This window comes from Zootoca vivipara, chromosome 16 (assembly GCF_963506605.1).
Source record: "Zootoca vivipara chromosome 16, rZooViv1.1, whole genome shotgun sequence".
NCBI classification, from domain to species: domain Eukaryota; kingdom Metazoa; phylum Chordata; class Lepidosauria; order Squamata; family Lacertidae; genus Zootoca; species Zootoca vivipara.
In genome coordinates, this window is record NC_083291.1 from 5892090 (window position 1) to 6010235 (window position 118146).

A 118146-nucleotide genomic window follows, 5' to 3' on the forward strand; every position below is an offset into this window, starting at 1 on the left:
TATATCTCCCCCTCCTCCTTTCCTGCCCATTTCACTGGGTTGCCCCAACCACTCTTGGGTGCCTTCCAACATGTATATTAAAGCAGAATAAAACATCACACATTTTAAAAAATCTCCCGTTATACAAAGCTGCCTTCAGGTGTCTTCTAAACGTAGTATCTCCTTGGCTGGGGGGGTGGGGAGGTCGCGTAACTCCATACCTGCCAACATTTCTCTGATGCAAACAGGGACGTCCTAAGGAAAAGCAGGACATTCCGAGATCAGAAATCGGGGCGGCTTCTGTAAATCCGGGGCTGCCCCGGAAAAGAGAGACACTTGGAGGGGCTACATCTGTTCTCACTAAGGAATGGAAGAGCAGATTGATACACCCACCTTGGTTCAAATTTAAGCTTCCAAGGTTGTGATAAGTTTTATTGAATAAGGATGCGTACTAACTTGTTGCTGGGACATGAAAATAGGTTGAATGCTTCCCTGCCTGCAATACTACTTCAGATGTTTGCCTGCTCTTCACTGTTTCACCCTAAGATTGCACTCCTAAGGATGTTCTCCGCCCAGAAAAATAGGAGATATGTGGTTCTAGAGAGCTGTAACATATATACCTTATGAGCCATTGTGGCAGTGGGTCTGTTCTTAGAAACACTGGACTTTAAATGTTTCTTGAATCCCAAAGAGCAGTTTAGGATCTTGTCACCTGCCCTTTCCTTATTTTGTCCTCCACCAGCCTCCTATCTTGAGGCAATCCCTAGCTCTCCAAGCAGCCAAGAACAAGAATTACTGGAGAAAAATTAGGCAGAATTCTCAGCAGCATCTAATTGGCTCACTCCATTCTTCTTTGCATTTGAACTCCGGCAAATATCCCCCGATTGCTGTGCTAAATGGAAAAATCTGGGGTCAGGGATGCCCCTTGCTGATCACCAAAAACATCCCAGATTGATTTATTTATTCACGAGTATCATGAAGCCCATTAAATTAATGGGTGCTAGAACATGTGGTGAAACGTTTGTTATAGCAGCTCCTTTAAATTTGGAAAGTACGGCACACGATTCCCCCCTCCCATTCCCGCTCTCTCTTGCTCTCTCTCTCTCTCCCCCTCCCTTCTTTTCTCCACCCACACGCCTCCCCGCCTCCCTTTATGGCTGCTCTGCGCATGCGCGTTGCTGCCATGCTCTTCCAGTGTTTCCCTGCGCTGTGGGAGGTAAGTGCTGGCTCCTGACGCGGGTGCATGCGGTGCCCCCTCCCCCGCTTAGTCCCTCCGCTCGGCCGCTTCAACACTTCCGCCCGGCCGTCACCAAAGCAAGAGGGAAACCGAAGCCTACTGAAACCCTCTTTTTAATTTTATTTTTTGGGGTGCTATTCGATTGCTAAGCCCCGCCGCTCCCTCTATATACAGTATATATATATTAAGCACCCATAGAGTCACGGAAGGGACCCTCCCTGTGGCAACATAAGGACACACACACACACACACACACACACACACGACTCACCGGTTCCTCATAGGGTCACTCCTCACCGGCTTGCTGGTGCCTCCATCCATCCGCCCGGCGACGGCTGGGAGTAGTTATCCTCTGCCCCTTTCCCTCTTAAGGCGCTGCTCCGCTTCCCTCCTTGTCCCCGTCCCCCCGAAAAGCCCGCGAGGGGCAGCGGGTCGAGAAGCGGCCGCTCAACCTCCTCTTCCCCCCTCAGACGTACAGGAAAATGCCCCCCGCTCGAGACCTGAGCCGGGTGGCGATGAGAGAGGGGAGCGCATGAGCAAGCGAGGGCGAGCACTGGCGTGCACTCTAAGTCCCAACGGCTGTCCGTGGGGCACATGCGCAGTAGCGCAATCCCACAGACACAGGGACTGGACGCAGAGACACTTGGACTTTATTATAGAGGATTCACGGTTAATGTAACAGCTGTGTCATTAGATTTATACCTCGATTATAACTTGACAGCTGAAGGGGAGGGGTTTTTTTTTAGTGAAATCAACTGCACTTTCATTTTTAAGACATCATAAGGAAATCCACTTGCTAAAAAACAGTGCCCAGTGGCGAATTGATGAAAGGAATGCCTGGGAGATATTTTAGATACTTTATTTTTCTAGACTATTGCTTCAAGAATTCACAATGGTCAGTGAAGCTTCTACATTCAGAAATAAACCCAACACTTTACCACTCTAGTACCGACAGCTGAGATTTCTGTTAAATCACAGCTGAAGAGATAGTTTTGACAATGACTCTAATTTCATGTGAAAAATTTGAAATGTATGAGCTTAGTAAGGCAGAGATGGTATCTATCACAAGAAAAAGCTTAGATGCCTTCTTTGTGCATTTCCCCCCCAAGTGGTGTCAACAACCATCTACAAAATAAAACATAGGAATGTTAACACTTCCTTGATTATACCTAAACTCAAAGGCATTTAAATCCATTAACTTTTCTTCTAGGTTTCCCTGCATCATTTCCAGATCAGTTCATTTACCCCCAATTTCCTCCCTCACTTAACTGTCCCTTCTGCTCCCCAACCAAGGAGATGAAAAATCCCCATTTTTCTCATTCAAGCCAACTGTGTTTCCTTCCAGTCTTTAATGCACAAAATTGATGGTCCCCATTTTTCACTCATTTCAATGCTAGGCTCAGCAAGCTCTTCCTTTCTCCAGCCTTTTCCCAACCCAAACATTCAAGCTTAAGGAGACAGAACAAAAGCATGCAATTTAAAATGAGTATTTATTGTTCAATCAGCAATCACTAGCCAGCCTGCCCCTGCCCTGCTATACCACACCCTGCGACCTGCTGGAACTTCCACCCATTTTTTTTTAAAAAAAAATCAATCAACTTGAGCATGCACAGAAAAGTATAGTCAAATGTATTTATTAACACATGTTGATCTCCCACACTTTTTGGCCGTTTTCAAAAGAGCGGGTATCGGTGTGCCTTGCACCCTGAATAAGGAGTCTTACATTTTTATTTATGTCTTTATTTTCCTGCAATCAGTGCAGACTTACTTCAAAACAAAACCTCAGGATACCGACATTTTAAGTCTTAGTCACTCTGCTTCATAACGTACAGGATAGACACATGTGTAACAACTACCCCAACTGCATATAAATATCTACTTTTGCATTGTCAAAACGTCCTATCTAGTCCTAGGAAAGGGTCTTCCTAGGCTGAGGTTACAAATTACATTTAACCATATTAAGTCTGTAACTTAACATTAAAAATGCACTTAAGGGATCAAATATGAATTTGTAACATGTCCTGGAAAACTGGGCTTTACTCACATAAACTACTGTCAAGCACCAGAAATTCGTTTTAAAGAGTGTGTTTTAGGATGCACTCACATCATTACTTAAACTCACTAAAAAATTAAGGGAGACAGTAATTGTATTATGTTTCAAACTATACAGATTATGAATGCTTATGGGCTGGCACCAGGAGCTGCCAAGACCTATTAAGGGCCCCACAGACCGTACTACCATCTTGCCTCCCTTGGCATAGGGCAATATTTTGCTCATGAACTGAACCCAATGAAAACAAGAAATCTGGGTCTCAACTGCTGGTGCAAGGGATTTCTCAATATACATGCCCGATAGGCTCTGCTGGTCTTTGTTTTTTTCTCCCCAACTGAAACTCCCCAGAATGCTGGAGTGAGCCCTGAGAAGGCCTTACATCACCCCCCCAATTATTCTGCAAAGCACCGGGATTTAGCAAGAGGTGCATATAATCTACAACCATTTCCCAATTCGTGTGGAGGGCGGGGACGGGGGAAATCCAACACCAAGAGAGAAAATGGCCAGTTGAGTCAAACAGTGTTAAGCCTCTCCATTTGTGCGAGAGAGTCACACAGTTCTGATGGCAGTGACAAACTGCTGCCAACTCCTTCAGCCATGGGTCAGGATACACAAAGGGCTTGAATGAGGAATGTCAAAACCGGTTCAAATATATTTTAGCACTGAAGGGAGCTGACATCACACCCATCAGAACAAATGCAGACATCTTGCAAATGAAACAGCCCTGGGGCTATTTTTTTACATCTCCGGCTTTCATGAGAGCCTTAATAGCCCTCGCTCGCATCTCAAGCTCCAGGAGTTCCAGCTGCTGTGCTGAAGGCTGGACATCATCTGTTGTAGGAACCGCCAAAGTTGCTGCCTTTGGCTCCTTGGAGGAAGATTCGGCAAGCCCCAGGATCTCGTTCACGCTTTTCTCAATGTCCTTCTGGAGGTCGTCTATTGGACCATCTCCACTTCTGACAGTCCTTTCTAGCCCATCTGGATTATCTTCCTCATTGCATGGGCCTTCAATGTCACTGTCGTACGCGTCTGCGTTGATGCTGAGAACATCGCTGTCTTCTCCTTTGCCTGTAACACAAAATTAACAGAAAGGAAGAATTCGGAAGCCCTTTAATTAAAAAAAATTGGCTTTTCATCTTGTGAAACATTTCCTCTGCATACAAATACTCCTTTGCATAGATTTAAGGTATAGGAAAGGTCATCTATAAATTAAAATCAACAGTTTCTCTCTTTCCTCCCCTCCCCCAGCTTTAAGACTGATCTAATTTAGACAAGTTTTAATGCATTTTTATTCCAATTTAGGAGAACATGCAGTAGACCAGAGCAGCAGCGCTTGGAAAATTTATTCCATCGTATGGAATTGCATGATCTATTTTCCTAATTAAAATGTCATAAGGTTTTATATCACAAGGACGCCTCTGCATTACAAAATGAAAGTTGATGTGGGGAGCCTTTGGGGCTGACTGCTGTTTATTATTTTAGAAGTGAATTTAATTCCTGAAGTGCAGTTTAAAAATACTCCTAAAATTCTCGTGTACATTGCAACAAAATAAAATGAGGGTACAGATATCAGCGTGCCAACGCACTTATTAAGAGATATCTGTGCAAAGACTTTTAATGAAGTGTTTCGATTTAAGTCATCTCAAAAACAATTACAGCGTTCCTATTTGTTCAATTATGATTAAAAACATGGGCTGGGATCCAAAGAACTACTTTGGACATGACCTCAAGGTTTGAGAATTTTATTTTTTTTTTTTTAAATATTTTTATTAATTTTCCAATTAAAACCAATTATATCACATTCAATATTTCAAATTATACACATATATATATCAATCAGACCGAATGTTATGCCAAATCATCTAAAGAATTTTTTATTTGGGTTCCCATGCTTCAAGAAATTGGGAATTCCTCGCAACTGTCCACTGCCGTCTTTTTTCTAAAGTTCAAATCGTCCTTCAAGTTCATAATAATCCAGATCTTCCCCTTACAGTCACATAGATGTTTTCCACTTTCACGATTGTTTCCCAGCTGCTGATATAAATATCAAACAAAGTCTCACAGATGTTCTTTCTCCTGTGTGAGTTAATCAGTCCAGCTTCCCCATAAATCTTCTTAATGGAGCTCCTGTTGCGTTGAAGCAATTCGAAGTAGCGCCATCTTAAAAAGCTCAAATCACTTTCGCTTTTCTCTCATAGCCATGAAGATTTACGATCATTATAGAATTTACAGCTTTTCCAGGCAGGAGACCCAAACATCAAACCATAGACTCTTGGTAAATTAATGGATCTCCTTGCCCTATAGCTGAACTTAGCTTCAGGTCGCTGCTCCAATTTAAAGTGCGTCACAGCTCATAAATCCTCCGAACGCATTCAGAACTCCTTCCGTCCGACTAGGGGGGGGCTTTTCTCATCGGCAACTCCACATCTTTAAAAAAATATGCTCAGTAACAACAGTTATAAGGTTCAACTCACACAGTCTTTTGCTTCTCTTTCACTCCAAACAAGCCAGGACATCGCGTCCGGGAAGGTACGAGGCAACAATATGAAGAAAAAAAATAAAATAAAAACTCACTCCCCTTATCGCTCCGTCCCCATCAATCCTTCTTCCAGATGCAGTACAATCTTTGACTCCTCTCACTCGGCAGCATAAATTTCTCAGCAGTAAACAGCGCTTCTTTCCCTCCTTCTGAAGTATGTCCATAGATTTAAGCCTAATTATCTTCTTTAACCATGGAAATCCCCGCCATGCAGATTAGCGTCCGGGAGTCCTGGCCCTTGTAAGTGCTCAGCCCAAGCTCCCCCCACTCCAAAAACAGTCGGAGTGGGTCTGGGGGCATCGCGGGCCAGCGGCCCCTCTCCGTAACCCCCGGAGAGGGTAGGGGGTTGCCATTTACTCCCCTAGCAACCGCCAAATTCCTTACAAAGGTCAGAGAGATGGAAAACAGGTCCGCCATTCCTGCAGGCGGAAACCGGAACCAAGGTTTGAGAATTTTAAAAGGCCCTTTGAATGCCAAAGCTCCATTCCGCAGTAGTTCATTGGGCTTTTGGAATCCCAGCAGTTCCAAGGGAAAATAAATCATGGAAGATGGTGAACTAGGGTTCTAGAAACACAAGCCTCAAACTCCCTGAGAACTAGGGTTACCTTTCTCAATGGTCTTTAGGAAAATGTAACAGAACATGATGCAAGGAAACAAGTTTGAACGTGACATGACAAATACTCATAATAAAGCATATATTTATTTCGGCATCTCGTCCTCAGGTACTATATAGGTGTGATCATTTATCTCTGGAAGTTCTCCATTAACACTCCTTATATTTGTTAAATGCACAATAAGCCATTACAAAATGTAATCATATCAATGGAACTACCAATGGAATCTACCAAGAATTGGCTCTCTCACACACACATTCTCTACAGAGGGTGGTGAACACAGCACATGATATCATGGGATGTCCCTTGAGTCCGCTAGATGACATCGCATGGGATCGTTGCCTTAGGAGAGCGAGAAAAATTCTCAGGGATGACTCACACCTTGGCCATCGCCTCTTTAATCTTCTACCCTTGGGCAGGAGATATAGAAGTATAATCAGCTGCACCAACAGGCTAAAAAATAGCTTCTATTTGTGGGCTATTAGGCTGTTGAACGGAAAATAACATTGTGAAATTGACTTGTGAGGTGGTGTTGTTCAATAAGAGATTTGAGTGTTTGGGGGGGAGGGAGGCTCGTTTAATTTCATTGTACACAGGTTGTACAATGGCAAAAAGGTATTATTATTATTATTATTCATTACTCAATGGCTCTAGCATCAAATTATCTACTCAATATGTGAAGATGGCATCGCAGAGCCAACAATATGGACACAGGTGCCACCACCTCACCCCATCCACACAGTGTTTTCTAATGGAGTCAGTTCACACATAATCAAATGAGGACACATCAAGTTATACGCAAGCACCTAGAAGCAACCAATGTCATCAGGCTACAGTAGAGGAGAGATGGGACTTCCGAACTTCTCCGTCAACCGAGCTAAGCCATCAGCAACATTCAGCTCCTCCTCTCTCCTTGAATGCTCTCCATCCCAGGTGGCCATTTCAAGAGTTCTACGACCAAGTACTGATCGAGTTTCCTTTTTTCCTCCTCATTCCCAATCCCTTTCCTTTTTTAGTTGTGTCATTTAGACTGCAAGATTGAAGACAGGGATTTATGGGTACCTGTAAGCTGTTCAACGAGCTTTCCCCCTTCTTTTTGCTGAATATCAGAGAAAATACTTTAAATGTATGAACCAGCCCTTGTTCAATGTATCGAGGCATAATAACACAATCGCTGTGACACATCCCAACCTACAATTATGGCCTAGGCAAAATTCAGAATTCATTACCTATATTAAAAAGCTGGATTCAAACACTACTTACCCACTGGTACCTCTTAAGGGACATATGTCCTATTATGGCAAAGATCAATATGTTGCTCTTTGGGAGATTCTTTATGTGCAATGGTTTTAAAGAGACGATGAGAAAACCCTGTCAAGAATTTACACGCAGCCTGGCAACAGCAAAGTGATAAAACACACAACTGCTCATTTGCCCAATTTACTGCAGGAGGCCATGGCATTATGTTCCTCTGGAATGTGCGCATTCTCTGTAAGCCTTACAGTTTAAGGCCTTGGCTCACAGATTTGGAGTTTGTTAGGCTGAAGGTTTACACTTGCCCATTTTTATCCATTCTGCCTACAATATGTCACTAATAGCAGCCACTATTATCAATGAAACCTCAAGAGTTTTAAATTGATGTGTGGATTGAAACACAGATAGCTCTTCAGCTCACTCTGAAAAGCCTAAAGTAACGCGGCATTCATTTGAGAGCTCCTATATGCCATTTATGATAATAAAAGGATAGCAACAGATTAGAACACTCTGAAATAATTAACGTGTTTATCAATACTCTGCTGTCATTTTCTTCTTGGAGATTCTGGTTTTTAATTAGCCCTTCCCCACTGGGTCCCAAATATTTTCTTTTACTGGACGGCTTTTGCAGAACTTAGCAGTTTCCCCTCTTCTAGCCTCTCCTCTCAAATCTCCAAGGCTTGAAGTGTTATTGATCTGGTACTATTGCTCATCAGCACCACAGTCACTGATATACTGGAAACCAATACAAAGCGGCCTCTGAATTGCGGTTCCCGAAGATCAAATAATCCCAGCCCTAGTAAAGCTTTGTTTATAAAGGGAATGCTGGTTAATCAGATAACAAAAAATTAAACCTTGGTATCCTTAAAATTAGGGGTGGTTGATTTGACTCTCAAATTTTAATCAAGATGTGATATAATCAGCTGCACAGAAAGAATGGATTATCTGGGCATTTCACATGACTTTTACTATATTGCTAACTTATATCTGTTAGGGGAAAACAAAATGCCATCACCCATCTGCTTGTTCCCCCAGGGATCTTTCAGGAACCACATTAATTTCTTTAGCTCCACCATCTACAAAAAGGCAATGGCAAAGGCTCCATCCAATATCTTCTGTTTTGTCACTGTGAAGATAGAGGCGGCCAACTTTTATTACGGGGTGCATAGTTCTGACCCTTGAGCCACTTTGTGCAGGATGAAGTAGCCCCTAAGAATCTGGAAGCTGGTTACTCTAGCCTTTTATAACTATCAGTTGTGGCAAGTATGTCATAAGTAGCAGGTGCAGCAGTGATCCATGGCAGTTGGGGAAAGCATCGGGTCCTGTGGACCTGGTTCTGGGAGCATCAGGTTTCATTCTCCTTCCATCCAATGAATGAACTCCATGCATTTCCAGGCAGGGGTTCCATGTATCACAAACTGAGCCCCCCGCCACTCACTGCCTACTCCTTGGTCGCCAATGGAGCAGGTGAATTGGGCTGCAGCTCAGAACAGAGTGTGCATCTGTGTGCTGCAAAGAGATGGGTGATGTCCCTCATTTGTAGTGCACAGAGACAATCCCATACATTGATCTTGACCTCGGACACTTTCATGAATGGTTGGCAACCACTAAGTCATAAACAAGAACCATGATCCAGAGAAATTATGCAACCATGTCTGTCTGACAAGACTCCCACAGCACCCAGAATGTCATAGATTTGTGATGTGTCCATACCATATTTGGCAACAGAATTGTATTGTTGATATTGCCAGGCTTTTCACAAATTGCTAATAGGCAAAGTTTCATTTTCGCAAAAGTCCCACATGGATTATTCACCATGCTTTGGCCTTATAATGAGAATGACAACGAAGAACTAGAAATCTTTTTCAACATGTGCTGGCCTCTGCTTATCAAGAAAGTTTCTAGATTCTAGAGACGTGTTGCTGTGCTGTTAAATATTTCAGCGCCTTTGGCTATAGTAGTATACTGTATCACAAAGCTAGAGCTACATGGATGTGAGGGTTTATTTTGGAAAATGGGATGGAGTAGTAAAAACCTCTCCATACACATAAAAGGCAATATTCTCTGCTTGATCTTTATACTGGATACTTTCCATTCTCAGCAAGTCCTCTACAAAGACTGAGCAGCAGAATACATACTACTGGAATTAATCTGTGCTGGTTCAAAAATGAGTTGAAAGAAGACTAGTTTCCCTCTCAAGACAAAAGTAGGAGGAAAGGCTTTAGAAATTCTAGCCTGGCTTTTAAATCTTTTTAGAAAGAAATATCACAACTTTCTTTGTGTGTGTATGGGTCTTGTGTTTATGAGCAAGGAAGAAAATCTTTAGAAAAGCATATTTTCTTTGACTTTTTATGATATAACTGGAGGGGGAAGAAAAATCAATACCGAACACTAAGAGAAATGTATAATAAATGTTCTTCCTCTGCAAAGTAGGAGGCAGCTTTCCATAAAGTAACTAGAAAGTAAACCATTCCACATGTAGCAGCTTTACAAATATTAGAAATATACATAGACAATTGTAGCCTGTAAATATATTATGAGGAAATCAGCAAAACCAATGTTTTTTAAAAACACATACAGAATCACACACCTGATTCAAGAAAATGTGAGAATAAAGCCAAGCTAACCTTTAATCGTCTACTATATTATTGCATAAGAGCCTGACCGACTTACAGTTATTAAGTATGCTATATGTTTGCAAAATCAGATCAACTGAACACAGCATTGATCTGATGAGCTTTACACACAACAACAAAAGGTGAAAGAAGTTAGATTACATTAGGAGGCAGGTGGTCAAGGCTATAAAACTCTAAGTCAAACAGCCATGGTTGGGGTTTCTTGTTCCTCTGACAAGTCTACCAGACCTATGAAACAGTGGTTTTAAAAGCAGCTGTTAGAAACTTATGCAAAATATGTCATCACCACAGTCTTCTGAGGAGCAGTTCTCAAAAACATAATCAAATAGCCAACTTTGATCCGCAAGGTGTCGTTTTTACTCTTCACCACACATTGCCTTCAGTCAAGCAGGCATGAACTCCAAACATCTTCCGACTGCTTTTAACTTGCCAGAGAAGTGTGTGAAAGATCAAAGAAATGGGAATCAATAGGATTAAGGAATGGAAATTCTTTTGCTTTGCTGCAGGGCACTAGTCCATATTTACTTAACGCATTGTTCAAGTGAACAGAATATCTCCAAAGCGAGAATACATTCTCAGCGGAATACGCTGGGTTCAAAGTTCAGAAGCAATGTTCCAGCACACTCCTCTCCTGTTGCCAAAGGCCAGCGGATCCAAGTGAAAGGGCACTGACCCGAGGGAATGAGACAAAACTATTTTTTATAGAAATCATTTATCCTTCTGCTGGAGAATAAGAAGTTACCTAAACCAGGCTTAAAGGTACAATCAGCCCAGACTCTCTACAGAGTTGAAATCTCCATGGAAGTACAATGCACAATAATCACATAGCCCAACTGCCCTAACAAATGTTTAATTAGCTGAACCGCTTCATTCCCCCCCCCTTTTTTTTTGCAGCTGTAATTTTACATAGTAATAAAAGTCTCTGATGGCGTTTTTCTCATTATCTTTTTCATTTTGATAACTTGTATTTATTCTTTCAACTAGGATAGCAAAATTCATTTCCAGGCACTTAATTTCTCTTTCTTAACCACTTTTCACTCATTTCTGCTTACCCCTCGGCTCTCGTACTTTCATCTTCAGCATCACAGACTGCAGTGTGGAAGAAGAACAGTTACTAAGTTTTACCATTTATGCCTGCACAGTCTCAAAAAGCTCTTTAAAAGCTAACATCCTGACTAGCACTGTTGTCATTGCCCAAAGCCATCACGAAACCAGTGGCTGATAAAGTCATAAAAAGGACAAAGAAGCAATCACCTGCAACAGTCATCAATTCCCTCTGATAGCAGAGAAGGAAGAGAGGAAGTCTGCAGGAGACATGTCAATTCAGAGGTCATTCCAGAGAGTGCAACAAGCAACATTTAAAGCAGTCTTCACAAAGTCACAGCATCCTGCTAATCGCTTGGCTGCCTTATGAGACCATTTTAATCAAGTTCAATTCCCCCTATTAGCTATTTTTACCATCTTTAAGGAAGAATGGGGCGCTTCTTTCTAAAGAGCTGTAAGTAATTACTGGGGATATTTCCTGTGGCAATAAGATACAGAATGATCCTTCCCCATGGCTTGCAGGCATGCCTGTCATCACTGGGCAAAGAGGTGAAAACGTTGGCAGACACAAACCCATACAATACATTAGGACTCACTATTTGAGTTCACACTGGTGTTTCGCTGATGGGTTAAACCCTGAAAACCAACAAAACAACTCTTTTTGTTCCCTGTGTGATCCTAAGTCTACTCTCTTCTCCTTCCAACCTTCTTGCTCCTGGGCGAACAGCAGAGATGGAGTGCGAGTTTTGCCCTCATCCCAATAGTTTCTTTAGGTTAGGTCAGTGTTTCTCAACCTTTTTTGGGCCACGGCACACTTGTTCTATGAAAAAAAATCCCACGGCACACCAACTCTGTGCCGCCCTATATTTAGTTTAGTTTGGAGGGGAGACGTAAAAAAGCATGCCACTGAAGAACTGCTGCGCTGTAGCCAGGCGGACCCACCAGGCGCTCTCACCTGGGTTGGGGGGTGGCGAGGGGCCCTCTCCTCCCTATCTTTCCCTTTTTCCCTCACCTGGGGGGGGGGCCTCCCTCCTTTTCCTCTTCTCCTGGGGCGGCTGGGGTGGCGACGGCCGCGGCGACGAGGCAGGGCCGCCGCGTGGTGGGAGGTCCCGGGCTTCGGAGCTCTTCCCGGCCGCAGGCGGGCTCGCTGGGGGGCTTTAGCGGCTCCCCGCTTGATCCGCTGGGCGATTCCGCCGCCCACGCGGCTGCCGCGGAGCCCAGGGGTCCGTCCATCCTCCAGCCGGGCGCTTTCGGTGTCGCTCCGGTGGGGTCGCGGGGGGGGGGGCCTCCAGCGGCTCCCCGGTCGATCCGCCGGGCTCACTTGGCGCCCGCGTACCGGTGGCGGCGGTTCCAGCGGTCCGGAGGCTAGGCTGGCGGCACGGGCATGCTGGTCGCTCTCAGGAGCTTCGCGCTGCCGTGCCGCGTGCCATCTTGCCTCGCCGGAAGTCCGTCAGCAATGCAAAGCGCCCTTTCCCTCGCCGCACACCGCGGCACACAAGCCGGTGTCTCGCGGCACAGTACTGTGCCGCGGAACACCGGTTGAGAAACGCTGGGTTAGGTACTGCACTTTTTCTTGTAGGAACAAAGGACACTCTTTCACTTACACAAGAGGAAGTAAAGGGGTATACTCAGGGGCACCAGTATGGATAGTGATTAAATCTGCCTTTGGCAGAAGCTTGGTTTACTTTGTGCAATGGGAGCTCCCGCTATATACTGCACCAAATAAACAATGCTCTAAATCTGGGACCCTATTGCACTATATCTCCCAGGGTCAAAGGCTTGAGCCTTCCCACAGGAAACAGCCCATAAAAGACGCCCCCCCCCAAACATTCCTCCACACACTCTTGTGTACCTACCAAAGAGGGCACAGCTATGAAAATAGGCGGCTCAGATGGTAAAGCAAGATGTCAGAGATGGATGGTGTGCTAGGGAAGACGTATCAAGAAGAGGAGAAATGGGTTTGGGGGGAAAGTCAGGAACTCTAGATTGGATCACTACTCCTATCAAATATGACAACAAGTACAAATAACACCCAGAGATGGATTCGATCTTTGTTACAGTCTAGAATGACTAAGAAGCATAATCCACAGCTAAAGATGTAACGAAGAACTGGCATCACAAAGCCATGTTTAGTGAAAATGTTTTTTTTTAAAAAAAGGAAGCGCAGCCTATCTACTTGCCCAAAATGCTGACGAACTCCTGGGTTTCATTTGACAACTAGCTAGAGAAGGGGGATCCTAATGTCTGAAATTCAATTATATCTTCCAAAGAAAGTTGTTCTATCATGCAGCATTGTTGCATTTGCAATCTATTATGTAGTATTTGCAGAGATTACCCAGAGCATTTGTTTCGAGGCAAGTAACATTACATTATTGCTACTGCTCTATTCAGAATGCCAAATGCAGAGGTGGCAACGTTTAAAGCCTTCTGCAGTTCCTACCTTGCTTTGAGTCCAAAGCTTCCAGTTTGTTGTCTTCCTTCAAAGAAGAAGTAGAATCTATGCTATTGTCTTGCCTGAGAACAAACAATAATACATTTCAGTTAGTATACCTTTTATGTTTATAAAAAGAAGCATTTCATATCAATACTCTCATGCCCCCACATTTCATTGTTTGCTTATTTTGTGAAGCAGGCCTTGCATATTCAGGCAGTAGTGCTGATAATTACCTTTCTTCTCAAGTTTAAAAGGGCTGCCCAGAATGTAATGCTCTTCCCCAATGATATAGGGCTAGTCCAGTTAATGTAATTATATCACTTACGGGGTAAGCAGTGCCTGCCCAGTTGGGGACACAACTATAGGAATATGCCAATTTTTCTCAATCAGAAATCAGTTTTAACTGCACCCAAGAAGAGTAAACAGAACAGAAACTGAGTGTTACAGACAACATTGTTTTGAGGACAAGCAAACATCTCTGGCTAGCCCAATACACAACTCACCAAAGCTATACCAATATTTCTCCTACCATGTGGCAAGTTCTTGTTTTTATCAAAGGCAGAACAAAATAACTCCACTAAGTCTGAGAAGAAAATTCAACTAATCCCTCCATCATGGACTCAGGCAGTATGCATGCATAAATAAACCATATATCCTAAAAACAAAAACAAAAACCTACAAATGTTGATTTTACTTTCCCCCTCAGTGTGGGGGAGCAATCCAAAGGAAAGGAAAGGAAAACATCCTCTTCTGAAATGTCAGCCTAACTCCTGCCTTCCAATGAGAAGAACCACCTAGTTGGAGGTGTCTGACCAAGCCGGCAACCTACAGAGATATGCTGAATTAAGGTGACAAGAGCTGGAGCTACGAGTCTCAAGTTCAAACCTTGGTTCAGTCAAGAACTCTGTGGTTTATTTCACACAGCTCACCCCCTAAAGATTAATAAGGGATCTGCTTTGCAGGGCAGTTTTAAGGATTGCTGAGATAAAAGTTATGTTAAATGCTTTGAAAACTTGGAAAGTACACTGTATTAACCTTATACCAAGCCAGACCACTGGCTCATCCAAGGTTTCCTACAGGACTATCACCAGTCAGGGCAGTCTCGAGCAGGTCGCGCGCCCTGGTGCTGAGGGGCGGAGATTGCTCCGTCGCCCCCGCCCTCACAGGGCGTAGCATGGTTTCCGCGCGGCTTTGCTGCGCGGCACCCTGCCTACCGGCCCAGCACCCACCGCACCACCGGGGGTCTACCTAGAGCCGGCCCTGTCACCAGTAGATGTTGGGGATCAAACCCCAGACCATCTTAATGCAAAGCAAGTGGTTTACTGCTGAGCTACAGTGCCAAAAAGTGATGCATTCCTTGTCCATTTCCCCAGAATCTCCACCACTGTTTTTCCAAAGTGGAACCTTGCTGAAGAACGAGAAAGAAAAAGACAGCCCCCAAACACCCCTGAGAACATCTGTGCTTGTGAAAGATACAAAACATCACCAACAGAGACCCTAACTGTGAAGTTTCTTTGGTTGATGTCACTGCTATCAGGGGAAGAATCTGGAGAGCAAGTTCGTTGAAAGACATCAATAGGATGAAAGAGCTCCCCAGTAAGGCAACTGCAGAAACATACAGAGAAAACATGTGGACGATAGGGGAACTGCGCACAGAAGGAATTACATGTATGAATTTGCCCCACAAAGCAGCAGATCCTAACTCTACTTACAGTGTTCATCAATGCTGCTGCACAGCAATGTATTTATAATTGCTGAGATTAATACTACAACCACACTACTGATCATCAATTTTAAAAGTAATCTAGTCTCTGACAGAAAAGGGGGGAAGGTATTTTCAGACATGAACCCACTGGATCATTAAGAAATAAGAGCAAGGCAAGGATGCAACCTGCAAAAAAAAAATGATCATTTTTCTCTCTTTTTTAGGGTGGGAGGGAGGGATGGGGGGGGGGTTCTTTTCTTAGCAGAGACGTATGGATAGATAGTGGGGTGGATACTCTTCTCTGTCTTGTCTCGTAACCCGGAGCCCACTGGTGGCAGAAGAGGACTCTGGGGGAGGGAGGGGGGAGGGGTATAAACCTCAACTATAAAAATGGACCACCTTCGACTATCCGCCCGGCACGGGACCATCTCGTGGGAGGAGGGGACTCGTGGGGGGTGGTGGAAGAGGGTGGAACGGATATGATTTGTGTCTCTTATGTTTATATTGTAAAACCAATAAAAATTATTTTTTTTTAAAAAAAAGGATGCAACCTGCAAAACCGCAATGTGCAGCCAAACTCCCAGACTTAAGAGGGCAAATCTTCAAAACAGCCTTGCGTATTACACAATCTGCACAAAAATGATAAAAAGATTACTGAACCCACATTTTGGGGTGGGATGGAGTGGTGCTGGTTTAGCTATTTCTACACGTTCTCACCAAAATTTGACACATTGCTTTCTATTTCAAAGGATGGGGAAACAACCAGGGTGGATTTGATTTAAATCAAACTGATTTAAATCATGATTTAAATCACGATTTAAATCACTAGTCAGTAAGGCTTGATTTAAATCATTGTTTCTACATAAAGACTAATTCTTGCTGGTATAACTTTAATATGCAAGTAGATGAAGATTTTTAGAATAACAACTTTTCATATTAGTTTTTTATCCCCAGTTTAATAGGTTAATCATTCATATTTGGACAACTTTACTGTTGTACTTAGGAAGGAGAAAAATAATCATTACCTTAATAATAACAATTTAAATAGATTTATTCAACTGAAACAATAACATTACAACATATGTTATATGCTTAAACAAACATCCATGTTTGTTAACTAATTTGGCTAAACAAAAACAAAATATATGTATTTTAAGAAACTTAGACTGTCAGCCCAGCCTACACATGAAAAACTTAAATACTGTCCACTCCAAACAATCAGAAAAATATTGTTTCTATTCTATTCACTGAACTTCTTGAAACTTAGCCCTGAAGGGGTTGTTTCTGTATTCATAGGTTTGTAGAACAATAGGATTAAGGTATTTTTCTCAACTCTATTCGTGTTATAACATTTTTGCTGTGAAGAAGAGGCATGTGATCTCTGTTGAGTCAAATTCAGTTTTGAGAACTACAAAAGTAAACCAAGCACCTGTGATAATATCTTGTAGGCAGAGAAACTGCCCAATAATCTTACAAAAACCTCTGGAAGAGCATGACATTGTGAATGGATTAATGGAATTTATTTACCCCCAAAATTAAACATATACAAACTTATTCTACATAAATAAAAAACTAATCTTTATTTCATGATGGAATAACCTTTGGATGGTAATATATTTCCCTCAAAAAGCATTTTATTTAAAAAAATCCTATTTAAATCAAAAAAATCGATTTAAATCAAAAAAATCCGATTTAAATCAAAAAAATCCGATTTTTTTGATTTTTTAAAAAAAATCATTGATTTTTATCCACCCTGGAAACAACTCATAAAGCGCTAAAAAGGACGACATTTTATCTGCTATCTCGCCATGGTGTTCAACTGTCTTTATACAAAGCATGAAAGCAAATGAAAGATTGTAAGACACACTTGAGGAAACAGGATACAGCTCTCCACAGGATTTCAAAATCATAGAAGGCAAGTCCAATTGTTGAGTTTAATGAGCATTCTAGCCATAAAATTATTTTATATTCATCTAACCAATTTCATACCTCAGCTACTTTGTCTAAAATTTGTAATGTACGTATTATGTTAATATGCACACAATCAAAGCATCCAGCTTGCAGGGAGGAGTTAAATTTAACATTACAAGGTTAGTGTCATCCTAACTTACGTTTCAGAGGTTTAGCTCTAATGGCGTATGTCCACCTCTGTTAAGTATTGTAACTAAACTATGATTAAAGATAATTTTTAAAATGGGGATGCATATATAAGCAATTCATTTTTATCCAGATCCCTGAAAAAAAATCTATCTGCCCACAAAGAGGAAACCTTTTTCCTGCTGCCTCTGGATTTGTCTCCACAAGCCTCCTTAATACAGAAGCTGCCAAATATTCCAATGGGCTTCTCTCATCTCAATTCACTTCTGTTCAGTACCAGGTAGTGCTAGAGAGTCAGCCCTCAAGGCAAAGATTTCCTATTGAACCCCCAAACCTATGAAATTATTACAGATATTAAGATATTAAGATGTTTACGCAGAACATATAGATGCGTGTGTGCAGGGCATTATGAAGGAGAAAATTGGTACAGGGTTCAGAATGCAACACTGGCTTCCATTAGAAAAAAATAACAGCAACTAAACTTCAATCCTTTAAGGTTGCAGAGGTAAATTTCAAACCTATGAGGAGAAGCAGCGTCATGAAAGAGCACCAAATACGGGCAAATAAGCTTGATTTAGGCTACAGCAAGCATGGGTAACTTTATTTTGGACAGAAGGCTGTATTCACCCTTGGCCAACCCACTGGGAAAATATATGATGAGCAGAGTGGAAGAGGCAACTCTCTTCCCATAGCTGATGGGGGTGCAGACTGGCCTCTCCTTGTTCATCAGATCAATCATTTGATGAATGAGGAGGGAGTGGCTGGCGTCCCCATCAGGGTGCTGGGTTGGGCAGACAGGCTGAAACTTTCTTGGCACAAAATTTTATTTATCCTGATCCAGAATTTCTGAAGCTGTTTGGTGCAAAAGGAACCTGACAATCTTGTCCCTGGCATTCATATCCCTCATTCCTAACCAACCACAGGATGAAGACATCGGCTCCTAAATGAGTGATAATGCCGTTATGTGATAATGTCGTTATTAAGTATTGCTCATTGGCAAACAGGGATGATCTGGCACAATCATCTGGTTTGCAGAAGGAAAATGTACCAAAGGATGTCTGCTCTAGGATAATAAAGCTCCTGCTGTCTGGAGTCGGCCTGCCAAATTTTGTTCAGGAATCAGGTTTGTTCATTTGGCAAGAGCCTCAACAGCAAGTTCTTGATTTCCAATTGTGCGGCTTATTTTAAATACTGGTCATGGAAATAGAGATTTTCAACATATTAGCTGTACCAAATTTTCTGACCTCTGAACAGTGCACTGCAAAACTAGCTGCAGAAATTATGTGGTACCTGCTTGAGATCAACCACTTCGGTAGAAAGGTACACATACTAATACAGACAATCTGCTGTATTGTCGCTGAGCAATTCTTATGCTGTCATAAAACGGCTTCTTGGTGTAATGGCACAACTCTTAAGTTTAATACACATGGATTTTCTGCCATCTTGTGGCCAAATGTTGCAAAGATTAGATATATATATATATTAAGATGCTTAGTATTAACCAAAATAACTAGCTGATATGTGAGTCACTTACTACATCTCGTTCACATTGAAAGCACAATTCACATGCATTTCTACTCAGAAATAATCCCCACTGAGCTCAAATGGATTCAGTTCCAGGCAACTGTAAAAACTGCCGTTTAAATGTTGATTCACGCCAAGAAGGACCCATACTACGCTACTCACAAGCAACCAACGTAAAGAGGCTTGGTAATCCAAGAACCTCTGGCCTTCTCCCAACCCTATTACATAACAAAATGAATCAAAATTCTCCAAGCTGATTTAACCCTAGCAATTAACAGCCAACCAAAAACAAAAAGATCCTATTTGCAATCATGGGATGGGCAACAAGCTGATTACAGGCAACTCCCATTTTGCGCATGTTCAAAGCACGCATGACCCTGCACATATGACACTTTTGGACCAGAAAGAGGACATAATAGGCTCAATCAGCATGCACAATGACCCGGAATGCAACCCCCTCACAAATCGGGGGTTGCCTGTACGGAAACAGTTTTGAATTGGGTTGGTTTTCCTACTTTATGCCATGATTTCAGAGAAGCTGCATACATACCCTTGTACCATAGGATTTGATGGAGGATACGATTAGGATTCTCTGTTCAATGCATTTTGGGCTTCAGATGATTTTGCCAATTTAACTAGCATTTCAATGGGATCTCACCAAGGCTAGCTGGGTTTTTACAAATGTTCAGCAAGGTTCACTGAAGTTTCACTTGAAGTTTCATTTCGCTAATGTTTTGCAAATTTTCACCAGAGTTTAGCAGCGGTTCAGCCAAGATTTCACCATGGTTTAATCTGGGATTTCACCAACACAGCACAAACTTTTTAATAAACTGTCAGAGGACAGTTAAATTAAATTTGCTCATTACAATTACTTACTGGCTAATAGATTCAACTACTGCCTTCTCTTCTCCACCATTAGCCTCTTCATCACTGTCGGAGTCACCTTCATTCTCACCTTGAAATACAACGTCAATGTGAGATGCTATACAGTGTGGCAGTATTTTTCTGCCTCATTAATACATGCATCAGTAAATACTGTTATGACTGTCAAATGAAGAGACACAGCCCACCTGCTTGACTAAGGTACTCAACACAAACCATTTGGAGCTGTAGTCTGTGAGGCAGACAGTGGCGTGAGTTTTGAAGATGGCTGGCAATAAGGAATCATAGCACGTCCCAAGGCTATATTGTTTGGAGAGCCAGGGGCGAGGGGAGATAGGATGCTTCAATGACCAGCAATAAGTGGCTGGCTGCTTCTCTGCACCTCCATGCTTAACTTGGTAGCTTTGCAAGCAAACAACTATTACAAACACAGAGCAAGTCTTCAGAACTTCCACCACAAGGAAAAAGAATCCATGTAAAAGGTTTCCCCGGAACATTTCTGTCACTCAGGTAAGAGAAAAAAATGCCACCCAGCCCAATAGTCTTTGCCAAAGGAATAACATAAAATTAACCCTATCTTCTTTTACAGCACATCCATTTATATTAAACTATTGTAGTAGTATTTGTACAGAAAACAGGTATTCCTTTTTCTTATGCAAACACACACACACACACACACACACACACACACACACACACACGTAATACAGGCCACAAAGTCTGTTCAAGGACCTGTTCTCATAATACAGCTCTGAGTAGTCTATAGATAGAACATATATTCAGCAAGACATTTAAAAGTGTTGGGCAACTTCTGTAACAGAAGTTCAGCACTAAAGCTAAAAAGGGTAACTAACAAGGAGGAGTTAAAACTATTTTAAAAAATTAAGCACAATCATACATTGCTCATTAATGTAGATAACTAATGGAAATCTTATAAGGGCTGGTTTTCCAGTCCTCAGAGCAAAAAGGAAATCCTAATATAACCACAAGTAGATCTCTTGTGAGCAGCTCCTCTGAACGTTGCAGCCATTAATTTTAAGACTCTATAACAGGGTTCCAAGTCATGACTGCCCTCATTTGCTCAAAGCTTCTCTTCCAATCTATCTTCTAGACAATTGCCATGCTTCTCTGCTACATACAGCATACAATCAAGCATCCATGTACTTGGTGTTTTTTAGGAGATCCAATATGATACAGTAGTGCCTACCTTCAAGAATTCTCAATAACTTCTTCTCAGACAGGAGCTCCAACTGTTCAAGACAAAGCCTTTTGATTTCTTCTATTGAACAGCCCTACCGAAAGAGGGGGGGGGGGAAGACTGTTATAAACGGTGCTTGCAACTAGCCAGATGCCACACGCATTTTGCACCTGACTATTGGCCACTTGCGACCAAGTGAAGATTGGCAACTGCAATCCTGGTTTAAGGTACCATTTGGCACCTAGCTTTTATATCTGAGTTTCTAGCACTAGTTATACACCACGGCTAGACTCAACTAGTTGAGGTAGCAAGGAGCCAACAGGAGGAGTCCTACTAGCACAGTAGGGCTTCCTCCCATGTGCCCCATCCCCTACCCCAATTGTCTCTGGAAGAGTTGGGGAAACTTCCAAAATGAGAGGAGGTTGGGGAAGAGGGGAGACCACTCCGTTCAGTGGCAGGTGATCTATTTAGCGCTTGTTTGAATTTCACATATATATATACAGTGGTGCCTCGCTAGACGAATTTAATTCGTTCCACGGGTCTTTTCTTATAACGAAAAGTTCGTCTAGCGAATCCCATAGGAATGCATTGAATTTTTTTTTGCCCATAGGAACGCATTAATTGAATTTCAATGCATTCCTATGGGAAACCGCGATTCGCTAGACGAATTTTTCGTAAAACGAATTCGTCTAGCGAAGCTACCTCCACTAGAAAAAACCTTTCGTTAAGCGGAAATTTCATTAAGCAGGGCATTCGTTAAGCGAGGCACCACTGTATCTCACAACAGTATATATATCACGACAACATACAATCTGGACACTAAACCCAAACTTAAAATATATGATCTGAATTAGAAATTTTATTAAGACGGTTTTGCAAAAAGACAATGTTAAGGAAGTAGCAAAGTATGCCAGATCTGAACCCTGGCTTTCTTCCTAGGTTTCCCAAGGCAGGCATTGCAGCCAGTTGTACCTCTCTTCTGAAGGAAGGCATTCTAATCCAGCAGAGGCGTATGCTGGCAGAAAGGGTAGCCCCCTGTGCACATACCCCAATCTGCTCAAGAGCGCGGGGGGACCCTTTGAACAGTGTGGCAAGCGCAGCAGGGGATTGCAGGAGAAAGGAGGAAACTGCAAAAATTACCTCTCCCCTCTTTTTCACCTCATGGACGTTTCTGCTGGATCAAACAGCCTTCTGTCAGTGGAGGTCATACAATTAAATACAACCCAAGGGCACTTTTCAAATTCCCTAATGCTGGCAGTTGGATATGGATTATTCCAGCCACTGTTTCTCATTAGTATTGCTTGAGAAAAAAAGAAGAAGAAATACAACTTTCTGAAAAATATCACTCTCACCCTAAAAAGGCTTTCGGTATTGTCACAGTGGCCGGAGTGGACTACTTCAGAGTAACGACGCTACGCAGCTCTGCATTTTATTCTTTTATTGGTGCTGCGTATTTACAGTGCTCAAGTCATTGCTATTTACACGGAGCGATGTTGTCAGTCGGTTTCAGAACCTCCTAATGGCTTTTGGCGCGTCTTTCTCCAACACAAAAGCTTTGGCAGACCCATCCTCTTGCCCCTCCTCTTCCTGCGTAATTCTGGAGTTGGAGGGATGGGTCTTCCCCCCTTGCTTGCCCCTTCCTGTCCCACCTGGGACCCTGGCTCCTCTACCTTGCCTGAGCCTCGGACACGACTTCCTGCTTCCCCACTGGAATCGGAACTCTCCCTGCTTTCCCCTTTGCTCGGGGACGGGCTTGAACTCAGGAGGGGAGGGACTTCGCGATATCCCCTGTCCCTCACATCCACCCCCCTCCCAAGCTCTCCTTCACCCCTCCCCAGGCCCCCCCCATGTGTCGGTGACGACTGGAAGCCTAAGAACTCAGTGCTCTCCGAGCCCGTTGGTGTGAATACCTCCCCCCAGTCCTGCGAGCCCCCCCCTTCCGCCTGGGCGGACGGGAATCCCAAAAAGTCCGTGGCGTCAGAGCTGGTGGGGGTAAAAACGTTCTGCCAATCTGCTCCTTCCTCTGACTGGGTGGATCTCGGTGACACCCATACCTCATCCTCTGGTTCCTCAAACTCCGCTTCGCTGAAGACCTCCTGCAGGTCCCAGTACTGCTTGGGTATTGCCTCACCCCCTTTGACATGCATGGTGGCCACCGTGGCTATCGGAGGCCCCTCCCCTGGTTGGTGCTGCATGCAATGTTCCAGACAAAAGTCTGACCCAAACGTGATGCACCTCTGGTGCCAACTGATGGAGGGGTCGTGGCGCGCCAGCCAGCTCATGCCCAAGACGATGGGGGGGTCTGAGATGGTGGTGACGTTGAACGCCAGTGTCTCTGAGTGCCTTCCCACCGTCATTCTCATGGGGGGGGTTTGATGTGTGATGGCCCCTCCCAGCAGCTCCCTGCCGTCAATGGTTGCTACGTGCAGAGGAAAATCCAACTGCAAAAGCTGGATTTGGTGCTCTTCTGCAAAGCTTCTCGAGAAGAAGTTGGCGGACGCCCCACTGTCAATTAAGGCGAGGACCGTCAGGGGATAGCCATTTGGGAGCGTTAGCGTCACTTCTAGAACCACTCCTGCTCTGGGAGGGGTGGGCTGGCTCTGCACCTCTCTGTGCGGGTGGGCGGGCTGGGGCTGTTGTCTGCTGACTGTGCCTGGCTGCTGCCCCTTGTCTCCTGCAGCCAGGCTTTCCCGTTTCCCTGCTGTGGTGCTGCGTCAGTGGGGGAGGGCACCACCGTTCCCGCCTTTCCTTGCCACTCCCTGCGATGTGGGCAGTCTCTGACGAGATGCTGGGGTGAGTTGCAGAGAAAGCAATTCCCGCCCCTTCCCTCCTTGCGTCTTGGCGCCGCTGGGGTTTGAAAAGCCCGCGCGCGCGCGCTATCAATCTGCATGGGCTCCTGGTCCTGGCTGGCTCCAGGCGTGGCCTGAAAGGGTTGTTGAGGGAGTGGCTTCTCCTGCGACCGTGGGAACCAAGCCCGCTTTGCGCGCGTCGCTTGCTTGTCGTTCCACCGGGATTCCTGCCTCACCCCCACCGCCAGAGCTGCTTTGCTCAGCTGATCCATAGTACTGGGCTTTGGACCTCTCGAGAGTTCATCCTTCACCTCCTCGCTCAAACCCAAGTAAAACGCAGCTTGCATGGGAGGCGAATCCAAAACCCACCCCAGTCTGTGCACCAGCATGGTGAATTTCGCCCAATATGCGCGAACTGTCATATTTCCTTGGCGTAAATTATGCAGTTCCTCCTTAGTCTGGTCCAAATGACTATCGGACGAATACATCGTCCTCAAACCTTCTAGAAATTGTTGGACATTTTTCATGCAAGGATTCTTGGTTGCGATTAATGGTCTTAGCCACTCCCTGGCTGCTCCGGTGAGATGTTCCACAATAAACGCTACTCTGTGCTCATCATCGGGGAACTCATTCTGGTGCAGCTCAAGAGCATACACGATCTCAGTCTCAAAGCCCTGAAACTCCTTCGGGTCTCCATTGAACTTGCTTACAAGGGTCCCTGCTCTCCTTCCTGGCAGCACTTGGACTTGGGGAGCCCCTCCCGCCTTGTTTTTCTCTGCATCCAGCTTGTTTTGGAGGTCTACCGCCACCGCCCTTAAATGCTGCTCTTTTTCCTGGAGCTCTCTCACCTGTTCCGCAAGTTGTAGCCGGTCGTCCTGGACCTTCTTAGTCTCCTCTTTAGCTGCCTTCAATTCTCCCTGCGCCTGCAGCGACAGCTGTTGCAGTTCTAGCTGGGCTTGCTCAGCGATCTGCCGCCACTTCTCCGCCTCGGACACGCTCATCCCGGCAACTCCGAAGTAGCCCAAAAATGATTAGGAGGTTGCTGTCACAGTGGCCGGAGTGGACTACTTCAGAGTAACGACGCTACGCAGCTCTGCATTTTATTCTTTTATTGGTGCTGCGTATTTACAGTGCTCAAGTCATTGCTATTTACACGGAGCGATGTTGTCAGTCGGTTTCAGAACCTCCTAATGGCTTTTGGCGCGTCTTTCTCCAACACAAAAGCTTTGGCAGACCCATCCTCTTGCCCCTCCTCTTCCTGCGTAATTCTGGAGTTGGAGGGATGGGTCTTCCCCCCTTGCTTGCCCCTTCCTGTCCCACCTGGGACCCTGGCTCCTCTACCTTGCCTGAGCCTCGGACACGACTTCCTGCTTCCCCACTGGAATCGGAACTCTCCCTGCTTTCCCCTTTGCTCGGGGACGGGCTTGAACTCAGGAGGGGAGGGACTTCGCGATATCCCCTGTCCCTCACAGGTATCTATGTTTTCACTCCTGGTAGGTAACTGTGTTAAGTCTGGTGCAGCAAAAGAACAGTCTTGTGCCACAAGACTCTTAAACCTTTAATACATTCTTTTTCATAATAATCATTCAGAAGACTTCTTGTTTGTACTTTACACTTAACTGAGAATTTTAGTGGACCAGCCCATGAAGCATTATACAGGTAGTTTAAGCCTTAATTATGAGAAACAGGGCTAATGCAGATATAATGTAACAAGTGTTATGAGGCACCAGCCTTGGAAACACACTTTCCTGTCTACCCCTTCCTGGAATTAAATTTTATCATTTGCCAGCATCAAATTAACTGTGATTAAGGCTAATCAAGGTTTCCCTTAACCTAAGATTTAAACCCACTTCAAACTCTTGTATGATTTATTAAAATGTGCTTCCATTTTCTTTTTCTTTGAAGAGTTAAGTGAAGAGAAAATAAAATTCAACCAATAAGTTTTGTTGATATTCCTGAGAAGATCTGAGAAGTTACAACAATGGAGTACTCGGTTCCTTCCCCGATGCAGGCTGGCTTTTGCAAGAAGCATAGCATTGCAGATCAATGTTCTGTTTTGAATTACCTTATCCAGCTGTTAGTGGCCCCTCAAAAAAGCAGTATGTTACATTTATTAATCCCTCATTTGCCTTTGACTCCATGGATCGGCATCATCAATAAGAGGAGTAGCTAATTTTTTGCAGGCCAAGGAACATATTGACTTATGACCAACCTTCTCAGGTCTGCAGCACAAAAGTGGGCACAGCCAACAGGTTGATATTTTCTACCATGAGACACATGATGTTTTTCTGCTAGAGATGCCTAAATGGACTTTGGACATGTAAAGAATTCCAAGTCTTCATTCTGGTACATTAAAATTGCATCTGATCACAAAAAGTCTTATTTTCCTGCAGGAATTAATCCTCCCACCCATAGACATGCATTTACCCAGTTCAGATTTTGAACTATGCCCACAGAACAGCTGACCAGTAAATTATTTAATAAGCCAACATATGACCATCTTTGTGTATGTTGATCAGACCAGATCAAAGACATTGTGTGTTGTATTTTTATTGCCCCCTTATACAATCCACCTAGGAAGATTCCTCTATTCATTCGAAGTTTTTTTTTTAAAGAAGGTCAATCAGATTATTTCAAAAACATAGGGCTGCAAGCTGATGTACACAACTTTGTAATCTAAAGGATAACACTCTCACCACCTGCACATGTAGAGCTATGGGCTACGTTATATATCCAAAGCAGTGTTGACTCTGCCAAGGAGATTTTTAAAAATCTAAATCTAATCTGGGGAGTGTTATAATTTTAAGTTTCAATAATTTGCAGTTCTAAAATTTGAAATGTTTAAACTTATCTTGAATTGTCTTTGTGTGTGTGTGTGTGTGTGTGATTTATATTGTAATAGACACTGGCTACATACAACAAAAAACTGACTGAGGCAAGTGCTTTAGCATTTCCAGCGATTCCCATCTTCTCGAACTCCTTGCCTGATGGAGTAAAGATTCTACATAATCCCATATCTATGGTAAACTTGTAAACAGCCACTTGTCTGATGACTTCCAAGCAGGCTGAGAAGTTCATACAAATTTCTCTTCACAGGCTTTTTAGGCCATGAACATGGGAGCACGGGAGAACAAGGACTAACTGAAACATTTGGGAGGTAGCAACATTTCCAAGGCTGCTCTACCAGGACCAGCCCACCCATGAGGCAAGGTGAGGCAACTGCCTCAGGTGGTAGCAGACCCCCCCCCCCCAAGTGTCCCTATTTTCCAGGGCCAGTCCCAGATTTAGAGAAGCCTCCCTGGTTTCTGATTTGATTTGTCCTGTTTTCCCTTGGGACATTCCTATTTTCATCGGAGAAATGTCGGAAGGTATTGGAGTTATGCAAACCGGAGCCAAGGAGATATACATACACCCTTGGAAGGCATCTAAAGGCAACCCTGTATAGGGAAGTTTTTTTTTAATGTTTAATGTTTTATATGTGTTGGAAGCCACCCAGAGCGGCTGGGGCATCCCAGTCAGATGGATGGGGTATAAATAAATTGATATTAATATCAATAGGACACCCCTGTTTTCACTTGAGAAATGTTGAGAGGGTATGTGGTAGGGGGCAGAAGATCTAGCTTCCAAGCAATGCACGGCCTGCTGCCGCAGTAACAGCAATGGCTGTGGCACATTCCTTGGAGGCCGGATCTGCTCTCTCCCCTGTAGCCCTGCTATGCCACTTATACAGCAGCCTCTCTGCCCTGGAGAGGTGGGGGCGCCGTTTTGTAGTTTTCCTCAGGTGCCAAAATGTATTAGGCCAGACCTGGTGTCTGCAGTAGAAGAGGAGCTCAGTGTTGCTGGCAGGCAAAGTGTTGCTATGGAATCTGCTCTGCAGCCCTAGGGATGAACTACAAGAAAAGCAGCATGGTTAAGGGAGCATTTCTGTTCCCAGTCCAAATTTTACAAAATCTTTTTCTCCAGGAATGTTGAGACAAGATTAGTATATCATAAAAATGAACATACGTGCTTTTCTTGCCAACTGGAGCATTCTATGATATTCTTATAAATAGCCAGAATACCTATTGTGTGGTTTTTACTTTATTTTTAAATCCTGCCTGCCCCCAATTTCAAGTTGCTTTATTTTCAAGCAAGCATAAGTCTGCTGGGAGTAGTGTTCTTTTTTAATTATAAATTACTTATTTATAAACTGCCAGGCTGCCACACTCATCTCTGATGGTGTTATGTCCAATTAAAGAAAAATTTCAACATCCCTGTGGAAATGCTATAATTATATACTACATTATTCCATATGCCACAGTAATTAAGGTTATTTACATCTGCAGCCTGCTTCATTCCGAGGGCTCTACAACAGCATTTATTAAAACACACACATACACAAATATATAAACTCTGAAAGCCTTTGTAGCAGTCTGATCTCAGTACTGAACTAGCTTATAAGTGCATAGGATACACACTGAATAGAGCTGCAAGTTTTAATTGGAAAGTTAATCAATTACAGCTTAGGTTGATTAATCAGTGCAATACCATTTTAATAGGTAAGAGTACATTCTAATTGGTGGGGTTTTGATGGCACTTGCCCATTTTTAAGGCTATTCAAATTCTCGTGTGCTTGTTTATTACAATGTTTCATAAACTAATGATAGCTGAGACACACTTTCTTAGGGAATGAAAACTTAACCCAAATTAAACACTAATAAGAAGGAGCACTTACCAGTGGAGGAACCCTTGGGCCTCCAGATGTTTTGAGACTACAGTTCCCACCATCCCTGACCACTGGTCCTGCTAGCTAGGGATCATGGGAGTTGTAGGCCAAAAAATCTGGAGGCCCAAGGTTGAGGACCACTGCTCTATGGGAGTCACTTTCTCAGTGTGCCTTCTGGTTGGGAAAATGCAGCCCCTGACTAGTGACTCATGCAGATAATTGATGCGCTACCTCTTCTGTGGCAAGAAGGGCACACAGAAACCTTTCTCTAATGCATTACATAGGGCAAATTAGAAGAGCTCTTGAACAACAGAATTTAGGAATTCCTGAGTTACTAAATTATAAATTATCATACTCCACTTTCAGTTTCTTAGAAAGATACCTACATTAAGTGTTGTTAAACTGCAAATTTATTTAGCAAGAATCAATTAACCAAACCGTTTTTTAAAAAAAGATGAATCAACTAAAAATTATCTAATTAGTTGATAGTCCCAACGTGGAAAGTTGTGCCATTCTGAAACATAAGCTATGGCATTATGCTGGCGAAAGCCGATATTTAAACATGAAATTTGGATATAGGTTCCCTCTTTATGGCAATGTAGTGTGACACATGTATGTATGTATGTATGTATGTATGTGTTTTTTGTTTTTTTGTTTGTTTGTTATTGTATATTCTACCCTTTTCCACCAAAGCTGTTTCCACACCAGCAGATAATAATTATAACTACTATGTGACTTTAAGAATGGGTGCTGATTTTTCTCTTCCCTTCTTATTCCCTTTCCCTTTTGTGTCATGTCTTGTAGATTGTAAGCCTGCAGGCAGGCTTGTTTTCATTGATCTTACATAAACTGTAAGAGCCTGTACATAAACTCCGGGAGCCTGTACAGTTAAAGAGCAGGATAAGAACACCTTCTATAAATATTTAAAATATAAATGCAGGCATGGCTCCTTAAAATGTGAATCTGACTCCTTTATATTTTTAATTTAATCTATGCATGTACAGTCGTACCTTGCTTCTGGAATGCCTTGCGACTCGAATGTTTTGGCTCTCAAATGCCGCAAACCCGGAAGTGGGTGTTCTGGTTTGTGAACAGTTTTAGGAAGCTGGACGTCCGACACGGCTTCCACGGCTTCTGATTGAGTGCAGGTTTTCAAACGTTTTTTGAAGTTGAACGGAATTCCGGAATGGATTCCGTTTGAGAACCAGGTACAACTGTATATACATCCAGTATCATAGCCATAATTAAAGAAAAAGAAAAAATGATCAAGGAAATAACCTTAGAAATGTTCTAATTAAAATTAAGGATTTCAGTGCGTAACCAGAGAATGTCCCATTTCCAATGAAGCACCAAAACCATTCAGAGTTTCCTTACTATCTCAAAAGCTAGCCAATTGCACATGTCAGGGTAATAAATTGATAACAAACATATACGGTTTAATTTCTACTGTACAGATGTCAACAGAAGGATAATGACTATTACACTACGTGCAGCTAAGCTACTGAAACCCCACTTGAATTGAATTTAAGCAACCTCTATGGAGCCAACAGGGCAGCATACCTTTAATTTTTGAAATATTTTTTCAAACTTGATAAAAGAGAATATTTTAACTGTAGAATGAAGAAGCAGGGTTAAATGGTATCAGAGTGGTTATAAATAAATAAAATCCAGAACATGTAGCAAGAGGCTTACGGTAACCTTTGTTATGGAGCATTCAGCTCACTCCCTATTCCTGATAAATGATGAAGCAGTTCAGCTTTCTCCAAAATTTGCCAGAATATGTATATTTCAGTACCTTTAAGACATCAGGCAGCATTTTCTGCACTTTCTTCTCCCCTATGATACAAAAGCACTGCTGAAGCATTTCCTTCTTATCTGCGATGTAGAAACTAACTGGCTTCAATGGCACGCTGAGATCTAATCCACCTTCTTCTAGGTCACTGGGTTCTTCTTCCACATCCTCATTTTCTGGAACTTGTGCAGTACATTTTGTTTCCTAAATGACACAGAAAACTGTTTCACTCATGACCCAACACAAAAAAACTTGCTTGATTATGTAGTAATATCAGCAACTAAGCTTTGACTACAGAAGTAACAGTGCAAGCCATTTCATGTCTACTCAGAAGTAAGTCCCAAAAGGTTAGATGGGTCTTACTCCCAGGATATAGGATATAAGGAGCTTCTTATATAGGCTCCTAATACTGTAGTCTAAAATACAAATGCAATGTTTAAGATGCTCCATAAAGTCGTTCAGTTTTGCATTTTGAAGTTACTTGAAAGATCATATAGTCAGCAAAGACATTTACAGGTGAATGCTGCAAAAGGAAATCCACCGGGATAGTTCTCTCAAAATATTATGCCACCCAGTAAAAGGAACTGAGAATACATTCGGGGGGCGCGGGGGGGGGGGAATGAAACTACGCATTCAAAGAACTTTGGTTACTATCTCTGTTCTTCTCACACCAGCCTTGTAAGGCAGGCCGATACTGTCATCACATTACAGGCAAGAGGTTGAACTCAAGATATAGTAGTCTGCCCTGTGGACACCTTGTGAATTCATGGCTGCGAAATTTGAGTATCTGGCTCATATTTTTAAAGTTGCAATCCTATGCAAACCTACCAGAGAGTAAGCCTTAATTCAAAGTAAACATGCATAAGATTGGTCAGAAAGCTGCTCCATAACACCAGATCATAAGAATGTTCATGTAGCATACAATTAATGTGTTAATAACTTCCTTGCAAAAGGTAGTGATGCCTTCTGGCTTAAAAAAACTTTAAACAAATTCATGATAGGTCTGTCAGTGGCTCTTAATCAGGACAGGTAAAAGCAGAACCATATTGAGAAGTGGACAGTCACGTCTGTGATTAGCAGTTACTGCAGTAAAAAAACAAAACACGAGGATGATTATGCTCCATAGTTAAGCCATCCAGAGTGGCTGGGGAAACCCCCCAGATGGGCGGGGTATAAATAATAATTTAATTATTGTAATTAATAGTTAGTTGGAGACAAAAATCTTAACCTTGCTATGCTGTTAGTCAAATTGATCAAAGCAATTAATAATTTTACCACCACCACTCAAATTTTCAATATAAACGTTTCTGGAAGTTCTTATTTGATTTTTGTAAAGCTTTCCCCCCCCCCATTTTGGGTTTCCACCTTGTGATGTGCTGCAACAGATTCTGTATAAAGCTGGTTTAAAAAGGTAAAGGTAAAGGGACCCCTGACCATTAGGTCCAGTCGTGACCGACTCTGGGGTTGCGCGCTCATCTCGCATTATTGGCCGAGGGAGCCGGCGTATAGATTCCAGGTCATGTGGCCAGCATGACAAAGCCGCTTCTGGCAAACCAGAGCAGCACATGGAAACGCCGTTTACCTTCCTGCTGTAGCGGTTCCTATTTATCTACTTGCATTTTGACGTGCTTTCGAACTGCTAGGTTGGCAGGAGCTGGGACCAAGCAACGGGAGCTCACCCCGTCACAGGGATTCGAACTGCCGACCTTCTGATCAGCAAGCCCTAGGCTCAGTGGTTTAACCACAGCGCTCTGCAACAAAAACTGGGTTGCAAACAAGTAAACGGCAAGAGCTGTTCATAGGAAATGGACACAAGTCCAGGAATATGGGGGGCGTTACTTCAAAATCTCAAAAAGCTGAATCCAAACGTAATTAATTAATTAATATAAAGTGCCATCCACGTAAGCTGCGCTTTACAAATACTGAAAGGTCCACTCCCAAGGCTTTTAGAAAACAAGTGTAAGAAGCGCGCGCGGGCGGGCGCGTGGCCGCCAAGGCAACTTGCGCATGCGCACCAGCAGCCCGGCCCCGCCTTCCCTCAGGCCGGCCCAGGCGGCGGTTACCTCGGCCAGGCCTTGAAGCGACTCGGTGCTCCGACGTTTCCTCTCGCTTCCTCCGCCTCCTTCCTCCAGGCAGCCCAGGCGGGAGCGGTGCCGCTTCTTCTCCTTGGGAAACTTGCGCCCCGTCATGACGGCAACCCGAGACAACCGGCGTCGGCGGCGAGCCTCTCGTCACAGAGCGTCATATATCAAGCGGCGAGACGATGCCTCCGCCCCGCCCGGCGTGTGTCGCGCTTGGACAACGTCACCCATGCCGCCCAGCCAACGTAGAGCTAGTGAAGAAATGTAGAGGGGCTCGTTCGGGAGAGGGTGGAGGTTCCGGGTCCAACTGGTCCGGAGAGGAAGAGGTCGGGGAGAAGGGGAGGCGGAAGGAGCTCGGGCTCCGAATCTTCCTTGATTGCATGTGGGAAAAAAGGAATCCTATATAATAATGTCCATGTTGTCCCTGCGTCCAGATGTCCCGTGTGTCCCTGGGTCACTGCGCATGTGCCCCAGGGATACAGGGATTGGACAGCAGAGACTGCGCGCGCGCACTCTCCCCCCACTCTGCCTCCTCCAACCGCCGCTCCCGCCGGGGTGGAGGCCGGCGAAGGCCTCCTCACAACCCTCCCTGGCCGTGAGGAGCGGCGGTTGGAGGAGGCGGGGGGGGGGGGGAGAGTGCGCGCGTCCTTCCTGTCGGCGGCTGGGGGAGAGGAAGGAAGGAGGAGAAAGCGCCGCTTTCTCCTCCTCCGTTCCTGTCCCCCTGCCGCCGACAGCAAGGACGGGTCCCAGGGTTCGGAGAAGCGCTTCTCCGAACCCTGGGATGTCTGCTTCCTGTCGGCGGCTGCGGGAGAGGAACGGAGAAGGAGAAAGCAGCGCTTTCTCCTCCTCCGTTCCTGTCCCCCTGCCGCCGACAGCAAGGACAGGTCCCAGGGTTCGGAGAAGCGCTGCGCAAGCGCTTCTCCGAACCCCAGGATTCTAGCGCCCGTTATTGAACGGGCTGAAAACCACTAGTAAACGATAAAATGATAAAGGGCAAAATAGGATCCTATAGATTTCAATAAAATAAGATATATGATATAATGTAATATAAATAAAATAAAAATACCCACCTTATTTCATTGGAAAATAGGATCCTATAGATTTCAATAAAATATAATATATAAAATAAAAATACCCGCCTTGTTTCATGTGGAAAATAGGATCCTTTAGATTTCAATAAAATATATAATATAAAATATATAATATAATTCCATTCTGAAGGAAATCAGCCCTGAGTGCTCCCTGGAAGGACAGATCGTGAAGCTGAGGCTCCAATACTTTGGCCACCTCATGAGAAGAGAAGACTCCCTGGAAAAGACCCTGATGTTGGGAAAGATTGAGGGCACAAGGAGAAGGGGACGACAGAGGACGAGATGGTTGGACAGTGTTCTCGAAGCTACAAACATGAGTTTGACCAAACTGTGGGAGGCAGTGGAAGACAGGAGTGCCTGGCGTGCTCTGGTCTATGGGGTCACGAAGAGTCGGACACGACTAAACGACTAAACAACAACAACAATATAATATAAAAATACCCGCCTTGTTTCACGTGGAAAATAGGATCCTTTAGATTTCATTAAAATAAAATATATAATATAATATACCCACTTTGTTTCATGTGGATCATAGGATCCTTTAGATTTCAATAAAATAAAAATATAATAGATATAATAAATAAAATAAAAATACCCATCATATTTCATATGGAAAATTGGATCCTTTAGATTTCTATAAAAGAAAAAGAAAAATACCCGTCCTGCCCATATATCACATGCTCCCATGTTGCAAGCTCCTGCAATACTGCTTAATGCTGCACCCCAGATGGGTTAGGACTCCCAGCCCAAAGTCTTCTGTAAACCCTTCAGGTTGCAGTCAAAATTCAACCTACGCTCGACTCACAATTTCATAGAATCATAGTGTTGGAAGGGACATCTGAGGGTCATCCAGTCCAACCCCCTGCAATGCAGGAATCTCAACTGAAGCACCCAGGGCCCTCCAACCTCTGCTTTGAAACCTCCAAGGAAGGAGAGTCCACAACATCCCTAAAATATCACTGTGTATAGGGTGCCTATATTCCGCATGGACGGGTTGCATTGCAACATGGGCAAATGGCTTGAGATACCTTTTGGGTCCATAAATTACTATATAGCATATATTCAACACACACACACAAAAAAAAAACCAGCGACGATTTGTTGTTGACAAAGGACAGCTGGACATATACCGAGGGCCTCCTCGGTGGTGGCGCCTGCCCTGTGGAACGCCCTCCCGTCAGATGTCAAGGCAATAAGCAACTCTCTTTTAGAAGACATCTGAAGGCAGCCCTGTTTAGGGAAGTTTTTTATGTTTGATGTTTTATCACGTTTTTAATTACAGGTAGGTAGCCGTGTTGGTCTGAGTCGAAGCAAAAATAAAAAAAAATCCTTCAGTAGCACCTTAAAGACCAACTAAGTTTTTATTTTGATATGAGCTTTCGTGTGCATGCTACTGAAGGATTTTTTAAGGTGCTACTGAAGGATATTTTTTTTTACGTTTTTAATATTCGATTGGGAGCTGCCCAGAGTGGCTGGGGAAACCCAGCCAGATGGGCGGGGTATAAATAAGAATATATTATTATTATTATTATTATTATTATTATTATTATTATTATTTAAAGCGCCCCATTACCTTCAGTAGATTAGGGCCTCATCCAACCTAAATCCGGCCTTGTGTGGGGCTCATGTACTGCTTGCAGGTTTCTGGTGGGTCCTGTGAGAAGAGCAAAGCTATACTTATGTTCTCTGGCCATTCTCGAAAGTTATCTGCAATGTCTCAGCCTATATGGCATTTTGCCAATGAATTTTTCACACATTGAAAATATATCCTTCAAACCCCACCCTCCCACTTGTCTTCTTCACCTGTCTACAGGGTACAGGTTTTTACTTTTCAAAGACATTCTTTACACAGCTCAAAGTGCATGTTTATTTTTATCTGAGCTATTTCAGTTCCAGACACGTTTTATTTATTTTTTAAAAAATGTGTTGTCCACTTGGTTGAGCACACTTTAGCAGCAGTGTTTGAATACGGTCAGAAACGGGTGACATTATTTGGTGAAACAAAGTGTCATTTGTCCAGACCAAAGCTTATCCTTACATGTTTAGCCAAGCTGGAAACGCATCAAAGGAGAAAGTGATAGAGGGAGTTTGACAACATCAGCAGACTCCCCACTTTGGTTATCGAGGGAGGCGTTGCTCTCAGCAGGGGGGGGGGGATTCCCCAGAATAACATTTAACTAGCTTGTTTGAATTTCCCGAAATAAAACAGTACGTTCTGATCTCAAAATACTTATTTGCATATTTAGTATTGCAGCTGTATTTCTAACTGAACAAGGACAAAAAAAAAGGATAAGCGCATGATCTGCATGCGTCTGATAAGGAACTAAGAAATAATGGTGACATTTAGGTATAAGGGATTAGACTTTAGAATGAACATCTCATCAATATGAATGAGACAGCTTAAACTCGGCAGTGTTATTATTGCACTCTGGCTGGCTGCAGATAACATTGCACTTCTTTCAGCACTGGAAGGTTATCGCTGAATCCCAAAAAAAGATAAAACCCCATATATATTCCAAAGGAACATTTTACAGAGGGTCAAAAAAGCTCACACCACACACCAGACAACTCAGAGTACATGTTTCCTGGCATACTACATATTATCAGATAAAGTGGTTAAAAAAAACACCTGTGAAAATTAAAAACTTTTGCATTATTCTGTTCCACAAGAAATCAGGACCATGTTAGGCAGCGGTGCCTCACAATCTAAAAGCTGGAACAATGAGTGTAGGTACTATAACTTAAAATGCTGTGGTTGTACACAGATGTACTTTCTTTTAAAACATTACATGAAAAACAAAGCTGAGATAGCCCGTTCTTAAAACTGTCTCGGCCAATCAAGATTGCTTTGTTGATTTCTGTTGGCATTTAATTCCGAACACTCAAAAGCTACTTGCAGGCCGACTACACAAGCAAACTCTGATGCATTGCAGCTTTGAAGGATAACAAATTCTGTATCAGTGCAAAAAAAGATTTTATTTAGGTTTTTTTCACTTAATGTCCAGATAGTTAACCCACAGTATTTCTTCTCTCCATTGTTGTAAAATATGAAAAAGTTTATCTTCAGCATAGCCACAGACTCTCAAGTGCTTTTAAAAAAAACAAAACGGTTAGAGCAGGTTAAGGACCAACCTACAGCATTCGTTTACCTTAGCCGGTTCCGATACAGAGGAATATTTCTTAATTTGAGAATCAACCCCCAGAGACTTAGCTAACTGTACAGCATCTGAATCACCACTGATCAATGTCCCAAGGGCCACAAGTAGTCTAAAGATAGCTTCGAGGTCTTGCACAATTTCCATGACTGTGCTGATCACTGATAAGCACTGAGCTTTCCCCTCAATGTTATTAATTTTATGTAAACAGACAGCGTAGTTCAGAGCCAGGGTGGCTAATGCAATGTGAATGTTCTTATTGCTGCTTATTTTCAGCTCTATTGCCTGTGACATTATCAAGTCCCCCTGTGACATCATGAGCTTCTGGCCAACTGGGTGGATAAAACAGTTGCACAAAATTCTAAGGGCCAGCATCTGGTTGGCTTGCTTTCCTCCGGGGTTCAGGAATTGGATCAGGTGGCTGCTGAACTGTAGGCCATCCTTCTCGCTGCAGAAGCTTTCGTTCACGCTGGGATGCCGGATGGATAACCGAAGAATATCGAGCGCTGGAAAGACAATGTCTAGGAACACAGGGAAAACAAGCGACCTTGTTATACTTTGAAATGTTGCAGAGTTTTCAACAGGTCTGTTGAAAGCAAAGCTTCGTCTAGCCCAGGGGGGTCTAAGGGACTGGGGGTCTAAGGGACTGGGCAGGGGGTGAATAAAGACCTGGGGTGGAAACGCCTGGACTCTGAGGTCCACCTCCGAGGGCCTTCTGGCGGTTCCCTCTCTGCGACAAGTGAGGTTACAGAGAACCAGGCAGAGGGCCTTCTCGGTAGTGGTGCCCAAGTGGTTCCCTGTGGAACGCCCTCCTGTCAGATGCCAAGGAAATAAACAACTCTCCGACTTTTAGAAGACATCTGAAAGCAGCCCTATATAGGGAAGTTCTTAATGTTTAATGTTGGAAGCTGCCCAGAGTGGCTAGGGTAACCCAGTCAGATAGGTGGCATATTATTATTATTATTATTATTATTATTATTATTATTATTATTATTAATGTATATTAAAAATAATATTTATGAACTCTGAAATAAAGGGCATTAAGAATGTAGGGAGTGCACCTCCCTTGCTCAATGAGGAACTTCTGTGCAGGACAACAGCATCTAACATGGAGGTTCAGTTCTGAGAGTTTTGCCTATACAGTACAGTGGTACCTTGGTTTACAAACTTAATCCGTTCTGGAAGTCCATTCATAAACTGAAGTGTAAGGCGTGCTTTCCCATGGCATCGGGGGACTCAATTTACAAATGGAACACACTCAACAGGAAATGGAACATGTCCTGCTTCCAAGGCAAAGTTCACAAACCAAAACACCTACTTCTTAATCCAAGTTGTTCACAAACTAAGCTGTTCTTAGACCAAGGTAAAATAAAAAAATTCCTTTAGTAGCACCTTAAAGACCAACTAAGTTTATATTTTGGTATGAGCTTTCGTGTGCATGCACACTTCTTCAGATACACTAGAAACAGAAGTGTCAGACCCTATATATATACAGAGGGTGGTGGGGGTGGGTGGGAATGGGAGATGGGCTGATGGGAGTGGTAAACCTGTAGATGGGTGTTAATGGCTGCTGATGGCTGCAATTAGTCCTGGGCTGAGGTGCTAAAGAAAGCTTGATCATGCATAATGAGATAAGAATCCGATATCTCTATTCATCCCAGGTGCTTCCATGGTTTTAAGCTTGGTAATGATTTCCAATTCAGCAACTTCCCTTTCCAGTCTGTTCCTGAAATTTCTCTGTAATAAAACAGCTGGGATGAATAGAGATATCGGATTCTTATCTCATTATGCATGATCAAGCTTTCTTTAGCACCTCAGCCCAGGACTAATTGCAGCCATCAGCAGCCATTAACACCCATCTACAGGTTTACCACTCCCATCAGCCCATCTCCCATTCCCACCCACCCCCACCACCCTCTGTATATATATAGGGTCTGACACTTCTGTTTCTAGTGTATCTGAAGAAGTGTGCATGCACACGAAAGCTCATACCAAAATATAAACTTAGTTGGTCTTTAAGGTGCTACTAAAGGAATTTTTTTATTTTGCTTCGACTCAGACCAACACGGCTACCTACCTGTAACTTAGACCAAGGTATCACTGTACATGAAAATCAGCTATACACAAAACCTTGAAACAGAGAGATTAAAAGCTCTTGCTGCTCAGGAAATGCCAAGTGGACCAGGCACAAAAAGTTTTAAAGCTCTCTGCCTTGCCTGCATTTAACTTGCGCAATTTCAACCAGCTTTTGTCTTCAACCATGCAAGGTTGAAATCGCAGAAGTTAAATATGTGTAAGAGGCCATTTTAGTGTATTTTTAAAAAGACGATTCCACAATACAATGGGGTTCTCAGACTGTGCTGCTGTACAAACAGAGAAGCAGGCTAAACAACGAAGTACATGGTGACTCAAGACTCACAAAACCTACAGCCCAAAATTCACATGCTTGTTAAAAGCCCATTTGGCCCATCCATCTCATTAGAGAAATTTTTTAAAAAGTTTGTCATTATTTTCACTTGTTTTACTTCCTTTAAAAAAAATTATCAATTGCCATTGCCGAGAATCAAAATTAATAAATCATTACATATTATTTCTAAAACTTTTTCATTTATATTCCTAAGAATTTGGGTTTGGGCTGATGACAATTTTATGAACTCAGCAGTTTGGGAACTGATCTAGCCTAAATTACATCTCTCTATTTCAGGAAAGTAATGGAATCCTTAGCATATTTATGTAACTCAGACAACTGAATTACAAGTGTCATTGCTATTAAAATAAGCTGGTTTGCAGGTGCAGTAAATAGGATAGTCTTAAAGATTAAACTTTAGAACTTTAATCAACATTACCCCATGGGCAATGGAACAGCACTCCTATCAGCCACTATTATATGACAATCACCAATTCAAAGAAAAAAAATTGTTTGTGGTATAAAAACTGGTGTTATCTAAAGAGATGTGAAATAAGGTGAACTTTTTGAACTGCTACCCAGCCATCTAATTTGCTGGACCTACTAGAAGATGTCCCCAACAAGGATTTCATACCATTTGGCCAGTTAATTGCCTTCCACAAAGTTTGCAGCTGTTGTGCTGTGGGTGCTTCAGAGGAGGTGTTGCATGTTATAGAGAGCATCTTCTCCAGAAGACCTAAATCATCTTCGGTTAACTGCTGTTCAGCCGGGGCACTTCTGTTAAGTTCTTTCAGTTTGCCTGTGAGACAAATGGGAGATACTTTGAAATGCTCTATTTGAACCTCTTCACGCTATGTTTTACGAAAATGAATTCAAAAATGAATTATCGATTCAGTGCCTGTCAACCTAGATTCCTAGTGGGTAAATCCCCAGTGATAAAACAGTTTTGCTTCATCTCAAATGTGCTCCAAAACCTGATTTGCGTGATGCATAAACAGTGTGCTCTCCAGGACTTGTACAGGAGTTATTTCCATGGCATTGCTTCACAATTGTTTTATGTTCCTTTCACCACACAAATGTTAGACGTTTAAGTGAGAATTTGGAAAGCGTCGTAGAATGAAAGGGAATGTTTGAAACAGCTTGATTTCAGCATATGATCTGAAGTCCAAAACAATTTAAGATTTAAACCCTGAAAGCATGGGACAGAGGCTGCAGTCCCAAGGTGTACTTACCAGGAAGAAAGCACCACTAAATTTAGTGTAAAGTACTCCCAAGTAAACCTATTGAAGTTTGGTGTGGAAGATGAGAACCAGATGTTTACAACAAATTCAAGAGCATTTATAATTGCTTTGAGCTTCTGAAAACAAAACTATAGCCCAAATGAGAGAGAGCACATGAGCAGCATGTCAAAGTTCTCATTTTCAGACCCTCCACAATGAAGATATTTGCACAAGACGCCCAGGAGAGCTGCTGCTCGGCAGAGCAGACATTGCTGGCATAGACAGTCAGCCTGAGTTGGTATAAGGCTACTTCGTGTGTACCTCCTTCTTGAGACTTTTAAGTCTCTGCCCTATGGATGCTTCCTATGGGCGCTCCCGACCTGCTCTTAATTTTGAAAGTCTTATGAACTCTGAAAATCGTGAAAGGTGATAGGCTCACTAAGTGACTGGTGCCAAAGACAGTACTGCTTGCCTTAAAAAAATAATAAGTAAACATTAAATTAGGTTCCAGTTTGGGGGTTCCAGAACAGTGACCCAACTTACGTGGCAGAGGAACAAGTAAGTACTCCTTCCCTACATGCCTGAAAGAACATGCAATATTGGGGGGGGGGCAGTTGTACAAGTTGATAGGCACCAGCAGTGTTGTGGCGCCAGCTGACATCTGGGTGCCCCATGTGCCGGGTGGGGTGCGGAGGGTGAATAGAACTTACCACGCCAGCAGGGCTGCGCACAAGGGGGAGCCCAGCCAGACAAAACGGCCCTTGGTGGAGAAATCCCCGCCTCCCCCCCACTGCCCAGGCAGCCATTCAGTAAGGGGTCGTGGCAGCCAGGCTGGGCTCTGGGGCCCAGAGGCCCCCGGCGGCGAGCAGGCAGGCAGGACGGGTATCCCTGCATGGGGGCGCCTGGCTCTCATCCCCTTAAAATGGTGTGCCTGGGGCTGCCCCCCTCCCCCCGCTATGCCCTTGAATGGCACAAATTGAGGATGACATGTAAAATTGCACACTTCGCATTATCTGAAGCACACAGTGGAGAAGAGAGCCTGCAGAACCCATGGCAGATTGCTGCATGAGTTTGGTGTCAGCCGCAGGCTTGGGTTACACTAGCATCTCAGATGATTTCAGGAGTCTATTCCAATATCCTTCCAAAACACGAATCACGTAATACAAATCAATAAGCTTGAAACTAACCTTCCTTTTTAATGCCTTAAGAACAAAAAAAGGTTTGTACTGTACAGCTTTGCACAAAAGTCCATTTGCCACAAAAGCAGATCCACTGATTATGTTGCTGCTCATTGCTTGCACCCCTTGTCATCTATTCCAGCTGCATAGAAAGGGGAAAGTAGGCAGTGCGTTTAATGCTCCCAGCTATCCAGGGAGGACTGCGGTCAACTGAAAACCACAGGGGCAAAACGGCAAGTACATTTGATATATTTAGCAATTGCTCCAGTCTTTACGGCGTATCAAAATATTCACTTCTTCTCAACAGGGGGAGATAAGCAATTCTGGAAAGAGACTGACCTGCAATTTTTCTAATTCACAAGAAGCAAGTGGCTGCTTTATTATATTAAAAACACACATCTTTTGTGTAATCCAACCTTCCTGTGTTTTATTTCTCAGACATAAAACTAGGCTGAAAATACATTTCAGGGGAGTAAAATAAAGCGTTTTACAGGACTGACATATTTGAAGGATAATTGCTCACCCCAATCATCATTTAATAAGCCGTATAAATACACTCACCCATTATTTGTGTAGGGTTGGCCTGATCAAAAGCAACAGCTTCCTTCTTTGGAAAATAAATATTTTCAGCTTTAGGTATAGTTAATTTGTAGGCACCCGTCCCTAGAAGGGAGAAATAAATTGTTAGAAACTTAACAGTGTAGCTTTGCACCCTATAGCAGGGGGAAAACATTAGCTTAATTGCCACACATTATGTAGCTATTTGAAAGATTGCTAAACCGTAATTTAAATTACTCCATGTCTACATTTTTAAAATAAAAATAATGCTTTGTTGACTGTGTGGCCTTGACCAAGTAATTTAATCTAAGGCTACTCAAACACCTCTCTGCACTCCTGGGAGAAAGAGTGGGATAAAATCTAACGAATTAACTCCTACAGAAAAAATGGTTACATAAACAGCACTTCATATCCTGAGCGTTTCAGCTTTTTAATTAGCTAACACATTTCAGAGACTAAAGTGGCCTCCAAAGTTTAGTTCAAAGGGAGCCCAGTATCATTAATTTTATTAACTCCATTTGTGTTTATCCATGCGCTACTCTAAAAGCCAGCTAGCCACATTTCACATCCTTCTGAGAACAGGGATGGAGAATCTTTTGTTTTTTTTAAAAAAAGTTTTTATTAAAGATCTTTATTTATTAAAGATTTTCTTGTGTAACAGACAAATAAAGGCAAGGACACATAGTGTGTCTCCACTTCAATTCACACAAGTCTTTTTCACAGTTTGCATTCGGTCGGTATGAGATACGTGTCATATGTGGTTTGGGGAGGAAAGAGAGTTGAGTTTATCTAGGCGTTCTTGCCTTTTTCAATAGCTTCTCTTCTAAGATTGTTGCTGCTTCATGGCAAACAGGAAGGGAAGGAGCTTTTCAAGGCAAAAGGGCAGGCAGGTGAAAAACTCTGGGAGTCTTAGCGATACAACAACTGATAAGTTTCGAGGAGGGAAGCTTTTAGCATTGGTCACCTGTGAAATTTTTGAAAGCTCTCTTGGGCTCAGTAAACCAAGAAAATGTGCACATGAATAAAATGAACAGCTTAAAACAGATTTGATAGAGAAATTTCCCTGGAGTCTTAATTTACTTACTATGCTTTTATCTCACCCTTCCTCCGAGGAGCTTAGAGTGGTAGCCATGGTTTTCCTCCTCCTCCATTTGGCCTCTCCTGTTTTATCCCAAACAACTGATACTTCACTCACCGCTGCCCCAAATACAAACCTCTAGGCTGCTCACCCAATCTCTCCTTTCCTTGCCTTCCACCCCAACTTTCCCTTTATCTGCATTTCTGCAGGCTAAACTGCAACCAACTTATCCACAAGCATGAGTAAGTGGAGAGAAAGTGTGGTCAGCTATTATAACGCTGTGCTTGGTTTCTCTAGTTAGAAGCAACACAAAGGCAGCTTAGCTAGAGTGAAGTGCCAACAAGATGGGTATGGGGGGGGGCAAGATGCAAATGACCAGCACGGAGCTTTGGCACAAGTTTTCAAAACTGTGAGACGGAACAATTTCCTTACCTGTAAATGGATCAGTTCCACTTGCAGGAGCTGCAGGGGCAGATGCTGAACCTGGGACGTAGCGGCCTGTACCTAGAGAAAAACAGGAACAAAATTGCATTCACATTGCTTAAACGTTCACAGGATGAAGTGTTTGGGTTTAAATAATAATAATAATAAAAACAGCAACAGCAAGCCCGCACTGCATTTTTCTCCATTTTTGTAGGTCCCATACTTAGATCCCAACATTTTGCTCAGCACCAATGGGTTCTACGTGGTTTTTACTTCTATTATTTCAAATGTGTGTGTATATTGTTTTCCTAGAGAAAGTGCATGGGATTGTAGCCTTAAGTTTCCTGTGTGAGAGAGCCCAGGATTGAGTTTTGCAGGAATCATGATCATCCTACTCAGGCTTCCTCAAACTCGGCCCTCCAGATGTTTTTGGCCTACAACTCCCATGATCCCTAGCTAGCAGGACCAGTAGTCAGGGATGATGGGAACTGTAGTCTCAAAACATCTGGAGGGCAGAGTTTGAGGAAGCCTGATTAACACTTTGGCAATCATTACGTGTCTCAACTTCTATTCTGAACCTCAAACTCAGTCTTCAAGACTGTTAAGCAGCTGGCTCCTAGAGGATGCTATGACTCATCCACCAGAGTTGCCTTAGCGCCCAGATGTATGGTCGCCATCGAAACCAAAGCCCTTGATTTACCTGCCAAGCGCCTTGCTAAGCGCGATCATCCCCCCCCCCCCGAGATGCAAAGTTTTGCGAAACTGCTCTACAACACCCATACTCATCTGAATCAATCAGTACCAAATGATCATTCATTCAGGACACACCTGTAAAAAAAGGTTTTGCAAAAAAAAAGCCAGGCTACAACAAGTTTCTGGTCCAAAGTTGCATTTAAATGTCGCGCCTTTGCTTCTAGAAATGCGGTGCTTTTTCTGTGTAACAAGGGTGAACGTTCTAGGGCTCCCCTGGGCAAAGACTAGATTACGCTTCCAACTCTATGGCACAATTCTATGGCATATTTTTCTTAAAAAAAATAAAACGATTCTGAGCCAACATCACAGCTTTGCTCCCCGTCTCATCCATCTGGAATTCCAACCAGCTCCATTTCCCCCACACCAACTGTAAACCCAAACTTGACATCTATGCCCCCAGAAGAAGAAAAAAACTCTGCCATCTTTGGCACAGTACCTGTAAACGGATCTGCACCTGGGAGCCCTTCCCTGGACTCCGAGGAAGAACCTGGAAGATAGCGGCCACCGCCTATGAAAAGATAAACCGAAGAAAGAGAATGCAGTTGTGATCCAATGCACTCTATTATTAAAATATTTGGGGGGGGGAGACACCCCATTAACTTCGCTCCTTAATGAAGTGCCCATACTTTTAAGAACACGCCATCCGCTGCAAACAGAAAGGCAAATTATTATTATCATTTATTACATTTACCGTATATACCGCCCGCAGGTCTCAGGGCAATTTGCAAGATAAAATGACAATATAAAAACACAAAATGCATCCTCAGTATTCCGCAGCATGGCCAGGGGCAAAAGAACTCTGGCACGCTATTCAGCCACATATTTAACAAGCAGCGAGGTAGCAAATTTAGCTCTTTGTTACCTGTGAAAGGATCTGAAAAATCTGAATTCGCGGGTCCCAGCGTTTGCCCTTTGGTGTTATCTATTATGAATTTGGCCACCTGGTCCAGGAACATTGGATTTAGGTCATTCTTCTGCAAGAAGTTGTACGCCGTCAGCCAGGGATCATCACTGATGTTGTAGGGCAGCTTGTGAGATGGCCCGCCTTCATTCACATCAATAGTAAAAACATAGTCGTATTCCTTTTTTAAGGAAAAGAAAACAGTGAGAGTGATTTATTCTTATATATACCATTCCAGTGCACACAGACAACAATAGGTTGGGCTGCCAGGGTTTAATTACTAAACATTAGGGATGAAAAATTACTTACCCTTCCTTCAAATAAAACCTTTCCAGATGTCTGCTGTGTGGCTCCCGATGAACCGACCACATCCCCAATCTTCATCCACCTCCCTTCACCAGTGCTCCACTGATAAGCTTCAACTTTTCCATTACTTTTAATAAGTCTCGTTTGTCCATCTCTTGTACCTTAAAACACAGAGAGGAGAAAATAAGCTGCGTGCCTGGAGAAAATGGTTTTAGGTCAGGGATCAGCAAAGTTTCTGTGGCTTGGGCTGGTTCACGATTCCGTTGACGCCGCGGTGGGCCGGAGTGTGTGTGCGCAAACACTATTTCTGGCGCTCCTTCCGGCGTGGAGGAGGCATGTGCAGCTTCCGATTGGTTGCAGGAGCTTCCTGCAGCTAATGGGAAGCCGGCCAGCATCATGGAAAGTGGTCCCTGCTCTGCCCTGCGCCGGTTTAGCGCGGCGCATGGGAACCAACCGAGCGGGCAGCGGGGGTCCATGGGCCAGTTAAACACCCCCCCCATGGGCCGCTTGTGGCCCATGGCAAGGGCGTACCCACCATGGGGCAAGTTAGGGCAGCTGCCCTACTCTAGAAGCCAGATGGCAGCTGCCCCTCTCTAGAAGCAAAAGGACGCAGCGAGGGAGTGGAGGGGAGAGAGCGCAACACCCTCCTGCTGGAGCTCGCCCGGGCTGCCTCCCCACAGCCTTCGCTCATTCAGCTCATTCTGCTGCTGCTCTTACTGGAGCAAACAAGGAGGGGGGAATGGAGAACCAGAATTGGAAGAGCTGGGGTGTGGATTAAAACACTGTACGTAAAACACCACACTCACTCTGATGTTCCTCCCAGGGATCGCGGTGGGAGGGAGGGGGGAGAGAGAGAGAGAGAGAGAGAGAGAGAGAGAGAACTTGAAGCTGGCTGCTGAAGGATTGAAGTCCCTCTCTCTCTCTCTCTCTCTCTCTCTCTCTCTCGCGCGCGCGCGCGCGCAAAGAGAGGAAGCTGGACAGGGCGAGCCTTCCAAAGCTCCTGTGCCAGTATTTAAGATACAATTTGTTTCCTTGTTTCAGGGCACCACAGCTTTTACTCTTGTCCTTGGGGAGGGGGGATCTTTATCAGTTTAATGAAACCTCCAGCGATAATGAGGTGTGAAAGGAGTTCCGTTTTAACTGGGTGGTTTTGCATAAGGAGGCTTGGAAGGCATGGGAATGCAATGGTGTTATATCTTTCCCAATTGTCCTCCCTCCTTTGTGTCTTTTATCATCCAAGCTGTTTGGGCAGCCACTGTGTGATGTGATCTTAAAAGATGTGTGTTAGAAAGGGTGGGCATGGATGTCTAAGTTTTCTCTTTCAGCCTTAAAGGGCCAGCACCCCTTTATTGCTATAAAGCAGGCATGTCCAACAGGTAGATCATGATCTACTAATAGATCACTGGACGTCTGTGGTAGATCACTGGCTCCCCCCAAAGAAGCTCAGCAACTTTGGCTCCCCTAAAAAAAGCTCTACATCTTTGCCCTGAAGCCCCCAAAACAGGGCTTTCCTTCCTAAATAAAGCTAAACTTTGACCTGAACCCCCTAAAACATGGATGGCTTTCCTTCCTAAAAAAAAGCTCAACAACCTCAACCTGAACCCCCAAAAGGGGGTAGATCAATCACTGCCAGTTTTTAACTCTTGGAAGTTGGCCACCCCTGCTATAAAGAGTCTGCATGTAGCTTCATTGGAAGCGATGGTATGTTGGCATTGACAACAGATATTTTTTATGTTGTTATGTATTACGGTTTTTAGTTTCTTTGCTGTCTCACCAATAGAAAAACCTGGGTGGTCACTGTTAGGGAATTTTATAGGGGGGGGGCACCCAAACGAGGCTTCATTTGGGAATCAAGATTGGCACAAATGCCCTCAAGGGGACCCCATTTGATCCTACAACACCACTCTAGTATCGCACCAACACGAACCCCCTCAAGATCAAGCCCTGTGTAATAAAGGCTCCCTTTCCTACCCTTTCTCTGTTGCCTGAGACTCTATGTAACCATATTTCTTTATGAATGAATACCGTGTATCTGTATTTCTAAATGAAACCCCCTTTTGCGACTCTGGCCAAGGGCTCTCAGGGATGCAGGGAACAGCCATAATCCTTTAAGCAAGAGTTCAGGTAGCCAGGGTGGTGCTCCTCTGCATATCCATAATGCATTCAGGTACCATCTCCTGCCATTCCCAACCCTCCGAAGCCAGAGGCAATACTCACACCTGGACCCATTGTCCCCCCCCCCCCGCCAGGTACTCAAGGATCCCCTCCCAGATACTTACTGGTACTTGCTTAACAATGTCCTGGGACATCGTGCATTGTTACCGTATGTTAATCCTGTTTACCTCCTGTTTACCTGTATGCTAATGCCCCTTGCCCCTTCCCCTTTTCTGACGTTTTACCCTGTCACAAGTGATGTATGTATGATGCTTTCGATGTACATTATGGGATGGTGGTGGGAACTTTTAAAAGTTCTTGCAGCCCTGTTCATGGTGTTCAGTCTGGCATTGAACCTGCTGCGCAGTAATAAACCTTGCTGTTTGCTCCGGATCGTGGCTGGACTCCTTCCTTTTATACTCTGCAACGACCACAGGCCCTTGCCTGATGAGCTGGGTGGCTGAGCATTCTCGCACCCAGAATTTTGCCCTAACAGTCACTTTTTATCTTTGGGCAATGCTCAGAACAAAACAGGAAGAAAGCAGGTGGTGGACTTTTGGGGGAATTGGAGTCCTTTTACTTCTTCTCTCCTTTAGGAGGAATATAACTTTCCATCTCCCTCTCATAACGAACTTTGCCACTGTTTGCCATGTCTTCAAACTTGCCTATTTGTTTTGCTGACATTGTCCACCATTGAGACGATTGGGTTGCATTTCGCAGGGCAGAAGAGTCCGGACCTTGGTGTATTCAGCTTGCTAGGCTTACAGGAATCCGGACGTATGAAAGGGGTCGGTCTTGCTGTGGGCAGGATTCCTGCATTACCGGGGGGGGGGGTTGGACTAGATGACCCTGGGGTCCCTTTCAGGCCATCTCTACAGGATTTCTGTGAGGGGTTCAAGTGAAAGGAGCGGCTGTAGATAGTTTCTGTGCTTCAGGCTGCTATCCTATACAGACTTACCTAGGCATAGATTGATTTCTTAAGATGGTTGTGTGAAAATTATTATGGACAAAGTATAATTATGTAGCGCCTGTATTGTAGGCTCAGCTTATAAATATGTGTAAATAAGCAATACATCATAAAGACACCACTATCTCCACTGTGGAAATATGAACCCTGGGTAAGTGCCTGGGCCCCTGGAATCTCACTGTTGTGGATATTGGGGTGGCATGGAACAATATTAAAACTTGCAGTTTGCCCCCCCTCCTCCATTCCCTCAATACTTTTCATATAATCATAGAATCACAGTACTCCAGGTGAGGTCTGACCAGGGCAGAATACAGTGGTACTATTACTTCCCTTGATCTAGATGCTATACTCCTATTGATGCAGCCCAGAATGGGATAAGGCAAAAAGATGGGATAAGGCAAAAGCAGGCAAACTTTAATTTATTTCTGTACAGCAGGCTTTGCTAAGCTGATTCCCCTCCGTGTGCTTTGGACTACAACTCCCATCTGCCTCTGGCAGCGCAGTTGTGGTCCAAAGCACGTGGAAGGTGCCAGGCTGGCAAAGGATGCTGTTCATTTATAATATGAGTGCCCATGTGCGTAGTATGGGATATGCCTTGTCCTTGCTCTTGCGTAACCACAGCTGGTCCTCAGCAGGCTCATTGAGAATGTCCCTTTTTATAGCTGCTTGTCCTGACCTTTCTCTGATCCTCCTTATTATTTCCCTGGATTTCCCCCCTTTTGGTGTTATTAGACTGGAGTCAGTTTCACCTGGGCTCTGTAGCCCCACCCACGTCCCCACTTTGTGGCACCTCCCCTCCTGTGCCTTGGGCCCACCCCTTGCCCCCCCCTAGTTTTGATCCTGGGTACGCCCCTGGCCCATGGGCCTTAGGTTGTTGAGGGCTTTGTTCTGAGTAGACAGAAACACCTTAGAGGTGGGTAACATTGTACAATATTTAACTTTTTTTATTTAAGGAATTTTCGTTGTGCTTTTTGAAGAAATCCTCGTCAAAGTGGCTTACAATAGTTCCAGCAGCCAATCGGAAGCAGCAGAAGCCCCATCAGCCCTACGGCTTCCAAAAATAGTTTGCAAACCAGAAGTTTGCAGCGTTCGGGAGCCAAAATGTTCAGGTAACTAAGCCGTTCGACTTCCAATGTATGACTGCAATCCCTAAATGAAAGGGTGGCAATTCATTTAGGGGGCAGAGGACCACAACAACCCCCAGCCAACTCCCTGGGGGCTGAAGTGTAGAAGTGAAGATGCCAAGAACTACATTTCTGAAGATGCTATCCAAAAGGGGACCAATGGGTAAGACAGGGTTTGTTTGTTTGTTTGTTTTACAAAAAAAATAGAAAGATGACACACCTGGGAGGCCTTGGGAGACCACAAAAAACCTTAAAAATATTTGGGAGCAGAGTATAATAAGAATAGGAATAAGAATACAGTTTGAGGGAGCTGTCAGTTAAAAGAAAAACCTTAACTTAAAAAGATGGACAGTTTGTAGAGTCTTGGCATCACAAAAAAAACCTTTTTGGGAGGGCACTCCTGTCCTAAACCTTTCATTTACCAGGACAGAATAGATGAGGAGGGATGTATGTTTGCAGGATACCGTAAATTTAAAATTCTACCTGGTTCGTCCAAATGCTCTCTCCCAGGAAGCTCATCAACACTGATGTCCCCTAAATCACCAGTTTTAGGATCAATTTTTGCTTGAGAAAGTTCGTTTTCAAAAGCCTGAATCTCCTCCAGATTTGCTGTGCGCTCCAAAGATTCAGTGAACACTCTAATAATGCCATCACTGAAAGAGGAAAAATAATAATTCATTATCCAGGAAATCGTTCCCCTGCCCCCGCACATCCTATTTCCTTTCTTACTGCTGTCCCCACCCCCAGCCCTCTCTAAGAAAGAAATTCAGATTGCTGACCAGGTTTTATATCATAAAATTTATGCCTCACCTTCAAACCGATCTTCCCCAGGAAGCTAGGTAATTAATTTTAGAATAATCTGGTGAAATGCAGCAAGTTGCGGACCTACTTCAAACTTGTGAAGTCTGCATTTTTTTTAAACCTAGTGTTCATTTCAGTCACTGATCAGGTACAAAACAAGAATGCACAGCCAAACTCTACTCAAGGTTAAGGCATAAATGATTTTAAATAAAAGCACACATTCTACTCATGTTAAAACACGCTGCACGGTCCACGGGGAAGATTTAGAAGGCGATTGGGCCGGATCTGACCCCGGAGTCTTAGTTTGCCTACCCATGTCTTGGTGATCATTCTGCTTTCCAATATGCAAGGTTCAGTTTTGAGCTGAGATGTTCAATAGCTATCCACTCTCCTTGACCACACAATTTGTCATGCGCTACCTATCCCAAAAATGGAAACGAGGGCGGGGTCCTGAGTCAGAGCTGCTTGTTGCAACACCTGGAAGTGGTAGGAATAACTGGGCTGGGGCTGAGGAAGGAAAGCAACCTATGTTTTTCTACTTTGTGGGTAGTTTTCGAGTATGTGCTTTCTTTGGGTTGGTGCACAATATTCCTGTTTGTTTTGTTTGCATGTGTTACTAAAAAATAATAATCAATAAGGATTTAACAACAACTGCTCTGTACCGTCTACCGGAAATTGGCCAGGGATCCACTGGTGAACTATGGTCAAACATCTGCCAATTCCCAAAATGTATGATGGAACTACACATGTGTCTTTAAAACTCTGCTTTGTTCAACAATCTCCTTTGAATGCAATGCTATATCATAGTTTAGCATTACAAGAATATATATCGGGATCACACATTCCCCTCCTTATGCCTCTACTGCACTCCTCTAGGAGGAGTTCAGAAGCTTTTGCTTCCATTTTTCATGCTAACTTGTTATGATAAACAAACCCTTACAAACTGGGTTCAATGTTAACTTTGCTGAAAGAAGTCAGCTTTGAACCCTTAGCATAGGAAACTGTGTGGTTTCAAATAATCATAGAGTTTAGCCACAGTTTAGAATTCAGACACACTGAACTGTGGCTAATCTAAAAATGGAAGTAGAATCTTCCATTTCCTCTCTGGCTCCACTCCAGAGAAGAGCAACGAAGTGTGTGAGCATGAGGCCAAATCATTTCTTCTCATGGCACAAACATATCTAATTGGCTTGCCTTGTGCCTATTTATCTTGATGAACAGATGATAGGAAGCCGAAATCTGAATACCTTGCTCCAACGACAAGGTCTCCGTTGTCCAACACACAACAACACCAGATGGACTGAGCTGGAAGTCTGATTGTCTGTGTGCATTCCCCCTTTCTCCAGATCCTGAGCGATCGGTCTTCGCTAGTAGTAACAAAATCTAAAATAATGCAACGTGCCATTCATTAAATTGAGAAAGATGCAAATGTAAAGTTAGCTTTCTCTACATCCGTGACTCAAATTATGATCGTACACATTTAATACACCTTATACAAACATGGCAATATATGTTATAAACTAGTTCTATTGTGGCTTTTGGCTTTTATAATCATAAGTTGGAAGGGACCCCAAGGGTCATGTAGTCCAACCCCCTGCAATGCAGGAATCTCAACATGCTGTGACCCATCCAATTTGAAACCTTACCAAACCCTGCTTAGCTTTGCTACCGTGCTAGCCGTTTTATTGCTGTGCCACTAGTTTTTGCTCTTCCGTTGCAAGCCAATGGCTTGCATTTCAAAACTTGCCTGTGCAACTGAAAGCATTTCAGTTCACAGCCAGATGTGATTGCTTGTGCAAACCCCTTCCCCTAGCAGCAGCACTTGTGCCTCAAAAAGACCTCTCTCATCTTAAGAGCACCTTGGCATCAAATCCATCAGTTTGAAATAGGGGTAGGAAAAAACAAGTAGTCAAAGCTACTTGCCAATCAAACCACTCCATGCTTAGCTAAAACAGAGGGTTATCCTTGTAGTTTATCAGGTTGCAAAAAAGCTGAAGAAATCTGTTATTTGTGTTTGTGTATAGCACTGACATCCTTTGACATCCTCTTCAGCCGTCCATTGCAGGAATTTTCAAACTACGTTTAGGGAAATCTGGGGTTCCTTGGAGCGTCTCCACCTCCATCGCTCTGCCCAGACACTGAGGTCCAGCACCGAGAGCCTTCTGGTGGTTCCCTCGCTGCGAGAAGCCAAGTTACAGGGAACCAGGCAGAGGGCCTTCTCGGTAGTGGCACCCGCCCTGTGGAACGCCCTCCCACCAGATGTCAAAAAGAAAAATAACTACCAGACTTTTAGAGGACATCTGAAGGCAGCCCTGTTTAGGGAAGCTTTTAATCTTTAAGAAATTAGTGTATTCTAATATTTCTGTTGGAAGCCGCCCAGAGTGGCTGGGGAAATCCAGCCAGATGGGTGGGGTATAAATATGTTGTTGTTGTTGTTGTTGTTGTTGTTGTTGTTGTTGTTGTTGTTGTTGTTGTTGTTGTTGTTGTTATCATCCTAGGATTCCTTAGCTGCCAGGTTTTACAAGAACTAAGCAAGCCTGGTCAGCTCTGCACATATACTGAGTAAACCCTAGATTGCAGGCCAAAACATTAGATTGCAAGCCAAAACAGGGGTACTGCAGCAGATAAATTAATGTGGATTCTCCTATGGATAGAGTTTGAAAACCATTACTCTAGTGCCAAAGAATTATAACTTACTAGGTTCTAAATCTACTTTTAATTAGAAGGCACAATCCTTTTTATAGCATGTCTTTTTTTATAAAAAAAAAAGTATGTCTTGAGGTCAGTTTCTTACCTTTACTTTGTGGGAAGACCGATATGCAGTATATATAATTGGTGTGGCCATAGTAAACCTCAAGACACTCTCCCGATACCTGCCACTTTCGAATGCTGGCGTCGTTTGCACAAGAAAGAAACTCCGTCTCGCTTAAAATGGCTAAGCCCCTTACACAGTCTTCATGTCCTTTATGAAAGGAAATATAGATAAAACGTAAGTCTCACTGAGAACCTTTCCACATCTTATTGAAAGGTGATATTCTCTAGCTATGAAATGCTTTATAAAACCATGTTCTCATGTGGTGTACTAAAAAGTAGATCTCACTTTAAAATTACTAGTAGAAAGCCATGTGGTCAGCAACAGGGTCTTGCTTCCCCCTAGTCAGTGAGATCGTCTCAAATATAGACCCTTTGTGTACGTATCATTTGTGTAATTGTAGCCTCAGACTCATGACCACTACTTCCGAGTTCCCTCTCGAAGACAGGAAGCTATGGCTGGCACATAACAAGATGGCTCAGCTTCTGTCCAAGCACAGGCTGCTGGGAAACATTAGACTGGTGGTTCAACATGAGCATTATGCAAAAAACTAAAAGACACTGTACCCGGTTCAAAGCGTAAGAACATGAAAAGAAATCTTTAGTGACACTGCTTACAGCACAGGACTGTCCTTTCATCAAAGGCATTTTAATAAATTGCTTTCCTAAATTTGTTACACGTTAGGGCGGTCAAAGATTTTTCAGAGGTTAATCATCCACTTTTTCACTGATCTGTTTACATGTCAGTGGGACTACACACAGAGAGAGCTTGAACACAAGTATTGAGCTACTGAAGGGAACGTTAGGTACATTGTTAAAGGAGAGGCAAACTTTATATTCCCCTTCCTTTTCGGGGTGCACTTTCCTTGCAAAAACTCAGAAGCCACTGGCTCTGTCACTTCACTGTTTCAGGAAATCGTCACTGCTGTGCCTGACAAATGGCACCTCCAAAGAAAAATTACTATTAACAGCTTTCTGCTTGTGAGCAAAAAGCACCCTCCTCCCTCCCAAAATGGACTTGCTCAGTGTGTTAGCTTTGTACTTTGACCTGAGCTAAGTGTTCAGTTCCAAAAACGGCTCCAGCTAAGTGTTGACAGTTGGCTCTGCTAAGTTTCATTTCTTTACCCCAGTCTAAGTTTCTGTTCTTTGGCCACGCATTAAGTTTCATTTCCTTCTTCAACAAAAGTACCAGTGCTCTGAATAGCTCCTGGCTTGGCCCAAGTGATCTACATAACGAGAGGTAGCAGCCCCCATTTCCAGACCTTTTCATGGTGAAGAGGCAGTGAAAACTCATACATGGGACAAACCTCCATAGTTCATGAATGCTTTGGAACGCCTTGACAGGTATATCTAAAAGTTCTATCCGCAAACCCCAAATGCCATATTCAGATAGCTATTATGCCAATAGCAAAAATCGGCCATAAAATAAAACCCACAAGGTCTCCCAACACTGAGACCCTACTTTGTAACCACAGATTTACAGTAAACCAGAAGAGCCACATACAAAAAAAAAGGGGGGGGTATTCCATACACTTTTAAAGATTGCAAGTGACAAGGCCTGGGCAATTTCAGAAGCAAAAGAATTCCACAAGTGTGAGGCCACCACTAGGAAGGCTCACCATTTAATTGTCTTTGATTTACTAGCCTTTTTTACATAAAGTTGGTGAACTTGCCATTTTTTCTTCCTCTAAGCCAGGCATCCCCAAACTGCGGCCCTCCAGATGTTTTGGCCTACAACTCCCATGATCCCTAGCTAACAGGACCAGTGGTCAGGGATGATGGGAATTGTAGTCCAAAACATCTGGAGGGCCGAAGTTTGGGGATGCCTGCTCTAAGCTTTCAAGATAAAGAACCACACTAATTTCTACAAATGGGCTGGGGAAGAAGAACCCTCAAAACCCAAATCCTACTAGCACTAATACATCCAGGAACATCATCAAAATGCTGGAGAGGGTGCACCTCCACAGGAACATACCTCCACATGTGGTGGGAATGCCCCAAAATCCAATCATTCTGGACAATAACCATACGAGAAATTTGTAAGATAACAAAGCAAGTGCTAGAAATCACCCCATAACTGGTCTTATTAAACATCTTCCAAGACAACAACGCCCACGCAGAACACAAAGAACTCATAACCCACCTACTGTCAGCAACCAGAAACATCATAACTAGACACTGGAAAGACCTGTCAGAAGTAAGCATGGACCAATGGTATCAAGCAGTATGGGAAACAGCCCTACTACCGTGTTTCTCATATTATAAGACATGTCTTATATTTATTTTTTCCTCAAAAACACACACACTATGGCTTATTTTCAGGGGATGTCTTATATTTTTCCTCCTCCTCCTCCTGCCATGGCCGGTATTGCTGCTGTGCCTATCACTATGTCTTATTTTCGGGGTATGGCTTATATTCCTTGAATGCTTAAAAATCCTGCTATGGCTTATTTTATGGGTATGTCTTAAAATATGAGAAACAGGGTAGAAAAACTAACCAGTAAGCTGAAAATGACACGGGGACAGAAAGAAGAAGACACCTTCACCCCAATATGGTTCCCTTTCATCACTTACACAGCCCAACAAGACAATGACAAAAACCCACCGTCAGCATACAAATCAATATGGTTAAACTAATCAAAAGTACCCACCCACCCCCACTCACACAAGAAACCAAAGACCACCACAGCCATCCACAAATGAATAATCACACCCTACGCCAACCCCCGACCTCTCTCACCAACGAAGGAACACAAGTGAACAACAGAGAACCCGCATAAACAGCGCTGACACTGAACCCTACATATATCAAGGAAAACAGAAACATAGACACCCCACCCCACCCACCCACCCATCCCGCCCCCCTCTTCCCCCCCCTCTTCTTCCTAATGTCTCAACAAGCAAGATTGATGTGTAACAATGGAATAATTATGAGACACTGTATTACCTTTGTAAACCAAGAAAACCCTCAATAAAAATTTTAAAAAAAACCCCAAATCCTAGAATAAAACTCATATCTCTCAGTTCTCTGGGTATGGAGGCATATTGCCAAGTTGCATATATACACAAAAGCTGTCTTAGCCAAGTTCCTACCAGTAAAAGTTCTCTCGCATCGACCTGCCTTCCACAGCTTAATAGTTTTGTCAGCCGAACCAGTCAACATTAATCCTTGTTCAGGTAATATCTTCACAGCCCATACTGCTGCAGTGTGGCCCTATAAAGGTGAACAACATGAATGCTGATGGAGACAATCTACATTTTCTGAAGTTCAAATAATCATGATCTGCTGATAATGAACTCTTGTCATCAGCAGAGTTTCTGTACCTGTAGTGTCATCATGCATTTGTCATTCAACCAGACTTTGGCTGTTGTATCCCACGAGCCACTAAGCAGGGTGCCAAACTTCCCAGATGAGAGGCTGCAAACTAGAACAGAAGATTAAATAAACATCGCCAAAATTCACATTTAATCTACTCCCCGATTTGCGTGAGCGTTGCGTTCCGGGACATTGTGCGCTTGTGTGAAACTGAATCGCCCTGTTCCTCCCTTTTAGTGACGTCTTTTATGACATTTCCGAGTTACTTCCAAGTTCAGCAGTTTGTGCATGTGTGTGACTGTGCACATACCAGTCACGCCTAAAACGGGTTGTGTGTAGCTGAGTGAGAAAAGGTGTTCTAAGATTTTGGTCTATTTTCAGACAATATGCCGTAGCAAATTTCACTAACCTAATTTTCATCCTTGGAAATACATGAGGTGATGAGAAGATACCACAAACAACTGGAAAAGAGAAGCAGCACTTTTGACTGAAAAATAGCTACACAAGTAAGGTTCTGTCTTCTCAGCTTTTAACAGATTGTGGAACATATTTTTCTGACCTGGTGACACTATCATCAGTCTCTCTTATTCCTTCATTAAACCAACTTCCAAGCCATATCTCCTACCTCCAGGCCCATTTCCCTAGAGAACCTCTAAGGTGCTAAGATTGGTTTGAGTCCTAAAGACACACCTCTTTGCCCTGGCTTTTGACACCTGAGAGGTATATTTCTAGGACTCGCCTTATTTCTACAATTTCAAGGCTTTTAAAACTGTTTTTAATATTGCGCAATATTTCCTTTTACAATTAATATTATATTTTAATTATTGTAACCTGCCCTGCGACCAAAAATTGTAATAGTAATAATAATAATAAATGTAACATTTCTAAAGGTCACAATGTTTCAGAAAATAATGCTAACATCTACTCATGATAAAACTTTAGAAAGCAAGTTATTTCTTAGAAAACATAAAACCAAGTGACTTTGAGTCGTTAAGATTCCAAAAGCGGTATGTTGAAAATAATATTTAAAAATCTGTGTACTCTTACCTGTGTTTTTATGACCCTTAAGGACATACAATGGTGCAGAGTTGTCCAAAGCGAAAATGCAAATGTTGTTGTCATTACCGCCGGTGGCAATTAATCCACGTGGATAAAGCTCGCTTGGAGGGATGACACACACACAAGAAACGAAATTTGAATGGCCACTCATGCAGTGCACTTCCGTAAATCCTCTGTTGGGACTGGGGACAAAAAAGAAACCAAAGTTTTTATGTTCCAGTATTAAAGGAATCCTACCCATTTAAAAAGCCAGGTAAAATCTGTCTGGTATCTAAATGCCAATGTACGCTCTAGGCATAGTGCAAATTTCACAGGGTGAGCTCCCGATTTGCACCACTATAGCCAATTAGATTTATCATTGATCGCATTGGATTCGTGCGCTCCCAACACCCCATGCATCTCTCCCCCTCTGGCACAGCCAGAAGGCAGAGGTTGGAAGCTTTTATTCCCATTTTGACTAACTGTGGTTTGTTATGTATGAACTCATACAGATAGTTAGCTTTTAACTGTATTAACTAAATTTTCTTGTTGTTTTGTTGTTGTTGTTATATTATTATTACAGTGGTACCTCTGGTTGCAGACACGATTCGTTCCTAACGCAACATGAGGTATGACATTATTATTATTGTTGTTGTTGTTGTTGTTGTTGTTGTTGTTGTTGTTGTTATTATTATTATTCTTTTGAACCTGCCAACTTCAAATCACAGTTAATAATTCTGGCTTGTTGAGACAAACTCTAGTTAAGGTCAACCACATTCACACAGAACAATGAACAAGAGGAATCTTCCAATCTTCATGCCTGCTGTTCCAGAGAAAGGGGGAGGGAAATCATGCACAGGAAACTCACTCACATAACGCAAAACAGTGTTTTAGCATTACATCCATATAAGCCATTGTGATTAGGACTTGGCCATGCATTGTTGGTATGTCCAACAACTACATGCCATCAGGGAATAACTGCAGTTATTCCTGTTTCAAAACATTTGTTTTTATGCACAACCTCAGTGCCACTTCAATTCAAGGTCTCCTCTAAAACATGGCAAGCAATCTAGCTTGATAACATGCACCCATGATTAAATTCTTCAGAATGTCTTTATTTAGTCTAAAAGACTAAACTAGTTTTGACTATAAGCATCACTTCTCTGGAAGATTAGTTGTCTTTGTTTTATTTTACTGAAGGCCACAGGGATCTTTAAAATAAAATGGTGTTGCAATTCTGTGCATTCTCAGGGTTGTATCCAGTGGTGACTTTGACCTAGAAGAGCCACTTCTGCTTGCACCTGATTTTTGCCAATTCTTCGTATCCATTAGCTGCTCCTGAGAGCATGAGAATGGTATAGCATATGGCATAGACAAGGGTTGCATTTGGAAGGAGGAATTGGTAAAACCAATTGTGCTAGCCTAAGTAACTCCACTAATGCAAATCCACCATTTTAATAGTATATATAATATCTTCATAAATCCCTTTCAAGATTAAAACAATGAGTGGTACTTTATACATAGGCTCAAACTTCATCTATCTCGATTTGTAAACTGGTCTTGACATTTTAGGGAGTTCGCTCATGATTTTATGGCCTCGAAGAACATAGTTTGGCGTACATATGTCAGAAAGAACCGTTTCCTTACAGAAAAGTCTAAGAATGGCCTTAACAGTTATGGAGCTACATAGAGTAAGGTTTGCTCAACAACTTTAACCTGAATCCCTTAAAAACAGGGCTCTCCTCCTTCCCCAAAAAAGCACAACAACCTTGACCAGCTACCCCAAAAAAGGGGGTAGATCACTGCCAGTCTTTAACTCTGTGAATAGATTGCAGTCTCTTGGGAGCTGGCCACCCCTGGTTTATAATAATTTACCCTAATGACAGCCACACCAAGTCTTGACTTTCTTTGGTAAGCAAAGGTACTGGGTTTGTTCAGATGAACAGCCATTGGTATTGTATTGGTATTGGGAATTTCTTTCAGTAGCTGTTTTAAATTCAGTGAGGGCCGTCCTGTATTATAATATTTTTTAAAAAGTTTAGGGATTGTAGTCCTCAAAACACTGTTGCTTGCTGAAGTCTGCATTTGCTCCTCCTTATGCTCCCACTTGTAACTCCAAGGTACTTCTCAAGCTGTTCATGTGTTTCGTCCTGCTGCTACTGAGTGCACAATACTTTTCCTGTCACATCCAGACCCCAGCACTAGAATGTTCCATGACCAGAAGAACCTGATCTTGTCAGTCAAACTGTGGCCCCATAACTCTTGGCACAAGGACAGATAATAAATTATATGCATACATGTGCATTATGCGCACACCATGATAAACACATAGATATACACCTGCACATTAAGCCTACACTAAAGATGCAAATCAACAATGCGCTCAAAGTGACCTAAGCTCAAAGATGTTTTTCACAAACTTATTTTTTTAGCTCAGGGTTCACAACAACTGCAGTCAAACCTTGCCTCCCAAACACCTCCATTTCGGAACGTTTCGGCTCCCGGACACCTAAAGCCCAAAAGTAAATGCTCTGGTTTCCAAAGGTTTTTTGGAAGCCGAACGTCCGACATGGCTTTTGCTTGAGTGCAGGAAGCTCCTGCAACCAATCTGAAGCCGCGCCTCAGTTGTCAAACATTTCAGAAGCCGAGTGGGCTTCCGGAACGGATTACATTCGACAACAGATGTTTGACGACTGTACTCGTAAATATTTCCTTCCAAGTTACCAGGCAAAGTGCTTGCAATATGGAAGAGCCTATTTTTCTATTTCATTTATCTAGGCAACTAACCTATGACAACGTGGATATGTGCTTGAAGGGAGACTAGTCTGTGGCACGGCAGGTAACTTGCGATCACCTGACTATTGGCCACTTGCGACCAAGTGAAGATGCCTTAGCCGGCACCTGACATATCCACCATCTGGAGAGGTAACTAATACCACACCCTGTAGAATTCCATCCATTCTATTTTATCGGCACAATCAGAACGAATTTCAGGAACCAAAATGCTTTTTCTGTACAGCCTGAGCAGGGACGGTTAACAATGCTATAGCTCATTGTTGTCGCTTGTCTTCACTTACCCCACCCCACTGCCCTGCTCACAGTTGTGAAGAATATTCTTGCGTAATAAATGGTCTGTGTCACCATTAAGAAAGAGAGGTAGGAATAAGCCAGTATATATGTGGACTCTCCCTGGATCTTAACCTAGCGCAAGGTTGTCCTCTGAACTAGCCAGATGTTTAACTGAGAATCAATCACATTTGAAAAATAAGACTTTAGAGCAGTCTTGCCCCAAAATGGCAACTAGACATTCCGTTTTGGTGACTGCAACCTTGGTTTAAGGAGCCATTTAGCCCCTAGCTTATATATCTGAGTTTCTAGCACTGCATGTGCAGACCTACACAGCAACCTGGATAAGAGACCATCACGAACCCTGCGTGAAAAGAGACCATCACTTTAGAAAACCATTTAGACGTTTCAAGTTGCAAGCTCGCGGCTTTCCTAATCTAAGCAGTAACTTGTAAACATGCGGCACGATTCACAACTCAGATAACTAGGCAGTCCTAATCCCACTGAAATCAAATGGTCAACCCACCACACCAGTCAACAGTGTGATGCAGCAGCAAAAAAAGATAATTCTATTCTAGGCTGCATCAACAGAAGTCATAGTACCACTCTATTATGCCTTGCTCAAGCCACACCTGGAATACTGTGTCTATTTATGGGCAGCACGATTTAAGAAGGATGTGTGCAGAGGAGTGCAACCAAGATGATCAAGGGGCTGGAAACCTAGCCTTATGAGGAGCGCTTGAAGGAACTGGGTATGCTTAGCCTGGAAAAGAGGAGACTGAGAGGAGACAGGATAGCCATCTTCAAATATCTCAAGGGCTGTCACGTAGAGGAGGGAGCATGCTTGTTTTCTCCTGCTCTGAAGGGCAGGACTCAAACCTGTGGCCTCAAGTTACAAGGAAGGAGATTCCTGACTAAATATCAGGAAGAACTTTCTGACAGCAAAAGCTGTTTGACAGCGGAACCATTTCTCATGGGAAGTTGTGGACTCTTCTTCCTTGGGAAGTTTTTAAGCAGAGACTGGATGGCCACCTGTCATGGATGCTGTAGCTGAGATTCCTGCTTTGTGGGGAGGTTGGACTAGATGACCCTGGTGGTCCCTTCCAACTCTACAATTCCTTGGAGGTTTTTAAGCAGAGGTTGGATGGCCACCTGTCATGGATACTTAGCCTCTGAAGGCAGCCCTGTTTAGGAAAGTTTTTAATAACTGATGCTTTAATGTATTTTTAATCTTTTGTTGGAAGACGCCCAGACTGGCTGGGGAAGCCCAGCTAGATGAGCGGGGTATAAATAAATAATAATAATAATAATATATTATTATTATTATAGGTTCCTGCCTAGCAGAGGGTTGGACTTAGATTACCCTCAGGTGCCCTTTCCAACTCTACGATTCCTTGGAGGATTTAAAGCAGAGGTTGCATGGCCACCTGTCGTGGATACTTTAGCCCAGATTCCTACCTTGCGGAGGGGTTGGGCTAGATGACCCTCGGGGTCCCCTTACAACTCTACGATTCTAACCCACCCCCACCCCGCCATGCTCCAAACGGAGCCAGCAACCGAGGCATCTTCATTTCAGAGGATATCGAAACGGCGAAGGGAGGGCAAAGGCAGGGCAAAAGGCCCCTCAGGGCTCCTTCCTTCCCTTCAAGACTGACCTGTCGGGCGCCCAGAGCCGCGCCGTCCGGTCCCGGGACACGGAGACGAATGAGCCGGCGGGGAAGGGACAGCAGCTGAGGCCCCGCACGTCCAGCTCGTGGCCCACCAAGGAGCAGCGAAGCCGGTAGGTGCCCCCCGCGGCGGCCATCGCGAACAGCCCTCGAGCCCCCTGACACAGCAGCAGCAGCACCGGCGCCCGCCTCCTCCGCCGGAAGTGCCGTCACCCCGCAGGGCGCCGGAAGGGGCGCGACGCCCAGAAGGCACCGCGGAGGGGTGGAAGGGACTACATTTCCCAGAATGCAAATGGAGGCTTCGGGAGCCCAATAGGGGAGAACCTGGGCAGGTGGAGAGAAGTGACTACATTTCCCAGAATGCAAATGGAGGTTCAGGTACCAGCCAGGGTGGCGCTGCGAGTGACGCCAAGGTTGCAGGTTCGATCCCCGGCGTAGGTCAAGAAGCTTGTGTTTTCAATCTTTTCGAGCCTATTCTTTGGATTTATTACAAAAAAAAGCTCTCAACAATTTTGGTGGTTTCAAAAAAAAGAAAAAGCGCTCAGGAAAAAGCGCTCAGGGTTGAAATATAGCAACCCTACTTGAGGACCAGATTATCATCTATCTATCTATCTATCTATCTATCTATCTATCTATCTATCTATCTATCTATCTATCTATCTACTGTATCTATCTATGTCCTGTATTTTGCCATACTAAACCTACCCAACTCTTAACACTTCTATGATTCCAAGTCCCGTCTCGGGGAGGCGGGCGGGGGGGGGGGGAAATGGACTAGCACGCACGCGCACAAGACTCGTTCCTCTAGGCATGCGCCAAAGTGGGGGGAGTGGGCGAAAGCTGCGCGTAAATCTCGCGATGGAGTAACGGAGCGTGAGGAAAGAAGAAGCCGTGCGCTCGGCGTGGTGCCAGAGCGACTGCGCGGAGGGAGCGGCGCCGGGGGTTGGCTGGTTGGCTGGCGCGGTTGCTAGGTTACGGCTTGCCTCGCTCGCGCGGAGAGGTGTTCGTGGAGGGGGAGGAAACCGTTAAATTAACGGGTCTCGTTTGCCCACTGCGCGTGCGCGCGGGAAAGAGTCGGGTAAGAGGAGCCCCGCAGGCTGGAGTGCGGATGCGGGAGTGCCGACCCTCACGACCCCCGTACGTGACATGCCTCAGCCCATTCCCCTCCCACGACGGGCCCAAGTCCCCCCATTACTCAGAAGGAGGCGGGGAAATGATGCGGGGAATTTAAGGCTGAGAGGTGGGCGTCACGTGTGAACGCTCTCCTGCGCGACATGCGTCGTCGCAAAGTGGGGAAAAAAGCGCCCAGTAACTCATCCCTCCTCCAGGGAGTTTTTCTTTTAAAGTTGGGGGGGGGGGAGTTGTTAAGGTTCCTGAGGAGTAAGGGGTCGATCTGCCCTTAGTATGTTGTCGGCCCATTTCTGGATTAATAAAAAATAAAACACAAATCAGTTTGATTTACAGAGATTTTGCAATCGCTTAATGCCTATATTAGAGATACCCACAACATGTGTTCCTGTCTGTCAAAATAGTGCCGGGGGAGGGGGAGCTGGCCCTCATCAATAAAAATCTATAAAAATACTTAACTGAGGTTCTGCCCCCCCCCCTCAAAAAAACCCCCAAAGGTCTGCACCCCCAACAAAAATCCTGGCTATGCACATGAAACAGTGGGTTTCTTTTCATCAATTGTGAGTGTTTTGTTTAAGATACTGTACTGTGTTTCACCCCCTATTGTAATTTCATCTATGTAATCACATAACTGCAGAGTTGGAAGGGTCATCCAATCCAACCGCTTGCAGGGCTGGAATCTTTGGCCCAACTTGAGGCTTGAACTCGTGACCCTGAGATTAAGAGTTTCAAGCTCTACCAACTGAGCTATCCCAGATCCATGTCTTTTATTTTCTTAATCTCAACCGCATAGGTCAAAGTTCTTTAGACTTTGCTCCATCATGAAATGATTCATAGATGATCTCTCACCCAAATATTGACTAGACCACAACACCCGTAGTTTTAGCAAGCTTGGTTCACCATGAGCTTACATTCCATGCCCAAGGACTGCAGGCGGTGGAATTTTGATCTTCTGGCTACTGGGCAGGACTGGCTCCTAAAAAATGGTGGTGGTGCATATGCATTTTATTTATTTTTAGTCCTACCTCCTACTGAAGACCTAATTCTAAACATGCATTTGATTCCCTAGACTGTGTTGAAGATAGCTGTCCTAATGGGCATATTTACTCATGATGATTCCAATTAAAAAGCTAAAGAAAATTATTACTTGTTTTATTTAAAATAATTTTCTTTATCAGTGTCTTAAAAGTTCTCTTTTAATACAAAATACACATTTAGAGGATTCTAGTATGTAACGTATGTTTGTTTCTAAAGAGAAATTTGAAGAAAAGAGGAAAAAATGGCAAGTAATCACAAGCCTCCTACAGCCCGCCCGTCTTCAAGAGCAGGACTAGGCCTGGGAGCCAGACCGCCCTCATCCTCCCTACGGCCTCCATCCGCAGCTCTACTTGGAGGAGGAGTAAGTTAAAATTAATCTTTTTTAAAAACCTATTCTGTTTGACAAGTGATACAGTTTCATTAAAGAGTTTATCTTCATTTTCTGATTCCTAAACTAGAGCCTTGTGCATATTGTTTAACGTAAGGGATTCTATAACACGAAGGGATAGGTTTCTGCTCCAAGGATCTTACCATCTAAAAATAGCAGCTAAAAACCAGTCTGTTATCCCAAATTTTTGGCATTTTTTTTTCTTTTTATCTCCACTGCTTTTTGTGTCTCGCACTCCCTTTCCTTTTCCTTTTAGTTTATAAGCTTGTAGGCAGGGCTTCTGTGTTTGGGTGCTGCTCGACGTGCTTATTGATAGCTTTATCTTGTTATTAATTGCTACAACAATGGCTTGGATCCTAACATGCGTGTGATAGAATCCTTATGGTTAGTGGTAGCAGAATTGCAGAGGAGCAGAAGGGTTACTCTTTCTCCATCCTCAACTTCTTTGCTTCAAATTGCAGCACCAGCCACTTTATCCCTTTTTAGGGTTTCAAAATCACCTTCTTCCTGAAGCTGCTTTTATTTTACAAAAAGTTTGTGGGGTCCTATTAGGTATATGAAAGTCTTTAGGGTGAAGCTGTTCAACTAGGACCTTTGAGACCAGGGTTCAAATCCTCAGTCAGCTATGTAACTTCACTGGCTGACCTTGGGCCACTTATGCACTCTCACTCTAACCTACCTCACAGGGTTATTTTGAGGATAAAATGGGAAGGAGGACTGTCACCACCTCGAGCTCCTAGGAGGGAAGGTGGGATATAAATGTAACAAAAGATGTGTCTGCCATGTCATTTGGTTTCATTTAAATCTCAAGACCTCGGCCTGCTTATTGATAAGTAGATAGACTAGTTTTCTGTTCTGTGGAATAGCTGCATTCATTATTTTTTCTACCGATTCTGTTTTCGGTGTTAGATCCCTCCAGGAACATCAAGACCTGGTACACGTGGTGGATCCGTAGGTACTGGTGTGGTTTTGTCCTCCCAGATTAAGGTTGCAGACCGTCCAGTGACACAACAAGGGCTGAGTGGAATGAAAACTGGAATGAAAGGTATTTTAAGATATGAAGGCATACAAACATTGAATAAGTTAGTCTTGTGCCTGTGATTATAAGGGGAAACAGAGCAATACACTTTACAGTGGTTTTGGCCTCATAGAGACATAAAAATGTGTTGGAACTTAGGAAAGGGCAAACCAATGTTTTTAACGTAAGGGCAGAACTGAGCCAGCATCTGTAAAATCTCAGGTAGAACTTGGAAAGATGGAATAGCACCAAAAGCTTTGAACCTAGACAGGTCCTATACTATTCAGAGCATATGACATTACATCATGGATCATTTAAGAGAATACGTACATTACATTATTTACAGAGGATTTATTTATTTATTTAAGCCTCTCTCCGTCTCTTTATGATGATTTTATCACCTTGCATGAAAACAACCACTGGATTCTTTAGTAATACAATTGTTTCTCACTGTACTGTGGTGTCAGGTAACAATTTGACACTTGTTATTTGTTAGGTCCACAGAGACAAATTATGGATAAATCCTATTACCTGGGAGTGCTCAGGTATGTGAAAGTTATATGTCACCAGTGTTTGTGCTGTTTTTATATGATTGTGTCAAGAGCTACTGCCTTATTGGCTGTCTCATTGATCTTGCCTAGCTTGCAGTGCTTGGCAGGGATGAGAGAGGTTTCTTAGCTCATGCCTCCCTAGCAGTAGCTCTTCCTCCTTTCATAGTCCAGCTGGCCCATTTTTCCTGCACTTGGCACAGGTATAAAGGATTGGACTATGTTTTGTTTCATGCTTATCTTATCCCACTGCCTTCCCCACTGTTTGTCTGTACCAAATGCAGGCCTTTCCTTCCATTTCTTTCCTGTTTGCTAGAGTAGATACTTGTGACCAGTGTCCAACTGGCTTCCTTTGCTTTACTGCGAACCTCACTGCTTCCAGTCACCCAGCTGTGCTCCACAAAATTTGACTCGGAATCAGCATAGGGTTAAAAATACTTTTTGAAGTTGAGGCGAAAGAGATTTCTGTAGACCTTTTTACCTTCAGAAGTGCTCACCAAAGGAAAGGCCAGGTTACTTAGCAGATTAATGCAGTTGTACCTTGGATCCCGAACGCCCTGGAACTCGGACATTTTGGCTCCCGAACTCCGCACCCCCAGAAGTGCTTGTTACGGTTTGTGAATGTTCTTTTGGAACCCGGATGTCCGGCGGGGCTTCCTCAGCTTCTGATTGGCTGAAGGAGCTTCCTGCAGCCAATCAGAAGCCGCAATTTGGTTTTTGAATGTTTTGGAAGTCAAACGGACTTCCGGAACGGATTCCATTCAACTTCGAAAGTACGACTGTACTTAATTGGCAAGTTGTCAATAGCAGGTCAGGTGTAAACACAGATTCTAAAATATTAGGGTTGGCTTCAGCTAATGAGTCTGTCAGCAAAAGCCCACTCAAAGACTTCCACTTGTGCTTTGGGGTTCCCCCCTCCTCTCTTGTGCCCCGCACAAAAAATAGATCTATTGCAGAAAACAACCATACTAATCTCTATGTAGCATCTGAAGACTCATAAGTAAACTCCACCTTCATGAGTTGTGCTGCCTTGCAACTCATTTGCCTACCTAAAGGATAAAGTAGCATATGTAGTACAGTGGTACCTAGGGTTAAGAACTTAATTCATTCTGGAGGTCCGTTCTTAACCTGAAACTGTTCTTAACCTAAGGTTAAGAACTTTAACTAATGGGGCCTCCCGCTGCTGCCGTGCCGCTGCCGCATGATTTCTGTTCTCATCCTGAAGCAAAGTTCTTAACCCGAGGTACTATTTCTGGGTTAGCAGTGTCTGTAACCTGCAGCATCTGTAACCCGAGGTACCACTGTACACAGAACTTGCACTGGTCATCTTTAGTGTAGCCCTCTCGCCTTCTCACTCTCTTCCCAGAGTGGCCTTCCAGAAAAAAACCTAGATACTGACCAGGGTTTGAGCATAATGTGGGCCTATAGCAATGTATGGTATAAATTTAACTAGACCTCATTGGGTTGTACAGATTAAACCAGGCACCCTTTTTATTAATAGTTTTTGATTGGATTGAAGAAACAAAAACATTAATTGAAGAAACGAAAACAAATACAGTCATGCAATGCAAAGAAAATCCTCATTAATCAAGACATGTTCTCTGGGTACAAATGATGAGGCGGGGGGATGTCTAGTAGTCTGAGCAAATAGATTTGTATACAGAGTCCAGATATCAAGGAATTCCCCATCTTTCTCGTGTTTATGGAAGGTCACTATCTCATATGCTGCCAACTGAGTCATGTTCTCTGCCCACTGTAGGATTAGGGGAGTGGGCTTCTTCCAATACTGATGAACTAGACATTTATCCACCATAGGTGCCCTTAGAAGACTGTTAAATTGTCCCTCTGTCAGTTTCCAAAGGACTGGTACATAATTCAATAAAACACTGATATTTGCAAATCTGAAGAGGTGTCCAAAACCATATTTATGTGGCAGATGACCTCTGACCCAGAGACTGTTGCTTTAGAATAGGACTAAATTATACTTAACATAAGAACTATTTTTTCCTACAGGAGCAAAATAAATGAACTCACCACAGAAATGAACAAGCTTCAGAAAGAAATCGACATGTATAATCAGGAGAATTCTGTCTACCTATCATATGAAAAAAGGTGAGATAGATTGCACTTATTGTCATAGAATTGTAGAGTTGGAAGTGACCCTGAGGGTCTTTAAAAACTTTTGTGTTAATTAAAGTCAGTGGAATCATGTACACAAGTAAATTTGGATTGGAAACAGCAAGCTTGCAACTTACGTAGGGTTTACGTTCCAAGGATCGTGCCTAAAGTCAAAATTGCATATACAGTGGTACCTCGTTTTGAGTCCGCCTCATCAAGCGTCCATTTTGTCAAATGTCTGCGGCAAACCCGGAAGTACTGGAACAGGTTACTTACAGGTTTGCTGCTCGCGCATGCACAGAAGCACTAAATTGCACATGCACAGAAGCGCAAACCGCTCCATGTGCGTGCGCGGAGTGGCGCTTTGTCGTGCGTCCTTTTCGTCTAGCATCCAGGGCTCAAGAACAGATCCCAGTCGCAAAACAAGTACCAACTGTAGTCAAAACACATTGGGTTCAATGGCAGGTGGGATTGCCAAAGTCTTTTTTCCTGGATGTCCGCCCCTATTTATTTATTTATTTATTTATTTATTTATTTATTTATTTATTTATTTGCCCAGCAGTTAAAGCTGCATGCATATAGCTTTAAATACATGTAAGTTGCAGACTTACTGTATGTTAAAACTTGAGACTTGCTTTGATTACATTTTATCACATAAGCTATGTTATATAGTAACCATTCTTTTCCTGTTCTCTTAGGGCAGAGTCTTTAGCTAGTGAGATCAAAGAGTTTCAAGGACAACTAGCTGATTACAATATGGTATGTTATTGTTTATATTACACACACACACACACACATATATATATATACACACACACACACACACACACACACACACACACACTGAATCTAATTTTGAATTGCAATTGCATAGATAATTACCTATAGATAAATCAGTGGGAATAAAACTAGGAATTAATTGAGTTTCTGTGTTGTTTTAGCTGGTGGATAAACTTAATACCAATACCGATATGGAGGAAGTAATGAATGACTATAACGTGGTGAGTATTAACATTGTTTTATCACAGAATTAGCTTTGCCTGAATTGGTTGTTGGTCAACTTGGACTGCTGCTAACCAGTGATGTTCAATAGCTGCTGGAAAATGCTTGGGGGGGGGGGTGGAATGATTGATTCTCAAGATGGGTGAAACTGCATATACTGTTGGGTAAAACACGTGTGTAGAATGACATTTTCAAAGTAGCATCTTAGTTAATAGAAGGAAATGTAAAAAGCCACAACTCTTCCAAACATAGAATAGAAAGGACGTATAGTTAAATGGTAGTTCAAACAGAACATAAGTGAAGTTGGGGTTTTTTACCAGTGAAATGAGTAGTTGATACCGGCACTAGCACATGGAAATTTTACTGATCAGCTGTTTGGGAGGGGAGCAAGAACTGGCTTTAAACCGCCACCGCCACCCTCCAGGAACCCCTTTTCGACAGATCATCTTATCAGTGAGATGCTTGCAATTTATCTGAAATTACTTGTGCTTGCAACTTCGTCTGTTTCAGTCAGCATCTGTAACTTCAAATTTGCCTTTGGCATACCTTGCTGTCTTTACCCCACAGTACCTGGCAAAGATTCCTGGGTTGTTTAATCCTCTGAAAATTGCTGTTGTGGTGTTCGGTGTTTTTAACTCTGCTGACTGCTTTTAAAGCGCTCTTTTACTTTGTAATGTTTTAATGTTATTGTTTTAAAGTTTGTTTTATTTTTTTGTTGGCTGCCCTGAGAACCTGTTAAAAGGTGGGATAGAAATCAAAGAAATAAAAATAAGTAAATTGATATTTGTGGAGAACTGTTACTTCATTCAGGTATGTCAAATGTGGGGAACCTTTAGCCCGCCATATGCTGCTACAACTCCTACGGTATCATCTCTCTTTACTGACAGTGCTACTGAGAGGCTAATGGGAGTTGTAGTTCAGTAACATCTGCAGCACCAAAGCTGCCCCTGAGCTATATAAACATTTTACCTATAGACACAGTCCAGCCATTATGCATGTAAATTAGTACAGACACATTTGAAACTGCCCTTAATTCTGATTTATGTTCCATTTCTCAAACATATTTTTAGGATCATGTTGTATTTCTTAAAAATCATTCTAAGACTGATCTATGGTATATAAGCTATAGTAGCAAATTCAGTTGAATGAAAGACGTTGGCTCTAGAAACGGGAAATTTATGTGCTGTAGATATAGCAGAGCTATTCTCATGCTGTTGGTGGCTGTGTCTTTTAATAGTTGAAGGCTCAAAATGACCGTGAAGCTCAGGGCATAGACATCATTTTTACAGAAAGACAAGCGTAAGTATGAATTTTAAAAACGAAACTGAAAAATAAACAAATGCATAGAAATGTTCTGTATTGTGTTATAATGCCATTCATAGACCCCTGACATTTGTCTGGTTATTGTACTCAAGCAGTAGCAGGTGTGTGCTGACCTTTCACACTTTAGATTTTTATTATTATTTATTGAAGTTATATGCCACCCTATACCTGGAGGTCTTGAGTCGGTTCACAGAAAAGATCAACATAAAAAGCACAATATATATAATCAAGTAAAAACATCATCCTCTGGAAACTACCATCCAAGTAGGACTAAAACCAGCGCAGAGTGATGTCACCCACTCCTAACGCAGACAGCCGCTCTAGAAGGGTACCCATGGTATCGACCTGTTTTTCTGATTATTTTTTTCCATTTAAAAGTGAAAAAAAAAACATTTTTATTTACAGTATTTTATTTATCTTATATCTGTCATAGTTGTGTAGTACAACAAAACTGAAACCCAGTTTCTGTTAATTAGAATTATTTTAATTACATATTTCTGGATGCTCAGACACAGAAGATGTTATTTCTTTTTCATTGATGGTCAGATTCTAAACTCCCAGGCATTCTAAACTCTTTAATGATTTGTGTAATGACTTCCTTAGCATGCCAGACCCTTGTTTTGCCTGTTTTTAAATATATAGTCGTACCTCGGAAGTCGAACAGAATTCGTTCCGGTAGTCCATTCAACTTCCAAAATGTTTGGAAAACAAGGTGCGGCTTCTGATTGGTTTCCAATTGTGCTGGCGTGCTGGAAACAATAGTGGAAGCTGCACCAGTCATTCGGCTTCGGAAAAAAGTTTGAAAACCGGAACACTCACTTCCGGTTTTTGATCATTTGGGAGACAGAATGTTCAACTCCCAAGGCGTTCGGGAGCCAAGGTACAACTATATAGGCTTATGTTTCTCTTTCAGGTACCCAAACAAAATGCCCTGATTTACATACAAAAAAAACCTTGATCCTCCAGCACCATTTCACTAATGTAGTGGTTTTCTGTAATGATGACAAGATTAAATAATGCATATTTTGATTAATCACAAGCAGCAACAGCTTGGTTTTTTAGCCCATTGCTTTATAGAGCTACAGATATAACAGCCCTTTGCACATATTTCAGAACAGGACAGAGAGATTCAGACTGCAACATTCATAGTAACTCTTCATGTATCAATATATTTGTCTTCAATAAATCCATCTTCTTCTGGAACAAATGTATGAAATTGTTCAAAAACCACAACCGATTCTTCTTCTTTGGTACCCGGTGTATGTGGGAATGTGCAGTTATGAGATGTGTAAGTTTCTTCAAACATCTCTGGTTCGTCTTCCTCCAAACGACTATGATTATAGCTAATCAAATAACGGTACCATACTGGGAATCTGATGACCATACCAATCAGCAATGAAATGCTGATAACAACAACCAGGACACCAATCAGAAAGGTCCAACTTTTGCCAGGACGATGAACATCCACACCTTAAAATAAATGAAACATCGTTTTAGTACTTTTCAGTATAAATACGATTTACAACTCTTACCCCATTTTTCCTCATAAGGTTACCTTTCAGAAGTTATCAAGTAACTTCTCTCTCTCCATAGAAAAATAAAGGGTTGGAGCTAGACTCCTTCCATTCACAGAAGTGAGTAAAATCCAGCAGAGGTTCCCACTCTGCAAATTGCCTGTTTCTGTGGGCTGAAGGTGCATAGGTGATTTTTGCAAAATCCCATCCCCACTGCAACCCCTGGTACTACCCCCTATACTGTTCCTCAAGGTTCCCTAACCTTCCATACCAGCTTTTCAGAGGTAAAAGGAGCTGAAGGGGGGAAAGACTATGCAAAAGACACTTTGCACTTCAATCCGCTGGAGAATCAAGTTTGTGGTTTTGCAATTCCCACACAATTCTGACACCAACACATCATCTTTAGAACATTTGACTATTAGCCTTTTAAAAGCAGTGCTTTAGTAAAGTTTGGCACTTGACTGAACATATTTCAGTAGTTACTCTGTTGAAGAGTTCTGAAGGCATCCATCGTTAACATAATCGTGGGAATTCAACTGGTACAGTTAAATGGACATTATGCCGTGTGCTTGGATCCCAGATACCTGCCTCATTCCAGGTCTAGTTATGTCTGTTTGTCTGTGACTAGTGACCCCAGATAGGCATATTCATCCAAATCATTGGAATAATTCATCAAGGTTAGTGAGGCCCTGAGCGAGTATCTTGAATTAGATCAGCAGAGGTCTAGCTGCACCGGAAACAAGTTTAACAAAAGAATTTGAACTTTGTGCTCCCAATGATGCATGATTATCTGGGTTAATCTGAGGTTTACCAATATGCATAAAAAACTAGAAAAGGCTATATTGCAATTATATATAGTCTGTTGTTGTTGTCGTCGTTTAGTCGTGTCCGACTCTCATAATAATAATAATTAGAATAATAATAATAATAATTTATACCCCGCCCATCTGGCTGAGTTTCCTCAGCCACTCTGGGCGGCTTCCAACAGAAAAATAAAATAATTGATTAAACATTAAACGCCTCCCTAAACAGGGCTGCCTTCAGATGTTTTCTAAATATCTAGTACAGTGGTACCTCGCAAGACTAATGCCTCGCGCAACGAAAAACTTGCAAGACGAAAGAGTTTTGCATTGCACGAGGGACTCGCAAGACGGCGAGGTTTTCTATGGCAACTGCTTCGTCTTGCGAAGCGCGGCCATAGAATGTAGCGCAGGAAGGCAGCAAAGGAAGATCAGCTGTCAGCGCGGGAAGCTGACAGCTGATCTTCCTTTGTCTTCTTCTCGCGCTACAGCTGGTTTCCCGGGGCTTGCCAGGGGGGAAGGAGCCGAAGCGCGGCGGTGCGGGGGCTGCCCCCGCCTGTCGTCACCGAGCCAAAGGGAAGACAGGAGGCGGCAGCCCCAGCAAGCAGCGCCGTGCTTCGGTTCCGTCCCCCTTGCTTTGGCAAGCCCCGGCAGGCAGAGCCCGCCGCGCTTCGGCACCGGGGGATGGAGCCGAAGCGTGGCGGTGCGGGGGCTGCCCCGCCTGTCTTCCCCGACAGCCTCAGCAAGCAGCGCCCGCCATGCTTCGGCTCCGTCGTCTTGCGAGGCACCACTGTAGCTGTTTTTCTCTTTGACATCTGATGGGAGGGCATTCCACAGGGCGGGCGCCACTACCAAGAAGGCATCATAACTTTCAGCATATTGCATGTTTTAAAAGACAATTCAAAAGCTTTTGGTAATACATCTAATATTATTATCAATATGTATGCTAAATATTCTAATTTATATGAGGATAGCATAGAGACTGGAGTCTATAAACCAAGCCAAGGACTGGCTCCTTGTTGAATTTTACTTAAAATGCACAGGCTGTGTGAATTCTTCCTGAGAAATGTAAAGGAAATGGTGGAGCTGCTCTTAACAATGTTTAAGGAAAAGAATGCACAGTTATAGGTTTGATAATAGTGGCAGAAGAGGAGGGGAGCAACCTTTACCAATTGCCTGTTGACCTTGCAGACCTTTGCACCCTATGAAAATCTGCTACAGAGAGTAGGGGGATCATGGGAAGACTACAGAACGGGTGGGGATTGGGCAAAAATGTTGTTCTTCCTTCCACCAGCAGGATCCCTCTGCTGGATCAAAAGCTATCCATGAATTAGCAGACAGCTAAATTTGGAATCAATACACATTTGCTTTAAATTCTGTATCAGTGCACTAAATGAACTTCAGTATTGTTTCTGAAATGCATGGCTTCTATAGCCATATGGGCGCTGCCAGTACCGTGTTTCTCATATTTTAAGGCATCCCCAAAAAATAAGCCATGACAGGATTTCTAAGGGTTGGTGAAAAATAAGACATACCCCGAAAATAAGCCATGTCGTGTAGCCCCGACCGAGCGAGAGGCGAAGGCGCGGGACACAGCAGGAGCTCCCTTCCTGCTTCCCCGAGCCGTCGCGCATCGGGGGACAGAGCCGAAGATCGGCGGGCGCTCCTTGCTGGGCTTGACAAGCCCGGCAAACAGCGCCCGCCGATCTTCGGACCTGTGCTGTGTGACAGGCAGGGGTGGGGGGAAGCGGAGATCGTTCTCCGCTCTCCCCCCACCCCCGCCTGTCACCAAAGATCGGCGGGCGCTCCTTGCTGGGCTTGACAAGCCCGGCAAACAGCGCCCGCCGATCTTCGGACCTGTCCTGTGTGACAGGCGGGGGTGGGGGGGAAGCGGAGATCGTTCTCCGCTCTCCCCCCACCCCCGCCTGTCACCGAAGATCGGCGGGCGCTGTTTGCTGGGCTTGACAAGCCCGGCAAACAGCGCCCGCCGATCTTCGGCCCTGTGCTGTGTGACAGGCGGGGGTGGGGGAGAAGCGGAGATCGTTCTCCGCTCTCCCCCCATCCCCGCCTGTCACCGAAGATCGGCGGGCGCTCCTAGCTGGGCTTGACAAGCCCGGCAAACAGCGCCCGCCGACCTGTGCTGTGTGACAGGCGGGGGTGGGGGGGGAAGCAGAGATCGTTCTCCGCTCTCCCCCCACCCCCGCCTGTCACCGAAGATCGGCGGGCGCTGTTTGCTGGGCTTGACAAGCCCGGCAAACAGCGCCCGCCGATCTTCGGCCCTGTGCTGTGTGACAGGCGGGGGTGGGGGAGAAGCGGAGATCGTTCTCCGCTCTCCGCCCACCCCCGCCTGTCACCGAAGATCGGCGGGCGCTCCTAGCTGGGCTTGACAAGCCCGGCAAACAGCGCCCGCCGACCTGTGCTGTGTGACAGGCGGGGGTGGGGGGGAAGCGGAGATCGTTCTCCGCTCTCCCCCCACCCCCGCCTGTCACCAAAGATCGGCGGGCGCTCCTTGCTGGGCTTGACAAGCCCGGCAAACAGCGCCCGCCGATCTTCGGACCTGTCCTGTGTGACAGGCGGGGGTGGGGGGGAAGCGGAGATCGTTCTCCGCTCTCCCCCCACCCCCGCCTGTCACCGAAGATCGGCGGGCGCTGTTTGCTGGGCTTGACAAGCCCGGCAAACAGCGCCCGCCGATCTTCGGCCCTGTGCTGTATGACAGGCGGGGGTGGGGGAGAAGCGGAGATCGTTCTCCGCTCTCCCCCCATCCCCGCCTGTCACCGAAGATCGGCGGGCGCTCCTAGCTGGGCTTGACAAGCCCGGCAAACAGCGCCCGCCGACCTGTGCTGTGTGACAGGCGGGGGTGGGGGGGAAGCAGAGATCGTTCTCCGCTCTCCCCCCACCCCCGCCTGTCACCGAAGATCGGCGGGCGCTGTTTGCTGGGCTTGACAAGCCCGGCAAACAGCGCCCGCCGATCTTCGGCCCTGTGCTGTGTGACAGGCGGGGGTGGGGGAGAAGCGGAGATCGTTCTCCGCTCTCCGCCCACCCCCGCCTGTCACCGAAGATCGGCGGGCGCTCCTAGCTGGGCTTGACAAGCCCGGCAAACAGCGCCCGCCGACCTGTGCTGTGTGACAGGCGGGGGTGGGGGGGAAGCGGAGATCGTTCTCCGCTCTCCCCCCACCCCCGCCTGTCACCGAAGATCGGCGGGCGCTCCTTGCTGGGCTTGACAAGCCCGGCAAACAGCGCCCGCCGATCTTCGGCCCTGTGCTGTGTGACAGGCGGGGGTGGGGGGGGAAGCGGAGATCGTTCTCCGCTCTCCCCCCACCCCCGCCTGTCACCGAAGATCGGCGGGCGCTCCTTGCTGGGCTTGACAAGCCCGGCAAACAGCGCCCGCCGACCTGTGCTGTGTGACAGGCGGGGGTGGGGGGGAAGCGGAGATCGTTCTCCGCTCTCCGCCCACCCCCGCCTGTCACCGAAGATCGGCGGGCGCTGTTTGCTGGGCTTGACAAGCCCGGCAAACAGCGCCCGCCGATCTTCGGACCTGTCCTGTGTGACAGGCGGGGGTGGGGGGGAAGCGGAGATCGTTCTCCGCTCTCCCCCCACCCCCGCCTGTCACCGAAGATCGGCGGGCGCTGTTTGCTGGGCTTGACAAGCCCGGCAAACAGCGCCCGCCGATCTTCGGACCTGTCCTGTGTGACAGGCGGGGGTGGGGGGAAGCGGAGATCGTGCTCCGCTCTCCCCCCACCCCCGCCTGTCACCAAAGATCGGCGGGCGCTGTTTGCTGGGCTTGACAAGCCCGGCAAACAGCGCCCGCCGACCTGTGCTGTGTGACAGGCGGGGGTGGGGGAGAAGCGGAGATCGTTCTCCGCTCTCCCCCCATCCCCGCCTGTCACCGAAGATCGGCGGGCGCTCCTAGCTGGGCTTGACAAGCCCGGCAAACAGCGCCCGCCGACCTGTGCTGTGTGACAGGCGGGGGTGGGGGGGAAGCGGAGATCGTTCTCCGCTCTCCGCCCACCCCCGCCTGTCACCGAAGATCGGCAGGCGCTGTTTGCTGGGCTTGACAAGCCCGGCAAACAGCGCCCGCTTGCACTTTATTAAAAAATAAGACATCCCTCAAAAATAAGCCATGTCGTGTTTTTTGGAAAAAAAAATTAATATAAGACATGACTTATAATATGAGAAACACGGTAAATTAAACTGAAATATACCTGACTTGCGCCATTTTCCATTTGTACCATTATATGGAGATAGACTATCATTTTTAGGATTAAGAGAAGTGAAAGATATGGTAGTTGCTTCAGTCTTCATCTCTCTTTTCTCACAGTTAGTGATAATTGCTGTCTTGACAGTATGGTTTTTCAGGCTGCTTGGAGACATACACACAGTACCGTTCTCGTTTTCTGTAAATATAAACATTTCAAAAAGATAAATGTTATTGACCCTAAGAACAACTTCATATAGTATAGTTTAGAACTTCCAAAGTAATCCATGAGACCATCTAGTGTGATAGGGTTGCCAGAGGCAAATATATTATTTCCAACAATTATTCATTCCATGAAAATATCCCTGAACATAAAATATATGAATATATTCAGTATTACCTATAATACTCTCAGGCAGGTTTGACTGCTATTCATCCATTTTATAGGAGTCTTAAGGCTGGGAGTAAGTTGCATTGAGAAGGCTGGCGGTTCGGATCCCCGCGATGGGGTGAGCGCCTGTTGCTCTGTCCCAGCCCCTGCCCACCTAGCAGTTTGAAAGCACGCCATTGCAAGTAGATAAATAGGTACCACTGTGGCAGGAAGGTAAATGCTGTTTCCGTGTGCTGCTCTGGTTTTGCCAGAAGCGGCTTAGTCATGCTGGCCACATGACCCGGAAAAACTGCGGAAGAACGCCGGCTCCCTTGGCCTGTAAAGCGAGATAAGCGCCACAACCCCAGAGTCGTCCGCAACTGGACCTAACAGTCAGGGTTACCTTTACCTTTTAAGTTGCATTGAACTCAGTGGGATTAATTCTTAGTAGGTGCATATAGGATTGCACTGTTATTTTATTTTATTTTTGAAACCACATTACTTAGCACATTTCTAGTTCATAGGGCAAACTCCTCTCTTTTCCTATACAAAATCTGTTGGATGAATAGGCAATTTTCAGACATGACCTTTTCAAATACCATCTTAATGTATGTGCTCAACATTTAGTTCATATTTTATCTTTTCAGTGTGCTTTTTATGGACAACTACTTTTAGGGTTTTTGACTCTCAGTCTAAAGGAATTCATATCTCAAAAAAAAAAGATGTGAGGATAGCTAAATTCATACGTCAACGGAGTACAGTTAGTCCTCCTGAAATGGAAATCATGTAGATAAAAATTCAATAAATTTTTTGATACTTACCCATGGTTACTTTAGTGGTCTTCAGCCAACTCTGTAAACTAAGGAGGTCACATGAACAATTCCATGGATTTCCAATTAATGTGATTTCGGTTAAATTAAGGGATACTTTTGCATCAAAATATCTCATAAGGTTATTTTTTAGGTTTAGGACCTCCAAGCTATTTAGCAATGCAAACACACTGGAATCTAATTGCACAATTCTGTTATTCTGTAGGTGCAAAATATTTAGTTTATTTAAACCAGCAAATGCTGCCTGTTCAACTGTACTGATAGAATTATTGCTGACATCTAGAACTTCTAATTTTGAAAGTTTGTCAAAGGTAAAATTATGGAGGATAGAAATGGAATTGTTGCTTAGGTATAATTGTTTAATATTCATGTACTTTTGAAGATTTGTGGTATCACTTTCATTTAAAGTGATGCTGTTGTAACTGAGAACTAGTATAGAAACATTTTTGTCTAGGCTAGGAGGAACAGAAGTATAGTTTTTTGCTGCTTCATCACACTTAACCTGTTAAACAAAGAGAGAGAAAATGTTACAAATACAGATTGGGTAAGATTACCAGGATAAAACAGATAATATGTTCATAAAGCTCTCATATATAGGGTTATGAAAACTTTTCTAAAATATATTGATGTTATTGTTTGTTGTAAAGGAAAATTCTGCCCGGCTTATCTTCAGAAAGAAAACCAGAACAGGTGACATTGCAAAATACAATCCTATAACAACATTGAAAGTATGTTAATAATATAGAAACAAAAGCAGCAGCACAAAACAACTATACAGTATAACCATACAGCTGTTCAAATTTGTGGTCCTTCATATTAGAATCAGCTATATGAACAGTATGTGAAAGAAAATGACCATAAAAAGTAGTTCAGGCTGTAGGAAAACAGGCCTGCTCCTTTTTTGTTGAAATCTTGGAGCACAAATATAAAATGTTAGAGTTAAACTCTTTTCTACAATAGAATATTGAGCTTAGAAATCTGAAATACCAGGGCTGAATATAAATGCTTTGGCAGAGGGTTGTAGGGCTAAAGGGAACTTTTATAAAAGACCCATCTATTTCCCCACCCTGCTTATTGCAAGGCACATCACATACCATCTTACAATGACCAGAACAAAACTCCTGGAATATTTCTTCCTGGTGCTAAGAAGGGAGTACCATGAAATAACTACCGTATTTTGCAGGTGGTGAGAATCATAATATGATTGGTTAGGCACTGTATTTTGTGGGTTTTGGATCCTATATATTGTTGGCATCCGTCTGTCTCGAAAGTCAATGGAGTGCGCCTCCAGGGGTGAAGTCAAATCACCTCATTAGCAGCACCCAAGTGACCTCCCCAGGGCGCAAGCCTGGGCAGTGTGCATGGAAGTCCAGCACTGCTCAGACAACAAGACCTTGCTGGTGTGGTCCAAAGGAAATCATAGCAATACGTTTGTCACCAGCTTGGTGGCAGGAGTTGCTGGAAGGAAGTACCATCCAACCTTCTTAGGGACTGCCCTCCGTCCCACAAGGAAGCGGAGGTGCTATCATATATATGAATGTGATAATTTCTGCTACCCCACCCTAAAAGAGATAAAATAGCCTAAGGCTGCAGTCTTAAGTATGCATAGGAGTAAACCACATTGAACACAGTGTGGCTTTCTTCATAGAATACATGTAAAGGATCAAGCTGTTGACAGCTTTATAGGAAAAGTAGCCAAGTAGTAGTAGTTTGATTTGGTTATGAAGCTTACCATTTGAGAAGCAGCAACTGGGTGTAAAAAGAGAGCGGCAACCAGTGTCGGGAGCCAAGCAAGCTTCATATTCTGAACCTGTAGGTACACGTTATCACTTGAATAGTTTTGAAGCTCAATTTGTTGATGAAAAAGAAGTTCACAAAGAGCATCATAGTTGTGATTGCAAAGCCAAGTGAATCAACAGGATTTGTAGAACTGAGTAAAATATAGAAATGTAAACTATATATAGTTTGTGCTATGAAATCAGGCCTTTGTCATCTGTCAATGTTCAAGAAATTATTTCACCTAGTGTTCTTTTTTAAAAAATATTTTTAATTAAAATTTACAATTTAATATTCAACACATTTGTCATATAAAAGAAAATAGAATAAAACAAAATTCCCCCCACCCTGTGACTTCCCTCAACTTCTCCTTCTGGTTCTTTAACTATTTGCTACTTCTGCTTAAATTTTCTCTTATTTTTCATCTTTCAGCTGAATGCTCTTACATTCTTAGCATTTTTATACCAAATTTTCTTCCAGTTAGTTCTTACATTTAATTAGTTTCCATATTGTCGTTTCTTAACCTTTACTCTTATTTTCTTAATTGTGTTTTACTCAAACCCTGCTAGTGAGTCCATTTCTTTACAATATTTCTGTAAATACAGCATGAACGATTCCCAGTCTTGTTTGAAAGTCTCTGTTGACTTCGTCTATTTCACCTAGTGTTCTGATACTTTAAAAAACAACATAGCTGTGATCTGTTAAAGTGCTCTGTAGACATACAATAAATATTATTCAAGTACTGGAGTTCTTTCATCAGATGTCTTAAGGCCATAGCTGCCAAAGTTATCCCTTTTTTAAAGGGATTTTCCATTATGCTGAATAGGCTTCCTCGCGAGAAAAGGGAAAACTTGGCAGCTATGCTTAAGGCTACCGTTATAGCTATTACCAAATATTTAAGAAAAAAACTGCAACAGCTATACTTCAGGTACTTGAATCTTTCTTCCTGCCCATCCTCCCTCCAGAGCTCTGAAATCGCGCTACTGATCAAGGCTACACAAGATATGAGCCGTATCTATTCACTGGTGAGAACTGCTTGACCCTTCCCTATAGGGAAAAGTTTGCAAATCTCAAAAAGATAGAGAAAAGCACAGCCGGGAATATATAGAAACATTGGAGCACACAAACAAAGTAATATCAGTAACCCACACCAAAAAAAGTTGTAGTGTCTCTTTTGAAAACTTCCTCCTTTTAGTCCATATATATTTGTATTAAAATCAAGTAAAATTATTCAGGGATTCACATTTATTTCTGAAGTGTTCCATTAAAGACCCTCCGTTATTTAAGAAGAATAAAACGGGCAGCTTTCCTGTTTAAACTGAGGGGAAACATCTGAAAAATATTTTCCAAGCTTCCAAAGATGTCCGCTTGCAAAGCCATCGAGTTAATTCATACAGCTTTGAACCAATATAGTATTTAAACTCTAATCTTAATAGTTGGATTGTGAAACAATGTATTTTATTATACATTTGCTAATAAAACAAACATCTATACGTTTGATAATACTAGCAGTTTACCCAATCTCTTACCTTCTTATTTTTTCTCTGGAACATATACCTGTTTGCGTGTATCCTTGTGGATAAAAAAAGGAAGAGTACAATGTTAACTTCACTTGGCTTCAACCTTTGTACCCTATTAGCAAGCAGGTCGTTTAAAATAAGGAACTTCAGGATGCCTTTAGCAAAAGATTGACTTGGGTTCTTATGTGATTTAATGGGCTTGCAGCCAATGAGGAAGTTTTAGAATATGATCGGGTATCATGTTTATGACATGAAGTGAGGGAGAAAGAGCAAGTTTACCCACGGTTAGAGTTTCCAATAAAACAGGGTTGTATTGGAAACGGAGAGCCATGGGTTGAAGTTTATTTTTTAATGGGGTACAGTTACCAAACATCAGTCATTATGAATACATAAAGTGCATATTTAAAGCGACAGCTAAAAGCCTTTGCAGTTGTTAAAACGCTGATCAGGGTGGAGGTTAGGTATAAGTTACATTCAGAGAATTAAAAATCACCATTAACCTTTATACGTCACATGTATCATTCAATCAAAACCAGGGAGAGGAACTACTAAACATTTTGGATCAGTTCTGATTCAGCTGTGAATATAGTTGCTCTGATTCCAGTTTAGGCTAACAAAGATTCAGTAACCTATTTGACACCCGTCTGCCGGTTCACATGAGAAAGTACAGTGGTGCCTCGCTTAACGAATGCCCTGCTTAAAGAAATTTCCGCTTAACGAAAGGATTTTTCGAGCGGAGCTTGCCTCGCTAGACGAATGCGTTTTACGAAAAATTTGTCTAGCGAATCGCGGTTTCCCATAGGAATGCATTGAAATTCAATTAATGCGTTCCTATGGGCAAAAAAAAAGTAAAAAAAAAATTCAGTGCATTCCTATGGGATTCGCTAGATGAATTTTTCGCTATAAGAAAAGACCCGTGGAATGAATTAATTTCGTCTAGCGAGGCACCACTGTATAAATATTCAAATTACGATAGTGATTTGCCTATGTGGTCGAGTGGGTGTGGTCATCGTGATATTGTGCCCTAATCTTCCTATGTGGTAGTTTTATCTTTTGGCAGTGGCTTTGGCTAGATTAAATAAATAAATACAGTCATACCTCGAAAATCGAATGGAATCTGTTCCAGAAGTCTGTTTGACTTCCAAAACATTCGGAAACCAAGGCGCAGCTTCCAATTGGCTGCAGGAAGCTCCGGAAGCCAATCAGAAGCTGCGTCAGACATTCGGCTTCCAAAGAAAGTTCGCAAACCGGAACACTCACTTCCGGGTTTGCGGGGTTTGGGAGCCAAAACGTTCGAGTCACAAGGCATTCGTCAACCAAGGTATGACAGTAAGATGGTACTTAATAGTGAAATTATTTAATGTCTGCTCAAAAGTAAGGCCCATTAAATTCAATGGGGCACACTCTCAGGTAAGCCAGTATCCTAAATGTGTTAGGGAGAGAGTGCTGATAGCTGAGAAGGAACACAGGGAAAATACGGCTGATAGCTCAATATGTAGTGTGATGGAAAAAATATGAAGAGCGATTTTTTTACAAACTGATCCTGTTGCTCACATCTCTGCTGCTGCTGCTGCTTGCCAGATTCTCTCTCTCATCTTTTAATGCTTTTAATGCCACCCAAATTTCGATACTCAGAGCTTGCAGTTCTGTACAGTGCCTGGCTTCCATAGGCCATACCAGCGTAGGTATACAGACCGAGATTTCCCCCAGGAAGAATGTGTATGCTTCACTTAGCTCAAAGGTTTCAGTAACAGCTATAGAGATTAGCCAACCTACTGCATGAGGCTCACCCTTCCTCTGCCAAGCTGTTTTTCCTCATAATCTTCAATAGTGAATTTCAGCCTTTTTTTTTTAATGTTTAATCTTTATTAAGTTTAAAATCAATATAAAACAAAACAATTCTCTAAAATAAAAGCAAAATCAATACATACATATATATTCATACAAATTCAAACAAAGCTTACTCCATCTTCTCAAATATATCGTCAACTTGTCTTATATATCTTCCATTCTGTCTTCACATCTTCTTTTGTAATTCGACTTCCCCTTCTCTTCTATCCTGACTATAACATTGTTTATCCTCCTACTGCTTACATTAACTTTCCTCCTTGGAATACTACAAAATATTGGTTTCGAACCCAAGTTCTTTTAAATATACTCCAAATTTTCCCCAATTATCAATAAATTTTTTATTGGAACCGCCCCTAATTGAATTCGTCAATCTCGCTAAATCAATATAACCGATTAATTTCTCTTGCCAATCTCTAATAGTGGGTACTTCCTTACTTTTCCATAATTTTGCAATTAAAATTCTCGCCGCCGCTACCGAGTATAAAAATATCTTTTCATCTTTTTTTTCCACTTCCTCTTCAACCATTCCTAATAGGAAAGATTCTGGAGTCTTCTTTATGTTGTATTTAAATATTTTCTTTAACTCTTCTAACACTCCATTCCAGAAAGGTTTAATTTTTGGGCACTGCCACCAGATGTGTAGGAACGTACCTACTTCTCTTTCGCACCTCCAGCAATGATTATCTTTAACTTTATACATTTTATAAATTTTGACCGGCGTCAGATACCACATATAGAACATTTTTATTAAATTTTCTCTAATTGTTTCTGACGCCGTGAATTTCCATGTTACACTCCAGAGTTTTTCCCACTTATCCATTTCTATTGCTTTCCCTAGATCCATTGCCCACTTCGTCATTGTCTCCTTCACGACTTCATCCTTCACTTCCCATTCTAGAATGGTGTTATACACTTTGGATATAATTTTCCGTTCACTATGTAATAGACTTTTTTCAAGTAGGGATGGTTCGGACATAAACCCTCCTTTTTTCATATCTTCTTGAAACCTACTATTTAATTGATAATATTGGAGCCACCCTGCCAGTTGCTGCTTAACATCTTCATATTTTTTAATTTTAAATACCCCTTCTTTTTCCTCTATTAAGTCCTTATACTTTATCCATTTTCCATCATTATTTACTTTTTTCACTGTTATTATTTCGATAGGTGACAACCATTTTGGTGTCTTCGGTTCCATCAGAGGTTTATGTCTTTCCCATACCTTCAATAGAGATTTTTTAATAACATGCGTGTTAAACCCTTTATGTATTTTTACCTTTTCATCCTGCAAGTAGGCATGCCAACCCCATCTATTTTGAAATCCCTCTAGATCTAGTAGCTCGTGATTTTCCAAGGTAATCCATTCCTTTATCCAAAGAAGGCTTGCGGCATCATGATAGATTTTTAGGTTAGGAAGCCCCAGTCCTCCTCTCTCTTTTATGTCGGTTAATAATTTAAATTTTACTCTGGCTGGTTTATTGTTCCATATAAATTTGGATAGATCTTTATTCCATTGTTTAAAAATTCCACTTCCTGTTCCTAGGATTGGGAGCATTTGAAATATGAACAGCATTCTCGGTAGAACATTCATTTTAATGGTCGCTATTTTGCCCAGAAGTGATAAATTTAATCTTTTCCATATTTCTAAATCTTTTTTAACCCCATTCCAAATTTTGACGTAATTATCCTTTACCAAATTATTAGTATTATTAGAAACCCAAATTCCTAAATATTTAGCCTTTTTAACCACCTTCAATCCTACTCTCTCTTGTAACCTTTCAATCTCCTCTTTCCTTAAATTTTTGACCAACATATTCGTTTTATCTTTATTTATGCTAAACCCCGCTAACTCCCCAAATTTCAGCCTTAAAGCTTCCTGCAGCTTCCCAACCCTTAATGTATAACTTCCGCAAACCCAAAATGTATAACTTCCTTCAAGATAGGAGTTCATGTGCTCAAGCTAGCCCTCTTTACATAAGCACTGGCACATGACAGAGGGAGGGGTCAGACTCACACCCACAATCCCCGCTCCTGCCCTCTTCAGTTCTCTCTCTTTCTGAGATCTAGTATCTTGCAAAATGCAGAATACAAATTAAATGGAGAAGGCTTATGCCTGTACAAAGTGTGCCTGTGGGCTCTGTTCAGAAGCTTAATGCGGAAAAGGGTTGGAAGCAGAGACAGTGAGCATAAACCTGGATCCCCTTGGAAAATTCACTGGGCTCATGAGCTTCTGACTTGCACTCTTTATAACGATTTGAGGGTTGAGGTTATTACCCCTTGTGACAAATTGAAGCACTTTTGAAATGTTTATTTCTGTCCGGCTGGCAAAGAGTTAACCCACCTTTAGCCTGACTGACATAGAACTCTGATGGGGGCGGGACTGTGCCCGGTTTGAAAGGAGGGAGTGTCGGTTTGGTCAGTTAGGAGGGAGAGGGAGGAAGGTGTGGTGTGGTGTTATGTGGTGGCTTGTATGAAGACAGTTAAGAGGCTAGGACAACTTAAAGTTAAATGTTTGACTGAGTTTATTTTGTACAACTGGAACAAAGCTAATTAATAAATGACACGTTAAAGAATCACTTATGTTTTTAACACAATAAAACTTCATCTCTGTTTTTGCCAACAAGAGGTCCGTTTGTATTTTTCCAGCGAGGTACCAGGACTCACAGCCGTGGTGACTCAAGAGAGGGCCAAACTCACCTCAGGCAGGGAGGTGGTGGTTTGTGTCCTGAAGTTACACGGAGGAGGCTTAGAAGGGTAACCTGAGGTGCCAAGAAGTTGCCAGAGTGCCTAGGGCAAACTTCTACAGTGGGGGAATCCAACTGAGGGAGACCCTTTACAGGAGGCAAGAGGTTATTCCTGGGGGACAGCCTAGAGTTTCTTAAGGTACCAGGCCACGTAGGCTGGAAGGCTCTCCTTACTTAGAAACCCATTAGGAAAAGGGGTTTATTTTTGAGGCGGCAGGAGAAGAGGGTGGGTGTTTTCCCCTCTGGATTCCTGTGTCGCAGTGATAGTAAGGTAGAGTGGGACCCGGGTCGTCACATTTTTGGTGGCAGCGTCGTGATCGAAATTCAAAGCTCACGCGCCTAGTTTGGTTTGAGTCTGTCAGGATTTTCCTGTGAGGAAAATGACTCACGTAAGAAAACCCAGAGAGGCAAAAGGAGATGAAAGAACGGAAGGGGCTGAGGGAAGCCCAGGTTCTGAGGTAGAAGTTATGAAACTACGAATTGAGATGGCCCGAATTGAAAGCGAGAGGGAAAAAGCCAGAATGGAAGCTGAGGAGAGAATGCAGTCCGAGAGGCTAAGGGTTCAATTAGAACAGGACAGAATGAAGCTTGAAGAGATACGTTTGCGATCAGAATTAACTAGTAGCCCAGTTAACAATGATAGTACCGCAATTAATTTAAAAAGGTTCCCCAAATTTGGAAAAGACGATAATGTCGAATCGTTTCTATTTACCTTCGAACGCGTTTGTGTGGAATTTCAAATACCTGAGGAGAACTGGATGCTTTATTTAAGACCTCAAATTTGTGGGATACTAAGTGAAATTTATGCTGACCTGAGGGAAGAAGAGCTGTCAAGTTACCAAGTATTTAAGCAAAGGGTCAGGGTTCGATGTGGACTCACGGCTGAACAAAGCAGAAAGGCTTTTCGTGAGGCAAAAAAGGAACATAAAGAGACTTATGCCCAACTAGCTAGCCGCTTAGATAAATTACTTGACAGATGGATTCAAGGGAGTGGAGTGAAGGACTTTGATGAGTTAAAACAATTAATTTGTTTAGAACAATTTTTTAAGCAAATCCCTAGCAATTTACGTTGGTTCTTGAGGGATAAAAAACTGAAAACTGTGGCACAGGTTGCCGAGGTCTTAGACGAACTACAAGGAGATTTCAATGAAATAGCATTCCCAAAACACTCACAGAAGGGTAATCCATGGAGAAACAGAGAAAATAAAGACAGGCAAGAAAATTTTCCTGTCAGGGAATCAGTTTCTGACAAGACAGGGTCTAAGAAAATCACTTGTTTTTTCTGTAATCGTGAGGGCCATGTACGTGCCAGGTGCCCCCTGCTGGTTAAGTCGCAGACTACACCTACTGCAGCTAAACAAGTAAAACTGGTAATGCAGTCACAGGAAAATAGCTCGCCTCAGACAGAAGGCTCAGAGAAAACAGACAGTCCAGCTGAGACTACTTCTAAGGTCTTGCAGGTCTGGAGGGCTGAGCAGGAGTGCAACCAAGATTACATGGAGCCAATTGAATTAAATGGTCAGTTTTGTTTAGGTTTGAGGGACACAGGAGCAGAAGTCTCACTTGTCAAATCACAATTTGTTCCAAAGGAGCAGTACCTCAAGGGTCAGTCCTATAGTTTAAAAGGCATATGGGGCCCACATTTTGAAGTACCATTAGCTGAAGTTGATATTACCTACAAAGGATTTTGTGGCAAATGGAGAGTAGGAATCCTAAATGAATTGGAGGTACCCTTTTTAATAGGGAATGACCTAGCTAGTCAGAAGCACCGTATTCAAGTGATAACTAGGTCACAGTCTCAAGTCACTGAGAGTAATCCTCCTGCAGTTATAGAGTCACCCATTGAGCCTGGTGAGGATGAAGGGCTGATTAGCGTGCCAGTGGTCCAGGAGCACGGTGCCCAATTCTTGAGTGATCAAAAAGAGGATGAAACTATAAAAGAGCTGTGGGGTAAAGCACAAAGTCCTACTGCAGAAGTAACTGTGGAGAACCCCTGCTTATTTACCACCATTGAGGGAAGACTGTATAGAATTTCTAGGAGGAGGAAAACTGCTGCGGTTTGGGAAAGGAAGAAACAGTTAGTGTTGCCAAGAGCTTACCGGTTGCAAGTGCTACAAATGGCACACGACGCACCCTCAGCAGCGCATCTAGGCATTAGAAAGACTAGTGATAGAATCCAAGCAAGATTTTACTGGCCTGGGATGGGCAAGGACATCAAAGAGTATTGCAAGTCCTGTGTGATCTGCCAAAAAGCAGGCAAAAGAGCGGACAAAACGCGAGGCTTGTTACAGTCTATTCCTGTAATTACTGAGCCCTTTTCCAGAGTAGGAGTGGACATCCTCGGGCCTATCTCCAGAGTTACAAAAAGGGGGAATAAGTTTATTTTATGCCTCGTGGATTATGCTACGCGCTATCCAGAAGCAATACCTCTAAAGGACATTGACTCAAAGACTGTAGCAAAAGCCCTCATGTCGGTGTTCCTAAGGCTGGGATTCCCCAAAGAAATTATAACAGATTTAGGGACATCCTTCACGTCCAAGACCATGGAAGAGCTTTTAACTCTTTGTGGGATTAAGCATGTTAAAACTACGGCTTATCATCCACAGTCGAATGGCTTGACGGAGAAATTTAACTCAACCCTGAGCCGGATGCTAAAAACCTATTCCATCAATCATCCTAACGACTGGGATGAGAGGCTGCAACACTTCCTATTTGGTTATCGCGAAGTGCCGCAGGAGAGCACAGGGTTCAGTCCTTTTGAACTCCTATTTGGTCGACAGCCACGAGGACCCCTAGACTTGATGAAAGCAGCGTGGTCAGGGGAGGAGCAGATCGACAGCCCTGATGTTGTGACGTATCTACAGGAGCTGCAGAGCGACCTTCAAGAGCTACGGGAGCAAGCTGCTCACAACTTGCAGCAGGCACAGCGTCGACAGAAGCAGTGGTATGATGCACACGCAAGAGACAGAACTTTCCAGCCTGGTGACAGTGTGCTCGTGTTAAGAACAAGACGTCGAAAGAAGTTGGAGATGTCGTGGGACGGTCCCTTCAAAGTGGTCGAGAGGATATCTGCGGTGAACTACTTGGTAGAGTTAGATGGGGAAGGGAACCGATGTAAAAACTTTCATGTAAATTTACTTAAGCCTTATTTTGACAGAAATAAGTTGGTGTTACAAGTAAAGGGGAAGATGACACAAGGAATTCATTTAACTGGGTGGGGAGAGCTGAGTAAGGGCACAACTCTAGCAGAGGTGTCATTCGATGAAGGTCTGACCCCAGAGCAAAAGGAGCAGTTAAAAATAGTCCTTGCTCAGTTTGCTCAAATCTTCTCAAACATCCCAGGGAGGACCAACCTAGCAACTTATAAAATAGACACAGGGTAAGCACATAAGTGGGAAGGAAAACATCATAGCGGACGCTTTGTCTAGGTATATTTTTGAGAGGTATAGAATGGTGCAAAGTATTATATGAAACGGTGGTAACCCTAGCAAAACAGTTGTGCTTAGGCGTTATAATCTAACACATGTCAAACATGGTTTATTTGTGTACAAGTTTATGAGATGTTAATTTAGTTGACTTTGTAATATGAGTGTTATAGAATGCATTGAAGGATTTATAACCCCAAGCCCATTGCTTTGGCATTGCTCTAGTTAGTTAAGAGCAAGCCGACGCAATGTCTTTGTGGTGGGGGAGATATGTGACAAATTGAAGCACTTTTGAAATGTTTATTTCTGTCCGGCTGGCAAAGAGTTAACCCACCTTTAGCCTGACTGACATAGAACTCTGATGGGGGCGGGACTGTGCCCGGTTTGAAAGGAGGGAGTGTCGGTTTGGTCAGTTAGGAGGGAGAGGGAGGAAGGTGTGGTGTGGTGTTATGTGGTGGCTTGTATGAAGACAGTTAAGAGGCTAGGACAACTTAAAGTTAAATGTTTGACTGAGTTTATTTTGTACAACTGGAACAAAGCTAATTAATAAATGACACGTTAAAGAATCACTTATGTTTTTAACACAATAAAACTTCATCTCTGTTTTTGCCAACAAGAGGTCCGTTTGTATTTTTCCAGCGAGGTACCAGGACTCACAGCCGTGGTGACTCAAGAGAGGGCCAAACTCACCTCAGGCAGGGAGGTGGTGGTTTGTGTCCTGAAGTTACACGGAGGAGGCTTAGAAGGGTAACCTGAGGTGCCAAGAAGTTGCCAGAGTGCCTAGGGCAAACTTCTACAGTGGGGGAATCCAACTGAGGGAGACCCTTTACAGGAGGCAAGAGGTTATTCCTGGGGGACAGCCTAGAGTTTCTTAAGGTACCAGGCCACGTAGGCTGGAAGGCTCTCCTTACTTAGAAACCCATTAGGAAAAGGGGTTTATTTTTGAGGCGGCAGGAGAAGAGGGTGGGTGTTTTCCCCTCTGGATTCCTGTGTCGCAGTGATAGTAAGGTAGAGTGGGACCCGGGTCGTCACACCCCTCTATTATTGTCCATGCCGAGTTGCTCAACCATTGCTACTGTGTCCTTTTCTTTTAGCAGATCAATATGATCAGATGACAGCAAAAATTGCAATATTTTTAGCGGGGAATAAGATCTGCTATTTGATTATTGATGTAAACCCCCAAAATGTATTTTCTATAGTTAAGTTTTTACCTCTATCTTCAGTGCTGTACATTTTATTTTATTTTATTGCTGTGGCTAGTAGCTGATTCATTCACTGGTCACGTGAATTGGACTATTTGGGACCAGAGAGTGTACTAGTCTAAAATGCCATATATATATATAATCAGTGACCTGTTCTTTGTTGTGGTGATGGTTCTCTTCTGATTTGGGCTCAAACAAAATCTTTAATTGATGGTTGAGCTTCCCATCTATTTGTGGGGCAGAGAGCAAAGGAAGCATTCGATTCACATTTAGTTTAACTCTGACACTTTGGTTTTGGTCAGACTACAAGCTAAATATGTCCCATCAAAGTTTTTTCCCTTAGGAAAGTACTTCTGCTTTTCCTCCCTGGAATTTTTCAGCAGAGGGGAGTTGAAGTAATTTCCTTGTTTCTGGTACTCATCTGGTAGTAACAGATGAGAAAATGGGCAGTTGGCAGCAGTGGTTAGAAGAAAGGGAAATGGTGTTCTCTCTATGAGTCTTTAGCAGCTGTCAGAACCAAAAGCTAGTAGAGCAAGCTGAGTACTTCTGTATAAATGAGAGATTTGAATAACCTTTTTTTTAAAAAAAAAAATGAAACAGATTTACAAAATATTTGCTTTTGTGATGCAGCAAAGAAAATCTCATTCAAGCTGTGGAAGATGACATCCAGCAGGAAAAGCAGGCGGCAGAAAACATAGTCAAAAATATGTCTGAAGAGGATCAAGCTAAATACATGGAGACAAAAGTGGCAAATGAAAAGCTCTTGCAGGTGACTCTTTCATGTCTGAACTACATCTTGTTGAGCCCCATCACAATCGATAAAGAGTTTATAAATGGAAAAGAACTCCTTCTGTAGCTGAAATCCAACAAACCAACACAGAAGCTGTTCTGTTTTTATGCAGGATAGCATGATCTTGACTAAGCTGTCATCTCCCCATATTTTTTGGAAGGTTCCATTTTCTATGCACGTAGCCTCTGGTAGCTTTCATTAACCAAACACGCCAGTCCTGCTTTTGGGTTTCTGCCCAAAAGGCTGCCCACCGCCAAGATAAACACAAGGAACTGGACAAACTCCAGCTGTTTGGGTATCTGAACCAGTCTTTCGTTTAGCAAACCTTGGGTATAACTAATTGTGTTCAGGTAACAGATTTCAGGTAACGAACATTCCAGTAGCAGGACCTGCATACTAATTTATTTTACTCTTGTAGGAATTGTGTGCTTTACAGCAAGAACTGGATGCTGTGAATATAAAAGAACAATCTCTAGATGCTGTATGTATGACATTAAATTCTTCTATTCAATTACAAAATGATTGAAATTTGAGGGTGTTTAAAACAAAATCTGGCATAAGTTGTTGGGGTTTTTTTGTTTTTGTTTTTGGTGTACCATTAAGAAAATATGGCCAAAATCCCATGATAGCCTATTTATTTATTTATCTGGACACTGGATATCAATTAATGCTTGTAATAGAAGCCATGGGCTTTGTTACTCAGTGATTGTAGGTTCTTGATTTTTAGTTCTCTACTCGGTTTTTTCCAAGATGTATAGTTTTGTTTTTATCAAGTTTTAAAGGGCATTTTATTGAATAATATTGTTTGTATTTATATGGGGGTTTTTTGCGAACAATATTCAGGGATATATATTTCTTTATAAACAAACTATAAATAAATGGTTACCTGGCAGTTTCAGCACATGAGCAGTTTTGGTTGATGTACAAATATTCTTAACAGATCACTTACATGACTTTATTCACAAAATATTTCATCACTTTAGTAATGAAGTTTATCTCTTCAGGAAATAGCACACTCCCAGATTAAACAGGAGGCTCTGCAACTGTACGAAAAGCTTCATGGCCTTGAGGAACACCGGAATCAAATGATTGCAGAGGACAAAAGTATGGGATCTCCCCAGGAGGAGAGAGAGAGATTGCTAAAACAGGTATGTAGAGTGCTAAACAGACCGACAGAAATGAAGAGATGTTGTTTTGCCTACAAAGGGCAGTTGAAAAGTGATAACTGGGAGGTCAAGTAAACACCTCTGTCCAAACCACCAGCTATTGATAATGACGCTCGAAACAGAACTGACAGGCGTCATTGATTATTATTAAGTGGTCTCCGTTTTTAGCATAACTGAGTAATTTTTTAAAAAAAATATTTATTGCATTTTTTTAAAATTTCAGAGAAAAGAATAAATTAAACATTACACCCAAATATACAGAAAGAAAAAGGAAAAATTTTGGAGAGACCAACCCTCTTTGATTTTCCATTGTTATTTAATGAATGTTTCTTCTTTTTTTAAAAAAAAAAAAGGTGAAGGAAGACAACCAAGAAATAGCAAGCATGGAGAGACAGTGAGTGTTGTTCCATATTGTTCTTTTAGATCCTGGTTCTGAATATAAATGCAACTCTATTATCTATTTCTGCAAAGCTGCTCAACTGATATAACCAACTTGTATACTGCAGCCGCTTGTAGGCTATATAAAGAAACAGACCTTGTGTTTTTTGAATGCCTCGCAAAACACTTCTAATTACAACGTATTTTGAACTGAAATGTGATCTGTTTGGGATGACTTGAACTGTTACTAAAGTGCTGAAAGCAAAGTAGTATGTAAAGCCAAAGGCTGCATTTACTCAACCAAGTTTCTCCCCATATCTACATGTTCATCTCGTGGCAATTTACCTCATTCCAAGGGAATTTTGGTGGAAAGGAGCTTAGGCAAGGTGGAAGATTTCCAGGGTTCTTAAACATGCAGTAAACCTCTGCAGGCATAAAAGAGAAGTAGACCTCGTATACTCATCCCCTTCATGTGTTTTCTGTCCCTTGTTCATAATGCTAAAGATGGCTTTAATCAGGCATCCCCAAACTCGGCCCTCCAGATGTTTTGGGACTACAATTCCCACCATCCCTGACTACTGGTCCTGTTAGCTAGGGATGATGGGAGTTGTAGTCCCAAAACATCTGGAGGGCTGAGTTTGGGGGTGCCTGGCTTTAATGAACAGTACAACTAAAACAATTGTGCATTCTTCTATTATAGCAAACAGTGAAATCCTATATATGTCTGCCCCAGTGATTTCAGTGAGACTTACTCCCAGTAGGTGAATTAGTATAGGCTTGCAATCCAAGTCATTATTATAATGCTCATTAACCAGCAGGTGGACCCATTTGTTAAGTTAAACAAGGCGAGATCGCTCCTTTGCGATAATCAAGTTTCTGTTTAAAGTTAAATTCATAGATTCACTGCTGGAATGCTAAGAACCTAAAAGATGTTAGGGAAAGAAGCTAAAAGATGTTGGTGTTTTACATTTGTTAATTTCACTCACCTTGCTATTTCCCTTCCAGAAAATGCCTGCTAAATGCTGTACTTTTCCAGTTTTCATCATTTATTTTTTGCATGGTTTTAGGCTGACAGACATAAAAGAAAAAATCAACCAACTTAACGAAGGAATACGGCAGCTTGACATGGATTTAGAGGAGCAGCAAGGTAAAATAGACAGGACCTATTAACCTGGTTTTTGAAAACATTATTAAGGAGGGTATTCAACTAAGTTTTACTCAGAACAGGTCGATTGAAATGAATGGACATGAATAAGTTAGATCTATTATTTTCAATAGGTCTACTCTAAATAAACTTTATTTCATAAAAAAAATATATATACTGTTTGATAGTTTAAAAAAGCCCTCAAATCAAAAAGAATAAAACAATAACAATATTAGTCAAAGCAGTTAAAACATTCAGAAAATTTAAACCAGCAATAAACTAAAAGCACATCAACATTCTAGGTATCTGGGTAAGCTTGTCTGAACAAAAATGTTTTTAGCAGGCATCGAAAAGGGTACAATGAAGGTGTCTGTCTGATATCAAAAGGCAGGGAGTTCCAAAATGTAGATGCCATCTTGTTTAGTTTTTCTTCCATGTAGTAGATCTGATTCAGAAGTGAATTTGTGATTTTCCCACTTATTTATGATCTCTGGATTGAGGGTGCTGAAGATCCGTGCGCACAAAAATCTGCTGTTGTTTTGAAGGACCTCGGGGTGAGAATAGTGAGTGAAGATAACATGATGAAGTTTCTCCTTTTCAGGGCAATGTGTACTCTATACCAGAATAGGCCAGTTCCTTTACTAAGTCCAGCCCAAATTCTGTGATACAAATCAGTTTTGCAAATGGAACAAGCATGCACATATTTGCTTATTTTGCATAGTAGTCTTTCCAAGAATGGCTGCTTACCCAGTCTGGGGTGGGCGGCAGTTGTGGCCTGTTGCCATCGGCTCCACAACTGCCAGAGCAGCAGCCACCAGGTTGCCGGCTGTTAGAAAATCCCCTGGCCAGCCCCTAGGCACCATGGGAGTTCCCACCTCGTCACTGCCATTTGACTTTGGCCAATCCAACTGAGCCTGTGGGGCAGGGCATATGGGAGCAGGCTGGACTGTTGCAGGCTTCACTCTGGCCTGCTACCATCTCATATATAAGCAACAGTCCAGACTTCAGTAAGAACAGCAGTATCCTGTTGGAATAGACGGGGTTAGTGTTTTCACTACAGAATGCAAGGTTTATTGGTTATTATTAATACTATTATTATTATTATTATTATTATTATTATTATTATTATTCTCCACCCATCTGGCTGGGTTTCCCCATCTACTCTGGGCAGCTTCCAGCAAAATATGAAAACATAATGTAAGACCGTTTGCAGAATGTGTATGTATACTTCTCTGAGTATATATCATTGAGCCCTGGTATCATGTATAAGTTCATGAGAAAAATTATTTGAGATGTAGAGAATTGTTAATGCAGCCTGAATATATCCAAAGGGGCTTATTCCTAGTTCCTGCTAATCACTACTCTGTTAAGGAACTTAAATAGTATTGTTCTTTCTTGTACTCTCATCACTGCTTAATTTGTTCTCTTCGTTTTCAAATAATAGTAACAATTTCATCATTCTGCTTTTATCCTTTTTTTTTTCTTCGCATATTGCTTTTGCATTATTTTCTTGTATCGTTTGGATGACTATAGACGGTAAGCAATAGATTGCTTTAGTGATAGCTTAGCAAAAACAGCACTCTCTGCCTTTAGACTGTTTTGTTTCTTGTGGCAAGAGTAATAAAACAAAGCAGTAGAAATATTCTCCAGATTTTTAAAAATTAGTCCAGGAATATATTCATGGTCCTCTGAAATGTGGGCTAGACTTTTTCATGGCACTTCTGGTAAGTTTTCCTGTATCATGAAAGGGAGAGTCAGCCAGGAACAGGCTCACAGCTGCAAGGAAGTTCAAGGAAAATCATGGTCCCTTGTGGCCAGTTGCATATGGTTATAATTTGTATAAGTAAGATATGAAGGAAAGCTGAAGGGATGTCAGTACAATACTATTGGAGAGGAAAGAAGATGTTGGAATTCTTGACTCTAAATGTATCTATATTTAGCTTATCCTTTCAATTTTTTTGCTTATGAAACACAGACATCTACTGGAATATTTTTTTATATTTTAAAGACTGAAACTTCTCTATTCCTTATTGTCAGTGTGGGTAACAATGATCAGAAATGGTAAACCATATTAAAACACAAACGAGGTGTACAAGGTACCCCCCCCCAAAAAAAAAAAACATCTCAAGCACTGAATATTTGCTTTAAATCAGATTTCCATACATGGATTTTGGTCAGCTCCTAAATGAACAATATTTATTGAAACAGGTCAAGGAACAAAAGGTATAGGAATTGATCGCATGCAGTACTAGTTGAATGCTTGCACTAAGGATCTTTCCCATACCACCTACTCACTGCAGCCCCTGTGCCTTTTAGGATGTGATATGAGAGGTTGTAGTAAAAGGGAGAAATGGGGAAAATCTAGCAGAGACAGCTTGTGCTGTGAGTTCCGCTGAGGTCAGTAGGGTTTATCTCCAAGTAAATGAGAAGATTGCAGTCTTAAATTGTTAACTGTTTAATTTTAAAATGGCATTTTTATAGGTGAGAAAAATCTGAAATACAAGGAGTTGAAGAAAAGAGAAGAAAGCATGGACAGTAAGTAGTTTTGAATGTATGTTGACATGCACTGTCAAAATGAAGGCATCTCTTAATGCACATTTCATCTGCATTAATAGCTTTTGGTCCCCTGGCATGAGCGCTGTTCTTAGCAACCTTAACCAAAGGCATATCCCCACATAGCCACTGGCTTTGCAGCAGTATATAGAGCAATAGTTGATTGCTATTTCAGGCATTCAAATCATCAGTCAAGAAATTCATCTTGGTTTGTAGGCTGCATTCAATGTTTTTCACAGCACAATTATTTGTTGAAAATTGAAAATAAAATATGTCCGGATGTGCCAAAAAATGCTGTATAGACACATGAAAAAGATTATGACGATCAAATAACAGCAGTTTTTAAGTTCCATGTGCCCTTCGTAAGCTGCTTTTGTGTAAAGATGCATCTGTAGATTGTGCTTTTGTCAGGAGACTATCCTCAAAGGAGAACTAGACAAGGAAGGCATTTTGCGCATCTTTACAGTGCTCAGTTGACTTAAAAGCTGCCTTCCGCATGCATGAGTCAGAGCAGGGGTCGGCAACCTAAGGCCCATGGGCCACTAGCGGCCCACGGGGTCGTTTAACTGGCCCACAAGTTGCCCCCAAAACTGAGCCACCCGCTTGCCGAGTTCCTGCTCGCTGGGCTAAACCAGCGCGGTGCGGGGACTCACTTCCGCAACACCAGAAAACATGTCTGCGCAGATGCCGGAAATCCCTATTCTCCTCTGTCAGAGCAGCTCTTTGGACAAATGTCCATTGCACCCACACAGCCGCCTTCTCCACATTGGAAAGTTTTACTACTGCAAGGGTGACATATATGCACCGGAAGTAAACTATGCATAATGTTAATGGCACACAGCCTTAGAGTTCTGCCGGGCTCTAATGGAGCGCTTCCACAGTGGCACAAGAGAGGGATGGGCAGAGCAGCAGCACTGACCTTGTGACATTGGGACCCCTGCAGTTCCTCCGGGGCACAGCATTGTCCTCCTGGCATCAGCACTGCTTCAGCTCACTGGAGCCAGGGCAGTGACAAGGTTGGAGGAGGTCCAAGCTGGCAGCCTTGATGTCCCACAAGAGTACTTCTTTGCAAGCTTAAAACATTTTCTAATACAGTACATAGAAGAGAATAAGAGGGCAGCTTTTTATGTGGCTCTTCATGTGAGCTTTTACTATCCTGTCATTGCTTGATCACTACATACATATTAAAAGGTGAATAAAAGGCTGCAAAAACCAGCTCACATTCTAGATATTCCTTACACATAAAAAATTTCTTGGTAAAGTTCCATTTAAATTGCTTTAAGATGTTTGTTTTTATATATAATTGCTTTTAAATTCAGAATCCTTATAGCTATAAGTCACATTTTAGGACTTTTCTGCTCTTCCTTTTATAAACAGCAGCCTCCCTTATCTTGTTTTTCAATCTTTAGACTTTCTTGAATCTTTTGAAGAGGCAAGGAACCAGGAACTAGAACGGAAAACACAGATAGAGGCCAGTATTGTGGCAATTTTAGAGCATTCAAGCAGGGTGAGTGGCTTTGGCTCCAATCATAAGCTTGGAAGTAAGTTCCGTTGACTCTGCTGTGATTTTCATTTTACTTTTATTGATTTTTATGTAAACAAATCCAAATGAAAGCAAACTAGAACCAAGCGAAATAACAAATAACCAACTTATTTTAGGCATTTCACTGGGAACACTTGCCCAAAAAGTACATCATGTCAATCCAAGAGCATTAAATCACTTACTATTTGCCATCTTTGCAGTGATACCAAAGGATAATCTTCCTTACAGGTAAGCCTATTTTCAAAGGAAAAGAGGATCAATGAGAAAAAAATTCTGGGTTGGTGTGTGGAGCCTGATGGTGTTTTTCTTTTTCTTTTTGTAGAATTCACTAGGCTTTTACTGCCATGTAAATGTGGCTAGGACAACATTTTTAATCCCTTTTTCATAAGAACACACATTTATTCCTTAGAATAAAGATGATACCAACCACACTTATTAGTACTTTCCAGATAATCAAATTGTTTGGTGATAATTTAATTAGTTGCTTTTATTCTTCAGAAAGCATATCAAGCTATAGCTTACGGGGGTTGCTTGACATATAAAAAGTTTACAAGTATGGCATTAACATGTGAGAGAGGGGGTAGAGAGAGAGAGAGAGAGAGACTGAGACTGTAGCATACTACCTCCCTGACCCCTCTTATTCTTGGGGCCAGTGCAGAGATACCACAGACTTCCTGTTAACTGCAGTTAACAAGTGAATAGTCAGCTGTGGAGATGTATGCTCCCTAACCTCATTTCAGACTTTCCCTTCTGTAGACATTTCAGAATCTGAAACCCATTTGAAATCATTGCTTTGGATCCTAGTTAAGAGAATCCTGCTTAACCATAACTTTGGTTAACATTGATACCAGCATGTCACTTAACTTGGTATAGCATTGGGGGGGGGGGAATCTGCTTCAGGGTGAAGAGGGGTTTGGTTCCCAAGGCTGGCTCCTGTTTTGTTTTGTTTTGGATCACAATTTAGGGAGAGCCATTATTGCATCTTTTTCTTCCTGCAAACTCCACCCTCCTCCACAAACAGAACCACCCTAGTTTCTTCTGCCGACACCTCAGTCTTTAATGGCACTAACCTTTTATAGCCACGAGAAGAAGCAAAACATTTCATAGTTTACCTCCATCACATATGGCACTAAAACTAGGCAGACGTAGTTATTTATGCTCTTTCTAGCTTAAAGTACAAACTGCACCTGGAATCACTCCCTGTTTATGTAACCTCATATGTTCTTATTTTGCCTAGTGTATCAAATCCCCCCCCCAAAGTCAGAAAATTTAAGTCGATAAAATTACTATTTTAACATTGTTACACCTTTGGCTATGTTAACTAAGCTTGGTTCTCATTTGGATATGTTCATTGTTCTGTTGCCTTTTCCCCCCAAGAAAATGTCATTGTAATGGCTTTTATGTGCAACTTTCATTCGTTCGGCTTTTGTCACTCAAGGCTGCTTCATGGAGGAACAAGCATTTTCACTTTTTAAATACTGCATGCTACAGTAAAAGCAACTTAATTTACATTGCTGGCTCCTGCTTATAAAACCAGGATCTGATTGTCACATTCACAATTTGGAGTTGAGTTGCCCGTAGGATATAAGCTTTGAAATGCAAGGTATTCCATAACGTGGGGGAGGGGGGGGGACATTTACTGGGAGCAAAGACTATCCTCACTTGAACTTCCCCAAATTGCACAGGCCTCTCACCTTTTGTTCACCCTTGGCCCTGTTTCCCCAGTCGTAGGTGAGACAATACAATGGTCTGTAAAACTGCAGCAATCACATTTTTTATATATGAACTCCAAACAGCTAAAACGTTTTTCCTAAAGGGATTTGCTGTAGCTGATTCATGGTTAAGCTACCAGTTGTAGCAGTTCATTTGGGGTGTGTCATCTTCCACTACTCTTCTTAAATCACGCAGAACGTAAATCGCATGAAGCAGATATCTTCTGTAACAAACCAAGAGCTGAAAATCATGCAGGAAGATCTCACTTTCAAGTCAAGTGAAATGCAGAAATCACAGAGTACTGCGAAAAACCTGGGAACAGGTATGGCAAGCGAAGTGTACATTGTATTTATTTACAAATTTCTCTCCCATCTTCTAGTGCAAAAAGAAAATGGCCTTAATGCAGCTTACAAGAATAAAAACCCCAAAAGTAAAATTCACTGCACAAACTAAAACATCATATCAGCAGATAAAGAGATAATAGAAAACTAGCAGATAAAAGTTATTGAAATAGCTTGAATACCAATAAAAGTCCATATGAACAAGACATATGTTGTCTTGTACCTAAAGGATAATGGAGTTGGTCCCAGGCAAGCTCTGGGGAGAGGATTCTTTGCATGTCCCTACAGAAAATACCCTTTATCAAAGAGCTAGCTGCCTGACTTCAGAAAGCAGTACTGCCCAGAGAATGGCTGGTAGAGATTATATTAATTGACAGTAAGGTTAGGATTTTAGTAAACTGATTTAAATCTAGTCTGACCTTTGGTCCAGCTACTTCAGTATGATGCTGACCAGCCTGGGCTCTGCAGGGTTTAAGACACGAATCTTTCCAAGCCTAGGGATGCTTGGGATTGAACTTTGGGACATTTAGCATGCAGGATGTGTGTTCTATCACAGCTACAATTCTTCCAATTCTACTTTGAAGAAGACACTTTTATAGAAAACATGGCCCTAGGCTTAAACCAGCAATGGTACTTTGTTTCCAAACTCAGTTTAAAGCCAGTAAAAATCTTGTAATACTTTATGAGGGATGATCAGCAAATTTTCTTGTCTTTTTTTTAAAAAAAGAATTTTATGAGATACATGATCTGTGTCATATGCATGTGCTCATATTAGTGTATGATTTATATTAAAATACCCAGCTACTTTAGGAGACAAACTTCACTTGATGCACCCAAGAGTCCAGATACTATCCAAACTGATTTGTTCTTGCTGATAGAACTATCTGCTTAGCACTATGTCGAATATATCCTTTTAGATATATTCCAGTTCAAGGGTAATTCTTGCTAAACTATTGTTTATATAATAATAATAGCTTAAAGGTCCTGGGCCCTAAGGAAGCCAAACTACCCTCCACCAGGGCCAGGGCTTTTTCAGTGATGGCTCCGACCTGGTGGAATGCTCTGTCCCACAAGACTAGGGCCCTGGAGGACTTGATCCCGCCTGGCCTTCAATTTGAATTAGCCTGATCCTCTATTCCCTTTTCTCTTCCCTTTTCTATGAAGAAACCCTTTCTGGGACCCCACATTTGAATTCTTCCCTGGTCTCCTTGCTGGCCCTGGTAGGACCAACTTGGCCAGTTAGCACTGGTGATCATTTGATGTCTACTGATTTGGGGGGGGGTTCCCCCAAAATGACCCCTGAATTTTTTAATGTTATTGGTATTGATGCTGCATTTTATGTTGTATTTTATGCTGTTTTTAAGTCGCATTTTAATCAATATAAAAAAATTCCTTCAGTAGCACCTTAAAGACCAACTAAGTTTTTATTTTGGTATGAGCTTTCGTGTGCATGCACACTTCTTCAGATACCTCTTCAGATACACTATCTGAAGAGGTGTGCATGCACACGAAAGCTCATACCAAAATAAAAACTTAGTTGGTCTTTAAGGTGCTACTGAAGGAATTTTTTTATTTTGCTTCGACTCAGACCAACACGGCTACCTACCTGTAATTTTAATCAATGTTTTATATTTGCTGTTAGCCACCCTGAGCCCAGTTTTTAAACGAGGAAGGCCAGGGTATAAATAAAAAAATATTATTATTATTATTATTATTATTATTATTATTATTATATGTTTCTCCACCTATGAGGCCTGGCAATTTGCTTTATTCTTCTTTAACATAAAGGAAGTTGGGATCCTGAATTCTAATTTGATTCTGTGCTCCGTGCAAAAGAGCCTTGTGGACCCATATAATGCTGTAGCAATGCACCTCGGGGCCACAACCTCACTCTTTGTATAAAGATCATTGCACAGAGCCTTCTCCTTCCCTCCCCAAAGGAAACTCCTGCAAGTAAACACATTTGCTGATGGCAGCATTTCCCAGTAACATTTCCCTGGGTCAAAGCACAAAGCAGTTTTGTCTCAGAATTTGCTACTGTGTACACATTTGCTTGCTGAAGTCCGACTTAGTGGCATATCAGAAGGAACTGGACTGCATCCTCTTCCTGTCTCTTCCCAGAGAGAAGGGTTGTTATTTTTTTTTCTTTCCTTTTTCCCTTTCCTTTTTTTTTTCACTGTAGGATGGCAGTTGGATTTAAGAAAATCCCTTACTTTCTCCAGATTATTTTACAGGGGAAGCCACCTACAGCAAGTCAGGCCATTGTTCCATCTAGCTCAGTACTGTCTGCTCTAAGTGACAATGTTTCATCAGGGGTTCAGGAAGGAATTTTTTTGAGCCCTGCCTGGAATGCTAGGGACTGAACCCAACACCTGCATTCAGTGTATGTGCTTCACCAGTGAGCCACAACCCATCCCTTCTACAGCTCCTCCTTCCGTAGAAAGCAGATCATGTTTTAAATGCATGCCAGTGCCATTTGAGGCATATAAGCTTGCACAAAGACCTATGAAACTGTCCTGTACTCTCAGTCTGCCCACCCAATACTGCCCAGAGGGTATGTTAGACCCTCCTGCCTAAGACCCTTAGAAGTGGAAGCACCAGAGACCTTGTTCGTGTAAAGCATAGGCTCTGCCACTGAACTATACATCCCTGTTGTAGCCCCATCTGAGTCCCTTTGCCGAGCAAGCAGAGGCTACGATTCTCTGAGGAACACTTACCTGAGATCAGAATCCACATAAAAAGTCAGACAGTCCAGATGTTAGGAAATCCAGATGATCGATCACAGAGCCCAAGGGTCAAGATGGAGCACTAGAAGCAGTAAGGTAGGGCCGGGAACCACAGGCATTATTTCCAGCATCTGGCGACAACATCAACAATTTATTTATATATACATACATACATGTGGGACCCAGGTGGTGCTGTGGTTAAACCACTGAGCCTAGGGCTTGCTGATCAGAAGGTCGGCGGTTCGAATCCCTGTGACGGGATGAGCTCCCGTTGCTTGGTCCCAGCTCCTGCCAACCTAGCAGTTCGAAAGCACGTCAAAATGCAAGTAGATAAATAGGAACCGCTACAGCGGGAAGGTAAACGGCGTTTCCATGTGCTGCTCTGGTTCACCAGAAGTGGCTTTGTCATGCTGGCCACATGGCCTGGAAGCTATACGCCGGCTCCCACGGCCAATAATGCGAGATGAGCGCGCAACCCCAGAGTCGGTCATGACTGGACCTAATGGTCAGGGGTCCCTTTACCTTTACATACATACATACATACATACATACATACATACATACATACATACTCCACCCATCTGGCTGGGTTTCCCCAGCCACTCTGGGCAGCTTCCAACAAAAGTTTAAAAATACATTAAAACTTCAGTCATTAAAAACTTCCCTAAACAGGGCTGTCTTCTAAATGTCAGATAGTTGTTTATTTCTTTGAGATCTGATGTGAGGGCATTCCACAGGGTGGGTGCCACTACCGAGAAGTCCCTCTGCCTGGTTCCCTGTAACCTCACTGGTTCCCTGTAGCCAGAAGACCCTCGGAGCTTGACCTCAGCATTCGGGCAGAACAATGGGGTGCTCCTTCAGGTGTACTGCTGCTGAGAGCCCTGTTTAAGAAGCCTGGAGCAAGCTGGTTCTCATCCGTGCCTTCTGCTCTGTGACCTTGAAGGCTGAACAAGTGTGTGTGGAGTCATTTCACCTTCTCCTCCTTCAGCCTGCTGTTCAGCAGGCAAAGCTGACTCCTGGCCCACGACAATCCCTATAAAGCCTCTCCCTCAGTCATTTGGGACTTCCCAGTTTAGGAAAAGGGAAAGTAAGGGGGGATATTATAGAGGTGTATAGGATTATGGATGGTGTGGGAAGAGAGAAGCTTTCTTCCCCCTCTCACAGAATTTGTGGCCATCCATTGAAGCTGAATGTTGGAAACTTCAAAGCAAGCAAGGAGGTGGTTCTTCACTGTGCATAGTTAAATTTGCTCCAATAAGTTGTAGCTGCTGCCACCAACTTGGAAGGCTTTAAAGAAGGATTAAACAGATTCACGGAGGTCAAGGCTGTCAGTGTCTAATAGCAATGATTGCTAGGTTTGCCGTCCCCTATCAGAGGCAGTAATGCCTTTGAATAAGAGTTTCTGGGAATCACAAGTGGGAGAGTGATGTTGCAGGACTCGGGCCCTGCTGGGTGGCTTCTAATAGGCATTTGGTTGGCCAGCGTGAGAACAGTATGGGCCTTTGGTCTGATCCAGCAGAGTTCTTACAGCTTGAAAATGTAGAGCCATCCAGAGTGGCTGGGGCAACCCAGTCAGATGGGCAGGGTACAAATAAAAAATATTATTATTATTATTATTATTATTATTATTATTATTATTACTCTGATGAAAAGAAAAAGTTCACTTAGCAGCAAACCTTTAAAAATTAGCTGAATACCACCCAAAGAAAATACAACTTATTTGCTACAATACTCAAACGCCTTGGTAGTGGTACGTTTTGGCTCCCAAACGCCAAAAACCCGGAAGTACATGTTCCGGTTTTTGAACATTTTTCGGACGCCAAACATCCAATGTGGCTTCTGCTTGAGTGCAGGAAGCTCCTGCAGCCAATTGGAAGCGTCGCATTGGTTTTTGAATGTTTCAGAAGTTGAATGGACTTCCGAAATGGATTCCATTTGAGAACCAAGGTACGACTGTACTCCTACCAGTTCCGATGACAGTATCAACATGCATACACACACATGGAGGGAGCCAGGGCACTCAAGACAATGAAAGAATGCAGCACATGCCTTTGCATCGCTATGCTTGCAAGACAATGCCACAACACTCCCTCAGGCCCAGTGACACAGCCAGTAGAAACCGTCCAGTGATGAGGTTGCGCATGTGTTCTCTGTATGGATTCCTGTGTGTCAGTGCACAGCTGCAAATAACAGCACTGGGTATACAGCCATTTGCCCTTAACAGTTCCCGGATCAATATGATTTCTTGAGCTACTTCGCTCATAAGAAAAGTTCACATGTTTCCCTCCCTAAAACTGCACTTTGTTTCTTGCATATTGCATCTGCCTTCATTACACTCCAATAAATCTGTTCAAAGCAGTTAGGGAATCAGGTACTAGCAAATCTATTTGGGGGTAAGAGAACGCTAATCTACGTCTTGTAAGCTGTATTCTCTTTTGAAGAGATAGCGTGTATTAAACAACTCAAATACCTTGTGGGGGAAACAATTGATTTTTTTTAAAAAAACAAACCCAGTAAAAATAAAAAAGAACCCTATTCCAATCATTTGTTGTTGTTGTTTAGTTGTTTAGTCGCGTCCCAACTCTTCGTGACCCCATGGACCAGAGCACGCCAGGCATCATATACCCCTGGTTTCTAAAATCTTACTATCCACTTCAGGGCCTATTTTTCAAACAACATTAAAAATAAAACCTCTAATCCATTTTCATCATTCCCTGCCACTCTCAGATTTTAGTTTATCACGAATATATCTGAGCTATACCTAAGAAGTCAACTTCCTGAAGAGCAAGAGATGGCACCCCAGGGAGAAACTAAGTGCAGTGTACTAGCAACTTAGCACGATAGCCACTATTGCCAGTAACAAGCAGTTCAAATGAAAGGGGACCGTGATTTTTGTTTGTTCAGCTTTTCCTGAATGCTTAGGGCAGGTAACAAAAATCACAATGCCTAATAAAAGGCACCAAATGTCCCTAAAGAAATTCCTTAGGCCATTTCCCCCCCTTAAATCTGGATTAAGCTCTTATGCAAAAATTTCTTAAGGAGAAGAACTGCTTGCCACTACTTCTCTCTGCAAGTTTTCAATCCAACACATGGTGTTGAGGTTAGAATCATGCTGCCATGCACCTCTCTTTTCCAGCATGCTCACCTGATATCTGCACATTAGGCACCATAGGTGCGTAGAGGCCTGTGCATAAAACCTTATGACATGTACACAATTTTTCAAGCCTAGACACATCAGACGACGCCTCTAGGCCCCTTTGTAAACAGCCTTCAGCGTGAGGCCACACTTAAGAACCCAGTTAATGTTCTGGGAGCATTTGATCAGTCATGAGTTTTCAGGGTTGGGCAAGTGTGATCTATAACATGAGTGAGAAAACCTCTGGGAGCTCCATCTAAGAGTTGAACGTAAGGGCAATAAATATGGCATCCAAACTGCAGATATTAAGTAGATTCAAATACAGAGGGGGTCAGCATGACCTCAGTCTGCTAATAGACAGTAAAACAAAAATATGCATGTTGAGCTTAACCATGTCCATGGTTCAAGATACTATTGATGTGCTCACCCCCACACCAAATTATTAACAGAACCGTTGAGGGTCCTGTACCAGTCAAAACGATCCTTAGGAGTAGGTCACCTAGAGACTTTACAACACTTTTCGTAATTTAAAACTAAAGAGGGCAACGGGATCCTTTAGCATAGTTTTATGGACAAATGTAAGCTAAGAACAACAATGCTAATTTCTCTTTGCCAGTTTTTGTTGCAAATATGTCAACACTAGTCTTAGCGATACCACTACTTCATCACATAATGGATATTTGTATGTAAAACTTAAGGATGTACTTAAGAGCTTTCCTGGACTAAAGCCAAGGTGAACAAGGCAAGCAAGAGTCAGTTGTCTCCTTGAATAAGTAAATGCACGATTCACTTCTCTCTGTGCTAGAAATTAATCTCCATTGTATGTCAGTAATGCTTCTCGGCTCTTTCTGTTTCAGATAGCCAACGTCTGCGGATGGACCTCCAGAAAATGGGCCTGCTGGAAGGCAAGATGGTTGATGAACTGACTTCTCTCAAAGAAAAAATAGAGCAAATGACCAAAGACCTGGAACTTTACAACAATCTGCCAGCTCTGAAAACAGCAGGAGAGGAAAAGAAAAAGGTAGTTAACAATCAAAACACATTAATGATAGATAGATACTTTATTGTCCTTGTACAACGAAATTGAATGCCACCCCATAAAAACAAAACAAAAACACAATTTCAGCCACACACACATACATACACACCCATCTCAACTCCCCAAGATCATATTATTTAGTTACAGCACTTAATATGGTTGTAGCTCTTGGATAGATATTTGCTTGAGACTGAGTTATTGAAATATTCCAGCTGCATCTTGTTAAATGTTCTGTCTTGGTGTCCTTTACATACTCGTACACTGAGGCATGGTGGAGCTGCTTCCCAAAGGTGTTAACAGTTTGTGGCTACTCACACGATCCATCCCCCAGTCAGGTAGTCATGGTAGCTGCTTTACCTGCCACATCTGCATGGAAGATTGTCTGTGTGGACCTGCAGCTCCTGTGTGGCTTCTCATTTCTCATCAAAACTGAGGAGAATCCACAACCTCCCAAGGGAGACCGTTCCACTGTCAAACAGCTCCCTTGTAACTTGGAGCCACAGGTTCGAGTCCTACTCTCCAGCGCAGGAGAAAACAAGCTTGCTCCCTCTTCCATGGGACAGACCTTGAGATAAGTAACATGCAACATTTCCTGTGCAACTAGAAAGATTCAGAGGCACCTGAGTTAATTTGGCATCCTTCTGCCTCAGGAGACAGTGGAAGAGAGCACCTTCAGGGGTAAGGTCAAACCGTTGGAATGTTGTACTGCTGTTACAGTAGAGACCAATATGGGAGAAACATGTTTTGCTGCAGCTGGGGCAGATGAGGGCATCCAGTTTTGCTGCTACAGGTGCGCCAGGGCATTTATTCTCTCTGCATTCCTCCCAGCAGTCATTCCTCCTCTGATCTTTCTGTGGCTACACAACCTGCCAGTCTCCAGGCACTGCGATCATCTGCAAGCAATTCCCATATGGCGGGGAATCGTTTGCCCAGCCTTAATGTCGTCTCTGAGTATCAGTTGCTGGGGGAAACAAGCAGAAGAGTATTATTGTGCTAATGTCTTGCTTGTGAGCTGCTCTCGGCTTGAGGTTGGCTACTGTGAGAAAAAGAATGCTGGACTAGATAGGCCTTTGGGCTGATCCAGCAGGGCTCACATATGTTCTTGGGATTAGCATTTATTTTAGTTGTTCATTATCTGCAGAAAGTGCTTTATTATCTGCATGCCTTTCTATTGTCTGGAACAAAAGCTTTCAAGGGAAAGGTATAAGAAAGTAGCCAGAGTACAATATTGTGCACAGAAAGAGGAAATGTTTCACAGTTCGGGGAAAAAGAAAGTGTATTAAAGAGGGATGGAGAACCTGTGCTTGATGTTAGATACCAACTTCCATTAGCCTCAGCCAGCATGGCAAATAGTCAGGAATGGTAAGAGTTGTAAACTAAGAACTTTGGGTGGCCAAAGGGTTCCTTATCAGTGATGTACGAGCCATGGGTTTTCATTCCTAAAGAAATAGAAAGCCCTTGTGTTCTCAGACATAACTTCTATTTTTCCATTTCAGAAAGATTTGCCAGCTTGCAAACAGTCAACCTAACACAGTCAGACAAATCAGTCCATGCATCTTTCACACGTGAACCGGCCACGTACTTTTTCCATGCCATCTGTCATATACATGATTATATGCTTTCATGGGAATGAGTGCTGGATGCTTAGATTCAAGCATAAATGCTTCCCCCCCCTCTCTGAATTTTAGAAATAAGCTAGAGCACTTTTAAGATGAGTACTTTTTAATGTTCCTTTTTTTATTTCCTTACTCTTAAGAAACTGCAAGAAGAGAAAGAAACACTAACAAAGCGCAGGAATGCTTTCAAGAAAACTATGGAGCATCTGAATAGAGAATATGAAAGCTTGAAGTTGCAGCTGCAGGAGAACGAGACACATTCACAGGTACAGTTGAAAATGCCTTTTGGTGTTGCCTTTTCTCCACCTTTTTGGAGTTTTGAAGCTTTGTATAATATGCCTATACATACATAAATTGTTTTTTAAGCCTCTTTAAATAACTTCAAAATCTTGAAAGACATAAGATCTCTTTCCAAGAAATGCTGCTTGCGGCAGGACTAAATGAGAAAAAAGAAACACAGAACTCTTCCAGTTATGAACTAAAGAGCAATAATATTAATATTACAGGAGATACATAAAATAATATTAAAGTAATTGAGATGATTTTGTAGAAACTAGTCCATACAGAAGAAAAAAGTGTGAATGTGAATATGTACTAACCATGCCAAATCTCAGGCAAGTCTAATATTTCTATAATTCTCTGAGCTCTGTGCTCTTTCACTCCTGCCATTCTGTTAATGGAATAGAGCTTTTGTCCCTGAGATTTTATTGTTGTGAAAATGACAGGTTTGCTGGGGGAAATTGAGGGGAGAGGGGTAACATGAGGGGAAAATATAACCCTCCCTCTTCCATATCAGTTTTGAATTTGGCAGAATTAAGAATATTTAGCTCCCAGATAGTTGTGGGTTTTTTGCACATTCATGGTCAAACAGTTGAGAGTCAGTGATGCAGAATATATAACAAGTGGGACCTGCAACAACTTTTTTGCACTGTGAAATGTTCCCTGTTTAGGATTCCATCCACTTCATCCCATTCTTCCCTAACACCAACACCTCCAACCAGCTTTTCCTCCCAGAGCTACTTTCGCAAACCTTGGGTTTCCTCTGATCCTGCTGATAATTCCCTTTTTTTACATGAGTGTTAACTACTTTGGCTACATAAACGAAGACACTCAGAGACTGACGACGGGAAAGTAGAGGGAACGGTGGAAACCAAATGGGATTTCACGATACAATTTGATAATTTGAAAGGCTCAGCTGTATTTATGCTGAGTGTCGCACACAAGTCACCCTGTAAAATGTATTGAAGCTTTTCTTTGTCACCTGTTGCATTGTATCCCAAAATCTACTAGCCATCAAAGGCTCAATAAAGTGCATCGAGCTCTTTTTCTGAGCAGAAATTGTGATGGGCAATTGCTGGTTTGGAAGGTGTACCAAATAGCACTACACTCACATACTAAATGTTAGCTTCCACAGAGCTATTCTGAAATATTCATTGCAAATAGCTTGCATGTCTTGATGGCACAAACTCTGAACAGTAGCACCAGCCAAGCAAATCAATGCTCTGCAAATTGCATTGTTAGGAAGCAGCCATCAATATAATAGCCATATTGCCTTCCTGTTGATGCTTAAAGTGTTGTCGGAGTCCCAACATTTAGCCTGCAGTCTTACAATCTTCTCAACGCAGTCCTGCTCTTATCATAGCTTTTGGCATCAGACAGGAAATTTAGCTATGGAAATGAGGAAGTTTCTTCTGTGCAGTTCAGAGCCCAATATAGTTTCAAGATACATTGCATGATAAGCCTTACATATTCTGAAAACAGTTGTTAACCAAAAAGAAACACAAAGTTCAGTGTCCTGCATAAATCATAGTCTCCACACTGTAATTAAGATGATATTCTCATTGTTTACATTGATTGCAAACTGTCTTTTTTATGCAGTGTAGTTACAAACTGCATGTGCTTTGCTGAAATCCTTATCAGTTCTTGAAATTTCTCTACAGCTCTGATTAAGCATATGTCAAACTTACTGAAAATCAGTGAGACTGATTTAGTAAGGCTACCGACATAGACATACTTACTAGAGAGTAAGCCCCAGTGAACATAGTGGGACTTCTAAATAGCTGTGTATAGATTTGTGCCTATTGTATGAATTGTGCTTGATCTTATTCACTTGGTAGAATCGTTTGGGTAGAAGGGCAGAATATACATTTAATAATAAATAAAACAAAATTAAATTAAGGTTGTTACGCAAGTGGCTATCTTTTTTCATTTTGTTATTGCAGCTTACGAATTTGGAAAGAAAATGGCAACACCATGAACAAAACAACTTTGTCATGAAAGAATGTATCCTTTTTAAAAAAGAGAGAGGGAAGATGCTGAAAATAATCATGGTAAATAGTTTTTTTTAACTGCTTTTACTCAAAAAAGGTAACCCAAAGGAGTGCAGATATTTGAAGTGATACTTCTGAATAAGTAGAGTTAGGGTTAAGCTATAAGTCATTATTCCAAAACCAAGTATATGCTAGACATTTAAAATTCTGATTGATTTTAATTAAGAACATAAGCAGGTGCTTAAATCTCTTAAATCAGTTGGGCTTGCTTAACATTTGCTGAATCATGCCATTCTCAGCATTTTATTCTGAAAGAGTATCTCCTCCGTAATATAAAAAAATTCCTTCAGTAGCACCTTAAAGACCAACTAAGTTTTTATTTTGGTATGAGCTTTCGTGTGCATTCACACTTCATCAGATACACTGAAACAGAAGTAATAGTTTATCTGAGGCAGCTGACAACCTTAAAGCAGTTTGGTTTGCTGAGATATCATTGGAGGGGGGCGGAATTGCCTTCCTTCTGTATACTCAGAGCCCACACAGATGACCAAACTGCTTTTCTCACTCACAATCATCTGTAACATCCTGCAAAATCTCAGTGTGAATGGTGCAAATGTATAGTAAAATAGCTGTTTTTCCAGGTAGGAACTATTGTACCTGGAGATTTTAATACCTATAACTTAGGACACAATCCACCTAACAAGCTGAAATCATGCACAAGGGCTTACACTTGCACAATGGGGTTTCCCCCCTTTCTGCCGCCCCCCAATTTTGCTTTGGGGGTTGCAAGGACCCCCAGAATGTCATGAGGGGGGGTCATTCTGTCTGGCAAGATAATGCTTGTGTTTATTTTAGCGTGACATTGAATTCTACCCTCTGATGCTTGTTGGAGAATTTCCCTTATCTTTTTTATCATCAGTTATAGCAACGAAAAGCCAGGAAAGTGATTACCGGCCTATAATGAAGAATGTGACAAAGCAGATTGCAGAATATAACAAAACTCTCATTGAAGCTTTACAGAGCAGCAGGACCTGAGCTTAGGCACTCTTCCTTCTCATGTCCGCAGACCAATGAGAAGAATTATTTATAGTGCTACACACTCCCCCAGTACACAACAGCAATATCTATGTGCATTTTTCATTCTGGCTAGTTAACAACAACCAGGAATTTGTTTCTTCAAAATTAACTTCGCTGGATTTAGTCCTCTATTCTCAGCCAACGGTTTATTGAAAACAATGTAATTTACATCATTTTGGCCTTACTAAGTTAAGAAAATAATTCTATCCATCTTAAGTATTTTTAATAAGGGGAGGGGGCTGAATTGTAGGGATAAAATCAGATATGTAACAATAAATAATTTTTAAAAACTTCAAGGGGGAATTATCCAGCATTATTTTCAAGAGAATATTATTTCATAGGGCTCACATGCCATAGGATACAAGTTCTCATGCCTCAGAATTCAAGAAAATTGGTTTTTGGCTAACTTGAGCAGAGTGAGAGCACTATTAAAAAGCAAAACCATGCATATATTAGCCAATTTCCTGCTCAACTTGGTATAAATCTGTTGCATTCTGGGTTTTCTTTCCTTCATATTACAATATCTCTAGATAAGACACAACAGGATTTGTATAGGCCTGAATCTGTTATCTAGGGGAAATTCCCACTAATATCTCTTCCTTCCTTTTGGGGAGAGCTTTCAGTTATTGCAGTGAGAGTCTTTTCCCCCCCTTTTTTTTGCTGAGGTAAAGTTGGTGTCTGATATCCCCACAGGCATCTTCCTCAGCCGCTCGGTTTGCCCACTGAAATCCCTTTGCGTTAAAACAACACGTTTTGATGACCGATGGAAAGAACCCACCTACTGAATAAACATAAGGAATGAAATTCGCTTTTGCTCTTCTCATGGGCTCCTTACGACATGGCACTGATTTTGCAAAATAGCATGGGAAAGTTCACCGGCTTTTGTTCTGTCCTTCGCAGGACTTCCACCATAAACAAAACCCTGCCTGTAGAGTTCTGTGTTCCTATTTTCTTTTCCCATGAAGCTTTACTCATTAACCTATAGGGATGCAGGTGGCGCTGTGGGTTAAACCACAGAGCCTAGGGCTTGCCGATCAGAAGGTCGGCGGTTTGAATCCCTGCCAATCTAGCAGTTCAAAAGCACGTCAAAGTGCAAGTAGATAAATGGGGACCGCTACAGCGGGAAGGTAAACGGCGTTTCCATGCGCTGCTCTGGTTCGCCAGGTCATGCTGGCCACATGACCTGGAAGCTGTACGCCGGCTCCCTCGGCCAATAGAGCGAGATGAGCGCCACAGCCCCAGAGTCGGTCACGACTGGACCTAATGGTCAGGGGTTCCTTTACCTTTTCCTTACTTCAAGACTGACAGTAAATTTCCTCCCTCAAAACTTCCCTCCGAAAGCAACAGGTTCTGGGGCTCTAGAAACAAGCGGTTTTGTGTCAGTGTAGCCCAGAAACCCCAATTTTGAACATACCGTAGTTATCTGCATAATATTCCCCCCCCTCCGCCTGGTCTGCATATATTGCTGTATAGTACCGCGTTTATGTAAAAGGATGTGTGAAAATTCATATATTTTAGCTCTGGGCAGCAAGAAATAGACAAGTTTACAAATTTGTGTTGTGTGTGACAAATTCCAGAGGGGCCGTCCTGTTAGGCTGCAGTGGATTGTGTTGGATTGTTTTGAAAGTCATTGCACCACGAGGTGAAAAAAAAATGCCCTCCAGTCGTCGTCAACCCCCCCCCTGCCCCCCGTCCTGTCCAGTACATTTCCGAGCACAGTTCAAAGTGTTGGTGCTGACCTTTAAATCCCTAAATGGCCTCGGTCCAGTATACCTGAAGGAGCGTCTCCACCCCCATCGTTCTGCCCGGACACTGAGGTCCATTGCCGAGGGCCTTCTGGCATTTTCCTTGTTGCGAGAAGCCAAGTTGCAGGGAACCAGGCAGAGGGCCTTCTCGGTGGTGGCGTCCACCCTGTGGAACGCCATCCCATCAGATGTCAAAGAAAAATACAGCTACCAGATTTTTAGAAGACATCTGAAGGCAGCCCTGTTTAGGGAGGCTTTTAATGTTTAATAGATTATTTTATTTCATTTTTCTGTTGTAAGCCACCCAGAGTGGCTGGGGAAACCCAGCCAGAGGGGCAGGGTATAAATAATAAATTATTATTAGTATTATTATTTTGCCAGAACAAAGTTGCCAACCTCAAATGCTTATGAAAGCAGTGTCTACTGCTGCAGCAAACGGCTGGGAGAGGACAAGAAAAGGCACTATGGGACTCAGTAATTTTAGATGACTTAATGGTCTTATCTGACAGGTGCTCTTTAGAAGGTGATGTGCGGGGATTTTTTTCCAGCTGGAACTCTTTACTAAGCATTCGTTCTGATTTGTTTGCAAAGAGGTTAGACAATGTTGTTTTGATCAGTTGATGTTCGACCGCTTTCCAGTGCCTTTTCCCACCTTATCACAAAAAATCTGGGCATTAGGTGGGTTTGTGGCCGCCAAGCACCAAATCAGCTGGAATTGCAGAAGCTGAATTTGGTGGTATGCAATTGCATCCCACCCCAAAATAGGAACAAGTCTTTGCTGCATTTATTATTAGTAGCAGTAATACAATTTATTACCTACCTCGCTGTGGTCTCAACCACCGAGCCCCTTGGGCTTGCCGATCGTAAGGTTGGCAGTTCGAATCCGTGCGACGGGGTGAGCTCCCTTGCTCTGTCCCAGCTCCTGCCAACCTAGCAGTTCAAAAGCACACCAGTGCGAGTAGATAAAGAGGTACCAGTGCGGCAGGAAGGTAAACTGCATTTCCATGTACTCTGGTTTCCATCACGGTGTCCCGTTGTGCTAGAAGCAGTTTAGTCCTGCTGGCCACATGACCCAGAAAGCTGTCTGGACAAACGCCGGCTCCCTTGGCCTGAAATCAGAAATGGACGCCATACCCTCATAGTTGAATTTGACTGGACTTAACTGTCCAGGGGTCCTTTACCTTACCTAACCTTCATCCAAAGATCCCAGGATGTGTTAAAACAAAACACATTATTAAGAACAGTTTTAAACAACTTAAAAGTACAGAAATTGGTTGGGCCCTAAAAATACACCTTTCAAGTGTCGAAAGCCAGAAGGGGGGGGGAGGTGCGTCTTCAGCTTTCGCCAAAAGCCATATAATGAAGGTGCCAGGCGCATCTCTGTGGGGAGTTCCACAATTTGAGCACAGAGAACACCCTCTTCTGAGCTGCTTGCAACCCACCCAAACTTTTGAAGGCAGAACATCCACAAGGGTTCTGTAGGGAAGGAGGCAGTCTTTCAGGTATTTGGAGCACTGAAGTTGTTTAGGGCTATAAACACTAATGGGATCACCTTTAATTGGGTCTGCAAGCAAACTGGCAACCAGCACAGCTGTTTTAAAACGGGTTATAACATATCAGATCTGAAGAGAACCAAAGCCGGTAATCTGGCAGCTGCATTTTGGAACATTTGAAGTTTCCACATCCTTTTCAAAGGCAGCCCACCATAGAGCACATTGCAGTAATAATTATAATGATAGATTGAATTTATATACCGCCCTACACCCGAAGGTCTCAGTGGCGGTTCACATAAAAAGATCGCAGTATATAAAATAAAAATAAAAGCAATAACCCACACACCCCAAAAGTGCCACTTTTTTTTAATGCTTTATTGGTTTTAAAACTGTATAACAGAAATGATCAATAAAGGTTAAAGACAAAATAAAAATAAACATTCATTCCTTAATTGTTAGTTGTTTTGTACATCATTTTGTAATTAAATTTAATGTGACCTCCGATCTTCCCATTATGTTCCCAAATTGGATTCCTTGAATACGCACTTAACTTTATTTTTTCCATGTTATTAAACTTACTTTAAATTTTATAAAAGTTATCCTGTTTACACACAGTAACTCAACCGAAGCCTGCCAACGGATTAATATTTTGTAAATGTTCTTTTACATAAACTTTGTATATGTCCCACTCTCTGGTAATTTTTTTTTTACAAAAGAGCTACATTTTAAAAGGGTATGGGATGTTGATCAGGTCAACCAAAGGTCTGGTTACAAAGGAACATTTTTGCCTGGTGCCTAAAGGTGTTTAATGAAGGCGCCAGGCGTGTCTCCCTGGGGAAGGCATTCCCCAAACCGGGAGCCACTGCAGAGAAAGCCCTGTTCTCATGTTTCCACCCTCCTGACCTCTCAAGGAGGAGGCAAACAAAGGAGGGCCTTGGAAGATGATCTCAGGGACCGGGTAGGTTCATATGGAAAGAGGCAGTCCTGAAGTATTGCGGTCCTGGTAAAACTCTGGGTTTCTGTGACCTGTTTCTGTGGAAGGTAGCAAAAAGCGATTTCTGGAGCTGTGTAAATCTGAATGCCAGTTGCTTCCCCCACCCCTTCCCCTCGGCTTTCTACCAAATCACCTCAAAATGCCAACTATTAGTCAAATCCCATTACCTCCAAATGATAGAAGAGAAGCATCTATGCAGGCTTTACTGGGCTTTGGGTTGACCTTGAACTTTAATTAATGTGTGTGACTCACCAGCCACCAAATTAGTCATTCTCTCTAAAAGATCTCAGAATTTGCCCTTGTAGTCCAGCCTTGAAATTTCCCAGAAGTGCCACATTAAGGAGGTCTATCGTTTGACCTATCTGTTTATTATACGCATGCAAATTTGATGTTTAGGTGGGGTGGGTGTACATCGGAAGCCATAAAGTCAGTTTTGCAACTGGGCACATCGCAAGAACTTGATGTGCCAGAGAATTCTTGTGTACAGAGGTGGCCATTCGAACCAAGAACAATGTTGAGACATTAATCAAGGAAGTGCCAGGAGAGCATAAATGAACGGTTTCCAAACCAAACATTCCTTATTTTTGTATTAAAACTCGAGAGGGAAGAATGAGAAGGGAAGGACGACGTGTTTCGTCGTTTTACAGAGCTGAGTTCAAATTCCAGCTGAACTGACACACAGCATATTTCCAAAGCTCTTTTTCCGCCTCTTTTTCACAGCCTGCTGCAGGACAACCAAAAGTAGTAGTGGGAACCACATAGCCATGAAAAAAGCAGTATTTTGGCTAAGAAACAAAAAAGGGCAGCCTAGGTTTTCTGAGCACAGCTCTTCTCCCCACCCCACCCCCTTTTTTTCCTTTTTTTTTCTTGCAAAATGTCCTCTCCTCCCCCAGTTTACTCACCCTTTACATGGCAAAGGCACTTAACCCTCCAACATTTCTCTGATGAAAATAAGGAGGTCCTATTCAATTATTAAGGGACCCAGGTGGCGCTGTGGTTAAACCACTGAGCCTAGGGCTTGCTGATCAGAAGGTCGGCGGTTCGAATCCCTGTGA

The 118146-nt window shown here is 42.8% G+C and overlaps 4 protein-coding genes and 1 long non-coding RNA gene across 10 annotated transcripts; 1 reads left to right on the forward strand and 4 right to left on the reverse strand.

Moving 5' to 3' along the window:
- Positions 1–2689: 2689 nt before the first annotated feature.
- Positions 2690–32967, reverse strand: CAAP1 (caspase activity and apoptosis inhibitor 1). Of its 2 annotated transcripts, none has more exons than XM_035097470.2 (6): positions 32546–32967; positions 30486–30686; positions 21206–21290; positions 19993–20071; positions 13797–13870; positions 2690–4337 (listed from the first exon to the last, which is right to left on the reverse strand). In XM_035097470.2, the coding sequence occupies exons 1-6, from the start codon at positions 32669–32671 to the stop codon at positions 4000–4002; spliced, it is 903 nt and encodes a 300-aa protein (XP_034953361.2). In that variant the 5' UTR covers positions 32672–32967; the 3' UTR covers positions 2690–3999. The 2 variants fall into 2 exon arrangements, with proteins under 2 accessions (XP_034953361.2, XP_060124706.1); XM_060268723.1 differs by lacking the exon at positions 32546–32967 and adding an exon at positions 31311–32511.
- Positions 13877–19984, reverse strand: LOC132591224 (uncharacterized). The gene is made up of 3 exons (XR_009556830.1): positions 16047–19984; positions 15028–15681; positions 13877–14910 (listed from the first exon to the last, which is right to left on the reverse strand). It is a non-coding gene; the product is annotated as an uncharacterized LOC132591224 (long non-coding RNA).
- A 2239-nt stretch (positions 32968–35206) lies between the features above and the next one.
- Positions 35207–62800, reverse strand: PLAA (phospholipase A2 activating protein). 2 transcript variants are annotated; one of them, XM_035097471.2, is made up of 14 exons: positions 62566–62797; positions 57854–58047; positions 56815–56915; positions 56584–56704; positions 53474–53641; positions 51927–52062; positions 50362–50531; positions 45637–45794; positions 45289–45508; positions 44863–44934; positions 43683–43754; positions 42176–42277; positions 39851–40015; positions 35207–37330 (listed from the first exon to the last, which is right to left on the reverse strand). In XM_035097471.2, the coding sequence occupies exons 1-14, from the start codon at positions 62712–62714 to the stop codon at positions 36765–36767; spliced, it is 2394 nt and encodes a 797-aa protein (XP_034953362.2). In that variant the 5' UTR covers positions 62715–62797; the 3' UTR covers positions 35207–36764. The 2 variants fall into 2 exon arrangements, with proteins under 2 accessions (XP_034953362.2, XP_034953363.2); XM_035097472.2 differs by lacking the exons at positions 35207–37330; positions 39851–40015 and adding an exon at positions 40022–41756 and having other exon boundaries at positions 62566–62800.
- Positions 62801–63440: 640 nt separating this feature from the next.
- Positions 63441–114886, forward strand: IFT74 (intraflagellar transport 74). 2 transcript variants are annotated; one of them, XM_035097474.2, is made up of 20 exons: positions 63441–63714; positions 64960–65104; positions 66041–66176; positions 66646–66694; positions 68711–68809; positions 69514–69574; positions 69757–69816; positions 71055–71116; positions 91998–92136; positions 92576–92638; positions 93162–93305; positions 93677–93717; positions 94769–94848; positions 97327–97380; positions 98808–98905; positions 100850–100976; positions 107715–107878; positions 109653–109778; positions 111735–111795; positions 112702–114886. In XM_035097474.2, exons 2-20 carry the CDS (start codon positions 64985–64987, stop codon positions 112815–112817), a joined length of 1800 nt encoding a protein of 599 aa, XP_034953365.1. In that variant the 5' UTR covers positions 63441–63714; positions 64960–64984; the 3' UTR covers positions 112818–114886. The 2 variants fall into 2 exon arrangements, with proteins under 2 accessions (XP_034953365.1, XP_034953364.1); XM_035097473.2 differs by having other exon boundaries at positions 63441–63655; positions 112702–114885.
- On the reverse strand, positions 71543–82219 carry LRRC19 (leucine rich repeat containing 19). 3 transcript variants are annotated; one of them, XM_060268724.1, is made up of 5 exons: positions 82155–82219; positions 80582–80659; positions 78841–79351; positions 77684–77848; positions 71543–72610 (listed from the first exon to the last, which is right to left on the reverse strand). In XM_060268724.1, the coding sequence occupies exons 1-5, from the start codon at positions 82176–82178 to the stop codon at positions 72297–72299; spliced, it is 1092 nt and encodes a 363-aa protein (XP_060124707.1). In that variant the 5' UTR covers positions 82179–82219; the 3' UTR covers positions 71543–72296. The 3 variants fall into 3 exon arrangements, with proteins under 3 accessions (XP_060124707.1, XP_060124708.1, XP_034953366.2); XM_060268725.1 differs by having other exon boundaries at positions 71544–72610; positions 77771–77848; XM_035097475.2 differs by having other exon boundaries at positions 71544–72610; positions 77657–77848.
- Positions 114887–118146: the final 3260 nt, after the last annotated feature.

What these genes read in the sequence shown, in the direction of transcription:
- LRRC19 (XM_035097475.2), bottom strand. Translation starts at nt 82,178, where the DNA reads ATGTTCCAGAGAAAAAATAAGAAG. An exon ending in GACCACTAAAGTAACCATGG is followed by an intron (nt 77,849 to 78,840) that starts GTAAGTATCAAA and finishes TTATATTTACAG; the next exon opens with AAAACGAGAACGGTACTGTG. An exon ending in TGGAAAATGGCGCAAGTCAG is followed by an intron (nt 72,611 to 77,656) that starts GTATATTTCAGT and finishes ATTTATTTTAAG; the next exon opens with GTGTGGATGTTCATCGTCCT.
- CAAP1 (XM_035097470.2), bottom strand. Translation starts at nt 32,671, where the DNA reads ATGACGGGGCGCAAGTTTCCCAAGGAGAAGAAGCGGCACCGCTCCCGC. An exon ending in GTTATTGAGAATTCTTGAAG is followed by an intron (nt 20,072 to 21,205) that starts GTAGGCACTACT and finishes TTGTATTTCAAG; the next exon opens with GTGAGAATGAAGGTGACTCC. An exon ending in GTAGTTGAATCTATTAGCCA is followed by an intron (nt 13,871 to 19,992) that starts GTAAGTAATTGT and finishes GTTTGTTCTCAG; the next exon opens with GCAAGACAATAGCATAGATT.
- PLAA (XM_035097471.2), bottom strand. Translation starts at nt 62,714, where the DNA reads ATGGCCGCCGCGGGGGGCACCTACCGGCTTCGCTGCTCCTTGGTGGGC. An exon ending in GACCTTGTCGTTGGAGCAAG is followed by an intron (nt 50,532 to 51,926) that starts GTATTCAGATTT and finishes TTCCTCTTTCAG; the next exon opens with TGATGGCATTATTAGAGTGT. An exon ending in TGGAACTGATCCATTTACAG is followed by an intron (nt 42,278 to 43,682) that starts GTAAGGAAATTG and finishes TCTCCCTTCTAG; the next exon opens with GGACGGGTGCCTACAAATTA.
- IFT74 (XM_035097474.2), top strand. Translation starts at nt 64,985, where the DNA reads ATGGCAAGTAATCACAAGCCTCCTACAGCCCGCCCGTCTTCAAGAGCA. An exon ending in TATTACCTGGGAGTGCTCAG is followed by an intron (nt 66,695 to 68,710) that starts GTATGTGAAAGT and finishes TTTTTCCTACAG; the next exon opens with GAGCAAAATAAATGAACTCA. An exon ending in AAGAGAAGAAAGCATGGACA is followed by an intron (nt 97,381 to 98,807) that starts GTAAGTAGTTTT and finishes TTCAATCTTTAG; the next exon opens with ACTTTCTTGAATCTTTTGAA.